Genomic DNA, 131,012 nt, shown 5'->3' on the forward strand with positions numbered 1-131,012 from the left:
AGCAGGCAGGCTCCTTAGTTGTGGCTCGAGGGCTCCTTAGTTGTGGCACACAAACTATTGGTTGCAGCATGCATGTGGGATCTAGTTCCCTGACCAGGGATGGATGGGTCCCCTGCACTGGGAGCACGGAGTCTTAACCACTGCGCCACCAGGGAAGTCCCTCAAGCTTTTTTAAAGAATGTGAAATATCTGATTGAGAGGGTTTTTTAAATCTTGATTACATGTTGAAACGATGCTATTTTGGGTATATCAGGTTAAATCGAATATATTATCAATATTCATTTCACCTGTTTCTTTTTACTTTTTTGCAAAGGGGCTACTAAAAATTTTTTTAATTACACATATGTAATTGCGTTTGTGGCTTACAGTATACAGTACTTGTGTTGGAGACTGCCGCGCTGGGCTCACCGCCTCTGTTTCCTTCCCTTCCTTCCTTCTCAAGGGGCTGCCTGATCACACCACTGACACCAAGTTGCTGAGTCAGGCCAATTTTCCCAGTCATAACTGTCCTCGACCTCTATATAGACTCTGTCATCTTTTGAGAACTCCCTGGCTGTCCACTGGTTAGGACTCCATGCTTCCACCGCAGGGGGCATGGGTTTGATCCCTGGTGGGGGAACTAAGATCCTGCATGCCACACCACATGACCAAAAAAAAAAATAAGAATCTGTCACCTTTGCCCACTTCCCCCTTGGCCACAGGACACTACATTCTCCTGGTGGCCCTTCTCCTCCCTCCTTCCCGTCCTCCTCCTCCTCAGTCTTTGTGAAATGCCTCTCAAATGCTCTCCGACCTAGGCATAGCTTTGGTTACCACCACGTATTGATGACCTCCCTCTCTGAATATCTCCTCCCAGGGGGCCCACAGGTGCCTCTGACTCAACCTGCCCACCCTTCCTCCTCAACCTCCACACTTGGTCCACCTCTGAGACCTGTCTGCCCCATTTCCTGAAGCTTCCCATTCCCACCTGTCCCCCAGGCCTCTGTCCTAACCCAGGCCAATGGATAGCCAGCCACACTGGTCTCCCCTCTGGCCCTCTGCTTCTACCCGTGTCCCCATTGCTGTGTGCACGGCCTGGTGCTCGTGACCTCATACTCCTATTATATCTGCTATATTGTGATTCAGGCAGTGGTTACACAGCTCTATGCATTTGTCAAAACTCATAGAATAGTATAAGGGCTGAATTTTACTCTATGTAAATGATACCTCAATAAACCTAACTAAAAATTAAAACCCTCCAAACCTTCCAGCCCTATACTTATATCCAAACCCTTCACTGGCTGTCAAGGCCCTGCCTCAACTCACCTCCTCCAGAAGCCTTCCCTGATTGCACCTCATCCTCCAGGCTGGCCCCATGCCTCCCCTATACTCCGTTGTGCTTCTGGCTTTCAGCACTGAAAACTCTTCATTGCAATCAGTTAGCTATGTGACTATCTGCCCCACCCGACAGTGGCAGGAGGGTGCTATGTCCTTTTTGTTCCCCAACATGCCAGGAACATGGTAATTATCAATACGTCCACACAACAGTCTGAGACTCTGCTCTCAGTGCTCCAACAGTGATCAAGTCAAAGCTTCCTGCCCTGAGGGAGCTGACATGTGACTAAAGGAGTCAGACAAGAAACAAGAATATGCAGTAAAACATATAGTGTGTTCAAAGGTGATAGGCCAATGGAAAAGAAAAAATAGAGCAGGATAAAGCAAGGGGGTGTGATTTTAAATGGGGGGGGTCAGGGAAGGTCTCACTGAGGAGATGATATTTAAGCAGAGACCTGAAGGAGGTGAGGGAGGCAGCCACGTGGGTGGGTATCTGGGGGAAGAGAGTTCTTGGCAGAGGGAACAGCCTGTGCAAAGGTCCTGAGGCCGGACAATACCTGGTGTGTTTGAGGAACGGTGAGGAGGCCCATGTGGTTGGAGTAGAGGGAATAAGGGACAGAGCAGAGGAGGTGAGGGAGGGAGGGGACAGGATAGAGTGTGCGGGGCCGCAGAGTGGACTTGGGCTTTTGGTATGAATGAAATGGGAGCCATGGAGGGTTCTGAGCAGAAGAGGGACTAAGGTGTTCACAGGTGCCCTTGGGCTGCGGTGGAACAGACTGTGGGAGGTTGGGACAGGGAGAGCAAGGAGGTGGCAACTGCATAGGTCCGGGGAGAGATGATGGGGGCTGGACCTGCACGGGGTCTCTGGAGAGGGTAAGATTCTAGGTACCTTTAGAAGGGACAGTAACTGAATTTGTTAATGGATTGCATTCATTAAGAAACGTTTTGGCCCGAGTAGCTAGAAGAATGGAGCTGCCATTTCCGGATAGGGGGAAAATTGTTGGAGGAGCTGGTAAACGAGCTCCCAGCCCAGGCCTCATAGGGACCTGGAGCATCCTCCGCCCAGACTCCAGTGGAGTGCAGAGGAAGGCATGCTCACAGCCTGGGCCTTGCCTGGGGCACACATCTGGGCACACATGGGCCCTGCCCTAGACCCCCACAGCCAGGCCTATCCACCCAGAGCCACAGCCTTGGGGGTCCTTGGGGACTGGGGCTCAGGGACTGATGGAGCTGAGAAGGGCCTTTTGGTTTACACACCCACCAAGCCTACATCTGGGTCCCTGAGGAGACCCTCAAGGGGACAGGAGGGACATAGGGTGAGAAATCTCTCAGGGAGAGGTTCAGGAAGGGCCGCTGCTGAGTCACAGCCGTGGGTCCCCTATGAGTCAGCACTGGCAGGGGCCCCAGGAACTGGGGGCTGGGGTAGGGTGGGGAGGGCAGTTCCCACGCCAGAAGGAACCAGGCGGCTTGGGCACTGGGGCTTCCCCCACTGACCCTCCCATCCTGTGCTGGGCTCCAGGGGCTATTCAGAGGACTTTGGGGTAGGGGTGGGACTAAACACTGGGCCGGGATCCAGGAATCCTCTCTCCTGGTCTGACCCAGTTCAGGAATGCAGAGGCTGCCTGCCAGCCTGTGTTGCAGCAAGAAGGAGTAGAGCTAGAGCTTAGAGTGACACGGACATATATATACTACTAAACGTAAAATAGCTAGCTAGTGGGAAGCAGCCGCATAGCACAGGGAGATCAGTTCTGTGCTTTGTGTCCACCTAGAGGGGTGGGATAGGGAGGGTGGGAGGGAGACGCAAGAGGGAGGAGATATGGGGATGTATGTATACGTAGAGCTGATGCACTTTGTTATACAGCAGAAACTAACACACCAGTGTAAAGCAATTTTACTCCAATAAAGATGTTTAAAAAAAAAAAAGAGAGGGACCACGTGCGAGTGAGGCCTTGGTCGGGATGTCAGTTCTAGGGGCTTTATTTAAGAAAAGCTCCTTTCTTCTGGAGCCCCTGCATCTTGACAGTTGGAGATTCCAGCCTGCGGGGTCCGGGCAGAGTCTTCAGCTGCTGGGATGTGGGGAGGGCTGGGAGGAAGAGGGAATTGAGAGCCAGCCTGCCCCCACAGCGGGAGGGCTCTGGAGTCTGCTTCCCCCTGCTGGCAGCTGAGGGAAGCTCGGCCGGCCAGAAAGCTGGCGGGAGAGCTTCTTCAAGCCCATCCTGAAAGCAGATGAGGAAAGGCCTTGGGGAAATTCCCAGCTCTGCAACCTACAGGCTGTGCCTCCCTAGGCAAGAGGCAGTCCCTTTCTGGGCCTCAGTTGCCCATATGTAAAAATTACAATATTCACTTCATTGGCCTGCCAGGAAGAGTCTGAGATGGTTGGGACTGAATGAATAAATGTTGTATATTCCAAAACAACCCCCTCCTTTTCAGTTAGAAGGGGGAGGCTACATAAGAGACATCAACAAAGCTGTCCCCACCCACGGAGGCCCAGTTACTACTTACTCTCATCCTCTTCCTTGCGTGGCCCTCTCTTCCAGGGAATTATCCCCCATTTGCGGGGAAGTCAGGTATAGAGTAGGGCTGGACCCCAATAGCCTCTGGTGGGTCCTGGGGACATCCACCCTCCTGGACCAGCTGGAGCTTGGCTTTCTGGGTTGAAACCTGAAGAAAGGGGGGAGGGTATGGGAAAGGGAGACTCGTCAGGGAGAAGCGAGACAGGACTGTGGTGCGGGGGCCCAAAGGGGAGGGGCATGGCCAGGTGGAGCAGGGCCCCGGCCCACAAAGGTTAAGGCCTGGGCTTGGGGGTGGGGGGCTCGAAGCTTTCCTTTACCCCTTTTCAGACTGGAGTGGGGGAGAAATAAATCAACTGAATGAGAAATCTGTCAGCTGAGTCCCAGCCAACGGAAGGTCCGGCTGGTACCACAGTCTGCCCTGAGGTGACCTCTTTCCACCAGTCGAGGTGGCCACGACAGGCAGGGATTGAGTGTATTGTTAGGGAGTATCTGGGGGGGGGACCTGGAGGATCCTCAGCCAGTGTACTTTTCCTACTGTGTGTGCCCATGTACGTGGTGTGTGTGTGTGTGTGAAGATGGGGGCTCCGTGTGAGCAATTCCAGGAAGCCAGAAGAGCCCCACCCCATGTTCAACTTTTGAGTCCGCTTCCTGTATGTGACCTGTATACCTAGCCTGTGTGTGTGCCTACACCAGATGGTCCCAGACACACATATGCCCAAGTGTCCCTGTATTTTGTGTGTCCTTGCTGACCCCTGTGGCCCTGGGGACCTGCCCGGGGGTTTCGTGGGTGTGCGTGTTGGTTCTATGGATTCCGGTGTGCCTCTACCCTTTGTACGTGAGTGATTGTGCATATAGTTGTGTGCCTGTGACCTTTGTGTGTCTGCGTGTGCCCCTGAGACTGTGTATGGTCTCTGTGGGTTTCTGTTCTGTGTATATATCCGTGTGTTGTGTCTGTGTATATATCCATGCTGTGTGTAAGGGTGTTCCCATGGCTGTGCACCCGATGAATGGGGAGCTGTGTTGGTTTTATGTTTACACCTGTATGTCTGTGTACCTTGTGTATGCCCCTGGGCCTGTGTGCATGCATGTGTGTGTTCTGGGGCCATTCCTGTGAGTCTGTGTATTTGTGTGCCAGTATTTTCCGTGTGCGCCCCGGGATCCTCTATGTACTCTATTTCAGTTCTGAGGACATTCCTCCTGTCCCTTGGAGGTGGTGTGTGTCTGTATCTTGCATGTGTCTGTGTGACCCTGGGTGTCCCTATGCGTGTAGCTGGGTTTCATGGACATCCTTGTGTGGCGGGTGCTCCTGCATGTCCTACAGTTTCCTCCGGTGGGGTTGTGTCTGGAAGCCCCTTGCACACCCTTCCCTGTGTTTGTGGTCCGTGTGCCTTTGTGCGCGTTTGCTCCCCGTGCGCCTTTCAGGTCTGCGTGCATCTGGGTTCCTGCGTGTGCCCGTTCGCGCCCCCGTGTCCCCTGCGCGGAGCCCGGGAGCTGCGTCCTGGAGCCCATGGGCATCCCCTCTTGTGTCCCGGTGCGCCTGGCGGGAGGCCTCGGGGCGCACACGGCCGCGGCTGGACCCACCGCCCGGCACGGCGCGGGGAGGAGGGAGGGGGGGGCGGCGGCGGCGGGGAGCGCGGGCACGTCACCGAGACAGACAGGCGGGTGGGCGGGAGGCGGCGGCCGCGGGTTCGAGCCGGCGCCGGAGCACCGCGGCCCCCTCCCCCTGCCCGTGGCCTGGGGAGCCCCCGCCCAAACCCCGGAGCCGCCAAAATGCAATTTCCCGTGCAGGCGCCTCGGCTCGGGGGGCTTTTCCGGGAGGGTTTTGGACAGGAGAGGGGAAACGCGGAGGCGGCCCCAAACAAGGTGAGCGCGGGCGCCGGGCGGGCTGGGGGCGCGAGCGGCGCGGGGGCCGCCCACGGGGAGGGGGCGCGGCCGGGCGGGGCGGCGGCGGGACCCGGCCGCAGCCCCCTCGCGCACCTGCTCGCGGACGGGGGACTGGCGACCCGGCCTCTGCAGCCCGGCCCTCCATTGTTGCGGCGGCTGGGGAAGGGGGGCGGGGAGGCCCCGGCGGCATCTCTGTGTCTCGCCTTCCCGGAGAAGGGGCCCCGGGAGGACCAGACCCCTCCACAGGGGACAGACACACAAGTCCCGAGTGAGCGGGGGCCGCCGCGGGGAGGGCAGGCCGAGATGCCCCTGCGGGGCGGGGAGGCATGACGAGGGTCGTAGGGGCAGTGGTGCCCAGGCCGCCTGACACCTGACCGCGGGAGCCCTGGAACAGGGCGGCGGCGAGCTTTGTTCTTGGGGGCGCCGAGCGGGTGGGGGCCTCGGATATCCGGGACCGGGAGAGGCTCCCGGCTGGCGCGCGCATTCGGGAAGGCGCTCCCGGCCAAGTTCACGGCCGCGCAGGCCTGTGCGGGCCCTGCCGAGACCGATCCCGGCGGGGGCCTCGCTCGGGCCTCGCTGCGGCCGCGGGCCCGGGGCTGCAGCGGCGCCGCCTGCCGGAGCCCCGGAGCCCTCAGTGGGCTCCCCGCCGGCTTGTCATTACCGGCGGAGGCTGCAGGGTATTTACTGGGGCGAAGGTTTGCTAACAGGATCACGCCCTCCAAAAGTGGCCACAAAAAGGAAAAATGGCCCGGAATCCCACTGCTGGGGAGCCCTTTTAAAGCGACAGGGCGCCTTTCACAGGGCCCTCGCCCTGGAGGGCATGAGGTGGGGGGGAAGGGAGGAGGGGACGGAGAAGACCCCTCATTGGCTGATGGGACCTGAGAAGTGCCCCCCCACCCCACTACATTTAAGTTCCCCCCATTTCCTTTCCCACCGATTCTCCACCTCCCTGGACGGCTCACAGATACATTTACAGAGTCACAGGTATTCCCAAATCGCTGGTGAAGACCCCCAAATCCACACCCTGTACTCCGACGTACCTCATCCCCATTATTACTCCCATCACCTGCAAGAACGCTGATGCACACATGCACACACACAGTCACCCATCATAACACTGCCACGTGGGCACACACATCACCCACAATGACGCGGACATCCAGGACTGACACCCGTGAAAACAGTGCCACACAGAGAAATGAAGCTGCCACCGACCGTGGTAGACACATCCTTGCATATAACGCTGACACACACATAGTTTTCCACTGCACCCACAGATACTCCTAGGCTCACCGTCCCATGGGCACCCATGGGCTGTCATCCAGAGTAATTGTGACAACCACAGATAGGTAAATGCCCCAACAGAGGTACATATAGACACCATTATTCACAAGAACTTGGACATGCACTCGTAGATGTCCCTGTGCCCGCCGGGGCAAGGACACACCCACAGTCACCCAGGCAACCTGAGACACATACACACAGATGGTACAAGGCCTGCACAGATGCTTGACATCCTGACATCGGGTCATAGTATTCTTGACCTACATACATACAGTTAAACTGACCCTCCTAGACACCCATTACAACTCTGTCACCCACAAACAGATATAACACTCCAACAGTACCTACACCCATAGTCACCCACCCTGACACTTGATTATACCCTTGGACACCTACAATATCACTGACCCACAGACAGACACAGTAAAACATGTGCAGTGAAAATGACATACAGGAAAAGGACATAGGAACATGCAGAAATCCACAGTCACCTGGAAGCCCACAAATCCAGCACTTGCTTACTGAGCCTCTGTTATGTACCAGGCACTGTTCTAGCACTGGGGGTGGAAGAGATGAAGATCCTTACCCTCCTGGAGCTGAAGTTTTAGTGAGGAGGGTCAGGGGGCACCATAATCGGATGACACAAACCACAGTCACCCCCAGTGACACCGACAGACGCCAGACACCCACGTACACTGGCTCACACATCGACTTGCAATTACCCATGGTTAGCCTGACACACAACCGGAGTCACACTGACATCCATCCATACACAAACAGCAGCCCACAGGAGTGCCGACATGCACACGCACAACTGGCACAGAGACAGCTGCTCACTGTGGCACACACCTGCCTGGACTTACAGACACCCACAGACCCCCTAAAATAGCCCACCAGAGTAGCTCAGACCCCCAAGCCCATCACAGCCCCCCAGTAACAGGCCCATAGGCAGCTGCTGCCTACGTTTTTGCAGACGGAGCCCACAAGCCTCAGTAGAAGTGTCTGAATTTCTCATCAACCTGCCCCAGGTCCCTCCACAGCCCCCAACTCCAACCCAGGGGAGCATTCTCGCCTCCCCCAGCCCTGGCTCTACGTCTGGTGGTCTTCAGAAGGAAACTCAGGCTCCTGGCCGACTGGCCGCCCCCAGGTCTGGGCAGGACAGACAAGCCCCTTGTCTGAGGACACGGAGTCAAAAGCCTGAGCAGCTGGCAGCGGAGAGGAAGCTGGGCAGACGGCCCGGGGAGGGCGGAGTGGGAACCTGAGAGGCCATGCAGGTATCATGGAAATGAGGGGCCCCTGCCCGCCAGTCTAGACAGCCCGGGCCATCAACAGGACCCCACAGGAGGACCCCTACATACACTGCTACTGCATGTTCCATAATGGGCTCTTTGTCTGCCAGGCCCTGAGCACCTCCTCCCCATGTGCCCCCCCAGGTCCTATGCACACACACAAGGGCGCAGACACAAGGACAGATGCACACTGGGACACACGCAGGGACACACAAGCCACTAGACACCCCCTGGAAGCCCTGCATCTCTGACCTCATGCTGCCCCCCACCCCCCCGGCCCTGCCACCTTGTTCTTCAACTTGACAGCAGAGCTGCCTCCATCCATTGCCTGCCCATCTGGCTCCACTGAGACCTCTCACCTCCAACCCTGACCCCCAGACCCTGTGCCAGCTGCCCTGCCTTCCCGGAGCTCAGGATGGGGGTCGGGGTGGGGATAGGCTCAGGGTCAGCATGGCTTCTGCCAGGCTGCCCACCACCCCAGTCATTCTCAGCCCCCTGCCCAGACAGACCCTCCCAGCTGGGGTGTAGGGTCCCAGGAATAAGGATGAGGAAGAAGCAGGCCTTGAAGGGCACCCCTGCTTTGCTCCAGGGCCCGGGGTTGGGGGTGGGAGGAGACAGCTCCCTGCCTCCTGCCCTGCTGGGCTGCAAAGTCAGACTGGAGGCCCAGTCAGCCCCCAAGAAGGCCTCAGGACACTTGGTGGGAGGAACAGTCAGCGCCCTGCTTGAGGGCCCCAGGTGCAGACAGTGAGATGCAGACAGACCAGAGGCCGCCTTTCACCAAAGGGCAGCCCCCGACATGTCTGTCCTACAGGTGGACAGACAAAGAGGGGAGATCAGGTGTAAAGGACCAGACACACACAGGCGACCCCAGACAGCCAGAGACAGCGCACACAGCAGGGCTGGGGACCCAGACAAATCCCCGCCTGTGAGGGACACGGTCAGACCCAGACAGGAGGACCCAGACAGACACCGAGGGCGGGAAGCCAACACTTACCAAGACGAAGGGAGACAGACCCCAGGTTGTGCCCAGACAGCCCCTCCCCCATAGGATGAGTCTGGGCACTGCCCGCCTCCCACCCCTCCCCTTGGCCCGAAGCCCCACCCTCTTGCCCTAGCCCCACCTTCACTGGAACTTACCTCCTAGGAAGGTCAAGGTCACAGCCCTCCGGGAAACCTGTGAGGAGGCATAGAAGGCGCAGCGGTGTCATGGGGAGCCCCCCACCCCGCGCAGTGTGGCCAGAGTGCCTCGTGCCTGATGACCCCGCATTCTAGCCTCGTGGTCGTTAAGAACAAAGGCTTTTTAGGAACTGCCGAGAGAGTTCTGTTCCAAACTCTCAGAGCCTCATTTCCTCATCGATAAAATGGGTATTCTAATAATAGGGTGATGCATACAAAGCATTATTATTATTACCCCTCCTCTCTCCATATTCTGCTTGTTAGGACCACCATCTGCAAAGCAAGACACCCCCCACATGCTCCCTGAGAAGGTCCTGGATACCCTGTGCCTGAATGGGGCCCTGCAGGCCGGGTGGATGGGCCATGGGAGAGGGCGCCCCACCCGGAGCTCCAGACAGGGGTGGGAACGTGACTGGACCCCGGCCCAGGGTGGGCGAGAGGACGGGCTCTGGGGAAGGGACTCCATGAGGTGGGGAATTTCAAGGGGCGCGGGTCTTGCGGGGGGCGGGCTCCGAGGGGGTCCGGTTTGGGGGAAGGTCGTGCAAGGGCGGACCTTAGCGGGGTTGAGCTCCAGGGAACGGCCTTGGGGACTCCGTAGGGACGCGGTCCCTGGGGGTCTAGGCAGGCGGACTTTAGAGATCCTAGACGGCGGGGTTCTGGAGCCTTGGGCGCTCCCAGAGCCAAAACTAGATGGGAAGTCTGCAGTGGGGGGGCCCTGAGGGCGGGGCCCCGGAGCGGGTCTTAAGGGAGCTGGGCTCTTTGAGAACCGGCTTAGGGGGCGGGGTTTATGGAGGTTGAGTTTTGGGGGCGGGCTACACGGTAGTCTATCTGGGCGGGCTTTAGAGGGAGGGGCCTAGGTTGAGTTGGGGGCGGGCTACACGGTAGTCTATCTGGGCGGGCTTTAGAGGGAGGGGCCTAGGGACGTGCAATTTATGGGTGGGCTTTGAGGGGGCGGGTCTTGGGGGAGGGGCCTGAGTCTGTGGCTTCTGAGGGGCGGGTCTCTGGAGGCTGTCTCTAGGTGGGGATCTCGGGGGTGGGGCTTCAAGGGCTGCGCTGCCTCAAGCCGCCTCCAAGGAGGGTCGTTTTGGGGTTCACTCAAGCTCAGCACCCCTGGGGGCCCTAATCCACGTTAGGGTTACGCCAGGGGATTCATCCTTTGGGGCTCGATATTGCCCTCAGTGAAATGGGAGGGGACAGGAAATTTGAAGTCCCCTCCCAGACTGTCCTTGGAGGGCCCCAGACCCAGGTGGGGGGCGGTCTCCCCTGAGACTGCGCCTAGGGGCACCCGAGGGGGCGGGCACCCAACTCTGCGCAGCCCCTGGAGGGAAGGACTGGGGGCCCTGTTTGCGGGTGAAGAAATGAGGAGCGGGCAGCATCTTGACGCAGTCAGAGCCGAAGCAGGGATTTGACCGCAACCCATTTCGAGGCCCGAGGGTGGGCGAACCCGCACCCCGCGTTAACGGGGCAGCCCTCGCGTGTCTGTGCGCTTGGGCGCTGACCGCCACAAGGGCCTGAGTTCAGATGCCCGAGACCCTGCAGGCAGGCTGGCAACCTGTGGTCCTCTGTGGTCCTTTTGCTTCGCCCCTGTCCAAAGTCCCGCAAGCGGACCTGCGGGCGGGGCCTGCCTGGTAGCGGCCCCACTGCTGGCCCGAATTTGCAAAGTGGAGACTGACAACCCCTGGGGGTTCTTGTGATTCAGAAACAATTGTGCCCGGAACACGATGTAGCTCACCGAAGGAATTACATTGTATTAAAATGTTTTATCTCTCTGTTGCATCGATGCCTCCGGGACAAGAACCATTTGGCAGCCAGACATCTTGGGGCCACTAGGAATCCCTCCTCTGCCTCTCACTAGCGGTGCCCTACGGGCCTCAGTCTCCCAAACTGACAAACGGAAGTAATATGCACCTCTGAGGGCCGTTTTGAGGGTGCTTTGGGTAAATGCATGAAAAGCTGAGCCCAGCGCCCAGTACTGCTATATTTACATAGCAAAGGCGACATCAATATCTACTGTTGTTATTATTTATCTCCTGCTTTTTCCGGTTCCCGGAGCAGAGAGTTGGCACCTAATAACTATTTGCTGACTTAATGATTCTATAAGTTCCTTATTCCCTCCCCTCTCCCCTCATCCTATCCAGTTCCCTCACCCCCACCCAGTCTCCACTCCCCAAGAAGTTGCCAAGGGTTTGGGGGAACATTCAACCTGTCGGTGAGTTTGGGCAGCTCAGGCAAACCATCGACCGTTGAGTGGACCCCGAGGCCTGGAACTGCCGTCCACCCATCACGACCCCCACCTTCCAGATCTGGGGGGGCCAGGGGATCCTGAACACATCCCCTCCCTTAGGCCACAGCAAAGGTCACAATCAACATTCATTGTTGTCGGTGGGTTGTGAGGACGGAGGCCAGACCCACCGAGGGATGAATGTCACTGTGTCTGGGCCGGACACAGCCTAAGGGGAATGGGATGGGGACAAAAACCCCACCCTGGACTCCCCCCCCAAAATTGCTCAGCCAGTACCTGACCCTGACCCCAGCCTCTCACCCCTTGGTGAGGGCTGGTGTCTGGGATCCTTACAGACACAGGCTGGATTTGGAGAACAAATCCTGGAGGGTTGGGGGCATGAATCACAGGCTCAGGGCTGGGCAGCTGGGAAACCTTCGTGAAACCGATTAGTGAGGCCCTGCTTCCAAAAGGCTCAATAGTGTTTTCTTGAATGATTGAATGAGTGAGGTGGGTAGGCAGCATAGCACCTCTTCTCTGCCTTCAAGTCCGGGCCCAGGTTTCTCACCCTCCTTGCCTGGTACCGGCAGACCCCTGCTTTACCTTCAGTTGCCCACCTAGCACCTTGACGCCAGTTGATCCTTCCACCTGCCCATCTGTGTGCCCCACATGGGTGACTCCTGGGCAAACCTTATCCTCCAGAGACTGAGCTGAGCTCTCATTTGAGGGGGAGATCAAGGCACTGGCGAATGCTACGGGTCCCCCCATTAGCCCAACTTGTGCCTGTGCTCTGCTCCACCCCCTTTCCACCCCAGGACCAGGACGAGCTGGTCCTAAGGCTCTCCAATACCTAAAGTTCCGTTGGTAACTAACAGCGTGGGGAGGCAGGCTTTTGTGCTTGTCTTTGTGAATAACCCCAGGGGCAGGTGGTTTCATACCCCAGTCTGTTCATCCATTAAATGCGGGATCCACTGAAAAGTGGTGTGAAAGCTCCCTGAGGGTGACCAGAGCTGGGAGCCTTGGTCCTTAACCCCCCACCCCATAAGCCAGGCCCATTCTCCTTCCGAAGACAGTTGGAACATCAGTAGCTCCCCAACCCTTCCCAAAGAGCACAGGGGTACCCGGCCCCTCCCCCAGCCCAGGAGAAGGAAGAAAGAAGTTACTAAGTTACTGGCTACATCAATGCTAGTCTGTCGGGTGGGGCTTCCAACCCTCCCACCCCCATCACCCTGTGGGGCAGGAGAGGCAGGCAGGCTCTAAGGAGGGGTCGCCCTCCCAATGCCCTCTGGGTGGGGTGTGTGGCTCCATATTACTGGTGCCCCCTGCAGCCTGTGTCTTGTCACCCCCCCTCGCCTCCAGCCCCCACAGAGACCATGCATCCCCTTGGCAGGTGCATTTTTGGGGGAGCGGCAGCAAGCCCCCCTGTGACAGTAAGGAACCTCCTACAGCCTGCTCCTCCCTCTTCACACCCCCTTGGAGGTATAAGGAGGGAACTGACAGCCCAGACTGCTCGGCTCCAGAGAGGGGAAGGGAGGGTTAAGAAGGAAGGTGTAGAAAGACAAGCTTTGGGGCGGCTGGGTTTCTTCTTTCTCTGCCCCTCTGCCTGGCACACGGTGTCCAGCCATGGGGAGCTTCAATCTATGGACAGATTACCTGGGTTTGGCACGCCTGGTGGAGGCTCTGCGTGGGGAAGAGGAGCCTGAGATCAGGCTGGACCCCCAGCCAGAACCAGTGCCAGGACCAGAGGAGGGTCAGACACACAGCCCGGAATCCTCACCAGCTCCTGAACGCCTGTGCTCTTTCTGCAAGCACAACGGCGAGTCCCGGGCCATCTACCAGTCCCACGTGCTCAAGGACGAAGCTGGCCGGGTGCTGTGCCCCATCCTCCGAGACTACGTGTGCCCCCAGTGTGGTGCCACTCGTGACCATGCCCACACCCGCCGCTTCTGTCCGCTCACCGGCCAGGGCTACACCTCCGTCTATAGCTACACCACCCGCAACTCGGCCGGCAGGAAGCTGGTCCGCTCGGACAAGGCGAAGACGCAGGACTCCGGACACTGCCGAGGAGGAGGTGCCTGTGCAGGTGGCTGGGGGAACTCGAGGAGGGGGGTCTGCCCTGGGCTGAGCCCCTAGGGGCCTTTGTGAAGTGAGTTAACCCCTGGGGTCACAACCCACTTCAGAGGGTTGGGGGGTGATAATCTGTGTAGACAGCTTAGAGCAGTATTCTAGAACTGTTGCCCTACGCTGGTAAGCTGGGGATGGGGTCCCCTGTGTGGCCTTGGGCAAGGCACTCTCCCTCCCTGGGCCCGTAAGGGAAACACCGTCCTTTTCCAGGCGCGGTGTGATCTAGCAGGGAGGCTGTGGGGACTACTGGTGGGATCTGGGGATAGGTACAGCAGGGGCTCCAATCCGGCTTGGCTCGTGGGAACTGTGTGACCTTGTTCACTCATTCACCAGATAGTTTTTGAGGCTTGCCGGCTGCCAAGCGCTGGGCTGGGCTTGGCCCACCGTGGTAGATGGGAGAGTGAGAGTTAAAACACAGGCATGGGGGAGTCTAGAGGAAGCACCTGATCCAGGTGAAGGGGTCCAGGAGGTCTTCCTGGAGAAAGTGATTTCTGGAAGCCTAATTCAGTTTGGTGGAGCGCTGAAGTGGAGCCCAGGCAATGGGGCTCGTTTAGGAACTTCGTGAAGTTGGGTGTGTCTGGGATAGAGTATGTGTGCATGTATGTCGGAGGGGAAGGTGTCAGAGATTTCAGGGATGGCACAAGGCCTATCAGACTGTGAGCCCCTGGGGAAGTCACCGGGTGGCAGTACCCCTCCCTATCCCGGCAGCTGTGCAGTGAACGTCTGTTAGAAGAGACTGCCTCCAGGAGAAGATAGTATTCCCTATGAGGTCTGACGAGGTCCAACTGGGAAAGGTGGGAAGCTGAAGGGACGCAAAGATGATGATCTCAGAGTCTTCCTTTTTTCCCCTCAAGTCCGAGAGAACAGGAAAACTGGCCTCCGCGGGCGTGCGGGGTGGGGGAAGCCCTCATCAGGATATTGGCACAGAAAGGCTGCCTGAGGCCGTCCTCCCAGGAGGAGGCAGCACGGCAGGACTGAGTTGGAGTTTCTGCGCTTTGTGTCTCGCTCTGGGTCCCATCTGGGGCTGCCCGGGGCCGGGAATGTCACAGGGGGGTGCTATTCCAGAAATAGCCTGCAGGTGGCGCCAGAGCCATGGCAGCCCTGCAGGTTGAGTCGGTACTTCCGGAGCATCGAATCATCCGTTATTAAAATGTTTTTCTCCTCCCCTTCTGCTTTTAAAATCCAGGTTCCAAAGGTGTCGGGAAGCCTAATGGAACTACCCCCTCTTCCTGCTTACCCTCCACTTCTGCCTAAGGAGGCTGGAGCGGGCAGGACGGGGATGCTGCCTTCACCTGGGGTTGGGGACCCAGGCTCACTGGAGGCTGGATTTCAGGGAAGACGCACCCTCCGAGGATCCACCCCTAGGCCCTGCCCCCAGCCTGAGGGCCTGGCAAAGGAGCCCCGTCTGGAAGCACAGCCCAAATGGCGCCCCGACCCCCTCACGGAAGGAGGTTGTTCTCAGGCACCCCAGCCCTCCTTCCCCAGCGCGGGGCACCCAGTCAGCTCTCAATAAATGTTATGAATGGATCCGCGTCATAGCAGGCCCGGTCTTGGGACAAGGTAGCGTGAACTGTGCCGATGGGGCTGGGGACCCTCCTCTCCTGGCTCATCCCTTGCCCCCACGTTACTCTGACCTCCACATGCCCCAACTGCTGTTTGGATTGCCGTTTACCCTGGGGCCTTGGGGTGAGCTGCTTTGTGCTGAAAAATGGGAGTGGGCACCACAGGTTAGCTATGGGGTTCTGAGGGGTCGCCCCAGCCTGGCACTTGGCTGCTGGGTTGGCGTCATGAGGCTGTTTCTGTGACCCTTCGTGTTTGCAGACTCTTCCAGCCACCCCTTGCATACTGACAATATCAGGTGGAATCCCCTACCCTGGAGGTGGGGGCCTGACTTGAGGAAGGGCAATGGAGAGACAGAGGTTCCCCCCCATCACTGTCCTCACCTAGGAGGCTCTTACTGAACGTTTAGGTCACCATCGATGCCCCAGCAACTGGGGGCCATGGAGTCACACGCAGGCTCTTCAGAGCAAGGGAAGGACTTCTGGGCTGGGGCAGGGGCGGGGTGGGGAGCTGCAAGGAATGGGAGTATGTCCGGAGGGGGCTGGCCAGGTGAGGCCATGGGTAGGGGGCACCAAGGAGGTGATTTGGCTGTGCTTAGGCAGGAGTGGGTGTGGGGTGGACATCCATCCCCACCCAGGAAGTATGATCTGGTCCTCCTGGGGAGCTGTGCTTGGGGGGATCCCCATCCCATCTGCCTCCTGCACCCCTACATCTTGTTCACCCAGCCCCCTGGGGGTAGCAGATGCCAAGTGCCTGTCCACATCCCTCCCCCAGTCTGAGGGCTGGCCTGAGGGCCCGGTCTCCACCCTCAACCGACAAGGTCTCCCAGGGTTGAGTGGGGGCGGGATTTGGACTTCCACTTGAACTGGGACCTGAGGCCACCCAGGAGGAGGGCTGGGGTTAGCCGGGGATGGGAGACGGCCCTTGAAGACAGCCTGCTGCCCAGGCTTGAAGAGGAGAGGGAAGGAGGAGAAAGACACAGAGGAGGCCTCTTTAGCAGCCCCAAGAGTTTCAGATTGAGTCAGGGGACACGATCCCCCAGCCACCCCCCCGGTGCCTGCAAATGCTAATTGTATAAGCCAGAGCCGCTGGGGTTTGAGACACAGGGAACTGGGCGATTGGGCACGTCCTGGAGCGTTCAAGGAAGTAGCTGCACATCCAGCAGGCAGAAGGGTTGGGGGACCCTGACCCACCTTGCTCCCTCGCAAATGGGGTATCCCAGGGTATAAAAAGGCGGTGGGAGGGGGCCCTGCCTTGGCTGTAGGAGTTAGGGTGCAGGAGCCACAGGCAGAGAAACAAATTAAAGTATTGGGTGTGGTCCACGTCGTGGTGACCTATTTAATAGAAGCACGTCTTCTGCAAAATGGGTTTGACAGCAGCACCCTGGACTGCTTATGACAGTGTGACATCACTGGGGCTGTGGTATGGTTTGGTGGGGTGGCGTGTGCAATGCCTGCCCTCACCACCCTCCAGGCAGTAGCTGTGTCTGCATCAGTAACGTTCCCCCAGGGTTGCCTCCTTCCGGGCCAAGGCCTCCAAGCAGCTTGTCCCACGGAGGACAGGCGAAGCCATCTCAGCACTGAATACAGACTCGCAAACTCCAGCTGGACAATCAGTCAAGATACTCTGTGTACTTGGATTCGTGCACACAGCCACCTGCTCCTGAGTCCGACACACTCAGTACTGCATGGGGGACCCCTGGATCCAACAGTAGCCGAACTTGTCTTCCCAGGGAAGAGGAAAAGTAGAAGTCAGAGGAGAAAGAGATGGTTAAGGGAGGTTTGTGGGCAAGATATCAAGGAACTGAAAATGCCTCAAACCCCAAACAACAGGTCAGGAGGTCTGAGGTCTGGCTAGGGAATCATTTATTAATGGGCTTCCCAAAAGAAATAAAATGGAAATCTGGAGGAAAACAAGGGTACAACCAACAAAGCTAGCCCTTTTCCCCTCCAGGAAAGAAACAAATTCTGAACCTTCCATAACCTCCGCTAAGGAGCTGAAATTTGCAAACCCAGATAAACATCTGGGCGGCTCTGCAGGGCCCCCCCCCCCACAGCTTCCTGGGGCCCCAGCCCCCCTCTCTGCCTCCAGCTTCCAGGCCTCTGCCACCGGGAGGAGCAGGTTCCCTCCCCCACACGACCCCCTGAGGGAGGCTGCTGAGGCCGGCAGGGCCTTTTCTGTTTCCCATAGGAAGTTGACTTCCAGGTCAGCTGAGGGGAGGTTTCTGGGGCCCACCAGGACTTGCTGGAGCATCTCAGATGGTAACAAAATAACAGGGGGCACACAGGGGCCAGCAGGCTTTCCGGAGTCTGCTGAGGGATTGTTTCCAGCTGTCTGGCAGGAACATCAGGCACTTCTGGGGGCCGGTGAGCTTGTACGAGCACACACACCTACGAGTCCCTCCAGGACTGCTCCCCTCGAGGGAGATTCCCAGCCCCCTTTGGTGTGTAGGCTGCAGGGGCCTTCCCTGCCGGCTTTGCTTTCTGGTAGTAGTTGAGGCGCTTGAAGGCCTCCAGGTCCCGGTGGGCGCTCATGATCAGCCGGCTGTGTGGGAAAGGGTCTGAGCTGTGCTCCACCTCGCGGCAGAGTGGGACCATGCCTCACACTCGGGCACATGCCTCACACCTGCTCACACAGGCTCACACCCTCATGTGTACTCAAAGGTCACACACACACAGGCGTGCACACGTGCATAATCAGAATCTACCTGCTGCAGGGCAGGTTGTGACCCTTCTAGCCTCTCTTCAGCACCTAACAACTCTGCGAGGGACGGGGGCCCAGGAACGGTGGAGCTTCCCAGAGGCCCCTCGCTGGGGATCCCGGGCCCACACTGACACCCCAGGATCGCTGCTGTACTGGGCCCTCCACCATCCTCCCGCGGCCCCATCCCCTCCACCCATCCCGGGGACTTGTGGATCCGAGCCCAGCCCTTACTTCAGGTTGGAGAGCTCGATGACGAGGCCTCGCACGGTGTCTGTTGCATCCTCCATCCTGGCGGCTTCGCAGGTCTTGATCCCCATTCGGGTCCTGGTGGGAAGGGAGAGAGGGCAAGAGGCCTGACCTCACTGGACAGCTCCACCAGACTCTGCCCTGGAGGGCTTTGCTGGGCCTCGAGCTGTCTTCTCCAGAGATGAATGCCTTTGACAGTCATGAGGCCACCCTGGGCACAGCCCTGATGGCCGACCCAGCCGGCTCTACTGCTGAAATCACACCGAATCCAGCCACTTCCCCCACCGCCGTGGCCCTTGTCCGACAGCTGCCACAGCCTCCCCGACCCCCAGCTCCTGCCCCTACAGCCTGTCCCCACTGTGGCCTGGGGGGCAGGGGAGGGCGTGGCAATGGAAAGCCAGCCTAAAGCCCCTCCCCAAAGCCCTGCATCATTTGCGCACCTCCAGACCCCAGCCCCTCCCTCCCGTCTCCGCTCCTCCCTGCTCCAGCCACACTGAATTCCTGGCCATTCCCTGAGCATTTCTTAGGGCTCTGGAATGTTCTTTCCTAAATGTCTCCTCCTTGCGGGGGTGGGAGGGTGGAGAAGGTGGGAGGAGGGAGCCCTCTCCATCACCACAGGTTAAAATTTTAACCCCTGCCCTGCTGTCTTTTTCTCCCCAACACTCTGCCGTCTGACCACCTAATTTGTCTGTCTCTTGCTCACCACTGCTCTGACCCCCAATAGGTGGAAGCTTCATGTTTTGTCCCACGCAGCCTCCCCAGTGCCCAGAGCAGTTCCTGGAAGAGCCGGCATTGGCGGGCGTCAGTGTCTATGGAAGGGGTGGATGTGCCTCTGTACCAACGTATCTAACGGGTGCAGCCTGTGGTGGGCAGGGGGTTGCCCAGCTTGGCAGCATCTCCTGGGTTGTCACTATGGGAACCCTGGTTCTGCTCCACCTGCCTCGGTCACCTTGAGATGACTGGCCAGTCCGGGCCTCAGCCTCTTGCCTTTTCTCCCTCAGCCATGGGCCACAGAACCAGACCCTGGGACCCACCTGGGGGCTTCCAGCCATCCATGGAGGCCGCCGGAGATTCATCCAGGAATCTCCCTCCTCTTTGCTCAAACCATAGTGGGGCCACTTTGACTAAACTGCCTCTGGTCCCTGTGCAGGGCGTGCCTGTGTGTGTGTGTGTGTGGAGGGGGGCGCAGGGGGTGGGGCAACAAGAGGTACAACAGGTACTATTTACAGATGTGTGTAAGGGCAGAAGGTGGAAGCACGGCCTCCCTCTCCCCTGAGGGGGAGGAGAAAGAGGAAAGAGACAGACTCCCTAACCCTCCTCCACACTTGCCAGACAGAAACAGAAGCTTGGCCATAAATAATCAATAAGCCGCCACTCTGCAGAGAGGCCAGTTCAGGTTCAAGGTAACGGGAGAGGACTGTCGCTCAATGCTAGCCACCAGCAAGGCTGGGAGACAGGAAAGGTGATGGACTGTGAGAGGCTCCGGGGTGGGGGGAGAGGACCCCCCCAACACACACTCAAACACACACACACACACACACGCACACACACACACACACTCCATAAGCTGGAGGAAAAGCACACCTGGTGCCTGCAGGAGGGAAAGAAGGTGGGCTGCCTTGGGGAATAAAATCAAGCAGGAAATAAGATGGGGCAGGTCGGAGACTCTGGAGGGCCCGAGGATGCCAGAGAGGGGATGGCCCCTGTGGGCCAATGGTTCTTGGCCCTGTCTGGGTCCACTCCCCCTCCATGGAGATTCAGGGAAAGCTCTGGACCTTCTCTCCAGAAAAACGCACAATGTGCATTAAAACAACCACAGAGCTGGAGGCATCATCCCAGGGGTTCTTGAGGAGAGATGCTGGCTTGGGTGCAGGTTGCTGACGAGTTCTCCACTCGCGGGGAGCAGGGGACATGGCTGGTTTGAAAGTCGGGGCTTAGCAACCTTACTGGACCGAGGAAAGTGAGGCCCCTCGAGGCAGAGCCAGGGCGACCTCCGACACTCTCATCCACAAAATGGGAGCTCAAAGGGCTGGGGGGAGGGAGAGCATGGGGGCTCTAGTGCCAGGAAAGCAGCCACTCTCTCCCCTCCCAGGGACAAAAGGAGGACTCCTGTCAAGGAAAGCATTCTGGGGTGGCCTCCCACCCTGCCTACCTTGGCTGGGCCTCAGCAAGGGAGCCTCCATCGGCACGTGGGCTGGTGCCAGGCCAGCAAGGGTCCAGCCCGCTCCCTGCAGGAGACAACTGGAAAGACAGAGCATGCACACCTGTGAACGGCCCAGCTGGGTGAGCCCTGCATAGGGAAGGAAAAGTCAGGCAGGGGGGGTCTGGCTTCTCCTCTGCCACGCCAGGAACACCGAGGCTGGACTCCTGCAGAGGAAAAGTGGTGTGGGGGACAGATGCCACGACGGCCAGACCTACAGGCCACCAGCCCGGGCTGCTCTCACCCTCCCTCTTTGGAAAGAAGGCAGAAGGGCGATACTGGGCCTGACCCTGGGGTCCCGTCCCGGGCCTGCGCCTTTCGACAGGCTGATTTGTACTGGTGGGCGGCTCCATCCACACGTTCTCTGTCCCTGACAACTGAGGAGTGGTGCTGTCTCCAGCTTGTCCTGCAGTATCTAGAAGGGTACAGAGAAGACCCTGAGTGGTGGCGACTGTGGCGAGGTGGGCATCTGGCATGGAGGGAAAGAGGTCGGCTAGATAGGCCACAAGTTTCATGTCAGGAAGAGATTTTGCAAATGTATTTTGAAGGGAAAATTCATAATTGATAGGGGAGAGAGCCAGATAACCCTGAGAAGCCTAAATTTCTAAATGTCAACGGTGGTTTAATTTTCATGGAAAATGTCAGGCTCAGTCGTGGAGGTGACATACGTCCTTCTGAAAAGAGGCAAAGAGGCTGAAATGGAGCGGCCGGCCCAGGGCTGTTGGGCCTTTTCTGAGGACACTAAAGTCCTGGGGTGGCGGATGGGGTGAAGGGCTTGCGCTCAACCTGCAAAGGGTCCCTGAATCCAAAGGAACAGACGTGAGGAACTGGCTGCAGCCCGGCGGCTCTCGCGTGGGGATGACTCCGCCTCCAAGACACTTAAGTGTCCGAAACCACTTTTGGTTGTCATGCCCGGGGGAGAGGGAGCTCCTGGCACCTGGGGGTGGAGGCGAGGGACACTGCTCAAGCCCCTGCTGCGCACAGAATGGTGATCCAGCCCCCAACACCAGTAGTGCCGAGGTTGGGAAGCCTGCTCTAGGCGATACAGTTTCTCCCGTGCACCTGGCTGACTTTCACGGAGGCAACTCTGTGACTTAAAATACAATTTGAGGGCTTCCCTGGTGGTGCAGTGGTTAAGAATCCGCCTGCCAATGCAGGGGACACGGGTTCGAGCCCTGGTCTGGGAAGATCCCACATGCCGCGGAGCAACTAAGCCCGTGCGCCATAACTACTGAGCCTGTGCTCTAGAGCAAGTGTGCCACAGCTACTGAGCCCACGTGCCACAACTACTGAAGCCTGCGTGCCTAGAGCCCGTGCTCCGCAACAAGGGAAGCCACTGCAATGAGAAGCCTGTGCGCCGCAACAAAGAGTAGCCACCCTCGCCGCAACTAGAGAAAGCCCGCGCACTGCAACGAAGACCCAATGCAGCCAAAAATAAATTTAAAAAAAAAATACAATTTGATGCCACGGATTCACCCAACTCACGGCACCATTCTTGGTCATGAGGGATAGTCTCTTTCCCAACAGGTACCACGGCTCCCACCAGGGTTGTGTCAATGTCATGACAAAGGCGGTGCTTGTATTGAATGTGTGGGGACCACCCCTGTGGGCTGTGAGAGGGGCCTGGGAGTCAGTGTTTTAAAAGACACTGCTTGTGGGCAGAGGAGGGTTCCACCGGCCCTGGGGTAAGCACCACGTCCCCAGGGAGCCGCAATGAGAAGAAAACACCAAGTGTTCCTGTGAGGGCAGCTGGGTTTGAAGCCAGTCTGTCACTGCTGTGAGACCCCAGGGCCCCTCCTCTGAAGCGGTGCTCACAGCTGTGCCACAGTGAGGTCGAGGGCTGCTCTCTCGGTCCACCTGCGTGCCGTTCCTATGTGTCCCTGCCCACAGGGCTTGCCCGCACCTTCCATGGGAACCTGTGCCTGGGTTGCCCCGACTTGTTCAGGAACGCCCAGTGTCAAAACAAAACGTGCCTGGGCGCCCACAGCCTTGTCAGGGCAGTGCCTCCTCTCCCAGCAGGGCTGTCCACCCCAGCTGCTGCTAGGTCCCCCGCACTGGTGCTGCCAGCTCCTCGGTGATTTCAGAGTGCACTCACTGGTGGCAGGTCTGGGAGGGCTTGCTCCTTTGCCCTCTGGGCGCCACCCAAGGTCCCAACTGCTTCCCCAGCCTTATCCCTCAGCCACAGCCCAAGAAGCCAGAGACTGGGGATGACTTAGCTCTTCCTTCCAAGAGAGGGGTTTGCATTTTTCAAGGGATGCAGCTTTAGTTATAAAGTTTCAGCTCTGCCCAGCACCTGAGTGCCCACCTCTCCCGGCGATCGTGTTTAAACACTATGACCAAACCGCGGTGTGACTCGATTTCTGTGCTCTTGCTCATCTGGTGATCACAGCAACGTGCAACGGGTGGTACAAGGAATTGGGGCCGGGGCAGGGAGGGCCGGGTCTGCAAAGTCACCGGGTAGGCCTGTGTCACAAATGACCCCTGGCCATCCCTTGGGAAGGCAGCGCCTGAGACCCACATTAGCTCAACCCAGTCACATCCCCCTCTGCAGTGGGAACAGCTGGCTTTCTTCGGCTGGGCACCAGATGACATCCTTTGCTTGTTTGGGGGCTGTGTCGTATGATAAGACTCTTTTAAGTGCCGAAATGACAGGGTACAAAATGCTCACTCCGGGAGAGGCAGGTGGGAACGGTGCTACTGAAAACCTCATGGGGGCAGGGACCATGCCTGATCTGTTCACTCCTGGCATAGAGCGGACTCTCACATCTTAAAAACATTTTCAAACAACCAATAAAATGAAGTTTTAAAACAGGGACAGCCAAAGAAACGGAGGCCATGTTTGTGAAGCGACATGGGCTCTGCGTTCGTTCCAGGACGGAACAGTTGAGGCACAGCTGCAGAATCAGGCCAACCTGGGCACAGACCCAGGCTCCTCCCCTCCTGGCTGCCTCATCTGGGGCAGGTGCCCAACCTTCTTCAGCCTCTCAGCCACACCCAGTGTGTGAAAAGAGAACCACCTACCTATCAGGGCGAGGCTGCAAAGCACTTAGCTCAGGCTCAAGTGTGCCAGCAGCCAGAGATGTGGCGCTTCCTGAGGGGGCGGGGCCAAAGCAGGGACTGCCACCTGCCCTGACAGGTGACTGCCAACGGCCAGCACAGGCTCAGCAGGCAGATCCCTGAAGGACGCAAAGCCCCTAAAATTCCAGCAGACGAATGAAATTCCATGTATGTGTCTGAAAAAGAATTGTATCTGGGCCCCCAAATGACCCTAAAGATGGGCAAAGGTTCTTTCCAGTGGGGGAATGAAGTCCCCGCCCGCAGGCCCAGGTTTGAGGTCACTGGCTTCTTTAGGTCACCCCATCTGGTCTGTCACCCTCCATACATCCCTCGGGAACCTCCGGCCAGAGCACTGAAGGGTGGAGGGGGCAGGTGCACCAGGGGCTCTCCCTGGGCTGACAAAGCACATGTGTGTCACATCCCGGGGCTCTTCAGCTCTCACACAGATGGGCCCCTCATAGAAAGGCAGGTCTATCCTCTCCAGAATATCACAGACTCCACAGCTGCTGAAGCTGTGACTCAGACCCCTGGACTCATCTGCTGTACAAACAGATGGCCACGTGCCCACCTTTCCCCCACTACCGGGTGGTTTGGGAGGGTTTGTGGCCATTTGGCACCTATACTAGGACATCTCGCTGTAACTCAAGGAAGCTCTTACCTGTTCAGGTGGGGCTTCAAAACCAGGGGCTTCCAGGGCATCCTGTGTCTGGCTGTCCGGCAGGAAGTAGAGTTCCATGGCTGAGGACCCCTCCCAGACAGCCTGCTCTGAAGAGTCAGCAGGGTGCTCAGGCTGGCCTGCCGGGCTTGTGTGGGCCTCTGGGCTGCCCTGACGTGCCCCAGCATCCTGGGGAGGGCCGTCCACTGCTTCTCTGTACGCTGGTGGAGCACAGGCTCCGAGGGACAAACCGCGCCCCTTGAGGTCTTGTTTGTGGCTCTGGCTCCCTAACTCAGCTGCCTTTTTAGCCACAGGTTGTGATAGCAAAGGCAACAAGCACATACCTCCCAGCCCTTCTTGATCCGGGCCTGGTACCTGTGTCTGACCCACACCTGGACCCATTTGCAAGGTTAAAGGGCTGGAATCCCCAGCACCTATTGTGGGCTCTTGGATCTCGTGAGCCGGAGCCAGGGAGGCTGCAAGGCCCCCCGGGACATCATCAGGGGGCTTGTCTTCCCGCCTTGCCTCCTCTCTGCCTCCTGTGGTCTCCCCATTGAGAGGCATGCACCCGAGCAGGGCCCTGCTGTGGCCTCCATCAGGAGCCTTCCCACTGGGAGAGGCAGTCACCCTGGCGTTGACTGTCCCGTCTGGCCCAGCCACCCCCAGAGCCCTCTGTTCTGGCTCCGTGGCGTCTGTGCTCACACCTGCGATGACAACAGCCCCAAGGCGGGAGCACCTTGGGCTGCTATAGCTCCCCTCTGCTCCCCCGCCAGTCCAGCTGGGCGTCTGCAGAGGCCCAGATGGGCCCTGGGCTGCAGATCTGGGCTCTGGGCCCAGGATGCCATCTTCTTCCCCCTGGCACTCCTCAGGCAGCTCAGCTCCTGCTTCCCCTCGGGCACCTCCCTCCTGAGGGGCTCCTTGGTCTGGCTCCTCTTCAGCATCACTGCCTGGCAGGTGCCGTTTCTGGCCATGATCACCTGGAAGCCAACCCTCCTCCGTGCTTCCACCATCTGGCACGTTGGTCCCATGCTTTGACAGGTGGTCCTGGCTGTCCCTCTCTGAGGCCGAGGGCACTGTCCCCCACTCCAGAGAGGCAATGCTGGAGGCCAAGGGCTGAGGATCCCCATCGCCAGGCACCGGCGTCACAGGGTTTTGGCCGCTGGGCTCGGGGCAGGCGCTGTCTGCCTGGGTCCGGTCTCCTGGGTCCCTGGTCTCCTGGAAGGCAAGCCCTGGGGACTCCTCTCGAGGCTGGCTTCTGGCCTGCTGGGCACTGGGTTCTGGCAGCGTTTCCTGAGGAGAGAAAAAGACTCAGCCTTGGGCCTTCAGTAATCGACAGCTCTGAGGATTTTCCTACTCATTACTGCCCCTGTACGAAGTCTCAGAAGCTGCACGGATGACGGTGCGCCCAAATAGGGATCAGTCCCCATGCTGGGCAGAGCTTCGTGCCAGGGGCTAGAGGGGGAACCGGAAGCACAGGAATCCCTTTTTTTTGTGGCCACACCACACATCACGTGGAACTTCCCCAACCAGGGATTGAACCCCCACCCCCTGCAGTGGAAGTGCGAAGTCTTAACCACTGGACCACCAGGGAAGCCCCAGGAACCCCCCTTTCTACCAGCTCCTTCTCCCCACCAGCACCAGGCACGTGGAGGCTCTCGGGAAGATCAAGGATATAAAAATCAAGGAGGTCCTGTGGATTGCACCAGTGTCAATGTCCGTTGCCTGGTGCTGCCAATGGACTACAGTTATGTAACATGCTACCACCGGGGGATGCTCGGGGAGGGCACACGGGGGCCTCTCTGCACTGTTTTGTTTTTAATTTTGGTAAAATACACATAACCTAAAATTCACTATTTTAATCATTTATTTTTTGAAGGAAATGATCTTTTTAAAAAAAATGTTTATTTATTTGTCTGCACTGGGTCTTAGTTGCGGCACGCGGGATCTTTCAGTGTGGCACGGGCTCTGTAGTTGCAGCGTGCGGGCTTAGTTGCCCCATGGCATGTGGGATCTTAGTTCCCTGACCAGGGATTGAACCCGCGTCCCCTGCATTAGAAGGCGGATTCTTAATCACTGGACCACCAGGGAAGTTCCCACCACTTTAATCATTTTAAAGTGTATATAGTTCAGTGGCATTAAGTACATTCACAAGGCCGGGCAACCATCACCACCATCCATCTCCAGAACTCTTTCATCTTCCCAAGCTGAAACTCTGTCCCTATGAAACACTAACTCCCCACTTCCCCGGCTCCTGGCAACCCCCATTCTACCTCCTGCGGAATCAGTAGAATTTGCCTACTCTAGGGACCTTGTATAAGTGGGATCATACAGTATTTGTTGCTTTGTGTCTGGCTTATTACACTTAGCGTAATGTCCTTCAGGTTCATCCATGTGGTAGCATGTGTCAGAATCCCTTCCTTGGGACTTCCTTGGTGGTCCAGTTATTAAGACTCCATGCTCCCAATGCAGGGGGCACGGGTTTGATCTATGGTTGGGGAACTAAGATCCCACATGCTGCGTGGTGCGGCCAAAAATAAAAAAAGAATTTCTTTTTAAAGCTGAATAACATTCCGTTGTGTGAATATACAGTATTTTATTTGTTCATTCATCTGTTGATGGCTACTTTGGGTGCTCCCACGTTTTGGCTACTGTGAATGATGCTGCAGTGACCATGGATGCACAAATATCTGCTCCGTCATATGGATATACCACATTTTGTTTATCCATTCATGCATCGATGGACACTTGGAGCCATATTGTTTCCTTTTTTTTTTTTGTATTTTATTTTTTTTATACAGCAGGTTATTAGTTATCCATTTTATACATATTAGTATATACATGTCAATCCCAATCTCCCAATTTATCACACCGCCACCCCCCGCTGCTTTCCCCTCTTGGTGTCCATACGTTTGTTCTCTACGCCTGTGTCTCAGTTTCTGCCCTGCAAACCGGTTCATCTGTACCATTTTTCTAGGTTCCACGTATATGCATTAATATACGGTATTTGTTTTTCTCTTTCTGACTTACTTCACTCTGTATGACAGTCTCTAGATCCATCCACGTCTCTACAAATGACCCAATTTCGTTCCTTTTTATGGCTGAGCATACTGTTTCTGCAACCTCCTCTGAGTCCACATAATGCCCTGGAGATCCATCTAGGTGGTTATGTGTATCACACCTGTTTGTTCCTTTTTTATTGCTGGGTTGTGTTCCATGGTGTGGATGGACCATGATTTGTTCAACCATTCAGCAGCTGAAGGACATCTGGGGTGTTCCCGGTTGGGGGCGATTACAAACAAAGCTGCTGGGAATGCCCACCACTCACTTTTTTTTTTTTTTTTTTTGCGGTACGCGGGCCTCTCACTGTGTGGCCTCTCCCGTTGCGGAGCACAGGCTCCGGACACACAGGCTCAGTGGCCATGGCTCACGGGTCCAGCCGCTCTGCGGCCTGTGGGATCTTCCCGGACCAGGACACGAACCTGTGTCCCCTGCATCGGCAGGTGGACTCTCAACCACTGCGCCACCAGGGAAGCCCCCACTCACTTTTTTAGGTGTGTGTGTTCCAGAGACATCATGACCCCTGGAGCTCATGGTGGCAAGGACAGGAGAGCCTGCTGTAAGACCCACCCACCCCGACTCACACAAAAGCTTCTGAGAAGCATAGGGGTTCAGGGATGGAATGTGGGCTGCCTTTCTGAGTTTCACTACTTTCATGCAACTTGGGGAAGAGAGCTCTGGCCTCGACAGCTTCAGTGCAGGCACGGCTGTCCTGAGTACCTCTCACAGGCCTGCGAGTTGCTGGCGTGGCACCTGCCATCCACAGACATCTGTAATGCTAAAAACGGGGTGTGTGTGCGGAGAGATGCAGGCTAGCCATTGCCAAAGGAAATCAAGGCTGAACTTGGCTGCCAAGGTTGGGCCAAGAGGAAGGTCGATGGTAGGACCTTACCAAGCTGAAGGCCCCACTCCTGGGGTCCTCTTCCCTCCTCTCTGTTCGTCCTGTCACTGTCTTCCTGGGTTTTGTAAACTGGGGGACAAACCTCCCGACTGAGTTCTGTGAACCAGATACAACAAGAACAAAACAGCAGTAAAGATGAGGGAGGAATGACATCTCGGAAATCAAGCAAGCAGACACCAGAGCGTTTCTCTCTTGCAATCTCAAACTCTCAAGGCCCTTGCCTTCCATCCCCAGCACACCCTCCCACCAGCAGTTATTGATGAGGAATAGAGACAACATCTCCAGCTGAAGGGAGGTGGCACCTTTTGTACATATGTCAGGCTGCAAAACAGGCTCACCTGGGAAGGAGGAAGGCGAACTGGCTCTTTTTCTGGCTGCCCGAGGATCCTGGAGGGAGTTCCTACTTCCTCATAAGGAGAGCTGGGAGGAGAAAGACAAAACAGAGGAGGTTCTCAAGTCCTCCTACGCTGTTAACTTGCATAGTAAGACAAACAGCAGCGAATGAAATCCAAATGCAAAGTAGCGCCCAGGGTCTCCTAAGAGGGAGGCCCTGGAGCACCTGCTGAGAGAGGGTGGGATGGAGAAGGGGACATGTGACTGCCAAGAAGGGCGTGGAGTCCCACATCCAGAATCCAAGCTGCCTGCTCTGGCAGCACTTAAACTCTTATAATCCCAGGAACTGGCTCCTGAAGTAAGAACAGGAATTCTCATTTGGACTGACTGACAATCCAGCCCCCAGCTCTGCAAACAGTAAAGAAGTTGTAGATACAAAAAACACAGTGTCTAAAAAAATGGGTGTATTCTTATCGTCCAAAATGCGGAAGCAACTGAGATGGCCTTCAGTGGGTGAGTGGATAAATAAACTGTGGTAATCCAGACAATGGGACGGTATTCAGCGCTAAAAAGAAATGAGCTCTCCTCTAATCAATACTCCGTAATGGCCTATGTGAGAAAAGAATCTAAACAAGAGTGGATATATGTATATGTATAACTGACTCACTTTGCTGTACACCTGAAACTAACACAACATCGTAAATCAACTATACTCCAATAAAAATTTTAAAACATAAAATCATGCCATCTGCTTTATAAAAAAAAAAAGATTGAGCTCTCAAGCCATGAAGACACATGGAGATACCTTAAATGCATATTACCAAATGAAAGAAGCCAATCTGAAAAGGCTATGTACTGTGTGACTCCAACTATATGAAATTCTGGAAAGAGCAAACTATGGAGACAGTGAAAAGATCAGTGGTTACCTGGGGTTGAGGGGAGAGATGAATAGGTTAGGATTTTTACGGCCATAAGACTCTGTATGATACTGTAATGAGGGATATATGTTATTATACTGTTGTGCCAACCCACAGAATGTACAACACACGGAATGAACTCTAAAGTAAACCGTGCACTGTGTCAATGTAGGTTCATCCTTGGTTAAAAAATGTACCGTTCTGGTGAGTCATGGTGATAATGGGGGAGGCTGTGCATGTGTGGGGACAGGAGGTGTATCGGAAACCACTGTACCTTCCTCTCAATTTTACTGTAAACCTAAAACTGCTCTAAAGAAATAAACCCTTTTTAAAAAAACTGGTGAGACTTATGGTTATGTCTAAATAAATGTGGATATGTACGTTGTAAAAAAAAAAAGATCAAAATCTGGAACTGAAACTTCATGGTTTCAACTTTGGAAGTGGAGCAGGAAAACGCATGAAGCTACACTAATGGGCTTGAATCGTGCCAAGGGAGGTTATGGAGACAGAGTAACTCTAGATACTGATCGCAACCGCCTGTTTCAAAATTTTTAATTGGGATGGGTTGTTTGGGCGGCTTCTGGGGTACTGGCAAAGTTTCATTTCTCAACATAAATGTGTTAAACTGATTGCTTTATGTTGCCTTCTTCTGTTATATTTCTGCACGTGTGGTATTTCTTAATAAAACATTTAAAAAACAGAAACAAAAGAGTGGGAACCCACTTCTGTGGGTTCTGATTATTCTTATGGTCTCAGACAGTAGGGTGGGCGGCAGCCATGACCCCGTCAGCCCTGATATGGCCTCTCGAGGGGTGAGGGGCGTAGTGTGACATCACTGTGTCTGTCTGGGGAAACAGCTTAGGTGTGATACATGGCCCCTCTCTTCCTATCACACACACAGTCTTTAGCCCTAAGATTGCAAAGACCTGAGATCAGACAGACACACACCCCAGCAAATGGTTCTGTCAGCCAGACTGCATGCCTCAATTTTTCACTCAGAAAACGTGCTAGTCCAATCCATGATGCTTTCTCTGAAGACTTCAGGTAGCAGGAACCTTCCTTCTCCTAACTCCTGCTAACCCTTTCTACTCTGCTATAGTTATATGTGGTTTAACCCCGTGGAGACTGAATGGTTCTCCAGATCTTTCTTCCTTTCCCCTACCGTGCTTAATTACATATTTTCTGAAACAATAAGGGAACTGGGAAACCACTGTGGTAAAGAGCAAAGGAACCAGACGCAGCCAGAACCCCAGCCTGCCTTGCACCAGCTCAGTGGCCTTGGGAAAGTCATTATGATCTCCTGAAGCCTCAGAGTCCTCATATGCCAAATGGGGACATAAACCCATGGCACAGTGCCGTGAGGATTAAATGAGCTGATGTGTGTAAAGTATTTATTATTAGAATGCTGCCTGGAACATAAAGATCTTTATTCTCTCTTATGGGTTATTGTTTCACAGACCCACCACTCCTTCAGTCCCCTCTTGATTAAGAGGGAATGTGGGATAAATATGGATTTGACCAACAGGCAGGGCAAGTTGCATTCTGCAACTAAGTGACTTTGGAAAATTCAAGGTCTTCCTTGCCCGTGGTTAAAATATCGACCTTTCTTGCTGAAGAGGAGAGTCCCCAGAGCAAAACTTCGAGAAGCTCAATCCAAGGGCCCCAAGCCCCTGTGGGGGATGCATGGCACTGGATGGGTCGTGTTGACTGGCCCCCTCCCCTTTGCATCCTGTGCCCACTGTCAGCAGAGAGGCTTGCTGGAATGTTCTGAGCCACCTACCTGGAAGCTGCCTGCCCTGGTGCCTCCGGGCTCTGCTCTGCAGAGGGAGCGGGTCCTGATCTGCTTTCTGTCTCTTCAGGGTGATGCCAATGGCCCAACTTGGAACTCTGGGGGTCCCCGTCAGAGTCTCCTAACCTTGGGTTCTTTGGAAGTTTTGGAGGACGGATTCCTTCCCCTCCTGGTTTAGAGACAAAAGAAGATGAAGGGGAGGGGGATGGCGGGAGCGTGCACTGCCGTGGCCGACCACCAAACACATCTGGGCCACTGATGCAACATGAGCAGGCTTGTGCAAAGGGCAGGAAATCCCTGCTCTGACGCTTGCCTGGAGAGTGAGAGATGAGATGGAATTTCATCCAGGTGGGACCCAGGAGCTTACATGGCCATGGGATCCAAAGGCTTTTAATCTATGGACTGGTCATGACTGACGTTCAATCCTGAGGTGACTGGGCCTGGCTCGGAACCACACGAGACAACCTGGCCCAGCTGACTGTCTCTCTGCGGAAGTGCTGAGAGGTGTGTCCTGGCTCCTTCAGGTCTCAGCTCAAATGTCCCTGCAGTGGCATCCTTGCCTTTTCTACAGAGCAACTCCTCTCGGGCCCATGCTCTGTTTTACTCACTTCACAACTTCTGCAAGTATCCGATGCACTGGGTCATTTTCTGTCTCCTCCACTACAACCTGTTCCATGCAAGGAGGGGCCTCAACTATCTCACTCTCTGCTGGGTCTCAAGTACCTAGAAGAGCATCTAATAAACTGTTGGTGCTCAATAAATACTTGGCAGATGACTGAATAAACGCACAAGAAAACCCAGATCACCTCCCAGGAAATGCAGACAACACTAAATTATGTACCATTCTGGTTTTCCATGATGCTTGCAGAATATCCATCCTGGGAAAACTGGGACCCAGAGTCGTCGAGTGCTAAGGAGGTGACCTCTCTGCTGCCTCTTGGTCCCTGTTGTATCCCTACGATACCTTTCCCAGCATTGAAAGCAATTTAGAGCCTAAAGGTGCATATTAACATCTATTTGTTGAATGAAGGAAATTCCCTTATACAGAAACTGCCCATAGTGGCTGGCTTGCAAAACCTCTCCAAACTCTGGCCCCAACTGACCCATTTATTCAATGAACAAATAATAAGGGTTGACTCTACTGAGTTCCATGCCAGACACTGTCCTGAGAACTCAGCTGCGCTATGACAAAACTTCAGGCAGGGCCCTGATGTTAGGCCCATCTTATGGACGAGAAAGCTGAGGTACAGGGAGGCTGAGGAATCTGGAACAGCATCCAGGCAGTCCCGTTCCAGAGCCTCCACACCTAAGTACACTTGAGCACTTATTGAGCACCTACTGTGTACTGCATCTCTGACTAGGCAGTGAGAACAAAAAGACAAACCAGACCCGGCTCTGATTTTCTTGGAGGTCGGTCACGTAGACCCTTTCCAAACTCAGCTCCTTACATACCTTGAAGTAAAACCATTGAATAAGCCCCCTCTCTCCAACATTGAATGCTAGGGTCCTCCTCAGCACCCGTTCAGCTTTTGCGGCTTCACTAGACCACAGTGGCTTTCCTGTAATTTCTCCCAAGTCTGTCAGTTACGGTTCGTGTGTGCCCATTTAGAACTTCACCCCACTGTTACTTGATTAGCTCTCTCAGTGAGAAACATCTTTCTTTTTCCCCTGACTAGATCTTGAAGCTGTCAAGGGCAGGAACTGAGTCTCATCTTGATCTCATTTTCACCCTGCCTCCCACCCCCCACCTCAGGTGCCTACGCCAGCACTGCACCCAGAGCAAAGCTGCGATGAATGTTTCTTACACAAACACATTCCCACCTTGTGGTCTGCCATAAAATGCAAAAACATAGCAGTTTCATTTACTTAGTTTCTTTAAGATGTCCAAACACTAGCTTGCTTTGCTCATCCAATGGACATTTATTTGTACCAAATAAAAAGCAAAAATATCAGAAGTGAAGAGGCTCCCATTTCCTTCCTGTGATCTGTTCCCACAGGATTAATTTAAGAACTAAGGCAGAACCTTGTGTTCAACACCAGAGGCCAAAGACATCACAAGGGAAAGGGCTCCTTTCACCACCTGCCAGAATTTTCTTCCTTTCTCTCCACGCCATCCAGGACACACAGAAAGAGCTGTCCTGGGCCAGCCCAGGGTCCACTGAGCAGGGGAGTCCACTGCAAAGCGAGGCCCCATATGACCTGCTGTGGGTGGGCCTGGCTGGCCCCAGCTTCCCCCTCGAAGGTCAGAGAAATTCCTGTGCCTCCAAACAGCTTGTTACTCATCTCTGCACAAAACACCTTCAATCTGTTGATAGTATCTTTCCTGTCCCACATCTTGGGAAAAAAGGAGTGCTACTCTCGAAGTTCATTAACCACTAAGTGAAGGGGTCATTTCTAAACTTTTAAGAAATTTAAACTACCTTAGCCAATGACAGGAAAATGAAGCTATACTATGTAACACTGGGTGTTTTCCTTTTCGAATGAAGGAATTCTATACATATATTGAGAAGTAAAGACAATCTCGAAATACCATGAAGTTGAAAAACAGAGGTTGCAGATCAGTATGTGTGATGATTCTATTTTCCAATAAAAACACTGTATTTGTGTATACAAAGAAGAAGTTTGGAAGAAGTAGTGTACTGAGGTTCATTTCCTGTTTTTTATGCTACACTATATGTTTGATCGTCATCCTATGGTTGAGGGGGATGTTAACATTAGGGGAAGCTGGGGGAGGGTAGACAGAACTCTGAACTTTTTTTTTTTCCTTTTTTTTCTTTAGCTTTTTAATGACAAATAATATAGAACAGAAAAGTTAGCATAGGTGTACAACTCACTGCAAATTCATAAAATGAACAGTGTACTTTACATCTAGATCAAGAAACAAAACATTTCCAAGAACACAGAAGTTCCTCTCATGTTTCTTTTCCAGGCACAACTCCCTCAAAGGTAGCCACAGTCCCTGATTTCTTTTCTTTTTTTTTTTTTTTATTCAAACAGAAATGAACTATGTTTACAACTTTTCTGTAAGCTTAAAGTTGTTTCAGAATGAAAAATTTCTTCTTAATCTGAAAGGGCAATGATAACAGCAGCATGTATTTGTGTCCTACCATGCATCTACTCTCCGTGCTCTACAAACACTAATCCACATGTGAGCTCTAGGGCACAGTTCTCTACTTTGGCACTATTGACATTTGGACACTATTGACATTTGGGGCCAGGTCATTCTGTGTTGTGGGGACTGTCCACCACATTGTACGATTTTGAGCAGCAACCCTGGCCTAGATCCACTAAATGCCAGGACCAACACTGCCCCCCCCCGCCCCCACCACCGCCCACACACCAGTTGTGAAAACTAAAAATGTGTCTAGACATTGGCAAATGTCCTCTGGAGGTCAAACTGCTCCCCCCAACGGGTTGAGAATCACTGTTTGAAAGTAAAGCATAGGTGCTCTTATCCCCTACAAATAGGAGGAAAGTGAGACACACAGTAGGTCATCTGCCGTCATACAGAGAGATGAACCCAGGTTTTTGGCTCGAGAGTGAAGCAGTTCGCCACACACCAGGACATCAAGCTCTATTCACGGGTCATCTCTGAGAGTGGGCCTGCATAGAGGCTGGACCCCTGCCCTGAAGCCTGGGGGCCTCCCCTAGGCTGTGGGATCCCGCTAGAGGCTGGGGGAAGCTCCACAAAGCTTTCCCTTTTTACTGTAAGCACTTCTCCATGAGTTACATTTGTATGAAGTCATTGCATGTACGAAGTCAGTGTTGTTATTTTAAGGAGCTTGGTGTGATCATCTTAGCATTTCTGCAATAAGCCCACCTTCCTCCTGTAAGCAGAAGCAGCAATAAAGAGGTGTCAACTTGAATGGCCAAATACCTGAGGTCCGAAGCTTCTTCCTCTTACTCATTTTATCCCTCCCTAGAGAAATCTGAAAGCAAGAGCAAATCTCGTCATTACAAGCAGTTCCTGCCTCTGGGTACAGACCCAGTGGCCTTGGCTGAGGCCACCCCACCCCCACCTGGGCCCATCTGGCTGCCCCAGGGGTCACGTGGGCCCCAAGGGGACACAGGGTGGGAGTCATGGCTACCTTGGGCTACGGCCGAGTTAAGAAGTTAAACTCCTCCATATGGCAGAGAGCAGAGGGGGAACTGCCTATCTTCTGTCCGGGGCCTGAGAGCACCTGGGCCGCCCCCCTCTAGTCTCTAAGATGGGGCAGCCTGTGTGAAGCCCCCTCCCTCCAAGCTGGGACCCTTCTAGGGACAATGCAGGATTTCCGAGGTGACACGTGGGGCCCTGCAGGGTCATCGGAGGACTTTAGAGCAGCCACCGGGGAACACTTCAAGGGGTGGGGCGCCCTTCGGGGGACGCCTGGGGTCTTGGGGAGGCAGGAGTCGCCGCCACAGGTCAATTCCTTCCAGCCTAGGGGGCCAGACAGGCCAAACCCAGTCTGGGCCAGAGAAGTTGTCGAGGTCCCTCTGTCCTTAACAGGAACTGAGAAGATCTACCTGGATCTGTTGGGGGATAATTCGGTTAAATAATCTGCGTAAGATTTTTCTGAGATAAGAAAAGGTAGGGCTTCCCTGGTGGCGCAGTGGTTGGGAGTCCGCCTGCCGATGCAGGGGACACGGGTTCGAGCCCTGGTCTGGGAAGATCCCACATGCCGCGGAGCGGCTGGGCCCGTGAGCCACAACTACTGAGCCTGCGCGTCCGGAGCCTGTGCTCCGCAACAAGAGAGGCCGCGACAGTGAGACGCCCGCGCATCGCGATGAAGTGTGGCCCCGGCTCGCCGCAACTGGGGAAAGCCCTCATACAGAAACGAAGACCCAACACAGCCATAAATAAATTAATTAATTAACTAATTTAAAAAAAAAAAAAAAGAAAAGGTAAAGTTGGCCCTCACGGAGGCCGGGCAGCTGGGGGTCCGAGGCCTGACCACTGTGGACCCGGCTTCTGGTTACCAGGCCCACCCTAACCCTACCCCGGCCACCGAAAAGCGAGGAATGCCCAGACCAGCATCGCCAGGAGAGGCCGGATCTCGCAGGTGGCCAACCGTCGGCCTCCACCTCACCTCACACCCGCAAACACTCCACCTCTTTCCCTCACACTTCGAGGCGTCGTCGCGCGCACGCGCGATGCCAACACCACCCCTCGCACTTGCGCACGCTCCGCCTCTTTCCCGCGCAGCCCGCGGCACCGCCCATCGCTCCGCAGCGCGCCTGCACGCTCGCGCACTGCTTGCCGGGAGTTGTAGTTTCAGTGCGGCGGGCCCTGCAAGTCCGGTGGCTGCGCTCGGGTTCCGCGGAGCCCAAGGGCCGAGGCGGAAGTGGGGCGGCCACCCGGGAGGCCGAGGGCGGGAGGTCGGCGGTTGCGGGGCGCCAGCGAGGGGCGTGGGATTCAGGAAGGGCTCGTGCGCGGCCATAGGCCCCGGGGGAGGCCAGGCCAGGGGTCCGGTGGTCCGAGTATCCAGCCTGGAAGATGCACAAGAGGAAGGGACCCTCGGGAACCCCGGGCCGAGGAGCCGCCACCGCCCGCCAGGTGAGTCTGTACCCCACGGCCCGGCCCAGGGGACCCTTCCCACCCTTGTCACACATTCAAGGGAGGGCCCGACCCCCAAGGGAGCCCGATCTTCACCCCAGGTGAGTCCCGGTCCCCGCCCCCCTGCTTAGGTTCGACTCCCAAAGTGCGGCCTATTGGCCCCGGCTCCCCAGCTTCTGGCGCCCCTCCCAGGGCTCAGGGCCACCTGTTGCCGCAGCAGCTCCAGTTCGGGAGGGGAAGGCCTCGGACCTGGGGTAAGAGACAGTTACGGGTCTCCTGGCCTGAGCACCCGTGGAACCCTCGCATCAGTCTGGCCAGGTCAGACTCTTTTATCCCCATTGTACAGATGAGGACACTGAGACCCAGAGAAGTGAAGACACCTGCCCAAGGTCATAAGGATTAACTGCTTGGCCAGAGCTAAGCACAAATCCAGAGCTGCTGCCATGAGCCCACAGAACTGTGGTTGGGCTCCTTCTCCCTCCCTCATTGCCTTTACCCCAGGCACTGGGAGAGTTTGATTTTTCTCAGCTTTGATGGAAGGAGCTCAGGCCATAACTTAGTGCCCAGGTATTACAGTCTGAGTGACGTGAAGTTCCCTCCTGGATTCTACACGTTGGACACTTGGCTCCACCACTCTAAGCCTCAGTTTCCTCATCTGTAAAATGGAACCTCTAAGAGTCCTTATGTCACGGGATAGTTGCGAAAATTCATTGAGATAGCTTATGGAAAGTGCTAGAACATAGCACTCAATAAGTGTTGTCATCATCATTATTACTATTAGATGGAGACATATATGATTGCCAATATTTGGCCATTTTTGATCCAAAGAAAAGGGGTTAATTTTGTGTACTTCAACCTGATATTATCACATCATGGTTGGTCATTAACCAGGATAGGATAGGAAGACAGGTATGTTACACAGCAAAGCCCCCCAATTCCAACTTCTACGTTGTCTAGGCTTCTATTTGCTCTTGACACCTCCAACCTTCCTTCATGGCTCGCTCTGCCAAAGATGCTGGAAAGGAAAAACCAAGGTGTGCAGAGTGGCTTTGCCGTGGGGCAGGGTGTGGGGCCTTCCTTCCCCACTGACCTTGGCTAGCAGCACATCATGGGTGTGGGCTTAGAGCAGGCAGTTGGGTCTCTCTAGCTGCCCTTTGCCCCATGTTGATCTGTGCCAGAGGACCTGCCCACCTTGGGACATCTGTTGTATTCTGGGGCCTGTTCTGGCCTCCTGGCACTCCCCAGGGAAATGGCTTTCCCCAGCTCTGGGTTCCCTTCCTTCCAAGGGGACTCCAGGTCCATCATGGGTGCCTCGAGCTAGCTGGGGTGCATCCCAAGGTCTGACTGAACCCCCATTGTTCCCACAGCTGGGCCTACTAGTTGACCTCTCCCCAGACGGCCTGATGATCCCTGAGGACGGAGTTAACGATCAGGAACTGGAGGCTGAGTTCTTGGCTTTGGTGGGGGGCCAGCCCCAAGCCCTGGAGAAGCTTAAAGGCAAAGGTAAGACTCTCAACACACCCTGAACATTTTGTGAGCTCCCTCTGTGGGCGGGGCTTGGAGCTGGGCTCTGGGGCGATGGTGAAATGGAGACAGAGAAGGTGCCTGCCCTTCTGGCATCCACAGTCTGGGTAAGAGTTAAGCAATCAACTCTGGAGCCAGAATGAGGTTTCGAATCCCACCTTTGCAACTTACTGGCTGTGTGACTTGATGAATTCCAGCACCTGTGTGGGCCTCCGTTTCCCTGTTTGTAAAATGGGAGTATGACCACACTTCCATCACAGGAGTTAATCTTCTAGTGTTCATCAGGCACTTCACATAGGACGTGGCGTGCCCTCCAACCCACTGTTCCGTGACCGGGGCTGGGATGGGGAAGGCACAGAGCAATGGGGGAGACCTGTGAGCTGGACAGGGCTTCCTGGAGGAGGCACCTGCAGTAGGGAGGGCCAGGTGAAGAGTGGGGTACTGCTTCTGGGGGGTGGGTCACAGCACATGGAGAGGCCCTGGAGGAGCTGGCAGGGGCCAGGGGACTCTGCAGTGGTCAGGTGGGGCTGGAGCTCGGGGCAGAAGGAGCCTTTACACTTTGTAGCTAATGCAGTTGATACTCGTTATTCATGGATTCTGAATTTGCGATTTCACCTACTAGCTTAAATTTATTTGTAACCCCCAAATCAGTGCTTGTAGTACTTTTGCAGTCTTTCACAGACGTGCACAGAGCTGCAGAAAACTTGTCTCCCGATGTGCACGTTCCCAGCTGAGGCGACACTCCGCCTTCTTGTCTCAGCGCATAAATAAGTATCCTTTCTTTGGTGTGTTCAGTGCCACATTTTTCTCTTTTTTGTGCTTTTTGTTGGTGATTTTGTGAATCCACGTGGCCCCCAAGCGTAGTGCTGAAGTGCTGTCTCCTGTTCCTAAGCGTGAGCAGGCTGGGATGTACCTTCTATATAAGCTTCATTCAGGCGTGACTTATAGTGCTGTTGGCCTCGAGTTCAATGTTAGTGAATCAACAGTATATATTAAATAAGGTGTCTTTAAATAGAAGCACACATAAGACAAGGTTGTGTATTGGCTGGGGGACAAAAATGTGCCCAGAGGCTCACGGGAACCTCATGCTGTATTTCCTCCAGGGACAATGGTTCAGTATTTGCTCATTCCATGTCTGCGGCAACTTTATAGCACATGGATACTGCGGATAACCAGAATAACATGAACAACAAAGCTGACAGTATGCTGTTCTAAGAGCTTCACTTACCTTTAGTCCCCACAAGCTACCTATGAGGGAGAGACTATTGTTGTCCCCATCCAACAGATGTGAAGACTAAGGCCCAGAGAGGTGAAGTGACTTGCCCAAGGTCCCGCAGTGAGAAAGTTGCAGATCTGGGGTTCCAACTCAGGCGGGATAAGGAAGAGATGAGACCAGAGAGATGGGCGGGGAGGGGGATCATGCCTAGCTGGCCTGAGGGCAATGGGGTGCCGTGAAGGGCCAGGAGGGGGACATGCTGCCCCACCGCCTACTACCCTATTTTTCGGGGCCGTGGGTGACCAGGACGGGAGGCTGGGGGCTCTTGAAGGATCCCGGTCCGGCTGGGGCCTCCCCCTGCCTCTAGGTCCCCTGCCCATGGAGGCCATTGAGAAGATGGCCAGCTTGTGCATGAGAGACTCGGACAAGGACGAGGAGGAGGGGACGGACGAGGAGGATGTGGAGGCTGATGATGACCTGCTGGTGAGCACCCGGAATGGGGCAGGGGACCTCCCTTCCGTTGCTGCCCCATCTGGCAGGCCCTCACGACTGGCCCCTGGCTGTGTGTCCCTGCAGGCGGAACTGAATGAGGTCCTTGGGGAGGAGCAGAAGGCTTTGGAGTCCCACCCTCCTGTGGCCCAGGTATACCTCCGAAGACACTGGTCCCTGAAGCCCAGGGTTCAAGGCCTTCCTCTTCCCCTCTCAGCCATGGGACCTCGCTCAGGTGGCGGGACACCACTGAGCCCCAGTTCTCTGCCCTGGGAAATGGGATGATGATTTCTGCCCCTTTGGGGTTAGGGTAGCAACATGCCTGGTATCCAGTAGGTACTCAACCAAGGAAGATGTCAGGGCGGGCCCGAGTGGGGTCACCGCCCAGACTGTGTGCTTGGCCCCTCCCGCAGCCAAAGGCCACAACGCCCAGCCCAGGATTGGAGGCCACCTTGCAGGAGAGGCTGGCCCTCTACCAGACAGCGATCGAAAGCGCCAGGCAAGCCGGAGATGGTGCCAAGATGCGGCGCTACGACCGGGGGCTTAAGGTGAGCGGGCAGACGGGAGGGTGCTGGGACCTCATCACCCAGCTCCAGGCCCCTCCCAAACCCACATTCACATCTTCTCCCAGACGCTTGAAAACCTGCTGGCCTCCGTCCAGAAGGGGAAAGCCATTGATGAAGGGGACATCCCGCCGCCTGTGGCTGTGGGGAAGGGCCCAGTGGCTACGCCCAGCCACATCCCAGCACCCACCCAGCCGGTCCCTACGAACCCACCGGCCCCAGATCCCCGGGTCATCGTGGAGGGTCCTCCTTCAACTGCCCCAGCCTCATCCCTGGTCTCCGCTAAGCCCCAGCTGCGCTCAGGTAGGCCAAGGACAGGGCTGGGCTGACGTGGGATGGGCCGGGTATTTATTCAGTGGTAGGGCCCTCTGCGGGGTTGCAGGCCTGCCACTGATTGTTAGATATTTTTAATACCCTTCCCTCGCCGGAGCCTACCTTCCAGGGGGGACATGAGCTCACAGAGAAGTTTTGTGTGTGTGGTGGCAGTAAAATATATTTAACAACACATTTGCTATTTAACCATGTTTCAGTGTGCGATTGAGAGGCATTTGGCTTATTCACAATGTTGCTCAGTCATCACCTCTGTTTCCAAAACTTTTTCCTCACCCCAAACGGAAACTCTGTCTCCATTAAATGCTAACTCCCCATTCTCTCTCTCCCAGCCCCTAGTAACCTCCCTTCTACTTTCTGTCCCTGTGGGTTTGTCTCTGTAGACATTTCACGTAAGTGGGATCTTCCGTCCACTCTTTGCCCTCCTGTGTCTGGCTTCCTTCACTTAGCATAATGTTGCAGTGTATGTGTCAGAACTCCATTCCTTTCTATGACAGGGTAACATTCCCACACATAGGGTTTTGGGGGGTTTTTTTGTTTGTTTTTTACAGAAACGCAACATTATTTTATTAGTCACTGTAATTTTAATCATGACCTCTTTATTTTTTTTCACATTGACAGTGTTCAAACTCTCAAGACCTTTTAGGGTTTTTTTAAAATTTTTGTATTGGAGCATTGTTGATTTACAATGTCGTGTTAGTTTCAGCTGTACAGCAAAGTGAGTCAGTTTTGCATGTTAATATATCCACTCTCTTTTAGATTCTTTTCCCATATAGGCCATTACAGAGTATTGAGTAGAGTTCCCTGTGCTTTACAGGAGGTTCTTATTGGTTATCTATTTTATATATAGTAGTGTGTATATGTCAAGCCCAATCTCCCAGTTTATCCCTCCCCCCCTCCCCCGCCTTACCCCTGGTAACCGTAAGTTTGTTTCCTACAACTGTGACTCAATTTCTGTTTTATAAATAGGTTCATTTGTACTCTTTTTTTAGATTCCACATATAACTGATATCATATGATATTTGTCCTCTGTCTGACTTACATCACTCAGTATGACAATCTCTAGGTCCATCCATGTCGCTGCAAGTGGTGGTATTCTGTCCTTTTTTATGGCTGAGTAATATTCCATTGTATATATGTACCACATCTTCTTTTTTCTTTTTTTAAATTAATTAATTAATTAATTAATTAATTTTTGGCTGCGTTGGGTCTTTGTTGCTGCGTGCGTGCTTTCTCTAATTGTGGACAGGGGGCTGCTCTTCATTGCAGTGTGTGGGCTTCTCATCGCGGTGGCTTCTCCTATTGTGGAGCATGGGCTCTAGGCCTCCGGGCTTCAGTAGTTGTGGCACGTGGGCTCAGTAGTTGTGGCTCGTGGGCTCTAGAGCACAGGCTCAGTAGTTGTGGTGCACAGGCTTAGTTGCTCCACAGCATGTGGGATCCTCCCAGATCAGGACTTGAACCCATGTCCCTTGCATTGGCAGGCGGATTCTTAAGCACTGCGCCACCAGGGAAGTCCCTGTACCACATCTTCTTGATCCATTCCTCTGTTGATGGACATTTAGGTTGCTTCCATGTCCTGGCTGTGGTAAATAGTGCTGCAATGAATGTTGGGGGTGCATATATCCTTTTTTTTTTAATATCTTTATTGGAGTATAATTGCTTTACAATGTTTTGTTAGTTTCTGCTGTATAATAAAGTGAATCAGGGCTTCCCTGGTGGCGCAGTGGTTGAGAGTCCGCCTGCCGATGCAGGGGACACGGGTTCGTGCCCTGGTCTGGAAAGATCCCACATGCCGCGGAGCGGCTGGGCCCGTGAGCCATGGCCGCTGAGCCTGTGCATCCGGAGCCTGTGCTCCGCAATGGGAGAGGCCACAAGAGTGAGAGGCCCATGTACCGCAAAAAATTAAATAAAATAAAAAATAAAATAAAATAAAGTGAATCAGCTATATGTATACATACATCCCCATATCTCCTCCCTTTTGCATCTCCCTCCCACCCTCCCTATCCCACCCCTCTAGGCGGTCACAAAGCACCAAGCTGATCTCCCTGTGCCATGCGGCTGCTTCCCACTAGCTATCTGTTTTACATTTGGTAGTGTATATATGTCCATGCCACTCTCTCACTTCATCCCAGCTTCCCCTTCCCCTCCCCATGTCCTCAAGTCCATTCTCTACATCTGTGTCTTTATTCTTGTCCTGCCCCTACGTTCTTCAGAACCATTTTTTTAGATTCTGTATATATGTGTTAGCACACGGTATTTGTTTTTCTCTTCCTGACTTACTTCACCCTGTAGCATGTATCCTTCAAATTATGGTTTTCTCCGGATGTACGCCCAGGAGTAGGATTGCTGGGTCATATGGCAGCTCTATTTTTAGTTTTTTAAGGAACCTCCATACTGTTCTCCATAGTGGCTGTACCAGTTTACATTTCCACCAGCAGTGTAGGAGGGTTCCCTTTTCTCCACACCCTCTCCAGCATTTACTGTTTGTAGATTTTTTGATTCCCACGCATAGGGTTTTGAGTGAATAATTCCCAAGCCCTCAGCTTGTCTGTCTTTCCTATAAAACTCACCTGCTGGAGGACGCACCTCCCAAGAAGTTTCTTTCCCCCAACCTCCCTTCTCCCCATTTAGGGAAGGAACATGGGGATCTGCCCCAGGGGCAAATGCTGCCCTGGTGGGAACCAAAGAGATACTTGAAACACTGGCCTGGGGTTCAGAAAGTGAACTCCTGGTCTCTAAATCCTTCTGCAGCCAGGCTGGTTTCTAAGCTTTTGTTTTTGGCAAAGTTCAAGGATGACTATTAGAAATCATCACCTGAGATTCTCAACTGAAATCATCAACAATTTTTCATAATGAAGTTTTTGGTATGTAGCTGGGCATGGGCTCTGAGAATCACGTGACGTCACAATAATAAGACTATCTCTTCTATTTGTCGATGTGAAGCAGGTTTCTCTACATATTAAAAACAAAAAAGGAAAGTAGGAAAAGAATAAACAAGGAAACAGAGATAAATGTTAGGAGGTGGACCCAGCCACCGCCATGTCAGCAAGAGCTGCCTTGCCAATAAAATTTTACTCTTAGTATATAAAAATTATTTGTCAAAAAAGCTCAATATATTTAGGCTTTGCTCAATTTCGTGCTGATAATAATTGTAACAGTAATTCTATCCTGGAAGAGAAATTCTTTAACACAGAGACTTGCGATGGCAGGAAACAAAGCCAATCACATGTCAAGGTGTTGGGGAGAGGGGCAGATAAATTAGGAGTTCGGGATTAACAGATACACACTACTATATAGAAAATAGAAAATAGGAAAACAACAAAAACCTACTGTATAACGCAGGGAACTGTACTCGGTATCTTGTAATAACCTATAATGGAAAAGAATCTGAAAAAGAATAAATAAATAAATATATATAACTAACTGAATCAGTTTGCTGTGCACCTAAAACTAACACAACGTAGTAAATTCATTATACCTCAATTTTAAAAAAACGTTAAGGTGTTTTAGACACCTCTTCAGACAAGTCCTCCAAAACTAAAGCAGTGGGTCCAGTTGTCAGTCTGAAAAAGTACAATGCATGCTGTTTTTCAGGTGTTTCTAGGATTTCTGGACACTGGGTAGTGTATCTATTGTATTTTTTTTTATATACTGACAATTGTACCTATTGCTTTCAATTTAGGGATACTTCCCCTAAAAACTGAGCATGTTGTTTGAAACTGTAACTAACATACTGTTTAATAAGCCATTTAATCCTGTTTCCCAACTTTGCTGATACAGTGCCTAGATGTACATTTAAATGTACGATGGGGTTGTCAAAAAAAGCCTTTCAAGTACCCACATATATCATGTTAGGATGCAGTTCTGCGGGAGACGTGGATGTAAATAAGGGAAGATCTGAAATTCCCAAGTGCTAAATGTGAACCCTGGCATATATTTAAATAGTAAATGTTGGTATATAGTCAAAGGAATATCTGAAATTCCTGATTGCTAAATGTGAACCCTGACATATATTTAAATAGTAAATGTTGGTTTGTGTTGTTTCAACCCACTGACTTTGCAGTAATTTGTTACAGCAGCAACGGGAAACTAATAAAATAGCAAAAAATAATTTTTACCTTTTTCTGTATATTTTTCCCCAGTCAGTTTTAACTTTGCTATTTTTTATATAAGAAATTAAAAATTTTTACGGAGCAAAAAAATATATATATATATATAGTAAATGTTGGTATATAGTCAAAAGAATTGAAAGCAGGGACGTGGAAAGGTATTTGTACACTTGTGTTCTTAGCAGTATTATCCACAATAGCCAAAAGGCAGAAGAAACTTGGTGTTTATTGACGGATACAGGCACACCTCGTTTTTTCTAGTTTTTGCTTTATTGTGATTCAGATATTGTGGTGTTTTACAAACTGAAGGGTGGTGGCAACCGCGCTTTGAGCTAGTCTATTGGCGCCATTTTTCCAACAGCATTTACTCACTTTGTGTCTCTCTGTCACATTTTGGCAATTCTCACAGTATTTCAGACTTTTTCATTATTATTATATTTGTTATGGGGGTCTGTGATCAGTGATCTCTGATGTGACTGCTACAATTTGCTAAAGGCTCTGTTGGTAGTTAGCATTTTTTAACAATAAAATATTTTTATACTAAAGTATGTACGTTGGTTTTTTAGACATAATTCTATTGTACACTTAATAGACTACGGTATAGTGTAGTAACTTTTATATGCACTGGGACACCAAAAAACTGAGTGACTCACTTTATTACAGTATTTGCTTTATTGCGGTGGTCCGGAACCAAACCCGAAATATCTCAGAGGTATGCTTGTAAATAGATAAACAGATGTGGTCCATTCATGCAATGGAATAATATTCACCCTTAAAAAGGAAGGAAATTCTGACACATGCTACAACATGGATGAACCTTGAGGACATTATGCTGAGTGAAAGAAGCCAGTCACAGAAGGACAAATACTGTGTGATTCCACTTATAGGAGGTCCCTAAAGGAGTCAAATTTGTAGAGACAGAAAGTAGAATGGTGGGTGCCAGGGGCTCGGGGAGAGGGGATAGGGAGTTAGTGTTTATGGGGACAGAGTTTCAGTTGGGGAAGATGAAAGAGTTCTGGAGATGGACGGTGGTGAATGTTGCCCAACAATGTGAATGTGCTTAATACCACTGAACTGTACACTCAAAAAGGGTTAAGATGGTAAATTTTATGTTGTGTGTATTTTACCACAGTTTGAAAAAATAAAAAGGGAATATTGGTGAGTTTCAAATCACCATAGTAGTTAGGATACATTTGATTTAAAAGAGTGGTGTGATGGTTTTCTTTATCAAATGTCAATATTTGGAGACACTGGAAATGACAACCCTTCCTACTTTTTCAACTTAAAATGAAAAGTTTTCGATGTCAACTTAAAAATGTGTAAGGATACATAAAGTTTTCCAGAATTCTCTTGGGGGCAAAACAGCAATGGCTCCAGAGACTGACAGTCGTGCGGTTGAGTCCCCACCATGTCATCTTCAGGCTGTGTGACCTTGGGGAGGCAGTATCCCCTCTCTGAGCCTTAATTCTCAAATCTATAAGGTGGGCCTAAGAACAGTCTTTGTTGTGAGAATTAAGTAGAAATGGTTTGCGTGCTGTTCCCCCTCCCAGGTCCCTGCAGCCCAGGACCTCCCAGGTCCCTGGCCCAGTTGCAGAGCCGCCAGCGCGAGTACAAGCTGGCCGCCCTCCGCGCCAAGCAGCAGGGAGATACCGCCACTGCCGCAAGACACTTCCGCGTGGCCAAGGTGTGCCCAGACTGACGGACAGGGTCGGAGGGAGAGGACAGGATGCTCCTGACATTGCATGATGGCAAAGAACAGGGGCTCTGGAGTCAGAGTTAAATCCTGGTCACTCCGTAGCTGTAGTTTGCTGCACCTCTTGAAGGCTCAGTTCACCCTCTCTGTGAAATGGGCATAAGTGTCTGGAAGAGGCTTGAGCAAGGTGCTGCAAAGGAAGGGACAGAGCGGGGAGTCCTCTGTTGTGGGCAGAGCATAGAGACTCCCCTCAGGGTCATGGCCTCCAGCTGCAGCCTCTTCCCCTGATCTTCCTTTTCCCAGAGCTTTGACGCTGTCTTGGAGGCCCTGAGCCGCGGGGAGCCTGTGGACCTGTCACGCCTGCCCCCTCCACCTGGTGAGGACCCCACCCTGCCCACCCTCCAGGACTGCTGGAGGCCTCCACAAAGTTCTTTCTAATACTGCCGCCCCTGTTGGTCAGGCCCAGGGACCCCACCTTCAGGCCAGGCCAGCCTGGTGGGGGAAAGGGCGGCCACAAGCAAGCCCCCCATTGGACTGGACCTCTCTGCCCCCAGACCAGCTGCCCCCAGACCCACCATCACTGCCACCACAGCCTCCAACTCCTGCCGTCGTGCCCTCCATGCCAGGTAGGCTTCTGGGACCCTGTGGGGTGGGCCAGCCAGAGCAAGACAGTCTCCCCGACCCTAGACTCTTAACTCTATCCCCTGGTCTGGCCCAGAGGTTCCTGCACCCCCAAGGACTCTCCTGGAGGCGCTGGAGCAGCGGATGGAGCGGTACTGTGTGGCCGCGGCTCAGGCGAAGACCAAGGGGGACCAGCGGAAGGCTCGCATGCACGAGCGCATTGTTAAGGTGTGTGGAGACCAGGTGGGCGAGTTGGCAGCCCCTCGAAACCTTGCCCAGGAAGCCCTAACACCTACGTTCCCTGCAGCAATACCAAGATGCCATGCGAGCCCACAAGGCTGGCCGAGCCGTGGATGTGGCCGAGCTGCCTGTGCCCCCAGGTAGGCCCCACCCCCGGCCCCTACCCCTCTAACCTCTGAGCCTTTGCAGATGCTATTCCTTCTGACTCTGCAGTCTCAGGGAGCCGATGGCTTGCACATTCAGAAATTCTGCAAGCTTGTTAGACGATTGGTAGCTTAAAATCAGTCACAATGGGAGAGTTTATACCACGGAAATTGGGAAACAATAAAAATCAGGAGGTTTTATTTGGAGAGCCTGTTCACCAGCCCACCACTGCCTGCTCCCTCCCTTTCTTCTTTGCTTTTGACTCAACTCCTTCCTAGTCATCAGCTCTCAGTTTTACAGATACCTGCTCAGCCTCCCATCAGCCCCCCAGTGGGTAGGAGGCATCCTCTGGGATCTCAGAGCTGCCTGTGTGTCCCCCATGAGAGCAATTATGTGTCTTCACCTTGGTCCCGTGGGAGAACCTCCAGGCCCAAGACTACCTCTTAGGCCCAGCACACTACCTCACACAGTGCTTGCTTTTTGGAGTCTGGTCGAGGCCCAGCCGGGGTCAGGCAAGAGGAAGGGCAGGCAAGAGGGAGGTTGGAATGGTCTGGCAATCTCCACCCAACCAGCAGCATCTCCTTTCTTACATGCAAAGTAGATTCAATGGCCTGAGGCTCCTTATGGGGGAGGAACCTGAGTCTCCACCATCATGGTGTTGGCCCCCCCTCCTGATTGGGTCCCAACTGGCCGCCCAGGCTTTCCTCCGATCCAGGGCCTGGAGGCCACCGAGCCTACCCAACAGAGCCTGGTGGGGGTCCTCGAGACTGCCGTGAAGCTGGCCAACCAGGATGAAGGCCCAGAGGACGAAGACGATGAGGAGCCTAAGAAGGTGTGAGGGGCCGGGGCCTTGGGGCGAGGCCAGGGAGTGGCAGCAAAGCCAAGCCCCAGCAGTCCTGGCCTTGAGCCAGAAAGACCCGGCAACACAGCCGGCCCTGCTGCCTTCTGGCTGTGTGGCCATTGGGCAAGTCGTTTTGCTCTCCGACCCTCGGGCTCCTCCTCTGTAAACTGAGCACAGTAATAGTCCCTACCTCCCAGGGCTGTTGCAAAGATTCAGTGTGAACAAGATCATATGTTGTGTTCAGTGCTGAGGAAACAGAAACTAAGACGGTCAGTGTTGTCAGTGTCGGGCCCTGACCCTTTGGGGAGTGGACTCATCACAGGTGCTGGGAAAGCTCTGACTTCCTCTCTGTCCCTCAGCAGCTCAACAGCCCTGCAGCCCCCACAGCCCAGCCCAAAGCCCCACCTTCAAAGGCACCCCAGTCAGGATCTGCCCCAGCAGCCAAAGCGGCCCCCAAAGGCACATCCACCAGAGGTAGGTACACCTGCCCCACCTGGGCTGCCTGTTGCCTGGCCGTGGGTTGGGCAGCACCCGCAGACGCCCCTGTGCCCACAGCCCAGCAGCAGCTGGCCTTCCTGGAGGGCCGCAGGAAGCAGCTCCTGCAGGCGGCGCTGCGAGCCAAGCAGAAGAATGACGTGGAGGGCGCCAAGATGCACCTGCGCCAGGCCAAGGGGCTGGAGCCCATGCTGGAGGCCTCACGCAACGGGCTGCCCGTGGACATCACCAAGGTGAGCCTTCTAGGCCTGCTGGACCTTCCCAAGCACTCACCCTTCAAGCTCATGCTGCTTAGCAGCCATGTGACTTGGAGTGTATTAGTCAGCAACCAGGTTAAGCCGCTGAAACAAATAGGCCTCCCCAAGACAGTGGCTGAAACAAGACAGACATTTATGTTTCTTGCATGTAGCATTCAGGGCATTCTGGTCTCTAAAAGACAAAGCCCTTCAGGGCCCAGGTTCTTTTATCTTGTTGCTCTGCCACACCCTAGGTCTTGTCCACATGGTCAAAGTGGTTTGACGCCTTGTCTGCATCCCAGCTATGAGAAGTTACATGGAGTTGCCATCACTTCTGCTTGCCTCCCATTGGCCAGAACTCAGTCACATGGCCACCCCTAGCTGCAGCAGAGACTGGGACATGTAGTCTCTTGCTGTGCGCCCAGGCAGGACTCCATTACTAGGGAAGAGGGGGTGGGGATCAGACTTGGAGGAAAATGGATAACAGATTCTGCCATTTGGGGCAGGACCATCCACTTCCCTTTGAGCATTACTTTCCTCCTTGGGAAAGAAGGAAGAACAGGGACAGGGGATGAAGCCATAGTCAGGGAAGGCCTCTTTAAGGAGGGGTGACGTTTCGGCAGAGACCCGGGTGGGCCTGCTCCTTGCTGACCAGCGGACCCTACCTCATGAGCCTCGTCCTCCCCAGGTGCCACCCGCCCCTGTCAACAAGGACGACTTCGCCCTGGTCCAGCGGCCCGGCCCAGGTCTGTCTCAGGAGTCTGTCCGGCGCTACGGTGAACTCACCAAGCTCATAAGGCAGCAGCATGAGGTGAAGGGGGATTCCCCGCCCAAGTCACTACAAGGGCATGGGCCCCCAGCCCTCCCCTCACTTTCTTCTGCTCCCCCAGATGTGCCTGAACCACTCCAACCAGTTCACCCACCTGGGCAACATCGCCGAAACCAGCAAGTAAGAGGCCCCGCCCCCATCCCCACCAGACATCTGCACCCCCAGCCTGCCCCTGGGACCCGGGACCTGAGCAGGGCCCTCTTGCCGGCAGATTTGAGAAGCTGGCGGAGGACTGTAAGCGGAGCATGGAGACTCTGAAGCAGGCCTTTGCCCGGGGTCTCCCCACACCCACTGCTCGCTTTGAGCAGAGAACCTTCAGCGTCATCAAGTAAGGCCCCTGAGACCCCCCCCCCAGCCCTTTGGAGAGGGGTTTGTGCGCCCCGGAAGCCAGGATTTGCCTCTGGAGTAGAGTTTGGGGAGCTGGTGGGAGCACAGTGTGTGCAAGGGTCCTGAGGCAGACGTGACGCACGAGTGAAGGACGCCGATAGGGTGTTGACAGTGACACATTTGGAAATGGGGATGATCTAGTGACTGTAGACATGTGCCTGGTCCCAAAGGCCTGGGCAAGCCCGTGGGATGGTGATCTTGGTTCTGCTCCTGTTAAGTCTTCTTACACCCCAGGGAGTTGGGATTGTTTTTTCCCACTTGTAGATGACATTAGGTGCAGCCACTGGGATAACCTAAGATCCCCATCTAGGATAACCCACACCCCTTACCCCGGCTGCCCTACATCTGCACAGCCTGGCTCCCTATCACTTCATCTCCTCCCACTGTCCCCACTTCACTCACTTTCTGCCACATAGACCTCTTTTTGGTCAATCAGACACACCAGCCGTGTTTCCACTCAGGGCCTTTGCACCAGCTATATTTCCTCTGCTCAGACTCTCTCATGCAGGTTACCATGTAGCGGCCTCTTCTTGACATTCAGAGTCACCTGTGATGTTACCTCCCCTGAGAGGCCCTCCCTGATCACTCTGTCTAAAGCAGCCCCTTCTGAGCACACTCCACTCTCTCTCCCCTGTTTTAATTCTCTGCAGAGTTGTTGTTGTTTTATTTGCTTATTTATGTATTCATGGGTCATCTGTCCACTCAGCTAGCCCCGGTTCCATGAGCAAAGGCATGGGGTCTGCCTCGTTTACTTCTGTGTCCCCAGCAGTGAAGACACTGGCTGGCATATAGTAGATGCTCAAGAAATACTGTCAAAGAAAGAGAAGGTCCCACAGCAGCTAGGGCCACTGGCTGGTGCAGAGTAAGTCCCAAATAAATATATGCAGAGTGGAGAAAGGACTCAAAAGGTAGCCAGTGGTGGACCTGGATAGAGAATTCTAGTCTGTCTGGTCCTAAAACTCAAGCCTAGGCGCTGAGACACCCCTAAGAGACTGGGGGGAGGGCAGAGAAGGCGGGCAGGCAGTGGCACTGAGGTGCCTCTGTCTCTTGCCCGCCCTCCTGGAAGGATCTTCCCTGACCTCAGCAGCAACGACATGCTCCTGTTCATTGTGAAGGGCATCAACTTGCCCACACCCCCAGGTGAGGGGGCGTCAGGCAGGGGTGGGGCCGTGGGGTCCACCCCTCTGCCCAGCTCTGACCCTCATCTGCCCACAGGGCTGTCCCCCGGTGACCTGGATGTCTTTGTTCGGTTCGACTTCCCCTATCCCAATGTGGTATGTGGGGAGCTGAGGAGGGACGGGCTCAAGCCCCATCAGGCCCGGGAGTGAGTCTGGCCGGGGTTCAAGGGCAGGCGCCCCTGAGCTTTTTCGCTTCCTGTCTGGTCACAGGAAGAAGCTCAGAAGGACAAGACCAGTGTGATCAAGAACACAGACTCGCCTGGTGAGCCTTGGGCGGGAGGCAGCCCTCCTCAGAAAGCCCATGAGACCACAGCCTGACCCCTCCCTCCTCCCTCCCTCCTTCCCTGGGCAGAGTTCAAGGAGCAGTTCAAACTCTGCATCAACCGCAGCCACCGTGGCTTCCGAAGGGCCATCCAGACCAAAGGCATCAAGTTCGAAGTGGTCCACAAGGGGTAAGCTGGGGCCACAGGCGCTGCATGGGCTCTAGAAGAGGGGGAGCTCCCCTGGGCCGACCGTCCTGTCCCCTCTCACACACACAGGGGGCTGTTCAAGACCGACCGGGTCCTGGGCACAGCCCAGCTGAAACTGGACGCCTTGGAGACAGCATGCGAGGTCCGGGAGATCCTCGAGGTGAGAGGTGGACATTCGTCTGACCGCTCCGGTGTGGCCGTGCCGCTCATGAACACCACCCAGGTGCTGCCTGCCCTGAGCCCCCAAGGGTCCCCTCTGCTGGCCCAGCCCGGCCCCGGGAGTCCCAGACCTCCCTGCTACCCGGCCTTAAATACCCTCAGCACCCTGCTCCTTTATGAGCAGCTGATGTGTCAGCCGTACCCACGGACTCGTGTTTTGGAAACTGCTTTGGTCTCCCTGAGCCCAGCCCTGAGCCTCCAGCCGCTGCCTGCTTCCTAACAGGCTCCCCTCACTCCCACCCAGGTCCTGGATGGTCGCAGGCCCACAGGGGGGCGGCTGGAGGTGATGGTTCGGATCCGGGAGCCACTGACGGCCCAGCAGTTGGAGACGACAACTGAGACGTGGCTGGTCATCGACCCCGTGCCAGCAGCTGTGCCCACAGTGAGACCCCTGCCCATCGGCAGCCCCAGGGAAGGAGGGAGGCTTGGTTCAAGGGGACCGAGACTCACAAGACTGGTTCTGTCCTCTGAAGCAGGTTGCTGGGCCCAAAGCGAAAGCCCCTCCCGTGCCTGCTCCTATGAGGGAGCCGGGGAACAGGTAGGTGGCTGGGCCCGGCTGTGCTGGAGAGAACCCCCTTCTGCTTATCTCAGCCTATCCTGGACCACTTCCCATCAGGCACAGATTGGAGCATGTCTCTCCCCTGCTCCAAGACCTTTCCTGGCTTCTCTTCTCCTGGAGCGTCTAGTTTAAACTCCTCAGCTTGATCTTTAAGACCTTTTGTGATCTCCATCAATATGTCCAGCCTTCTCTCTCCCCACTTCCTCCTGTTGGTTCATGGATACACTTAGTTTTCACTGACCTCTGGGCTTCTCTGTGTTACAATGTCCTGAGCACCCCTATCCCCACACTATCTCCTTGTTTCTCTGCCCAACTCTGACTCCTTTGAGTCCCAGCCTGGCTCTCACCTCCTCCAGGAAGCCCTCCCTGACACCTGGCGTCACAGTTGCCTGGGTGTACAACCATTGTCCCTATTAGGTTGTGGACTCGGCAACACAGGGGTGGGCCTGGCTTGTCTCCCGCTGTTCCCCAGTGCCCAGTGTGTCTGTTGAATTAATGGGGTCGGGGGTGGGAGATCCCTGCAGCGCCTCACCCTTCCTCAACCCCATAGATCAGCCCGGCCCCTGCATAGTCTCAGTGTGCTGGCCTTCGACCAAGAGCGTCTGGAGCGGAAGGTGGGTACCCATCCTGCAGGGCTCAGTGGGGCAGGATTGGGGGTCTGCAGGCCCGGGCACGGCCCTCACAACTCCCTCTGCACCCACCCCCCGCCCCAGATCCTGGCCTTCAGGCAGGCACGGCGGCCAGTGCCCCCCGAGGTGGCCCAGCAGTACCAGGACATCATACAGCGCAGCCAGTGGCAGAGGGCACAGCTGGAGCAGGGGGGCCCCGGCATCCGGCGGGGTAGGATCTCAAGGATGAGTATGTGGGGGAGGGGCGGGGCAGGGGGCCCCATCGTGACCGCCTCCCTCCCTCAGAGTACATGGCCCAGCTGGAGCGGCAACTGCAGTTCTACACAGAGGCCGCCCGGCGCCTGGGCAACGATGGCAGCAGGGTGAGCTGCGGGTGGGCCGGGCGGGCGGGCATCGGGGGGCCGGGGCTGCCAGGGGCTGCCCACTGACCTCCTGTTGACCCCTCAGGAGGCTGCCAAGGAGGCACTGTATAGACGGAACCTGGTCGAGAGTGAGGTGAGAGGCTTGGGTATTGGGGACGGGGTGGGCAGCTGTGGCCATGTCCCCTCCACCCTGACCTCGGCGGCCTCTCCCCTCAGCTGCAGCGGCTCCGCAGGTGAGGGGCCGAAGGGGCGGGCGGCCCCTGGAGAGCCGGGAGCGGGCCCAAGGCCCCGGCGCTGGGAGGAGCTAACGCGGCCACAGCCTCAGACCAGACAATCAGACAATCAGAGGACAGTCGGCTCTGGATGGACACGTTCCCCCGGCTGGGCCCACCTGGCCCGACTGGAGCCTCCCTGGCAGGGGACGTTGCGGGCGCCAGCCTGTGTGTGCCCCTCACCTAGGCCTGGCCGGGTGGGCCCCAGAGAGTCCGTTTGCACAGCCCAGGGGTGTGCGGCCCCTTGCCTGCCTCCGAGGTGGGAGGGCGGCTAGGACCAAACCTCAAGGGCCCCTGCAAGCACTTTAGTTCCAGCCCGTCCCCAGCCTTAACCCTGATGCCCACCCACACCCCAAAGAAGCCACTGAGGCCAGCCAGAGCCCAGCTGGCTCCCCAGAGGGTTGCCCTGGCCCAGCTGGGCCCCCAGGGCTGACACACGGAATAAACAGCCAGGGCCCTACCTGGCTCACTCTGTCCTGCCTTTGTTTCTTGCTCCTGCCCTCAGTGCCTGGGCTGGGTCTCCTTCACGGCTCCCCTGGGGGCTGATGGAGAGGTGTCTGCGAGAGGAGCAGGCTGGCAGGGGGTGTGCCCATGAAGGGTGTGTGCTCCGCGCACACTTGCTGCGAGGACGTGTGTGAAGGCCTGTGCACGTGTCATGAGCGTCTGTGGCCCACCTGGGGGCATCCGCGAGTATCTCTTCAGCTGGTGGCCTTGGGCGTATCTGGGTTTACACGTGTGGCCAGGTCATACGTGGTGGTGCCTGGTGACCCGTGTGTGTCTCAGGGCCTTGACAGCCAGCCCTGCCGCTCACTGGCCGTAGGACCTGGGCCAAATTGCCTGACCCACTTAGCATCCCAGAGCTCCAGCTGCTTCTGCTGGACGCAGGGAAGACGAGAGCCCCTCCCACAAGCTGAAGGGCACCTGGCCGGTGGTGAACACTTGAAAGGGCTACGCTTTTGTTGTTGGCTGCACTGTGTGGCATGTGGGATCTTAGTTCCCTATCCAGGGATCGAACCTGCGCCCCCTGCAGTGGAAGCACGGAGTCTTAACCACTGGACGGCGAGGGAGGTCCCGGGCTAGGCTTTATTGTTGCTGTGTCCATCTGCACGGGCAGTGGGGGAGTGTCCAGCAGGGTCGGAGTTGCCTGCACACCCAGTGTGCGAGCTGCACGCTTCAGTCTCTCCCTGGGCTCCCTGTGTGTCGAGGTGGCACCCCTGTCCCAGCATCCTGGCCAGCGTGGGTTAGGCGGGCCCAGCTCTCCAGGCCTGAGAGAGCCAGCTCGAGCCCCAGGTTGGGCGCTGTCTCCTTAGTCCACAGCCCAGCAGAGCCCCAGGTGTCTGGGCTGCTCTACTGCGCCCCTCCAGGCTCAGGGGCCCTCTGCCCGTGGCCGACGTGGGGCTGTGGGTGGCAGCTGCACCAGGACTGGCTCAGGGTTACCCGTTGTGTCCACCACGCGAAGGTGCGGGAGGCCCAGGAAGGCCTCGGGCGCTATGCTGGTCACGTGAAGCCTGTTGGCCCTGGAACGAGAGGTGGGCGTGAGGGTGTTTTTGAGGGGAGGTGACCCCCCAGGCCTGCTCACGTCCCCCACAGCCCTCCCTTGTCCACCTGGAGCCCCCTGGCCCTGCCACCCTCAGGGCACCTGAGGAAGAGGGCACGTAGGCGGGGCGTGCTGAGGAAGGCTTCGGGGCCCACGTGGCTGATGCGGTTGCCCTGCAGGTGCAGCTCCTCGAGGGCCTCAGGCAGGTCGGGGGGCACGAAGGACAGCTCGTTGTGGCTGAGGTCCAGCACCTGGGCAGGCGGGCAGAGATGGCGCCGTGGCGGCCCCAGGCCCTGGGCCACCCGTTTAGCCAAGCCCCAAACTGCTCTCCTCCCAGCCCGGTCCTTCTGCCCCCTCCCTCAGCTACTTTGTGACTGCCAAATCCTGCCCTCAACAGAGGTAAACTGAGTCCCCTCTGGGGCAGGCCCTGTTCTAGGTGGTGGGGGCCCAGACAGGCAGGGTCGCTGCCTGCTGTGGGAACCGTTGGTTCAGTTAATCCCTCACAAAGATGGTCCTTCCTTTACCTCCTCGTGCCCTTCTAGCAACTGTTTGCTTATGGTTGTTGCTGACTGCTCTCTCCCTAACTAGGATGTCTGTGCCAGGGGCCAGGAGCTGTGTCCTCTGTGCCCAGTGGCATCTCCAGGGCCTAGAGTAGCGCCCGGCACCCACACATGGCCTGAATTCTGGGGCATCGACAGCACTCAGAAGGAGCTAGAGGCTGGGGAGGTGGAGGGGTGGTCGTGGAGGACCAGGTGGCAGGGGCAGCACAGACAAAGGTCTGGGGGCTGGATCTGTCTTATCCACCCCAGGGCTGGCCTGCAGTGGGAGCTCTCTTTGTGGCATCTCAGAGCCTTGCAGGGGAGTTGCTGGGCAGGCCGGCCGGGGAGTGGAGGGGCTGTGGGGACACCTGCGGGCATTCAGTGTGGCCAAGCAGCCCACCCCTGACCTGGAGGGCCTGCAGCTCATGCCAGGTGCCAGGCCCGATGTCACCCACACGCAGCCGGTTATGCGCCAGGCAGAGCTCCTGAAGCTGGTCCAGGCCGGCCAGCGGCTCAGGCTCGAGGGCCCGCAGCTGGTTTCGCTGCAGCCGCAGGGTGCGCAGGCTGGCGGGCAGGCCAGAGGGCAGCAGGGTCAGCTGGTTGCCGGCCAGATCGAGGCTGCGCAGGGCCCGCAGCCGGCGGAAGGCCCGGCGGTGCACGCAGGCACTGGCCAGGCGGTTATAGGCCAGGTTGAGCTCAGCCAGGCCGGGCGTGGCGGCCAGATCGCGGGCACCCAGCGTGGTCACGCGGTTGTGGGGCAGCACCAGGGCCCGCAGGCGACGGGGCAGCGCCTGGGGCACGCGGTCCAACCCGTTGCCGTAGAGATGCAGCGTGTGCAGGCCCCGCAGCGGCCGCAGTGCCCCGGCCGGCAGCCCCGCCGCCCCCAGCTGATTGTGCTGCAGCAGCAGGTAGCGCAGCCCTCGCAGGCCGCGCAGCCGGGCAGCCTCCACCCAGCGGATGCGGTTGCGGCCCAGGTGCAGCACGGCCAGGGTGTGCGGCAGGCCGGCGGGCACCGCGGCCAGCTGGTTGTGGGACAGGTCCAGGTACTCGAGGCCGTGCAGCTTGCTGGCAGGAGAGAGAGGGTCGGCGTCGGGCTGGGCGCCCAGAGTGGGGGGTGTTGAGGGCTGGTCCCGAGAGACGTAAGCTGGAGATTCCAACTTGGGGGTGATGAGTTGAGAGATCTGGGTAGGAGGTAAACCTGGGGGTGATCAGGGCAGATTCCAGACTGAGGGTTAAATGTAGGGGTGACCAGGACAGAGTTCTGGGTCTGAGATGTTCACGTGGCAGCCGTGTTGTTGGGTAGTAGGACTGAGGCCCAGGGTGTGGTTGGAGACAAGGATGCTGCCAGGTGCCTGGCTGAGCCTGGCCCATTGTAGGCGCTCACCAAGTGAGGCCTTGAGTTAAGAGTCATACAGAGGTGGGGGATGGAGGCCTGGGGCCCCCAGATGCTGAGTCCTCAGCCCCTACTGCCGGCACGAGGCCGCACCCCCGAACCCCCTGTCCCCAGGCCCCACCTGAACGTGGTGGCGTGCAGGCCGCTGTCCGTCAGCTGGTTGTGCTGAAGGTAGAGCTCCCGGAGGTGGGTCTGGCGACTCAGGGCTCCTCGGGGCACCTTGGAGATGAGGTTGTTCTGGGAAGGGAGCAGAGCATGAGACTGAGGGTCCGGGACAGAGGGCAGTGGGGAGCCACAGAGGGCTCTTGAGTAAGGGACCAGGAGCTCGCTTGAGCAAGGCTGCCCACAGAGAGCTTGTGAGCGACCAGTGCCAGTGGAAGGGACTCAGAGACATTTCTGACTACTGGGATAACAAGGAGGTGTCGGGGTGTCTCAGGAGAGAGGTGCAGGGAGCCCAGGGAGGTGGGGACCCGGGGATGGTGAGGGGAAGGAGGGGCACCTGCAGGTGGAGCCGCTCCAGCGAGGACGGCAGGCTGGGCGGCACATAGCTGAGCCGGTTGCTGGAGAGACTGAGGGTGACAACTGCCTGGGAGCCGTGGAAGGCGTCGGGCGGCAGGCCCGCATTGCTCAGCTGGTTGTTGTGGAGGTACACGGACCTGAGGGGAGCCAGGCTCCGGCCACCAGCCCCGCCCTGGCCTCCCCACCGCCCCGCACCCCAGCCACCTTCAGTGTGAGAGTGTGTGTGTGTGTGTGAGCGTACGTGGTCTCTGCTTCAGTCTTGAGTTCTCCAAACAGAGCATCCAGGGCCCTGTCTCCCCACCAGACCCCCCCCAAGGTGGGGAGTGACCCCAGGCATATCTGAGACCCCTGGGGCCTGGGCTGGGCCAGGGGCTACCTGAGCGCAGGCTTCTCCCCAAAGGTGAGCGGGAAGATCTCCGTCACTTTGTTAGCAGCCAGATCAGCGACACGGAGGGAGCGGGGCAGAAACTGGGGGGCCACAGAGAGCTGCGGGAGTAGAGTTGCACTGGTCCTGTGGCCCCGCTCCTGCACCCCACCGCCCGCTGTCCCATCTACCCTCTGCGCTATGTGACCCCAGCCCGGCTGCACCCCGTGTGTGTGTGTGTGTGTGTGAGGGGGGCTCACCTTGTTGTGGGCCACGTAGATGTGCTGCAGCTGCGTGAGGGACTCAAAGGCCTCGTCAGGCAGGCCTGTGAATGAGGTGGGCAGTGAGGGGACCGCTGGTGTGGGGTGGGGGCAGGGCGGAGTCTGTGCTCCCACCCAGCCAGGGACTGGCAGAGGCTCCTCCAGGCCCCGCCCCCCACATCCTCAAAAGCCACAGCCCCTGCCCCCCATCCCCTGAGTTTCCATCCTGCTCAGCAAAGGGCAGTGCTGGGAACAGCCGCAGACCTGCCCACAGACCGAGCTGGGGAGGGAGAGGGCGGCGGGGACCGTGGTGGGGAGGGGCCGCCTCCCATCGTCCCCCTCACCCTCGGAGGAGATGAGGTTGTTGTGGAGATTGAGGGTCCGCAAGCCGCTAAGGCGTGACAGCTCGTTGTAGGGGAGCTCCTGGAGCTGGTTGTTCTGTGGGGCAGGGAGCGGGGCACTCACACCCTGACCCCCGTGACCCTGGGCCCTGCTTCTCAGCTTCCCGTCAGCCTCAGCAGTGAGCTCTGACACCCCATCACCCTCTACTCAATCCCAAATGCCTTATTACCTCGGAACAACCCTGTAACCAAAAAGAGAGTGGCCCCCAGCGCCCCATGCACCCCTACAGTTGATCTCAAATGCCCCGCCACGCTGACCCCAAGCAACCCCGTAATCACCAGACGTTGACTTCCCCGACACCCCTAAACCCTCAGCCCCTCCCACTTCCAATATCTGTGCCCCCACCTCCTCTCACCGGACACACAGGGCCCTGCACCCTCCTCAAGGCCGACTCGCATCAGTGCCAAGACCCTCACGCCCAATGCCTCACCCCTGCACGTGGACCCCACACCCCATCACTCTCAACCCAACCACTCCCCAGGCTCCCCGCTTCCCCTGGGAGCTACCCTGCGCCCCCACCCCAGGCCCCACCTGCAGGGAGAGGTGTTGAGCTGCCCTGGTGATGTTGTCCGGGAACACTCGAAGGTCCAGGCCGGCACAGTCCACTGTGTCAGCCCGGGGGCAGGAGCAGCGTGGGGGGCAGGCCCGGGGCGGGGGCTGCGAGCTCTCCCCCAGGTGGGGGAACGAGGCGTCCTCCATGCCGAGGGCGGGCGGGGGCCCAGGCAGCAGCAGGGGCAACAGCAGTAGGCTCAGCCACTGGGAGTTGAGGGACGGCTCAGGGTGTCCCCAGGCTGGGCACCGGGTCACCATGGCGACAGGAGCATCCCCGCATGGAGGGGGGCGGGCAGGCAGGCCCCACCCTCAGACCCTCCCCTGCCCCAACTTACCATAGCCAGCCCCAGGTCTGCCGTCTTGCCGGAACTGCTGACCAGGGTTCCCTAATGGAAAGCAGGCGGTCACCTCCTGGAGGTTCTGCTGTGGCCGCCACCGCCCCCCATCTCTTGGCGCTGGCCACTCTCCCCCCCGCCAGCCTGTTCTCCCAGGGGCTCAGGGGAGCTGGCCCACCCTTTCCCCACCCTGCGGAGGGCAGGCAGGCACCGGATGGGGTGATGAGGACAGGCCAGCCTGTCCCCTCTGTCCCACCCACCTCCCCCCAATCCTCCGCGCCACCACCCCCCTCCCCCCCCCCGCCCCCGCCGCCTCCCCAGCTCTGCTTGCGTAACCTCGGCCAGCCTGGGCCGGGCCACAGGAGCGAGGAATGTTTGGGGGAAAGCTGAGATTTGCCCTGTCTGGTATTTGGGCCAACCGCAGGAGTAGAGGTGGGGGCAGAGGAGTGGAGGATGCTTCAGGGCACAGGAGGGTCCCCAAGGAACCGGCGCTGGCAATGATGGGTCAGGGCAGGCCTGGGCTCAGCCTGCCAGTCCAGACACCGGTCTGTGGGCTCCCAGCCAGGTCTGCCATCTGGGCCCCTCCTCCCCCCCCGCCAGCTGGCCTCACTGGCAGCCAGGCTCCCCCATCCCCAAATAGCCACAGCCGCCGCCCAAAAGGAAATTACACGTATTGAGGCACCAGCCTGGTGGTTAAGGATGTGCACTCAGTGGCAGCCTGCCTGGGCTTGAACCTGGGCTCCGCCACCTCTCCAGGCCTTGGTTTCCCGCTCTGCAAAGTGGGGGAATAGTTGCCTCGCCTCCCGGGAGTGGTGTAAGGATTAAATGAAATCATGCATAAGAAGGGGGTGAGGGCTTCCCTGGTGGCGCAGTGGTTGAGAGTCCGCCTGCCGATGCAGGGGACACGGGTTCGTGCCCCGGTCCGGGAAGGTCCCACATGCCGCGGAGCGGCTGGGCCCGTGAGCCACGGCCGCTGAGCCTGTGTGTCCGGAGCCTGTGCTCCGCGACGGGAGAGGCCACAGCAGTGAGAGGCCCGCGTACTGCAAAAAAAAAAAAGAAGGGGGTGAGACGGTGCCCAGCACATGCCAGGCCCTCAACCGCAGAGCGGAAGTGTGTGCTGAGGGGTGAGGAAGCCCGTCTCTGCCCCAGGTCCGATCCCCCGAGACACGCCACTTACCCGTGAGACTTCAGAGAAGTCATTTTCCTGTCAAACCTCAGCTTTCCAATGCATAAAATGCAGCTGACAGAAGACCCCCTCCTCAAAAGGCGGTCACAAGGCAAAGGCAGGTAGTGGGCCGAAAGTTCCCAGCACAGCATCTGCCCCACAAGTGCTCAGCTTGGGTTGGAGTGGCTGATGGGCTGCTCAGAGGCCATGAAGGAGATTGGGGTCTCTCAGAAACAGATTGAGATGAGGACTGAGTGTATTTGTCTGGGAGACAGCAGCTGTAGGGGAGCAGGGATGTGGCAGAGAGAAGGAAGGGAACTGTCATGAATCGATGCGTTATCACTGGGGTAATCAACTTGCCTGGAACTTGCCAACTTTAGCTCTCAAAATCCTGCATCTGGGGAACCCTCAGTCCTGGTCACATTGGGATAGTTTGGTCACTCTTGTAATTAAGCAAATTCTCACTATAGGCATCTGGGGCTCAGTCTCGCTGGGGAACCCTGGGGGATCAGAGTCATCTCATCCGAGGGGTGAGAGAGCTGGGGTATTGATCCTCCAACTCCCTCCATCAGTCACTGGTTGAGAGCTGCCCCAAAGGAATCTGAATTCCCTGGCAGTTTGGGTAGAGTAGACTCCATCCCTAAAGAGATATTACATGCCTGCTGGTGAGGCCAGAGGGGGGCATGGTAGGCCCCAGACAGCACCAACTACAGGGGGCTTGGGGGGGGGGGTCAAGCCATGGGGTGATGGAAGTGAAGTATATCAGGTGGGAAGGAAGAAGGGACTAAGATGTGGAAGAATGATGGAGACAGAGGGTGTCTGTATTATTAATCCCTCTTCCACAGAGGAGGAAACTTGGACCCAAAAATGTACTCATTTGACCACGTTTCCCAGGACTGTGTGGCCTCAGGAGAGGGGTCCCTCAGGGCTAGGACAGAAGACATGTCTTAGCTTTGACCAGAAGAGAACAATGGGCCCACTCCAGGCTCTCCCTGTGGGACTGACCACCACTAGCTTGGACATTGTGTAGAAGGCCCTTAGTCTCCCTAGCCGCGTAATGCGGCCAGCCCCACAGAGTTACTGAACTACTGCACTGATCCTAACCCCAGGGAAGTGGCAATGAGAAACAAGCTGTGTGAGTTTCTGGCAGGCCTCTTAAAGTTGCAAAGGGTAGAGAATTGAAGCCAAACTAACTAATACAAACAAGGGTATTTATTAACTCATGAATGGAAATGTTGAGGGGCTGTCCTTCAGGCATAGCCGGATCCAGGGACTGGATGACACCTTAAGGATGACACCTTAAGGATGGAGTCTCTCTCTACCTCTCAGCTCTACTGGCAGGATTCTCTGTGCAGTGCCAAGATAGCTCCAGCTTTAGTCCTGCTGAAAGCCCCAAGGTTATATGTCATTGGCCTAGCTTTGATCACATGTCCATCTGGAATCAGTCCCTGTGGCCACAGAGAGATGGAATGTGCTGATTGGCTAGGAACATAATCACCACTCTTGTAAATGACCCACTGGCCTTATCTTCCTGCAACAAACTCCCTTCTCTACACTCTGCAGTGCCCAGCCCAGTCCAGCACAGCCCAGCTCTGCCCAGCCCAGCTCAGTCCTCCACTGCCCTGCCCCGCCCAGGAGGGAGTTCTGCAGGGACAGCAAAGGAGTATGGTCCACCAACGTAGAGCCTGGCAGAATCAGCATTTAGTACACCTTTATGAAATACATGTAGAATTGTGTCTGTATGTGTGGGGAAGTTTGCATGGGGAAGGGCTGTTGGTGTCTCTTGGTTTCCCTGAGGCTCTGATCTCAGAGTAGGGATGACCGTGGAGTCAGCGGGTTGCAGTAACACCGTGAGCAGCTAGTGCAGCAATCTGGTCTCATTTTGGTTGGTGGGAAGAAGAGGCAGGGTTGATGTAGGAGGGAGCAAGAAGCTGATGGAAAATGTAGTTTTTTCCCAATTAGAAGAGGAAAGGAGGGGTCTTAACTCAGTAGCAGTTAATGATCCCAAGGCACACCTTGGGCCTGCCCCTCCTCATCCTATGATGGCATCCAGCCTTGAGACACAGGCTAAGGCCAAATTCCTCAGTCAGCCTTCATCTGGCTGATAAGTCCCTCAGGATCTGGACCCAGTCCATAAAATTACTGATATTTAGACAGGCATATGGCTGTCTAGAATAAAGAACTACATTTCCTAGGCTCCCTTGCAGGTGGATGTGGCTATATGTAAGCAGAAGTGGTGTGTACAACTTTGAGGAAAGGGGGGTGCTTTTCTGTTTCCTACTGATGGAATGTAGATGTGATGGCTGGAACTCCATCAGCCATTTTGGGCCATGACATTGCCTTGGGACTAGAGGCCTTGAATGGTGGAGCAACAAGATAGCAGGAACCTGGGTCTCACATACCATGGAAGGCTGTGCTACCCATGGACTGACCAGTGTTTTGATCACCTCCTATTGACCCCGTTGGTGAAAGAGGAATCACATGCCCTAAATAGTACAAGATGGCCAAACACATGACACCTAATATGGATAGACGACATCATCTGATGATTAGTTAGTCACATTCACAGGCCAGAATTGGAGGAGGGCACTGAGCCCCATGGTTGGGGGTACACTCAGCAGCTGAACCAAGAAGCAGGGGCTGTGGGAGATGGGCTTGGTAGTGACAAAAGGGAGGGGTGCCCTCTGGTTCCCATCAGAGGATGTGATTGTCTTGTTTGAATAATTTCTCAGTCTGGCAGAGAGGTGAAACCCATTAGGTCGAGGACCACATGGGGTGTGGCTGGTCTGGCTGATAGAGAAACAAGTCAGGTGGTTGGGGGTGGGGATGCATATCTGACAAAAGCAGGGAAACACAGTTAGACCTTTGAGGCCCTACGAGACTCAGAGATATCAAAGCAGCCCCTGGAATTTCAGGCTTTTCCAAACAACCAGCGTCAGTCATTTTGACCAGGCGTGAAAAAGAGGTCTCTCTCTTGTTTAAGCCACCATTTCTCTCTCTTTTATTTCTTCTCTCCCCCCCCACCCTTTTCTTTTCTTTTCTTTTTTCTCTTTTTTTTTTTTGGGCTGTGCCTGACTAGGGATTGAACCCACACTACCTGCAGTGGAAGCGCAGAGTCCTAACCACTGGCCCACCAGGGAATTCCCTCCCCTCCTCTCACCTCACTGTAGAGACACGGCATGGATTATATCCACCAAGGAGAAAGTCTAGAAGGAGAACAGAAGGGAGTCCAAGGGAGACCCCCGAGGGATGCTTATGCTTGAGGGGTGGGCAGAAGAGAAGCCAGCGATGGCCATGGAGAAGGAGGGTCAGAAAGGAACCTGAAAGTATCTGGTAAAACTACAGATGTACCTGCCACATACTCGTTGGTGATGGTTAAATGTGTCAAATATAAAATCATATGAAAACATTTCATTGGGTCATGGGACCCCCCAGATTAAACATTCTTTCTGGGCACATCTGTGAGGATGTTTCCAGAGGAGCTTAGCATGGGTTATCAGTGGACTCAGTAAACTCAGTGACCCTCCCCAATGTGCCTGGGCATCACCCAATCTACAGCAGCTCTGAACAGAATGAAAGACGGAGGAAGGAGGAACTCATCCCTTTTCTCTTGTCCTGCCTGCCTGCTTGAGCTGGGACATCAGTCTTCTCTTGCCCCAGGACTGGGATGTACGCCATCGGCGCCCCTGGTTCTCAGGCCTCAGACTGGAATTATGCCACCGGCCTTCCCGGGTCCCCAGCTTCCAGACAGCAGCTTGTGGGGCTTCTCATCCTCCAGAATCACTTAAGTCAATTCCTCATGATAAATCTCCTTTCATTTATATAGATTTTATATAAATACATGAAAGGATACACATACATATATATGTAAAAGGATATATATAGCAACTGTATTATATATGTCCATATATACTATATATACACGTATTTTATATATATACGCACGCACATTTTATATATGTGTGTGTGTGTGTATATATATATATATATATATATATTTCCTTGAACTGCATGCGTCCACTTATACACGGATTTTTTTTCACTAAATTTGTGCTACAGTACCACACCATGGTGGGCTGAATCTAGATCTGGAACCTTGGATCTATAAGGTTGAAGGGCCAACTGTAAACTTATACACGGATTCTTGACTACGCAGAGGGTCAGCGTCCAAACCCTCACACTGTTCAACGGTCAAATGTATATACGTGTATATTGGGCAGGCAAGATCATTCCACACAGCAAACAACCCCAACAGTTAGTGACTAACGTCAGAGTCGGTCATCCCCACACCGCGATCTCAATAGATCAGCAGCAGGGGCCTCGGAGCCACAGTCACCCTGCGATCCAGTCCAACAGAGACCGCACTGGCTTGAACAGCTGCCTCTGCGTGGCTGGCGCAGTTGAAGAGAGAGACTCCCCAACACTTTTTCAGGGCTTCCACTCTGAAGGGCCCCTCTACCCTCCTGCTCGCGTCTCATTGGCAAGGATTAGTCACGTGGTCCTGCGTGACCGCAAGGAAGGGAGAAATCGACGGGGGGCTGGGCGGGGCACCGGGCTGGCGAAGAGAAGCAAGTGGAATATGAGGAATATTACCCTCTCTGCGACACCCAAGGACCAGCCATCTCTTCTTACACAGCCCCAACACGTAGGCACAGGGACGTTCCCTGCAGGCGCGTTAACTGGAATAAGAATTCTCTCTTGCTCTCCATCTCACAAGGCTGGCAACTTCATTTCCGCAGAGAACCCCCCCCCCCTCACCAAATCCCCTGATCAGAAGCAATTTTTTTGACTCTGTTTCCTCTTCCCTGCCTTATTTTTCTTCCTGGAATTTCTCACATCCTAATTTATATTTCTGCCCACTGGCCGTCTCCCCCACCTGAATATTAGCTGCATGGAGGTGGGCACCAATGTCTCCCCAAACCTAGAACAGTGCGTCTTGAGTGCCAGGTGATCCATGAACATGTGTTGTGTGAGCGAGTGAAAAAAATCCCGTAAGAGGGGAATAGATAAACAGACAAAAAAAAAAGTGTCCTATTAAAATAATAGACAGCAAGATCTAGGACGCACAAGGGACTCTACACATATTGTATTCATTTCCTGTGGCCATTGTAACCCATGACCACAAACCAGATGGCTTTAAACAACATCAACAGATTCGTTTCAGAAGTCCAAATTATTTATTTGGACTTGTGGAGGCTAGAAGTCCAAAGTCGAGGTGTTGGCAGGGTTGGTTCCATTCGGAGACTACTTTGTCTCTCTTCCAGTTTCTAGTGGTTGCTGGCAATCCTTGCTGTTCCTGAGTTTGTAGCTGCATCACGCAAATATCTGCCTCAGTTTCCACGTGGCCTTTTCTTCTCTCTGTGTGTGTGTCTGTGTTGCTCCTCTTCTGTCTCTTTTAAGGACGCCGGTCATTGGATTTAGGGCACACCCGGTTAATCCAGGATAATCTCACAATCCTTCATTTAAGTATATCTTTTTTTTCCCAATAAGGTCATACTCACATGTTCTGGGGGTTAGGACGTCAGCACATCTTTTTGTGGATGACCATTCAAACCACTATATGGATTAGTGCGAGTCGAGCTAATCTCATGAAGAAAAAAAAAAGTTGCAGAGCCAGGCTAACAATAGCGATCATTTTCATAAACTAAACATTTTCATGAGTTGGCTGTCTCTGAGGGGAGAACTGCGTGGCTAGGGCTGAGAGGAGAGGGGGCTTGCCCCCAAATATCCTTGTATATCTGTTGAATAAAAAATTTGATTGAGATATAGATGACATACAATAAAAATGAAAATATTTAAAGCATACATGAGTCAAAACTCATTTCTGCCACTGGAGACTATCATACTAAGTGAAGTAAGTCAGAAAGAGAAAGACAGATGCCATATGATATCACTTATGTGTGGAATCTAAAATACGACACAAATGAACCTATCTATGAAACACAAACAGACTCACAGACATAGAGAACAGACTGGTGGTTGCCAAAGGGGAGGGGGTTGGAGGAGGGATGGAATGGAGGCTGGGGTTAGCAGATGGAAGCTTTTATATAGAATGGATAAGCAACAAGGTCCTCCTGTAGAGCACAGAGAACTATATTCAATATCCTGTGATAAACTATAATAAAAAAGAATATTTTAAAAAAGAATGTGTATATATGTATAACTAAATCACTTTGCTGTACAGCAGTAATTAACACAACATTGTAAACCAAATATACTTCAATTCAAAAAAAACTCATCATTTCAAAACTCAACATGGATGCACCTGTGATGAAACCATCACCATGGTTTAGTGAACATTTCCATCACCCGCAAAAGTATCTTCATGCCCCTTTGTCAGCCTTCTCTCCCTCCCTCCCTTTACTCCCCACCCCAGGCAACCACTGGTCTGCTGTCACCATAGATTAGGTTGCAATTTCTAGAAATTAATATAAATGGAATCATAGAGTGTGTACTTTTTGTTGTCTGACTTCTTCTATTTGGTAGCAAGGTTTATCCATGTTGTCAAATGTAACCATAGGGTTTTTTTTAAAATTATCTTTATTTTTTAAATTAAGATATAATTGACGTAAAACATAGTTTTACGTGTACCATCATTCGTTCTTTTCTATTACTTGATAGTATCCAGTGAATGGATAGACCAACTTTTTTTAATCACATGTTGATGGACTTTTGGCTTGTTTCCCATTTTTGGATGATACAAATAAGGCTGCTGTGGACAGTCATATATGAATCTTTGAATAAACATATGTCTTTAAAAATATTTATTTATTTGGCTGTGCCAGGCCTTAGTTGCAGCACGCGAGATCTTCGTTGCAGCATGCAGGATCTTTAGTTGCAGCATGTGGAATCTAGTTCCCTGACCAGGGATGGAACCTGGGCCCCCTGCATTGGGAGCGCAGAGTCTTAGCCACTGGACTACCAGGGAAGTCCCAAACATATGTCTTTTAGAAACTTTGGTAAATATGTAGGAGTGAAGTGGCTGGATTGTATGGTAAGTGTACATTTAACTTTTTAAGAAACTGCCAAACTGTCTTCCAAAGTGGTTGTGTCATTTTCCACTCCCAACAGCAGTCTAAGAGAGTCCTAGTTCCTCCACATCCTTGCCAACACTTAGTGTAGTCAGTCTGTTTCATTTTAGCCATTTTAGTGAATGTGTAGTGGTACATCATTGTGACTTTATTTGCTTTCCCTTAATGACTAATAATGTTGAGTAACTTTTTATGTGCTTACTGCCCATTCTATGTCTTCCTCCTGCTGAATTTTCAATCGTGTGAATATAATACTTATTAAAAATCAAATGATTGCACCCATTAAGTTGGCTTGGATCAAACAAACAAACCAGAAGATAGCAAGTGTTGATGAGGTTGTAGAGAAATTGCAACACTTGAGCACTGGGAGGAATGTAAAATGGTACAGCTGCTGTGGAAAACAGTATGGCAGTTCCTCAAAAAATTAAACATAAAATTATGTTCCAGCAATTCCACTTTTGGGTATACACCAAAACAAAAAACAAACAAAACAAAAAAAACCAAAACAGGGAATCGAACAGATATTTGCACACCATGTTCATAACATCACTATTCACAATAGTCAAGTGTCCATCGGTGGCTGAATGGATAAACAAAATGTGATATATTCACACAATGAAATATTATTCAGCCCTAGAAAGGAAGGAAATTCTGACACATGCTACAACATGGATGAACTAGAGGACATTATGTTAAGTGAAATAGGCCAGTGACAAAAGAACAAATACTTTATGATTCCATTCATTTGAGGTCCTTAGAGTTTCAAATTCATAGAGACAGAAAGTAGAACAGTGGTGGCCAGGGGCTGGGGGAGGGGGAATGGGAAGAGATGTTTAGTAAGGACAGAGGTACTGTTTGGAGGGATGAAAAAGTTCTCGAGATGGAGGTAGTGATGGTTGCACAATGATATGAATTTACTTAATGCCACTGAATTGTACACCTAAAAATGGCTAAGATGGTAAATTTTTTTTTTTTGCGGTACGCGGGCCTCTCACTGTTGTGGCCTCTCCCGTTGCGGAGCAACAGGCTCCGGACGCGCAGGCTCAGCGGCCATGGCTCACGGGCCCAGCAGCTCCGCGGCATGTGGGATCTTCCCGGACCAGGGCACGAACCCATGTCCCCTGCATCGGCAGGCGGACTCTCAACCACTGCACCTCCAGGGAAGCCGTAAGATGGTAAATTTTATGTTATATACATTTTACCACAATTTTTAAATGTGATAAAATTTTTTTTTACTACAAATAGGCAAGCTTAAGTGGTGGTTTCTTTAATAATTTGTACTTGTTACAAATATGTGTGTAATATATATGCATACACATACACATACAATTTAAGTACAGACCTCCCTGACAGTCCGGTGGTTAAGACTCTGCACTTCCAGTGCAGGGGGTACGGGTTTGATCCCTGGTTGGGGAACTAAGATCCCACATACTGCATGGTGTGGCCAAAAAGTTAAAAAAAAAAAACAACTTAAATACAATGAAACGAATGTATTTATATATGTATATATAAAAAACTTAAGTACACTGGAATACAAAATGTATATGAAATGTGTATATACTATATACAATATGTATACAAATTGCGTATATTTATTAAAAAGAAATGTTTTGTACATATTGTATTAGTTTGCATACAGGTTTGGCCACAGTAATTAATAGTGGCTTCATGAGGGCATCTTGTATCCTTCTTCTGATCCCATGCTTGCCACGACCCCAGCAGGTCGACCCCTCCTCAGAAGCTACCATGTTTTTCTGTAGGTTCTACACATACAGAATCTACATATCTTAAATGTGTGTCAACCACAAATCCATGGAAGCAGTAACAATGCCATTATGGGAGAAGGAAACACAGAGAGGGCACCAAGCTTGGGGGAGGAGGCTTCCTAAGGGAGGTCACACCTTTTTATAACTAGAATACGGATACCTTTCTTGATTGGGATACTCCCAGCAGGGATGAATGACACATCAGTGCTGTGTTTCTGACCTGGTAAAGGACACGTCTGAAGAAGTCTGACTATGTCAAGTGTTGCTGCAGATGTAGAGCAACTGGAATGCTCATACATTGTTGCTACAGGTGTAGATTGGCACAACCACTTTGGAGAAACAATTTGACACATACCAGCAACTCCACTCCAATGTATGCGCCTCAGATAAAGTCTTGCACAGGTTCCCTGGGAACCCTGTGTACAAAAAGGCTCATAGAAGCACTGATCATGATAGCCCTCAAACTGGAAATAGCTGCACTTTCCACCAGCAGGACTATGACTAAATCAATCATGGGGCATTCACTATATGGTAGTGAAAATAAATGCATCCCCAACTACTCACAATATGGATGAATCATAAGAGCATATTGTCGAGTGAAAAGAGCAAGTCATAGGAGACCCCCACCATTATGAATCCATTTATATAAAAGTACAAAACAGGCAAAACAAATAATATATTATTTAGGGATATAAACATATGAGAGTGATAGAACAAAATTCCAGAATATTGTTACCTTGAGGAAGAATAAAGATAATGGAATCTTCAAGGATATTGGTAAAATTTTTATTCTTATACAAGGCATATACATGTATTTAAAATTATTATTTTGTATATTCAATATCTGATAATTCACATTTATCAACATTTGATAAGATGACTATGGCAGATTGTAATTTCCAAAGGTGGCCATAACAATAACTCAAATGCCATGTGCTTTTAAAAAATATATTAATACTTTAGGGCTTCCCTGGTGGTGCAGTGGTTGAGAGTCAGTCTGCCGATGCAGGGGACGCGGGTTCGTGTCCCGGTCCGGGAAGATCCCACATGCCGCGGAGCGGCTGGGCCCGTGAGCCATGGCCGCTGAGCCTGCGCATCCGGAGCCTGTGCTCTGCAACGGGAGAGGCCACAACAGTGAGAGGCCCGTGTACCGCAAAAAAAAAGCACACACAAAAAAAACCTTTACTGCATAGTTATTTAAATTTTGGGACCGCATGATTTTCTTACAATATGTCCTTCCATTCCCCCATTAAGAGGTGGATTCTATGTCCCATCCCCTTGAATCTGGGTGAACCTTTGTGACTAATGCAATCAATAGAGTTTGGTAGATGTTATACAATGCCACTTCTGAGCCTAGATCGTGAAAGGCGATACAGATTGCTTCTAGTTCTCTCTCATAGGACTTGCCCTTGGGACCCCTCCACCATGCTGTGAGGAAGCCCAAGACACTTGGACAGATCACTCTGCTCTGTTCTGGCTGACAGACAGCATTTGCTGACAGACAGCATGAGGCATGAGAAAGCCTTCAAGGTGACTCCGGCCCCAGGTACCATCTGACTGCATGAGCGACCTCAAGTGAGAACTGCGCAGCTGAGCCCAGCCAACACTTAGGACTGAGAGATAATAATACTAAATGATTATTGTAATTTTATACCACTGTTTTTGGTGTCGTTTATTATACAACAATGGATAACGGATACAAGGTCTCTTCCATTGGGGCAGGTGGGACTCTGGAAAGGGGATGAGGGGGACTCCCTGTCTGGTTTCCTTCATCTTGCTTAAGGAAGTCACTGACTTAACTCCCTTCTCGCCTCCACCCCAATATCCAATCCATGAGCATTGCCCCTCATCTCTGCATATGACCACTTTTCTCTTTCTGCTACTACCATCTGAATTCAAGACACCATCACAGCCATAATGACCTTTCCCCCTTTAAAAACTTTTAAACTCTTTAAAAACATTTTATTTTGAAGAATTTTTTGATTTACAGGTCTGTGCTATGGACTGTGCTTGTGTCCCCCTGAAATTCAAATGTTGAAGCCCTAACCCCCCCACAGTTTGATGGTATTAGGAGTTGGGGCCTTTGCGAGATAATTAGGTTAGGCAGGTGGAGCCTTTATGAATGGAATCAGTGCCCTTATAAGGGAGCTTTCGAGCTCTCTGTCTGCCTCTCTCTCTCTCTCTCTCTCTCTCTCTCTCTCTCTCTCTCTATGTCTCTCTCTCTGCCATAGGAGGGTACAGCAAGGAGGCACTGTCTACAATCCAGGAAGTGGACTCTCACCAGATACCAGATTTGCCAGTGCCTTGATCTTGGACTTCTCAGCCTCCAGAACTGTGAGAAATAAATGTTTGTTGTAAATTTACCCAGTCTATAGTATTTTTGTTATAGCAGCTCGAACAGACTAAGATAATCGCAGATAATTTGTACAAAGAATTCTTGTCTACCCTTCACCCAAGTGCCCCAAATGTTAACATCTTGCCTAGCCATGGCACATTTGTCACAACTAAGAGATTAACCATTGTTGGTATAATACTATTCACTAAACTGCAGGCTTAATATGAATTTCCCCAAAAAAGGACACTCTGATGTCCTTTTTTTTTTTTTCCTGCGGTACGCGGGCCACTCACTGTTGTGGCCTCTCCTGTTGCGGAGCACAGGCTCCAGACACGCAGGCTTAGCGGCCATGGCTCACGGGCCCAGCCACTCCACGGCATGTGGGATCCTCCCGGACCGGGGCACGAACCCGTGTCCCCTGCGTCGGCAGGCGGACTCTCAACCACTGCACCACCAGGGAAGCCCTGATGTCCTTTTTTCATTCAGGATCCCATCTAGGACATCAAATTTCATTTGGTTATCATGTCTTCTTAGACTCCTCTAAACTGTGCCCGTTTCTTGGTCATGCTTTCTCATGACCTTAACACTTTTGAAGTATACTGGTCAGGACTTTTGTAGAATGTCCTGTCCCTCCATTTGGGACAATCACTTGATGTTTCCTCATTAGATGGAGGTTATGGGTTTTGGAGACGATGCCAGAGAGGTGCGAGTGTCATCACATCACATCAAGAGCCCGTGACATGCACATGACTTATCACTATTGATGGTAAACTTGATCACTTGATTGAGGTGGTATCTGCCAGGTTTCTTCAGTGCCAGTTTACTTGTCCCCTTTCCATTCTTTCTTCCTCATAAGTGAGTCACTAAATCCAGCCTACACCCAACGAGGGGAATTAAGCTCCACCTCCTGGAGGGAGGCACATCAAATAATTTGTGGACATATATTTAAAAACTGCCAGTACTGAATAAATATTTTAGGAGAGATACCTTTAGGGTAGGCAAAAGTCCTATATCTCCTTCAAGTTTCATCCATGAATTTTAGCATCCGTTGGTAGATCTTGCTTGCTGCAATGATTACTGTGGTAATTGTGTGATGATGATTTTCTATTTCCCTCCCTCATTCCTTCTACCTTTATTATTTTTATTTATTTGTTTGTTTATTTATTTCTCTGCATCAGGTCTTAGTTGCGGGGTCTTCGTTGCAGCACGTAGGATCTTTCATTGTGGAACGCAGGCTCTTCGTTGTGGTGCGCAGGCTTCTCTCTAGTTGTGGTGCACAGGCTCTAGAGCATGCAGGTTCAATAGTTGCAGAGCGTGAGGGCTCAGTAGTTGCAGAGTGCCAGGGATCTCTAGTTGTGGCGCATGGGCTCTAGAGCGGGCAGTCTTAGTTGCCCCATGGCATGTGGGATCTTAGTTCCCCCAAGAGGGGTCGAACCTGTGTCCACTGCATTGGAAGGCAGATTCTTAACCACTGGACCACCAGGGATGTCCCCTACTTTTATTATTATTCCCTCATCTTCTATAAGGAAGATTGGTGCCTTCCCCCCCCAATTATTTATTCAATCATTTATTTATACCAGTATGGACTCATGGGTATTTAATTCTTTGGATCACAATGATCTTTTAAAGTTCATCTCAGATTCCATCATCTTCTATTAAAAACCTTCCAGAGACTTCCTTTTATGCCTTCCCTCTTCCTTAAGAGTGAAATCCAGGTGTCTTTCTTACCTACAAGCCTCATACACTCCCTACCTGCTTCCTCCTTGTCTGTTTTCCTTTCTTACTTTCTTCCTTGCTCATTCCTGCTCTGGCCCAGCTGGTCTTTTTATGGTCTCTCAATCTTGCCACCCTGAAACCTTTGTTTTTGCTGGAATATTCCTCCTCCTCACCTTCACAGGGCCCCTCACTAACTGCCCTGTTTAAGCAGCCTTCTTCCTTCCTCTCTAATCCTAGCTGGAATTAGATAACATAAATTAATTTCCTTGTTTATTATCTGCCTTTTTTACTGCTGTATCCCCAGTGCTTAGAACATAGTAGGTGCTCAATAAGTATTTGTTGAATAAATGAATGTGAGAGGCTTGGAAGAATATGAGAGCCAGATCCATTTGATTCTTCTCTAATTATAGTAGCAGTTTGCATCTGGGGTATATATGTACCATTCAGGAACGCTACACTGTAAGGCTCAGTTTCATCATGTGTAAAATGAAGATAATAAAAGGACCCATCTCCAAAACGGTTTTGAAAGTTAAATGAGCTAAAAGCACAGGAAGATGATACTCATAACAGACATTAAACAATTGTTATTACTATCATCTATAAAAGGGGCATAACAGCGACCTACTACATAGAACCGTAAGCTCAGAACTGTTTCTGGTAAGTGTAAAGTGATATACAAGTGATTAATGTTGTCATTATTACCATCATCATCATCCAGTCAGGTCGCCCCCCAGACCATCTGAAAGATGTTTTAATCGAATTTCTTCCTTTTATTTTGCAAATCCCTTCCTTCGGCCCGGCCCGGTGGCCCCGGGATGCTCGCCAGGCCTCCGCGCACCCGGACGGGGCGCGGAGATCCCTGGGCTGGGAATTCTGGTCCTTCTGGACCACAGGCTCCCATCGCCCCGCCCACAGGCCTGGACCACCTGGGTCTCCATGGAAACCCACCAGCCACAAGGGGGCGTGACGCCGTGGGGACTGATGGGCGCCTCTGCCTATTGAGTCAAAGTCATCTCGGCAAGGGGCGCAAATGGGGCCTCTGACGGGGGCGTCCTTGCGGGAAGGCGGGAATACGGCGACAGGCCGCGGGGACTGTACCGTCTCTACCAATCAAGGGCCGAGGTGGCTGTGATGGACAGGCGTAGCGGGCAAAGGCCCTGAGTGAGGGCTTTCACCCAACCCGCGGGCGGCAGTGCCGAGAAAGGGCCAATGAAGAGGCGGAGGGGGTGGGGCTAAGAGGCCGGTTGCTCCGGAAGTGGAGGGAGGGGGTGAAAATGGCGCCCAGCTCGAAATCGGAGCGGAACAGCGGGGCCGGGAGCGGCGGCGGCGGCCCCGGGGGCGCCGGGGGGAAGCGGGCAACGGGGCGGCGGCGGGAGCACGTCCTCAAGCAGCTGGAGCGGGTCAAGGTGAGGCCTGGAGTCTGGGAGGAGCGCGTCGAAGGGTGGGGAGGAGGGACGAGGGAGGCGGAGGGAGGGAGGGCGTTCGCGGGGTGAGGGGTTGGGGGCGGAGCCCCGGGGGAGGGGGGCTCGGAGGAAAGGGGTTGGGCGGGGCCCCGGGGAGACGGCTTGGATTGGGGGGGCTGCTGCGGGAGCTTGGATGAAGGGGGTTGGGGGCGGGGTCCCGGGGATGGGGCTTGGATGGAGGGACTGGGGGCGGGGCCCCGTGAAGGGGGCTTGGATGGAGGGGGCCTTAGAGGCCGCTGGGGGAGTAAGGAGGAAGGGGGCGATCCAGGGTCAGACTCATTTTTCAAAACCCTGCTCCCACGGCCCTTCCGTTATGGAGCCTTACCGCCCCCTTGGCAGAGCCTTTGCTACCGGCTTTGGGATTCCTCCGCCTGGGGTTCCTCTCTCTGTCCAGCTCTGACCACAGGGGAGCTGGGAGTTCCTGTAGCTGCGTCTGCCTCCCGCATTGAATGGGAGGGAGCTCCCTGGAGAAGGCCTGATCTTCAGCTACCTGAGCAGGGCTCTGTCTCCCCATGATACTGTAAACTCTCAGTGTGCTGGGATCTTTCCCCCATCAGTTTGGGAGCTCCGGGAGGGCGGACAGTCTGCTGTCAGGTCAGCAGCAACTGGGGCAGGTCTGTGTCTCCATGGATTGGGAGTAGTGTGCCTTGTCCATTAGGCTGGGAACTCTGTGAGCGCAGGGCTGTGGCTTCTCCTTTTGACTGGAGTTCCTTGGGCAGGGACAGTCTCCACCCTCAGCTTGACTGCTCCTGGGTTGGGCTGTGGCTCCGCCCTTAGCTTGGAAGCTCCCTGGACAGGGATTGTGTCTCCCCAGCAGCCTGGGCCTCGCTGACAGGGCTGTTCCACCCTGGGATCTCCTTGAGGGCTGGGTTGTATCTCCCCCATTAGACTGGATAGCAGGGTCCAAGGTGCTCTGATCCCCCAGTGCCCAACTTGTGCCTGCCTGGCCCCCCAAATCCGTCCTTGGTGAAGTTTTTGGGATGAGGGAGTCTGTTGGAAGGGGGAATTGGGCAGGAGTTGGAAGGTCACTGGTCAGGTTTACCCTTCTGTCTGCCTCAGCTGGCCCCCGAGGGGCCTGTGCGCCCCGTGTATGGGCTAGTGGGTCGGGAACAGGTGAGTGTAGTTGGTCAAGCCCCCATTCCAGGCTCCTTAGCGGTTCTCGAGGCCCACAGCTCACTGTGCAGTGAGGCAGCCTTCAGGAAGGCAGCTCCGTGGCCCAGTGTGGGCCAGGGGTGACTGGGGGCGGTGATGCCAGTCCTAGTCCTCAAAGGTTGGGGGCTTAGGCAAGAGGAACCCTGAGGCTATGGAGGTGGGAGGATGGCTCGGGTCCCTGGTGGAGAGTCAGGCTCACGCCGTTTGCACCTTCCAGAGCTTGGACCTCCCTGGACCGCTATGGTTGTCAGGGAGTAGGCCTGCATGGCTGGGCTGGACCCCGAAGGTGCTGCTCGGCCTTGGGTGAGGGGACTGGGGGGCTGCAGGCTGTTTCCGCCACGTGGCGCCTCAAGAGCCCTGGCTGCCCCTTCCTCAGATCAGTGGGCAGCTCTCTCCTCGCCTCTTCCGGAAGCTGCCACCCAGGGTCTGCGTCTCTCTCAAGAACATTGTGGACGAAGACTTTCTCTATGCAGGGTGAGGCTGGGGCCAGGCAGGGGGGTGGCTGGGTGGGGCGTCAGGCTGGCCCTGACCTGGTTACTCTGCCCCTCTCCCCATCCACACAGACACATCTTCCTGGGCTTTTCCAAGTGCGGCCGTTATGTTCTCTCCTACACCAGCAGCAGCGGGGACGACGACTTCTCTTTCTACATCTACCACCTGTACTGGTGGGAGTTCAACGTCCACAGCAAGCTCAGGCTGGTAGGGCCAGGCCTGGTGCTGGGCGTCCCTTCCAACAGCACGGCTCCCACCGGTCACGGCACCCCTCTGAGCCTCGGGCTTCATGTCCGCAAATGAGAACAGCGTACTCATGGGGCCATTGCTGAGACTCCAAGTGTTAGGTCGAAGTGTAGGAAATCGCCATTTTTAGAGTTGAAAATGGGTAAACGGCAGCCATTTCATATGGTTTGAGGGCTCAAGCCAGGAGGGACCCATTAGCTTTGTTAGGACCCAGCAGGCTGCCACACCCAATTTAGGCCCTGACCTCGACTCCTCAAATGCCCCAGCCCAGGAGGTGAGTGCCGTTAACCCCAGTTTACACACGAGCTCAGAGGGGAGAACAGGTTTCAGGGTGGGTTGGGCTTGGAACCGATGTGTCTGGCTGAGCCCCCTCCGCTGGGGCAGGGCTCTCCTTGGCTGTGTCCTTTCCTGGGCCCGGCCTCCCTGTGTCCCCCACTTGTGAGGGGAAATGCTTGTGAGTCTCCTCAGCCTGTCCTCAGGAAGGCAGAGGGGTGCTGGTGGGGGCTGTTTGGGGCTCCCTGGCCCGGTACTGCTGGCTGGTGCGGCCTCGGGTGGGCCTTGGGCCCGCTCGGACCCCCGACCCAAACATGCCTCTCAGGTCCGGCAGGTACGGCTCTTCCAGGATGAGGAGATCTACAGTGACCTGTACCTGACCGTGTGCGAGTGGCCCAGTGACGCCTCGAAGGTCATTGTCTTCGGCTTCAAGTGAGACTTAGGGATAGGGTGGTCAGGGGTGGGTGGGGCGGGCGCCTGGGCCAGGCTCTGAGGCTGTGCTGGCCCCCAGCACTCGCTCAGCCAACGGCATGCTCATGAACATGATGATGATGAGCGACGAGAACCACCGGGACATCTACATCAGCACCGTGGCCGTGCCGCCGCCAGGACGCTGTGCTGCCTGCCGGGACGCCAGCCGCGCCCACCCAGGTGAGGGGCCGGGGCCTGGGGCGCAGGCTGCCTGCTTCCCCGCCCTGGGGCCACAGCTGAGCCTGCGTGGCCTGTGTCGCTGCAGGTGACCCGAGCGCGCAGTGCCTGCGGCATGGCTTCATGCTGCACACCAAGTACCAGGTGGTCTACCCCTTCCCCACTTTCCAGCCCGCCTTCCAGCTCAAGAAGGACCAGGTGGTGCTGCTCAACACCAGCTACTCCCTGGTGGCCTGCGCCGTCTCGGTCCACTCGGCAGGTAGGCCCCCAGGTCTGAGGACAGGCCCTTTGCGCGTGCGCTGTCAGCCTCGGGGCCCTGTGATCTAATGACTTGGCCAAGCGGCCCTGCGAGCTCGGTGCTGTCACTACCCCGCATCACAGATGAGGAGACCAGGGCCCTGGGGAGGTGAAGTCCCTCATCCAAGGTCACACAGCCAGGAAGTGGGAATGTGGCATCCAAACCCAGCCACTCCCCACCCCAGCGCTGTCCAGTAGAACTTTCCACAGGGCTGGGATGTTCCAGATCTGCTGTATCTGCTCTAGCTGCCACCAGTAGCCACTTGACCGTGGCTCATGTGACCAAGGAACTGAGTTGTTCAATTTAGTTTTAGTCATGTTAAGTTCAAGTAGTCACGTGCGGTCAGTGGCTACCATGCTGGACAGTACAGTGCGTTCTTCTCCGCAAAAAGAGAAATGTTGATTAAAAATTTCAGGGAGTGGTTAGTGGACAGATGGCCTTCTTACATCCTTGATGATCGCAGAAATGCCAGTGAAAATCAGGTGATGTCCCCCAGCAGAGTGGCAGATGTTAAAAAGCTGGATAATGCCACTGGCTGGTGGCAGCGTGGGGCCCTGGGGGCTCTCCGGCTCTCCCAGGGCCTTATGGCAACAGACGTGCCTGTGGCCCAGCAGCGCTGCACCCAGACCTGTTTGAAGGTTTGGTGGCAGGAGCCAGGGGCTGCCTGGTGTCCATCGCTGGGGTTTGGGGAGGTAGCACAGGGTGGGCGCTTCCCTTGGGTCAGCAGGGAGAGCCCCAGCATGCACATCTGTGGAGAGTGTACCTTAAAGACATGTTCAAGTGCAGAAGAAACACAAGAAGATCTGTCACCTGATACTGATACCACTTATATTTAAATTTAAGACGTGTTCCAATTTTGCCAGAATGCAGTCAAATAAAGATGCCCACTGCGAATTCCCTGGTAGTCCAGTGGTTAGGACTCCGTGCTTTCACTTAGGGCCTGGGTTCAGTCCCTGGTCGGGGAACTGAGATCCTGCAAGCTGCGCGGTGCAGCCAAAAAAAAAAAAAAAAAAAAGAAAAGATGCCCACTAACTACAGTTAAAATGGTTGTCCCTAGGGGTGTGGGAGGGTAATGGACATGAAAAGAGGAGTCTATGTATATAACTAAGCCCACGGACCAGCAAGGGGCAGGGTGCTTGTCCTCAGGCCTGTCCAGGGGGCTCCCACCCCTGCCCTGGCCACCTGTGCTGGCATGGGCGAGGCCCTGCTTCTCGCCAAGCCGTGAGCCCCCAACAAGCCAGGCCTGGATGGGGCCGCCACCCCCTGCCCCGTTAGGAAGGACCACATGGGACAGGGTTCAGCCCGTGTGCACACAGCCCAGGTGAGGGGCATTGTCATCAGTGGTTAACACTCATCTCACCCTAGGAGGGTATTCACACAGAGGGGGAGTTTTGACTTGAACATTTTCCACTCACTCCCCCTCCCCTCCGGAAGAAGCCCCGCCACTCTGGCAGACAGGAGTTCGCTGGCAGACTTGTATTATCTCTCAGTGCGACCTTGGACAAGTTTCTCTGAGCCTCAGTCCCGAGTCTGAACTGGGAGGACAGTTCCCCTCTCCAAGGGTTGCTTGAGGGGGGCCCAAATGAAGCAGGGCAGGCAGAGCCCAGGGCCTGGCCATGCTGCTGCTCGTGAATGCACTGGGTTCTCCACACTGACGTTCCCCAGAGGGGGATCTGCCTCCCAGTCAGATGGGGTCATAGAGGCCTGGGATTCGGGCAGTCTGTGCCTGTGCTGGTCTGGCTCGCGTTGGGAAGGACAGAGGGCTGTGTAGTAAACTGTCAAACTTAAGTGGCTTTTATCTGGTATGATGATGACATGTCAGCTTACCAAGCGCAGGGATTTTTGTCTGTCTTGTTCAGTCCTCAGTGTGTGGCATACAGCAGATGCTCAAGAGGAAGGTTTGAATGAACATGAGTGTGTGTGTGTGTGTGTGTGTGTGTAAAAGTCCTTTTTCCCTTTTGGGTGTTTCAGACTGATCTCAGAATACGTACATCTTCTAAAGGGATCTCCTCATGGTGGATTTCTAAGAACCCCCCAGCATAATGAGGGAGATCGGAAGAGCATTCTGAACTTGAACTCATCTATTGACCCCTTTCCCACATCCATCACTTTATTTTTATGTTCTAGGTGATAGCAGCTTCTGCCAAATCCTGTACGACCACACCACCTACCCCCCGGCCCCTCCCAGCCCCCCTGGGCCCCAGAGCCCAGAGATGCCCCCTGTCATCCCCACCCTCTGCCCTGAAGCGGCCCCAGCCCGGCCCTCTGGGGCCCCCGAGCACTCGCCTGCCATCGCCAAAGCCAAGGAGTTTGTGGCTGACATCTTCCGCAGGGCCAAAGAGGCCAAGGGCGGGACCTCGGAGGAAGTCCGGCCACCCCCCTGCCCGGGGCCCTCTAGCAGCCGCTGCCGCCTGCCCTCTGAGCCCCTGGCCCCAGGTGGGGAGGCGGTGCCCCGGGACAGCCCCCTTGCAGCAGAGGTGCCCGCCTCCGAGCCTGGATACGTCAACTACACCAAGCTGTATTATGTGTTGGGGTCCGGTGAGGGGACGGAGCCAGAGGATGGTGAGCGGGGAGCCCACCTGGTGGGGTCCCAGGCGTGGGAGGCTGGCCTGGAGGGGCCTCTAGGCCTCCTACCGCCATCCCTACCCCTACATCCTGCCCCCTCAGAGTTGGAGGATGACAAGATCTCCCTGCCCTTCGTGGTGACTGATCTCCGCGGCCGCAACCTACGGCCCATGCGGGAGCAGGCTGCCGTCCAGGTTGGTGCTGGCAGCGGGCAGGCCCAGGGGCAGCTCCCGGGGGACCTGCTGGGATGGCAGTTGGCGCAATCCTCCCCCTCCCCCTCTGCCCACTGTCCACAGGGTCAGTACCTGACAGTGGAGCAGCTCACACTGGACTTCGAGTATGTCATCAACGAGGTCATCCGCCATGATGCCACTTGGGGTCACCAGTTCTGTTCCTTCAGTGACTACGATATTGTCATCCTGGAGGTGGGCCCAGGTGTCGGGCAGGGCAGGCCCAGGGCCTCCCAGCTCTGGGCAGCACTCTCAGTGTGTGTCACCATCCACACCCCACCCCCCAGGTCTGCCCAGAAACCAACCAGGTCCTCATTAACATTGGCCTGCTGCTCCTGGCGTTCCCGTCCCCCACCGAGGAGGGCCAGCTCCGGTGAGTGGGCAGGGACCCCACCCTCACCCTTGCCCAGCGGGGTCCTGCACTCAAGACCTCTCAGTGGGGGGAAGGGGGGATGTGAGAAGACTCCCCCTGCCCACCAAAACTTGGTCTGGCCGCTCCATTACTGCTTCAAAGATAAAGGCCCCTCTGGGTAGCCTGGGTTCAAGCTCAGGGACCCTGTGGTCCCACTCCCTTTCTCCTCTGCTCACCATCCCTCCCCGCTGTAGACCAAAGACCTATCACACCAGCCTCAAGGTGGCATGGGACCTCAACACGGGCATCTTTGTGACAGTCAGCGTGGGCGACCTCACTGAGGTCAAAGGGCAGACCAGGTGAGGCAGGGCTGGGGGCCAGGGCTGGGGGTGGGTTGGGCCAGGGTGAGGAGAACTGCTCACCCCCTCTCCCTCAGCGGCAGCGTCTGGAGCTCATACCGCAAGAGCTGCGTGGACATGGTCATGAAGTGGCTGGTGCCTGAGAGCAGCGGCCGTTATGTCAACAGGATGACCAACGAGGCGCTGCACAAAGGTGGGCCCCGTGACCTGACGACAGTCCAGGACTGAGGTCCTTATCCTGGGGCCAGGCCAGGCCCAGAGCACACACTAATCCCTAAGTGTTGCTGAATGGAGGAGCACATTGGCTGAGCTAGTGGACGCCGTGGCATTGGGTGAGGGGAGGGCAGCCCAGGCCAAGGCCAGGGGGCCAGCTCAGGTGTGGCACCTGGGGGCCCCCGGCCAGTCATTCAGTCATTCAACAGACATTTTATTGAAAGGCTGCAGGCAGGAGGCAGACATAACTTTGCAGAGTGCCTGCTTTCCAGAACCTTTTGGGCCCATATCAAGTCAGGGAAAGAGGCCTCTCCTACAGCCTGGGCAGGCCAAGGTTCCAAGGCTTTGTCCCCACCCTTCCCTGCAGGGTGCTCACTGAAGGTTCTGGCAGACAGTGAGCGATACACGTGGATTGTGCTGTGAGGGCCCGGCCGCCCTGGACACTGACTCCAACTACCTCCGCGGCCTGGGAGCTGGCCGCCTTCCCGGCAGCCTCTGCCGACCGACCGATGACCGGCACTAGTGTTAGGCTGCGGGAAGGGGGCTGGGCGGGGCAGCCCCTGGTGGCCTGAGAGTCTGGACGCTTTTTATTTATGCCTATTTAAGTTGGAAAGGGGCAGAGGGAGGGAGCCCCCTGCCCCACCAGCCTTGAGCGCCCGCCTTCACCCTAAGCTGGGCGTGGGCCCTCGTTCCTCACGAGTTTGCCCCTTTTCTCGGCTACAGGTGTGGACGTTGCCCCCCTACCCACACCCCAGGGAGGCCAGATGGATCCCATACCCCTGCCCTGTCCACCCCCAGCCTCTCCCCCGACCTGAGGTGGTGAACCTCGTGGCCATCACACCTCCCCTTCCCGGCCCTGTTGTTCCTCTTCACATAATAAATGTTTTATTTCTGAACCTCACTGAGTTCCCTTTACTGCCTGCCACTCAGGTGCTCGGGGCCCAGCTGGAGCCCCCAGCCCCAAGGTTCCCACCAAGGCCCGGCAAGTCAGCAGTAGGCAAATATCACAGCGGAATTTATTGTGTTTTAAGAAAGACTACAAAAAGGTAGAAAACAGCTCGGCACACTAGACTACCACACGCGTGGACACTTCCACCACCAGGAGAGGGGAGGCCCCGAGGGGTAAGGAGGGGGAGTCGGCAAGCCACCCCAAAAGCTGGAGCACACGGAGCACACAAAATAGTGATTTTTATACAATAGATCAGGTTTGTTTTTTCTTTTTTTCGCTTTTTGCCATAAACATCTATCTCACAGGTTGAAAACACTGAGAAAACCGGAACAGATAAGGCCATGATGGTTGGAAAAAAACCCAACAAGTTACCGACTCCGCTCAGGCGGCGCTCACAAATCGCACAATAGTCATGTGGAGGGCGGGGATCGCACGCATGGAGGAGAAGCACGGTCTCCAGCGGGAGTAGGAGCGTAGAGATTCCATTACAGACCAGCGGCGAGGAGGGCCCAGGACTCGGGGTCCAGGATCTGAGCGAGTGGAGCACCCAGCCCTGGCTGGGGCAGGCGTGGGCACTTCCGGGCCCGCTGCCTGCAGCAGGTCCCTCTGGGCTTGGCGCCCTGTCCAGCCTGCTGCTCTTTGGAAGCTGGAGGTGGTGCCCCTTCTGCCCTCCCCCTATCCAGGCCGGGCAGTGCCCCCCTCTAGGGCTGCGGGGCAAGGGAGGGCCCAGCTCTGGAGAAGATGCGACACCCACAGCTTTAATTGCACTTATACCAAGGAGTGGGAAGCGGTGGGGCTGCTGGGGGAGGGATCCCGGGGCTGCTGCTGACAGTGGCGGGTCCCCAGGTGATGCCCACCTGCGCCCACCCGGGGCTCAGGGCTGGGCCTAGGACAGGCTGTGCAAAGCCAGCGAGCTGAATAAGTTAACAGTTCTGCAAGGGAGGGGGCCTGCCTGCCTGCCCCCTGGGGGGGTGGGGGAGGGAGATGCTGCGGCCTTTGGGGCCAAGGGCCAAGCTGGCTGCCCCAGGGGGCACCTGGGCACGTCGGCGGGTTCCTTAAGGCACGTCTTTTGTGTCAGAGTTTGCAGCTGCGGCTCCGCCCGGTCCTGTGATTGTGCCCGCTCCATCCGGGGCAGGGACCCCCTTACCTTCCCTGTCTCGGAGGCCCCCTCCCGGCCCCAGCCGAGGCTGGAGCGGTGACAGCGAAGCCACAGAAGCTGTGAGGGACCCTGGCGAGGAGGGGCAGCAGGGTAGGGCGGGCGGGGCGGCGGGGGAGGCCACAGGCTTAGCTGGAGGGCAGCGCCTGCACGAAGAGGCCACGTGCGTCTGTCCGCGCCAGCTTGGCCGGTGGCTCCAGAGCCTCGGGGCCCAGCGCGGGTGACTCGCCACCAGCCGCGAGCGAGATGTCCTGCGGCAGCTCGTCCTCGCTTTCCTCCTCCTCTTCCTCCTCCTCGTCTGGGGTACACGGACCAGGCCTGGCTCAGCGCGGGGCGGCGGCGCCACCAGGCCGCCACATGGCTCCCCAACCGCCGCCTCCTCCACCCCAGCCTCGCTGTACGCCACCCCCTGGACTCTGGCCCTCGGTAGGGGCACGCTTTACCTACCTTTGTCCGGGTCCAGGGGGTTCAGCGTGGTGGCCAGGTTGGCGAACTGGAAGGAGGGGAGAGGAGAAGGAATGAGGGTCCTGCCTAGGGGCACCCCTCCCGTGCCCTCAGCGGACCCGTCGTGCGCACCTCGCCCATGACGGCAATGGGGGTCTCGCCCTTGGCCTGGGCCACGCGATGCTCGATCAGGTAGTACATGTACTCATCGTAGAGCAGCCGTATGAGATGGAAGGAGCCGAAGCTGGCGGCGCTGCGCAGAGTCAGGTCCCGGATCACCATGGAGCTGTGGGAGGCGACAGAGAGGAAATCCTCAGGCCGGGACCCGCCCCGCGCCCCTCTTCCCTGCCGTAAGGACCCCAGGCCCGAGCAAGCCCAGCTACCACCGCCCGGCCCCGCACAGGCTTCCCGGTCAGAGAGGGAAGGCGTCCCTCAGAGAGGGAGGAGGGCCCGAGCCCCACCCACCACCAGCAGGACCCTCGACTTTCTAAAAGGCACCCGAGTCCCCCCAGGGGGTGGGGCTTTCTCTGGTCCAGCCAGAGAGGGTGGGGCTGGGGCGCTCATCCAGCCCCACCCTCCTCGAAGAGGCGGAGCCTTCACTGGTCCCATTTTGGCCTGATCCCGAAGCAAAGGAGCCTTCTCTGGGTCCGGCCCTGGTGGGAGGATCGTCCTCCCACCCAGCCCCTTCCCCGCCCGCATCCCGCCCAGCCAGCGCGCACCTGTAGAAGGACCACTTGAGGAGGAAGAGCTTAGCGGCCTTGGGAAAGCCGGCGCTGCCCTGGTAGGGCTTAAGCACTTGGCTCACGACGCCGTCCAGCCAGGCCGCCCACTGCTCCAGTGAGTTCTGCTGCTGCAGAGTCACTTTGAAGTCCTGCTCCAGCCGCTGCACCACGCGGTCCTCGCAGCGGCATACCCACGAGGCCTGCTCCTGGGACACAGCGGGCGGGTGCCCGGGGCTCAACCGCCGCCCCGGGCCCGAACCGCCGGGCCGCCCCACGCTCGCCTGCCCCGTCCACGCTCACCTGCACGTTGGCGAAGTCCACGCGATTGAGATCGCTCAGCATCTGGTTGATCTGCGCGGTGTTCTGCAGCACAGCACGCGCCGCCTGCGCCAGGTGGTTGAGAGACGTGTAGCGCCGCAGGGTCTGCGCGAAGGCGCCGGCCGCTGCCACCTGTGGGGCCCAGGGCTTGTGGCTTCCGCGGAACCCACCCCGCACAGCCCCCTGCCCCACCCAATGCGACCTCTCTGAGCCTGTTTCTTTCTCCTAAAAGGGAGGAATGTACCTTGTTGCTTTCGTTGGGAGATCAAAGGGTCGGGGTTTTCAAACTTTGGGCGACCACCCACCCAAAGAATGCCTCCAAAAAAAATCAATGTATTGTATCTGAACAGCATTATTATTTTTCATCAAAGGACACAAGTAAATCTCGGAGGGCATTGCCCAGAAAGGGCACTACTTCCATAACCTTCGGTTTCATTTTGTTTGTATTATTATTCCCTTGAATGTCAGCTCCGGGAGGGCCAGAGTTTTGTGCATCTTGGTCATTGCTGTGCTCCCTGCACTCAGAGCCATGCCGAGCACACAGCAGGTGCTCAATAAATGCGTGTGGAATAAATGAATGAATACATAAGTCTTACCCGTTCTGAAGGGCTCCCCGGGATCCAGCTTCTACTCTCTCCACAGGCCCCCAACCCCAGCCCTGTGTCCAGCGTACCCAGGGGTCATTCCTCAGACATCCCTTTCTGTTTAGCTGTCTTGTTGGCATTTTCGGGACTTTGAAAACAAACTTTTTTTTTACTCTCTCTTTTCTTTTTTTTTCTTTTTGCTCAAGAGCAAGCACACCCCATCTAATTCCTCACATCTTGGTAGTCAGTGAATGTGCAGCATTGACAAAGAGGGCTATTCTGTTTCCTTATAGATGTTTTTGGTTTTGGTTTTTTGGGTTTTTTTAAGATTTTATCTCTTTCTGAACACCTAAAGCACTTTCTGTTGAAGCTCTCTGAAGAGAACTACTTCAAGTGTGCATTTGGTTTTAATTTTTTTAAGATGCCGTGTTGCATACAAAACACCACAAACAGGTTGTGTTTCAGAAGTGGGCTCCTGAGGAAGCTGGTTTGTAAAGACAACGCCCAAAGCTCACTCTGATGGGACAGACACGGGGACAAATCTTACCGCCTCTGTCAGGCAGAGGAGACCGAGGCCCCCAGCCCCCCCGCAGCCGGGAGGGAGGCCCCGGGCTGTGGGCCAAGCGGGCCCCTCAGCCCCCATCACGCCCTCACCTTCACCCGCAGCATCTCCTCAGGTATGTTCACCATGGCGTGGGTGAGCCAGCTCTCCAGGCTCTTGGCAAAGTTCCGGATTGCTTGGGTCAAGGCACCTGTGGGCGGTAGGGGGGCTGGTCAGGACTTAGGGGTGGAGTGGGGTGCGGGGACCGAGGGGCCGTGCACTTACTGGGGATGGGCCGCAGCACATCGGGGATGAGGATCTCCACCAGGCCCTGGTACAGCACGTTGTCACAGTGCTTGGTCCACTGGAGCACGGGCTCGAACTTGGAGAGGAGCACCAGGCTGGCCTTGGGCAGCCGCTTCTCGGCCTCATCGTGCCTGTGGGCACCCACCCCACCCGGGGGTCACAAGGACATTCCATGGTCCTGTACCCAGGGTCAGAAGGGCACAGCACCCTCACCCCACCCTGGGGTCAGGCAGGTACTCTGTCTCTGGAAGACTCCTGGGGTCAGGCTGACACAGACCCCACTGCCCCCAGGGTCAGACAGGGATCTTAACACCCTGCACACTGGGGCACAGGCATCTACCCACCGCAGGGAGGAAATGGCTTGGTGGGGCACGCCATCCCAAACACCGAGCATCAGACCGGTACCAATGCACACTCTGGAGGCGGGCTCAGAAGGCCATGTGCACCCCACAAACTGCAGGGGTAGAGAGGAGCCCCCCCTCCTGCATGAAGTCTGAGGTCTGGCCACCCCAGCCTTGGGGGCTGACTCACATGGTACCCAGCCTCCTCCCTTCCTCCCCCCTCCCCCAAAGGCACTCACACAGCCAGCGGCGGTGCCTCGCTGGGCTGGCTCAGGTTGTACCTCCAGAAGGTTTTCCACAGCGTCTCCACCAGGGTGAACTGCAGGTTCACCATGACATCGACGATGGCCTGTTGGGGAGGCTGGATGCTCAAGGGGGCTGAGCAGCAGCGTGGCCCTCCCTCGCCCCTGCCCACTGCCCAGATGCCCTACCTCACAGTGTTCCCGGTACAGGGCCTGGAAGGCCTTGATGTCCCCAGGCCCGATGCCTTCGGGCAGCACTTTGCCCTGGAGGTCGAGCTCTGAGAAGGCAGGAAGGCTCCTCGAGGCATCTGGGGGCAGAGGAGACGCCGTGAGCCCCTTCATCCCCCAGCTGCCTGCCCCCTTGAGCCCCATCCTGGGACCCTGCTAAGTTGGCACCACTTTGCTACCAAGCAGAAGTTCCCCCGTGTGCACTGGGGGTGAAGAGGTTCCGGGAGGACAAGTGAACCATCTGCACACTCTCCGGGGGCCACAGACCCTGCCCTGGGCCCACCCCAGAGTCCAGGGAGCCCTCACCCAGAAACTGCTGGTACTGCTGGACCTGGGCGCTGATGTCCGACAGCCCAGTGGCCTGCTGTGGCCCCACGGCCACGCCGTTGGTCATGCCCTCCATCTTCTGGATGGGTTTGAGCCTGGAGAAGGGATAGGCAGAGGACTGGAGTGGAGATGGGCTGCCATGCCTTTCCCTGCCCGCCAGCACCGGGCCAGCCCTGCCCTCCTACCTCTGTTTTTGCGAGAAGGGTTGGCCCCGCATGGCCATGTGCTGCTGGTCCTCCATCAGCCGCAGCAGGGGTGAGCTGGCCTTGATGCGCAGGCCATAGTAGTGGTACTTGGAGTTGCCCCTGGGAGGGAGGCAGAGGATGAGGGCTGGGCTGGGGGTGGTCACCGATCGTCCACCGGGAGCTTCACATCACACCTGCCTCTCCTCTCTGCTAGGGGGCTGAACAGAGCCCAGGGGGCTAGACCCATATTTCCACAGAGCTGGGGGTGCTGGGCTGGGGAAGCCACAGGGACTATGGGTGCCAAGGAGAGGCCCCCAACTGCAGACTGAGCTCTGTGAAGACAGGGCCAGAGTCAGGGGCAGGCACTTAGCAGGTATTTGCTGCCTGCTAGTCATAACAATCTGCCAGGCACTGTTCTGGGCACTTAGCATATTCGAATCCACGTGCTCCTCATCCCTACCCTATGAAGGGTACTCCTAGCATCCTAGATTGACAGCTGAGGAGACTGAGGCACAGAGACATGCAGTACTTTGCCCAAGGTTCCGCATGTACACACGCATGAATGCATGAATGAGGTGATGTCTAAGGCCTAAGCTGGGAGCTGGAACCAAGAGAAGAGCGGGGCTCAGACTGGAGAGGTGTGGGGGATTGCAAAGGAGAGGCAGGCAAGAGCGGGTTCATGGGAGGGCTCCTTGCTCCTTCCTACGTGAATTCACTGACTCATAGGCCCTGATTAAGCACTGACTGTGTGTAGCCCCTGCACTCTCAAGGGACGTGCATTTCAGCACTGGAAGACAGATCAGAAAGGAGAAGTAACGTAAGAGGCATGCTGGATGGTGCTCAGTGCTAAGGAGAATAAAGTAAGGGGGGTGGATGCCAAGGAGGTGAGGGAAGGCTGGAGTTTTAGTTAAGGGGGTCAGGGGACGTTTGAGTCAGGAGGTGGGGAAAGGGTACGTGAGGCAGAAGGCACAGGCAGTGCAAAGGCCCTGAGGTAGGAGCATGCAAGTGTCAGAGGAGCTGTGAAGAGGTCAGTGGGGCTGGAGTGGAGTGAGCGAGGGGACAAGGGGAGCTGAGGACCTCGGTAACTTAGGGTGAGGTTGGGCCTTGTGGCTGCTAGGGACTGTCAGGGGCAGGTGGCCCCACCTGGTGCCGAGACGTCGGGTGCGCAGGCCCATGAAGACAGAGCGGATGAGCTTGCCGAAGGAGGCGGCGTTGACGGGCTCCAGCTTCTGCTCCTGGCAGTGCAGCAGGTAGTGGCAGTAGAGGGTGCTCCGAGGCAGGCTCACACCCTCGGCTGTCTCATAGTTGTCCAGGAGCCACTGGACCTGGGGCCCGAGGAGGGATGGAAGAATGCTAAGAATTGCTTCCATTTCTCAAGTGCTCGTTGCTAAGTGCTCTCTATATTTATTTCTGATTGTGATCTTGACAACCGCACTGGAGAGGGTGTCATATCACAATCACCCATGGGAACTAAATCCAGTGGAACTCTCTAGAACTGCACTGTCCAAATCAGTCACCACCAGCCACACAGAGCTGTTAAATTAATTTACACCGAATGGAAAAAGCCAATGTCAAAAGGTCACGTAAAGTATGAGTCCATTCATAGAACATCCTCGAAATGACAGCATTAGAGAAATGGGGAACAGATTCATGAGTGCCGGGGGTTAGGGATGCTGGGAGGGAGGAAGGCAAGGGTGACTACAAAGGGTTAGCAGGAGGGGTGTGTGGTGACGGAACAGTTCTGCATTTTGACTGTGATAGTGGTTTCCCAAACCTACCCATGTGATAAAAAGACACAGAAGTAGACACCCTCACGTTGTACCAATGTCAGTTTCCTAGCTAGATACTGTACTACGGTTACGTAAAATGTAATTAGTGGGGTAACCTGGGTGAAGGGTCCACAGGGATCTCTGTACTATTGTGCAGCTTCTATGACTATAATTCTTTCAAAATAGTTTTTTAAAAAAACAACTCAGTTCCTGGGACCTTGAAACTCACATTTCAAATGCTCAATATCCTCATATGGCCAGAGGCCCCTGAACTAGGCAGCACAGAGAGAAAATATTTATCACTGGAGGATGTTCTATTGGACGGCACTGGTCTAGCGAAGCATGTTTTCAGGACCCATTAGGGAGTCATGAAATCAGTTATGTGGGTTATGACCAGCATTAAAATATTAGACTTAGAAGCCAGGCTGCATGGGTGCATAAGGGAGGTCCTGTCTTCTGAGAAACCTTCTGTCTTGGTTATGGGGTCCACAATGGGTCGCCATGGGAGAGGGCGATAGTTAAAAATGAGGGGAAGGGACTTCCCTGGTGGTGCAGTGGTTAAGAATCTGCCTGCCAGTGGAGGCGACACGGGTTCTATCCCTGGTCCGGGAAGATCCCACATGCCATGGAGCAGCTAAGCCCATGCGCCACAACTACTGAGCCTGCGCTCTAGAGCCCGTGAGCCACAACTACTGAAGCCCGCACGCCTAGAGCCCGTGCTCCGCAATGAGAGAAGCCACCGCAATGAGAAGCCCACGCACCGCAACAAAGAGTAGCCCCCGCTCACTGCACCTAGAGAAAGCCCACGCACAGCAATGAAGACCCAACACAGCCAAAAATAAATGAATGAATAAAAAAAAAAATGAGGGGAAGCCATCGCACCAGACGTCAAGCTCCAAGAGGACGGGGACCACCCCAGGACAACCCACCTACAGTCACAGAGCTGGTGAGGGGCCCAGTCAGGATTAGGATCTAGGGCTGCTCCACAGAGCCACGCTAGGCAGAGGAAGGTTATCTCGCTGCCTTCGGGATGGACACAGAACCTTGCTCGGGGCAGCTTCCTGCATGGTGGTGCCTGCATCTCCCTCCCCTTGCTATCTACCCGCCATCACCAGTTACTATCAGAGTAGATGACACTTCTTGGACAACAGCTCCAAGAGCGTCATGCATATTAGCTGAGGCCCAGAGAGGCTGAGTAACTTGTCTGAGGCCACACAGCGAGGATTCAATCCAAGGCCATCTTCACCTGAGCATCCTGACACCAGGCTAACCAGGCTCCTGCTGACAGTGGCCAGCAACCACCATCCACCACCCACCACTCCCACCCAGGGTCCCCCTCCCACCCCCACCTCCCCTGGGGCCTGGGTTGGCACTTACAGTGGCTGGTGAGGCACGGGTGGTGTGGGAGTAGGACTGGCTGGCACTGCCCAGCATGTAGCCGCCTTGGATCACGTAGGTGCCTGCTCCGCTGCCACTGCTGCTGCCACTGCCACCGCCCCCGCCACCGCCTCCCCCGCCGCCGCTGCCGCCGCTGCTGCTGTTGCTGGCCCCACTCCCACTGCTGGTGGAGCTGGCGACGACCTGGCTGCCGGACACGTACATGGGCACAGAGCCACTGCTGGCCACCGCCTGGGAGGTGGCAGGTGTGCTGACCTGGGCAGCCGTGCCCGCGGCCTCGTAGTAGCTGGTGCCTGCTGTCTGCGTGTACAGCGGCGTCTCGGGGTAGGGGTAGGTGCTGGAGCGGCTGCAAAAGAAGTAGAGGGAGGGAGTCAGGGGACAAGAGCTGGGTGGCACAGGGGCATGACTGAGGGGGGAGAAGGAGAGCAGGAAGCAACAGCCCCGTGCATCACCCCAGGTGCATGATGGGCAAATTTTCACTTAATCCTCAAAGTGGCCCCCTGACTTGGGAGTCCCTACTTCAGATGGGAGGAAGTGGAACTGGAAGAGCTAAGTAACTTGCAATAGGCTACACACTTCAGTAAATCATAAAAAGAACTACTGAGGGAATTCCCTGGTGGTCCAGCGGTTAGGACTCACGCTCTCACTGCCAGGGGCCCGGGCTCAATCCCTGGTCAGGGAACTAAGATCCCACAAACCACGCACTGCAGCCGAAAAAAAAAAAAAAAAACAACTATTGAGTGCCTGCTGTATGCTGGGCACTGTTTTAGGTACGCTGGACCCAACAGTGGATGAGAGAGACAAGGTCCCCCACAGGGGAGTTAATGCCTTAGCGAGGGAGCCAGAGGAGAGGCCAAGTGCAAAGGTAAACTGAGGGCACTTCAGAAGGTGGTACACACCAAGGCACATGAGGCAGGAAGACGGTGCTGGAGAAGCGGGGGCTCTACTTCTAAATCCAGCAGCCGTCACCCTGAGGGGCTGGTCAACAATGACTATCGGGGTACAGATGTGTTTCCCTTTGACCCAGAAACCCACCCCACCCCGGAGAGTTCTCCAGCTATCCCAGGATCTGCATCAGGTCACATGAGCTCAAGGCTGCAAATCACAGCAAGAGAGTAAAAATGACTGGCGGGGGGGGGGGGTGGTCCATCTTTAGTGGGATGTCAAGTTAAAAGGTGATGGAATCTTACACAGGGGTGAGGGAGGAGGAAGAAGGTCTTGGGGTCCTGCCAAAGAACAAGCTCCAGAACATTCGGTTAGGTGAACAAAAGAGGCAGGGAAGGGTGCAGAGAGTGGGAAGAAGGGGGAGATTACATGGCATTTCGTATCTGTATCTGCCGTCTGTGAGGGTGGAGGGCCCGCGGACTGGGGGCAGGCGCTTCACCACACGTGGCTGGACACAGTTTTGCATTTTGAGCCCTCTCAATGTATTAGTGACTTAGAAACATAAGTTAAATTTTTAGAATCCAGAAAGGGAGGGAGGCCCGTCAGGAGCGGCCTGGCTCAGAAGGTGCTGAAGGATGCAGCGGAGGGCGTCTCGGGGGCCTCTGCGGGCAGCAAGGAGCGGGACTGGGCTGGGGGATGTGATCACTTGAGGCGCGCAGCATTGCCCGTCAGACACCAGGATGCAGCTCTTGATCACTGTGCCCTGGTTCGCATCAGTTCACATCTACTGCACGAGTGACACCCAGAGTGCGTGACCTGAGCAGCGACTAGTAAGTGCCCATGCCCACCTCGGCAGGAGCCAAAACCAGCCCAGCACCCTACACGCGACACGTGCTCCCAGAAAACACTGCTTTGGTAACTGTTTGCTGAATGACTGAATAAATGAATGTGTATATCTCTGGACAGAAGCTGGACATGGCCACGGACAGAGGCCCAAGGGCTGTGGCTTTGGTCAGCGTGGGGATCTGGACCAGCAAAGGGCTGGGAACATGGTAATGACCCACTATGAGGGAGAGATAAGATACAGTGTCCTCAAAAACTTCACATAGCAGAAGAATCTGATGGCAACAATGGACTCCGTGTGATCAAACACATAAACACAGAAGGAAGAACTGAACCGGAAGCAAAAGACAGACCAGGACTTCCCTGGTGGTGCAGTGGTTAAGAATCCGCCTGCCAATGAAGGGGACATGGGTTCGAGCCCTGGTCCGGGAAGATCCCACATGCCACGGAGCAACTAAGCCCTTGCACCACAGCTACTGAGCCTGTGCTTTAGAGCCCGTGAGCCACAACTACTGAGCCTGTGTGCCACAACTACTGAAGCCCGTGTGCCTAGAGTCCATGCTCTGCAACAAGAGAAGCCACCACAATAAGCCCGTGCACCACAACGAGGAATAGGCCCCGCTCACCGCAACTAGAGAAAGCCCGTGCGCAGCAACGAAGACCCAATGCACCCAAAAATAAATAAATAAATAATTTTATTAAAAAAGAAAAAGAAGCAAAAGACAGACTAGGAGAGGCAGAGGAGCCCCTGGGGGCCCTCGGGAGCCCAGCTCCTCTTTGGAATGTCCTCTGTGGTCCCTGCCAGCTCTGGTCAACTGCACAGATAAGAGAGACTGGCAGCACTGGAAATAAATCAACAGAACTATGAGGTAGCTGCATGCTGTAGACCACGACTCAGGTGCCAGGGTCACACCCTTTGGGGTCAGCCACAGCATCAGGGCCGAGAGATCAAGTCATTCCATGAGCTAATCCACCCCCAGTGTCATGCCCACAAGAACAGGTGGCAGGGACATAAGAAGAAAATCAGGCAAATGCAAAGAAAGCCAAATGAAGCTTCCAAAAACTGAAACAACAACTAGAGACTATAAGTCCTGGAATTATTCCCATGGAGAAGGGGAGATCCTTCTCCATGGGAATATATATGGAGCATCCCCAGCAAGGAGCCAGAGCCGGGGTTAAGGCAGGCCTGGGGCTGACATCTGCCTGATGTGGCACATGCTGACGCTGAGCTGTGCGCAGCACCAGTGAGTGGAAGTCACCTACGTGTTGGCTGGGTGGGGACTGGCTATGTCATTCATGCTGTGGCTGTGTGGTGGAGTATCACACAGCAGTTAAAGAGGGTGACTGGGACCCACATGGTCGAAGAGCTTCGAGCTACAAGGCAGGAGAAGAGATAGGGGACAGAACACGCTGCCTCTATTTCTGAACAAAGAAAGGGGGTAATTTCTATTCTCAGAGTATCTCTGGGAGGAAACAAAGAAATGGGCCACAGCCTCCCCTCTGGGGCAGGTTTGGGGGTCAGGAGTGAAGGAAACTTTTTTTTCACAGTTTAACATTCCCTATTCCTTAGAAATTTTTATCTTATAAAATTAAAAAAAATTTTTTCCCATTTTTGTTTTCTGCTTTTTTGCATAGAACCAGACCAACCTGATTCCAACGCTCTTATGCCTTGCTGGGATGCCCTTCCCAACTTGCCAGGGTCCCCTCTGCTTTACCGCCACTTGAGGCCTTGAAGGCTGGCTGGTCCGCTGGGGGCTGGGGCCTCAAGTCCCAGGGGGTCCTGGGCAGACCCATGCCCCTCCTCCTGTCCCTTCCCCCAGTCTCCTCCCCACTCACATGGCGCTGGCCGTGTAGCTGGCATCACTGCCCTCCACATACTGCACTTGGCTGGAGTACACATGTGGGACTGGCACCTGCTGGAGCTGCTGCACCTGGCACAGGAAGAAGGGTACACAGAGGGTCAGGGGTGAGCCAGCTCCTCGCCTCTGCTTCTAAAAGTCTGGCAGCTCCCCAGCTGGAAGGCTGCACTTCTGGGCTCTCTGAATACCCTGGACGGGGCCAGGGCTGGGAATCAGCTGTGTCAGGAGAAGCCAGGACTCTCTGCTTGGGCTGGGGACAGTAAAGGTAGGGCCTGAGGTGCACAGAGGGGACCCCAGACAGGGTCCTACCGTGGGCGTGAAAGTTGAAACCCAGCGGCAGAGCCAAGTCCTGGTACAAGGCTGTCACTAAAGCCGGAGCCTGGAACTACAGACATGGCTTCAGGGTTGGAGCCTGCATCAGGGACGGACCCCTGTCTACAGGGACGGGGCCTAGAAACCTTGAACCGGATGCTAGGGGCGGAGCCGGGGCCAGGGGTGGGGCCCCGTTTGTGGGCCAAAATCTGAAACTACTGACAAAGTCTTAGGGGCGGGGCCTGAGTTCCCCACCCCATCCCCCACCCCAGTCTGTAGTGGCAGAGCCTGGGACCTGGAGCCCGATTTAGGGGGAATCAGAGGTGGGTCCCCAGACTGGCTGGGTGGAGGTGGGGTCTACAGGGCCTGCGGGGCCGGGCGCGGGCCGGGGCCGGCGGATCCCGCCCCCGCCCGCTCTTTGCACCCCGCCCATGCGTCCGCCACCTACTTTGAGGGCCGTGGCGGCCGTGCCGAACACTAGCACTTGGGGGACTCTCTGGATCCTGACCCTCTGGTCGGGGCTGGCTCGGGCCAGGAGCCCGGGCCGTGGCTCGAGGACCACTCTCTGCTGCGGCAGGAGCAGGTGCGGGGGCAGCACGCCCACCAGCTCCACCCACTGCTCGGCGCCCGGCTCGTAATGGGGCGTCGGCGGCTCGGGGCTGCCTAGCTGCGGGGCCTCCCCGCTGCACGCTGGCGGTTCCGGGACCAGCACGCCCGGCCCGGGCCCAGGCGTGGGCGGCCGGGGCGGCGGCTCCGGTGGCGGCGTGGGCCGGGGCTCTTGCTGCTCTGCCTTCCTAGCGGGAAACTGACTGCCTGAGCTCTGGAGGACAAACAGAGACACTGGGGGGTCACCGGGGGCAGCCGCGGGTGGGGCTCCAGGCCTCCACCGCCCACGAGGCTGCTGAGCTCACTCAGCAACCCGACCAGAAGATCCCCACCCCGTGTGAGGGAAGGGAGAACCAAGATCTCTCTCAGCAAAACCTGGGCCTTAAACTGCCAGGTGCCCGGAAAGAGTAAGGCTCCAGGATCGCGTCCGCAGCCCAGGGCCAGAGGTGGAGCCCAGGATGGGGCTGGGGTTCTGAAGGCTCCAGCTGCCTCCCCACCTACCCACCCACATCCCCCCAGGGGAGCTCCACTCCCTCCCTGTGGCCTGAGGGGCCTGCACCCCTCCCCAGCTCAACCCAGGCCTAGCCCCAGTTTGCCCAGAGGTAGGTGGGGGAGACACACACCTCTTGAGCCACGTGGACCGGCTGGAGCCCTTGCACTGTGAGCTGCTGCACGGGGCCAGCTTTGGGCACTTGTGGAGTGGCCTGGACCACGGACCTCTGGGGAAGGAAAGGCAAGTCAGACTATGGTAACGATGGCGATGATGGCTGCCCACCTGCCCCTAAGCACCACCCCCCGCCCACGTGAACTCATGTAAGCCTCACAGCAGCCCCATAAGGAAAGACGCCACCTTCCTCCAGCTTTTCACTGCTGGCCCTGCACCTAGTGCCTTCCAGGTTCATTATCAGGTTGCCTCTAGGCGCCATGTTACAGGTGTGGAACCCAGGCTCAACAAGGCGAGGCTGATGGGAAGTAGCACCGAGTTGAACTTGGGGCTGACTGAGGGGTTCCCTGCTCTCTACCCCACTCCCTCCATGGGTTACCCGCATGCCCATGAACCTGGCTGTCCTCACTGCCATGCCATGGAGGGCATGCGGCATTATCCTCAGGGCACAGTGAGGGACAGAGGCTGGGAGGCGGGAAGCTGCTGAGGGATGGGGCCAGGACTTGAACCCAGGCCTAGAGGTTCAGAGGGGCTCTGGTGCCAGGCAGGAGAGTATCTATGAATCCTTCAGGGTGGGGTTTCTGCTTTCCTCCAGGGAAAGGGTCTATGGTTTCACCTGGTTCTCCAGGGGATTGGGAACCTAACCTGAGTGGTAACGACCAGACGGCAGACAGCCCTTGCCTCTTAACCTGCTCTGGCTGCCGTGGCGGGCAGCTCAGAGTGAGGCCTCCTCCAGAAGACTGGGCATGGTTTTGGAGGCTGAGGCCTCTCGCTGAGCCCCCTAGGGGCGAGCCAGGACTTGGCCTTGGGGTTTCCTCCAGGCAAATGGGCCCAGAGAGGCCAAGGCTATTTCTCGAAGCTGTTTCCAGTGCCTGCTCGGTGTTAGGTGCTTTCCACGAGGATGCACTTCATCCTCACGGCGGCCCCAACCGCCCTGCTCCCAGGCCCTCGGGGAGGAGCCGTTATTTAGGTGAGAACGCGGAGTCTGGAGAGAAGCAGAGGTGCTTGCCAAAGGCCTAGGTGGCAGGCTGGGGCTGGACCCCCATCTGCTGGTCTCTCACAGGCCTTCGCCACTGCAACTCCCACTGACAACTGAAGGAGGATGCAGAGGCCGCCTGGCCAGCACCCTCGCCCCTGCCACTGCCCGCCTTTGCCTGGCACCTCTTGGGTGACGGGGACACTCTGCTGGACGCCGTGGACTTGCAGCTGCTGAGGCACCGTGCCCGTGGGGGCCCCAGCCGTCTTGCTGGAGGAGCTATTGGCCTGCACTGGCGACCGCTGCAATGGAAGGAGACACGGTGTGTGTGTGGAGCAGCTGGGGCCTGACAAAACCCTGCTCGGAAGGGCTGTCCAGAGAGCTTTTAGGGGAGGGCAGCAGCCAGAGGGGACGCAGCCAACCACCTAAGCTGGTAACCATCCTTTGCATCCAAATGCCTGGTCCGCACCACAGCCCCAGTCATCCCAGATGCAAGGCTCAGAGCTCAGCCCAGCTTCCCCAGCGGAGAGGGCTGGGGCTCGAGCCTCAGCTCATGGGCCACCTGCTGCCTCCATCATCAGATGGGCTGCAGCCCTGAAGTGAGGAAGGATAGGTGAGGGCACCCCTACTTTCCAGATGATTTGCTGACGCACAGATGGGAAGGGCCACAGAGTTGTGAGTGGTGGCACCAGGTGCTGACCCCAGGTGGGCTGGCTGCAGAGCCCGCCAGCTGTGGGCCGTGCTGTGTCACAGTGGGTATCATTAACTGTTTCACACATTTCTAACTCGGGGCTCAGTAGGCTCTGAGGGCCTGCCCAGAGTCCCCAGGACTGAATGGCTGAGCCAGGGATCTGCCCTGGAGCTGTGATTGCTGACACCCATGCTCCCGGCCACCCACGGCTTGCCTGCCTCCACACCCTCACTGGTGTTCAGGGGTCCCTGGATTCCATCCTGTGGTCGGAGGAGGAACCTCTACCCACCCTGTCAAGGGAAGAGGGGCCCACTTTGCCTCCTGGGATGCAGTGCCCTGAGCTGGAGCTTCAAGGCCCATCTCGACCCAGGGGAGAAGCTGCCTCCTCCTCCTGGAGCCGGGCTCAGCTCAGAGCCAGCAGGGGTAGGATCTGGCGGCCGAGCCACCCCAGCCAGGGTCAACAAGGACTTGGGAGGAGTGAGTCCTGACTCCTCTGGGGAGAGGGGTGGGGAGGGTAGCCAAAGGGGCCGCCACCTACCTCAGGAGGTGAGTGCACCTGCTGCGTGCCATGCACCGTCAGGGAGACCTGGCCACTCTTGCCGCCTGGGACTGTGCTCTGCACCACCAGACGCTGTGTGGGGAGAGCCTGGAGCCAGAAGGACCACAGTTCACTGACAACGGCCTGTGGTTTTTTTTGTTTTTTCTGTTGTTTTTTTTTTTTTGCTGTACGCGGGCCTCTCATTGCTGTGGCCTCTCCCGTTGCGGAGCACAGGCTCCGGACGCGCAGGCTCAGCGGCCATGGCTCACGGGCCCAGCCGCTCCGCGGCATGTGGGATCTTCCCGGACCCGGGCACGAACCCCTGTCCCCTGCATCGGCAAGCGGACTCTCAACCACTGCCACCAGGGAAGGCCCGGCCTGTGTGTTTTTAATGAGCACCTGTGCCGTGCCAGGCGCCGTTCTAGTGCTGCATGCCTGCTAGCTCACAGAATCGCCCTGACAGTCCTCCCCCACTTCACAGAGGTTTAGGACAGTGAAAGTACCTGCCCGAGATCCTGGAGCCCATGTGCAGCAGAGCTGGAGTTTGTGTCCAGGGAGCCTGTCTCCACAGGGCACATGAAATGTGCTCTCACCCTTGAAAGCTGACAGGGCTTTGTCCCGGTCCACGCTGGACGCCAGCACCCGGTGTGCAGCCTTCCAGGTGACAGACCACCATGCACTCACGCCCGTGCTGGCTATGGGTTCCTGGTTCCTAACCGGCTTTGGCTTCTCTGCTTTGGGACACTGGGGCTGGACCCACCAGCCACGTTCCTTACTGTCAGTCCTCAGGTCTCTGTTAAGATGACTCCTGCAGCTCTTCCTTCCCCAATGGGCCCTGACTGACACGGCCTCACCGGCTGGAGGCAGCAGGTAGGGCAGCCCCTGGATAGGCCCCATAGCCTTGATGCTGGTAAGGGTAGATAAGAGCAGGCCACAGGGGTGGGTTCTGCACCCTGGGGAGGCTCTGAGGTTGGGGGCTGGATGCAGGGCGCTTACCTGTTGGGGCACCGGGATGTTGGTGAGCTGGAGGGGTGACACGTGGCCCGGCTTGGTCTGCACACTCGTCTGGACCAGCAGCCGCTGCGGGGGAAGGAGGAGGGACCTGAGCAGCGCTGGCTTCCCCAGGGAGGCCCGGCCCGGGGCAGGGGCGGGGGGGGGGGATTTGCTGGGGCGGCAGCAGTGAACATCTTGATAAGAACAGGTGAGCAGATGGTTCGGGCAGCAGGACCAGGGGGGAAGCAAGGTACCCACGGCCACAGCCTCGCTGCCCCCCTCAGGTGCCCTCTCTACACACCCCTGGGGGAGGGGTGTGTGTCCTACCTGCTGGGTGCCCTGCACCTGCTGCACCACCTGAGTGGGGACTCCAGTCTGGCTGGCCGTGGAGCCCGGGCTGGCCTCTGACACAGTCTCGCTGGCCCGCATGGCACCTTCTGTAGGGAAAGGTCACCAGGTCAGCTCTGCCTGCTGCCACTGCCCCCACCCTGAGCCTGAGCCCGCTGGGATGCGACAATGCAGCCTGAAGCTAGCTCTGGATGGGGCTAGGCTCTCCAAGAATCCTGCCTGGCCCCTGGTCAGCCCCAACACTGCCCATTGGGGTGGGCTGGGGGCCCCAAGGGCCTATAATCCTTAACACCCAGAAGCAGCCTCCCTCCTCGCCCCCACCCTCACTGTCCCGAAGTCAGACCTGAAGCGGTGACTGAGAAGCCATGATGCAGCGGAGGCTTGGAGGGATGGATGCCTCTGCCCAACAGGCAGGACTGTGGACCGTGACTGACCCCGCCCCCCGCCCCCCCGCAGGTCCCGCAGCCTTGCAAGGCGTCGGGGCCACCTTCCTTGAAATGACCCCTGGCTTCCCAGGGATGGAAGCTGGTCAGAGAAGTTGCCCCAGAAGGTCTCACAGGCCTGCGGCCAAACACCCCCTCCCTCTCCACCGTCCCTGCTTCCCGGTCCTCACTGGGGTGTAGGGGGGCAGAGGGCTTGGAGCTGGGTGGGCGGGTACTCACGCTGACAGGCAGCCAAGAAGAGGCAATCATAGAACATGGTGCCCACCTGCCCCACCGCCCCGGGGGAGCCTGCCCAGCACTCCTCGCCCACCTCTTCGGGAACAGCAGGCTGTGCGGGCGGCTTTATACCTGCAACCTTGGGAAGCTAATCCCCCCAGTGGATGCAGAGTTCCTGGCTGTCCTCTTAGGATAAACACACTTCCCTCCCAGCGGGCAGAGCCTGAGTGGGGCCTTTGTGGGGCTGGGGCCACTCTGTGGGGTCAGGAGGGAGGCTGGTATCCAGAGATGCTATCAGGAAGGCATGGGTCGAGTTTCACGCACATCTCGCTAAGTGATTAACAGGGGAGCTGGGGGGGAGGGAGGGGTGTGGAGCACGAGTGTCGCTGAGAGGCACTGGTTGGGAGACCCTCACCCCAGCTGGGACACAATCCACCCCACCCCCTCTGTGTCGCCTGGTTGCTCCCAGCAGTTTCAGTTGTGGGGTAGGGCTGGGGGCACACATGCACCTGCCCTTCCTCCAATGTGCTGCCAGAAGGAGCCAAGGTCCCAGTCCCATCCCCTGGGAGCCCTCTGGTGGGATTGGAGGGCAGTGGGCAAGGAATAATAAAAGTAACTATAGCACTTCCGGTGCCCCAGGCACTGCAGTAGCATCTTCCTGGGCAGCTGGAAATGGAAAGAGCTTTTATTACCTCTGTTTTTAGAGAGGGCAACAGAGACCAGAAGAGGGCAAGTAACTTGTCCGAGGTTGTCCAGCCGGGAACTGGCAGACCAGAACACAGGCTCGTGTCTGTGCCCACATGAATGTCACACCATGTGTGGAACCCAGAGTCAAGGGTCAGGCCCAGGCTGAGGGCCCAAAGGCAGTGGTGTGCAGACTCAGCCCTGTGGGTACCGGAGGACAGTGAGCCAGGGGCCTACGGGGACATCACGAGGTCCAGAGCATCCCTTTGGGGCTCAGCCTCCAAAGCGGGGAGCTGGGCCTCAGCTGCTGTGGGGAGACATGGAGAAGGGCCTGACCAGGACAGAAAGGTCACCCTAGGTAGAAGCAAAGACCTCAGGGGCCAAGTCTGGGGCAGAGCACATGAATGTATGTAAGTTGGGTGTGGGGGAGTGGTAGCCAGATGTGGGGCGGACAGTAACCGCAGGCCTGCTTGGCCAGCTGCCTCTGCAACCAGTTCCAGGGGGCACCGATTCCTATGTTTTGCTGGAATTGTCCCTCGCATCTATTGTACTTAGGCTTCCCTGAATGGTAAAAGAGGAGGTCCTCCCTGAGCTGGCCCGCTGGGAGGAACCCGAGAAAGTCCCAAGTCATGTGAGGGGCCCGGCACACCTGGGTGTCCGTGAGGCACCGGAAGCCAGGCACAGCCCAAGGGATAGTGCCTGACAGAGGAGGCCCGTGGCAGGTTTGGCCTGGCTCAGGGTGGGCAGCGAATGGGGGGCTGGCCCCAGTCACCTCCTAGGCCCCGGTGCCCTGATGAAAATGCCAAGGCTGATCCTTAAGCGGGCCCCTGAGCAGCTGGAGGCCTGGGGACTTGCTGAGATCAAGCATCTGCCTGGGACAGGGAAGCCCCGGGAACCAGTGCTGTTGCCCATCTCCTGCCTCTGGGGTAGCCCTCAAGGCCGGAATCCCCATCTTTGCCAGGCAGGAGGGCATGCCGGGCAGGTGAGGCTCCAGAGTCTACTGTTTGGACGAGGGGCTTCCGATGTGTGAGCCCCCGTCTGCCTGTAGCCAGGGCAGGCTCCCTACCATTGTGTCTAGCCCTGGCTCTGAGAGAGAGAGAGAGAGAGAGAGAGAGAGAGAGAGAGAGAGAGAGAGAGAGAGTGTGTGTGTGTGTGTGTGTGTGTGTGTGTGTGTGTGTTTGCGTGCGCGCGTAGGGGGTCACTGAGTCTGCGAGCATCTGCATCTGTCTGCAAACTCCATTCTGGGCATGTGCACCAGACCAGAGAGGGCCCTGCTGTCTCAAGTCTCCAGTCAGGAAGCGGCAGCTGATTTCCTGTCCCTCAATCTGATGAGTGTCTCTTCCTCCCTGGGCCTTGCACTTCCTCACTGAGACCTACTCAGGTCTCAAATGTCACGAGCTACTTAGGGGAAGACAGAGGGAAACCTGAGGCTCGACTCCAAGCTGGGACCCAGTTCACCACGGACAACAGATGGGGCAGTCATGGCCCTCTCCCTCCTGATCCTTTGCTCCCATCCTGCAGATGATTTCAGTCAAAGGTTCTTTGCGGGGCCTGTGGACTCCTGCTGCCCCCAGCGTCCTGAGTCCCTTGTCTGCCCTGACCTCTGTTTCCCCATCTATGCTTGGGGACACTGACAAACACCCTCCATGTCCCTCTCCTGGACACAAGTCTTGTTGGACTCCCAAGGACTCCAGGTCAGAAGCAGGGAAGAGAGGCTGGACATGGTCCCTCCTTCAGCCCAGCCCTATGCCCCTTCCACAGGCTCACTTTCGCTTTCCTAGGGACAGCTGGCGGGACCCTTCCACCCGGGTTTTGGGTGAGAGTCCGGTTACCTCTGAGGACAGGGCTTTATGGATCTAGAGGACTGCTCCTAAGCCGGGAAATTTGAGCTTCCTTCCCATCACCTCCAAAGTCACCTTAGGGCAGAGCCTGCAAGGATCGGGTTAGTTGAGCTGCTTCTGGTGCTGCTCCTGGCTGGCTCCCAGCCTAGGCTCCAGGTCTGGCTCCAGGGCCCCTCCCTGCCTCCTCCCTGCCACTCCCTGGGTCTCTGCTCAGCTCAGATTGCTTCTGGCTCTGGAGGAACCCCAGGCACCTTGCTGCAGCCTTTGCTGGTGTCAGTTACACCCCCACCTCCACCCCTAGGACTGGCTCACATGGCCCAAGGGCCACCCTCAGATAAAAGGGACACTAAAACTGGGAGAGGGTTATGGAGGAACCCTAGGAAATCACGGCAAGGGGATGGGGGAGGGGTGAACGGAGCAGCACAAGTTCAGTGACAGGGTGCAACCCAACCTCCTCTGAGAACAAATCAAGGAAGCATTGCCCAGTAAGCCTTCCGGGGACAGGCTTGCTCCCGGCAGAACTGCGAGCAGAAGGGAAATGAAATTCCCCAGGACCGCTGTGGAAGACAATTAAGCCACTGCTTGACCAAAGAAGGGAGGTTAAGATTCACGCCAACAGCCATTCACGCCAACACTGCAACCCGTCCACACTGAGTGCCCCACAGCAAGATGGGGGGACAGGGGAGGAGGGAAAGAAAGGCTTTGACCTGTAAGCACCAGGGACTCCCTGGGGGAGAAGACAAGGGGAAGAGAGGAGGTAGGCTGGGCCTTGGGGTGTTCTGGGGTCTGGAGATGTGCATCCATTCCAGACCCTTGTTCTGGGGACCCTGGACACCTGAAGCAGCAAAAGCCAGCACTCAGGAGGTTCAGGGCCAATAAGATGCCCTGTAGGCTACGAAAAGTCCTCCAGCAGTGACAGACAAGCCCTCCTACCTGCTCTTGGCTGCCCAGGGGCTGATGGGGTATGAGGACCGAGCTGGGTCAGGCCAGCATTCACGAGGGATGAACCACCAGAAGGTCTGGGATGGGAGTGCTCCTGGCAGAGGGCAACGTGAGTGCAAAGGCCCAGAGACGAACTAAGCCTGGAAGGTTTGAGGAGCCACAGGAAGACCAGTGGGGCTGAAGCAGGTAAGCCAGGGGGCAGGTTAGTACCAGGTAGGGCTGGGTGGCCAGCAGGCCTTGAAGGCCAGAGTCAGGAGGTTGGACACTTGTCAGCAGGGGCACAGGGAGTGTGGAGTTTTTTAAGCCCCTTCCTGCGAGCCACAGGGGGCCAGATCTCCTAGGGCCAAGACAGGCCAGGCCAAGGTTTCTCAGAGAGTGCTCCCAGGGCCACCTGCCTTGGAATAATCTGGGTTGAGCTGGGACATGATGGAACCTAATCAAGAGCTGGCAAGAGGCTCCCTCTGGTTGCTGTGGGGGGAGGACTGTGAAGGGTATGAGCAGAAGCTGGACCAGGGTAGGGGGCCGTGGAGGTGGGAGAGGGGGTGGGTTCTGGCTGCATTCAGGAGGTGGAGCCAAGAGATCTTGCTTGCTCAAGCGAGGGTGAGACAGGGAACTTCCTTGGCGGTCCAGTGGTGAAGACCCTGCGCTCCCACTTCAGGGGCAAGGTTTCGATCCCCGGTCAGGGAACTAAGATCCCACGTGCCGCACGGTACAGCCAGAAAAAAAAATTAAAAAGGATGGGTAAGACAGGAATGAAGGCTGACCCAGACCTGGGGGTGATATTTACTAGGACAAGGAAGTCTCAATGGAGGCCAGATTTGAAGAAGGAAACAAATCCAGACTTCTATTTGGCCACGCTGGTTTGAGAGGCCCCTTTGATGGCTCCCAGGTAGCTAGGGCTCAGGGCTGAAGCCCAGGATGCAGACCTCAACGTGGCACTGTCAGCGTAAGAGGTGGCAACGCAAGCTGAGACACTGGACAAGACCACCGTGAAGGGAGAATCACTGGAGCAGAGAGGAGACCTCAGACCTGATGAGGTCATTGCTGACAAAGTCAGGGAGATGAGGAGGAAGGAGGGAGGTGGGCAGAAACCAGGGCAGGAGGGCAGCTCCGGGAGGAGGGGGACCAGTGTGTCAGGCGCTGCCCAGAGGCTAAGGAAGAGAAGAACAGAGGGTGGCCAGTGGATCGACAAGACAGGGGCCATGGGTGACCCTGACGAGGACTGTGGCGAGGGAAGGTGCAAGTGGCTGAGGTGAGGGAGAAGAGACTAAGGAAGGGAGCGTGAATCCTTTGAGGAATTCTAACTTAAAGGGAAGAGAATCGGGCAGCAGCTGAAAGGGGTGCAGGGCCTGGGAGGCCCGGTTAAAATGGGAGCTGTTACATCTTTTCAAGCAGGTGGAGAAGATCAGCAAGAGAGGGACCCAGTGAGGAGGCCAGGATGGCAGAAGCAAGTCCTGGAGGGGGCAGCCTGGAACAGGCAGGGGGCCGATTCACCCTTCCAGAAGCCAGAAAGCAGAGCTGGTGGGTGCAGATGGACCCCGGGTGCGGGAGGCTGGCTGGGTGGGAGAAGGGGTCCTTCTTGTCATGTGATGATGCCTTGTCCCCAGAGAGGTCAGCAGCAGGGTCGGGGTCAAAAGCACAGGGTGAGAGGGAGGTGACAGAGGTGAGAGATGCGGGAGTGGGTTTCTCGGACAGTGAGGGCTATGCTGGCTAGGAAGTGTAGCAGGATCCCTGTGCAGCACCGAGAGCCCCCTGGAGATCTGTGGCCCGGTGACCTGGCCACGTCCTTGGCCTGGCCTCACTCTGCACTCAGCTGACTCTTGCGTACCATCCCTCCACACCAGTCTGTGTGTTAAAGAGTCACTGTCCTGAGCCCCTGTGTGCCCCACCCCCTGGCCCTCCCTGGGGACCCCGACACAGCCAGGAGCCTCCAGGATGCTGCTGGGGCCCAGCTGCTTCTGTCCTGGTCCTATGGGGCCATGTCAACTGCCACAAATTTTGACCCTTTATTGTCCTATGGTCCTAAACGCAGTCTTGACCTGCTCCTTCCGCAGCCTCCCAGGATGCCCTTAGGATCCCCACCGCTTCCTTTTCCACTCTGGGAGGACCAGGGCCAGCCTCAACATGAGGTTTCGCTGCATCCTCCCCTCTACACAGAGCACATCAGAAACCACTAATGACGCCGAGCCCTGTTCGGAGCTCCACATTCTCCCTTGGGGAGAGACTGCCTGTCGTGACCCTGTGCTCCCACTTCCCTCTGCTCAGCCCATACCCATTCTAGAATAAGCGGGCATGGGGAAGATGCTCTAGGCAGGAACCATGGGTGCCATGACCCAAGCTTCCTGGTCATTTGCTCCACAGCCTCAAGGGGCGGCCACAGTGACAAACAGGAGCCCTTGGCCACATCACATGCTCACGAACTCGCCCAGCCAAGAGCCCCGCTTGGCCTGAGTCTTGCCAAAAATGAAATGGGAGGGGAGGGGAAGTGGTCCCTCAGGCCTCCCAGCGGACCTCCCTGAACTGCCACAGGGAGCACCTCACACACAGCCCCTGAGCGCTCGAAGCTGTTATGATCCCTTTACGGATGATGGCTGTGTGTTCACCCTCCATCTCCAGCAGGCGTTTGCAAATTAACTCCACTGCCCAATCCTTTCTTCAAGTGACACCTTACTTGAGGATAGAGACAGAAACAGCTCTAAGAGCTGTCCCGGTGGGGAGGAGTTTGGGGGCACAGAGGCCTCCCTGCTTGGTCTGACTACTCCTTCCCCAGAGGTGCCCCCCAGATCCCACCTGGGAACCCCAGAGAGTTTAAAAGCTGCCCTCCTGGTAACAGGCATAATAAGTGACAATGGGAGGGCGCCAGGGTGCCTCCACATCCAGGATGCTAGGCTCCCCAAAACTCCCTTTGGGGTTGTTCACTGAGTGCCCTCGCTCTGAGCACGTGTCCACTTACCGGAGACGGTGACCACGATGTACTGCTGGGATGCCGGGGACGGGGCGGGTGTGCCGGCCGGCTGCGAGGGCGTGGGGGTGGCCGGGAGCTCTGTCACGTACTGCTTCTGGCCGCCCGGTGGCTGTGCCTGAGGCTGCGGACTCTGCAGCTCGGTGACATACTGGGGCTGGGGGGTGGCGGTGGTGGCGGGGGGCTGGGGAGGCTGGGGTGCTGCTGAGGCTGGTGGTGGTGGTGGCTGGGGCTGGGCTTGTGGAGGGGCCTGTGGCGGCTGGGATGGTTGCGGGGCTGCCTGTAGCTCAGTAACGTACGCCTGTGTTGCCATGCCAACAGTGGGGAAAATGATAATAAATAAGGCTTTTCTTTTTTTTCTTTTTTTTTTTTTGCTTGCTTGGGAAGAAAGGTGGGGCGGGGCGGGGGAGAAGAGGAGGAAAAAACAAGAAGGAAAAACAAGAATTAATCTACAGGCAGAGGAAACCAGGGACAGCTCCTGGCTCCCTAGAGACACATTTGAGTTCATCAGTAACTTAATTAAATCCTGAGGCTGGTGGCAAGATATAACGAATCCATCGTTACTGCAGGGCAACTAAGTATGGACTGGAGCTGGTCTGCACCTCTTCCACTCATCCCTGCCCAGGATTCCTGCCTTCTTCCTTCCTAGGCCCCAGCGCCTGGGGGACCCCTGTGCTGGGAGAGCTCCGGCTCTCACCCAAAAACAAATAATACAGTTCTCCTGAGGGCTCCTGCAGGCTGGGCACTGTGCTGAGTGCTTTCTTTACATTACTCAATTTTAATTTTTGTTTTTTGGCCGCGCCACGTGGCACGTGGGATCTTAGTACCCTGACCAGGGGTTGAACCCGTGCCCCCTGTAGTGGAAGCGTGGAGTCTTAACCACTGGACCGCCACGCCAGGGAAGTCCCTACATGACTTTTTTTGTTTTTTAAGCTTGTGGTTTTCTTTTTTTTTAATTAATTAATTTATTTATTTTTGGCTGCATTGGGTCTTCGTTGCTGCGCACGGGCTTTCTCTAGTTGCGGCGAGCGGTGCCCGGGCTTCTCATTGTGGTGGAGCATGGGCTCTAGGCACGCTGGCTTCATTAGTTGCGGCACGCGGGCTCAGTACTTGTGGCGCACGGGCTTAGTTGCTCCGCGGCATATGGGATCTTCCTGGACCAGGGCTCGAACCTGTGTCCCCTGCACTGGCAGGCAGATTCTTAACCACTGCGTCACCAGGGAAGTCCCCCTACATTACTTAATTTAAGACTTTGCAACGATCACATCTGAATTTGGGTTCCTTCTGCCAGAGGAGGAGCTGAGGCTCAGAGAGGTTGAGATTGCCCCAGGCCACACAGCAGGGAAGTGGCAGGACCGAGTCTGAACCCTGGGCATTCTAAGCACTTGACTAGTCGGCTAATTGCCAGAAAGGAAAGTCATGGGGAAGCTACCTCCCAGCCAGCCCGTGCCAGCTCCCTAATCGCCTGCCATCTGGGCTTGGATTCTTGGCTGAGTACCATTCCCAGTGGGGTGCCAGACACACAGAAGCTGTTTGAGTCCAAAAAGCCTCCCGAGCTGCTTGCTGCCACAGAAGTGAGGGCAGTTACAGGTGGTGACACCAGATGTGAGCTCCTCAAGGAAAGTGGCCTTCTAGGACCAGGGGCAGCTGGGCTGGGAACAGGTCCTGGCCACAGGGCAGGCCCAGCAGCCCCTGCTGACCTCAGAATGGGGCCCACCTGACCAGGCAGAGGCAGCTTTTATGGCTGCTAAAAGGTTGTGGTCCCTCTCCCAGGAGCCGGGTGAGGCACATGGTCTCTCTTGCCAAGGGGGAATGGGCCCTGGTTCAGGTCCAGGGGCGCTGTTCTGGGCTTTCCCACTGGGCAAGACGGAAGGGTGGCCTGCCAGGGACTCAGGCAACAGGGGGAGCTTGCCCACCGGGAGAGGGAAGAGGCTACTGCCTGCCATGCGCACAGAGAAGACATCTTCCCCCAGCCCCTGCCCTTCCCCAACTCTTCTGCCAGCATTAGAGAGGCCCACCTCCTCAGGTCTCATACTACTGGGTCCAAACTCTGGACCAGATCAGGTGCTCAAGTCACTGCAGCTAATCAGCACCTGTCTGCCCAGTGTCAGACCCACATCCACATGAACCCTGGCCTGTCTCTTAATTCATAAACGTGTAACTGACTTTCCTCTGGGCCTCAGTTTTCCCATCTGTCACCTGGGGATGATGAGAACACCTGATTCATAAGGCTGTTGTAAAGATCCAATGTGATCAGCCCAGCACCCAATAAGCACTGAGAAATGGAAGTTGCTATTATTATTATTCATTCAACAAACATCCATGCCAGTTGGGGCTGGAAGGGAGAGAGAGACACAGTCCTCAAGCTCTTGGAAAGAGGTGCCAAGGGGGACTCTGACTCTGGTGTTCATCAGCCTCACCTGGGGAGTTAGTTAAATGCAGGTTCCTAGGCCCCACTGCCAGAGTCTGGGATGACCCTGGAGTCTGCTGTTTGAGCTAGTCCCCTGGATGATTCAGAGGCAGGTGGTTCTGGGGGCACTGAGAAACCCTGGCTTGGACTTTCCCAGCCCTAAGAGAGCTGGCCCCTAGGGGCCCCTCCCACCACAAAAGGGCTTTAAAAGCTCCACACTTGCTGGTGCTTTCTCCTCCTCGAGGTGCCAACCCTGCAGGCCTCCTCCCTTCCCCTCAGGGGCAGAGGAAGGTGGCGATGAGACAACTGAAAGGCTGAGCTCAAAAAGGGGAAGGGGGCTTCCCTGGTGGCACAGTGGTTGAGAGTCCGCCTGACGATGCAGGGGACACGGGTTCATGCCCCGGTCCGGGAAGATCCCACATGCCGCGGAGCGGCTGCGCCCGTGAGCCATGGCCGCTGAGCCTGTGCGTCCGGAGCCTGTGCTCCGCAACAGGAGAGGCCACAGCAGTAAGAGGCCTGCGTAACACACACACACACACAAAAAAAAAAAAAAAGGGGGGAAGAGGAGGTGGATAAAACAGTTAAACCAACTTCTCTGTTGGGAGACCTTCTCAGCACTGTCATTGTTAGTCTCTAGGAAGAATGATACAGAATGACATATTTCCCATAACTATTTCACCAGGGAACCCCCATTTTTTTGCCATTTGTGGAAGACTAGGTTAAGCAGAGTTCTGTAGGGTGTTCCCTAGAGAGGAATAAGTCACAAATATTTATACAGGATGAGGCATTCCCGGTCTATCTGAGCATGACTCAGCAAATCTGTTCCTTAGCAACGAAACTGCCCAAAAAAAGCACCAATGGCTGCACCTATCTTCAAAGCCAACACCTGTTTTTGGAGAAAGTTTGAATCAATTCTTTAGGTCAGGGGCTGGCAAATTTCTGTGCAGTCAACATTTTTGGCTTTGAAGGCAGACAGCCTATTGCAATGACTCAACTTTGCCCCTGGAGTATTAAAGTAGCCATGGACAATATGTAAACAAGCAAGTGTGGCTGTGTGCCAATAAAAGTTTATTTCTAGATACTTAGATTTGAATTTTCATAATTTTCACATATCATGATATATTAATCATGTCACAAAATATCAGTCTTAAAAATGTAAAAATCAGTCTTAGCTCACAGGCCATATAAAACAGGTGAAGGCTGTAGTTTGCCAACTGTTCTAGATGCCAGATACTTAACTGAATGGTTTACATCTTGGACAAGGCCCTCCCAAGGAAATGGAAAGAAAACCTCACTTCCCTCACTTGTAGACTGGCTTCAAAAATGAACTTTTGGGGGAATGGGGAAATTAGATATAATAATGTGTGTTTCCTTCAACCTCTATATCCAGTTTTCTTGTTTTTTGTTTTGGCTACACCATGTAGCTTGTAGGATCTTAGTTCCCCAACCAGGGGTTAAACCCGGGCCCCAGCGTGAAAGCATGGAGTCCTCACCACTAGACTGCCAGGGAATTCCCTAGCCACTTAGTTTTTAAGACTTGTCAATAATTCCTCCAAAATAGATCCTAGGGCTGGGCATTTCCCTCCATCTTTATCAATACCATGCTAGTCTGGGCTACCATCGTCTCTTGCCTGGACCCTCTCATCACTGGCTCCTGGCTTTACTCCTGCCTGTATAGTCTATAAGATCCTTTGAAAACACAAACCCTATCGTGTCACTTCTCTATTGAGAAGGCTCTAAGGCTCCCATCACAGAGAATAAAATCCAGAGCCCTCCCCATGACCCATAGGGCCATGTGGGATCTGGCCCTTTCCCCTTTCTCATTCTGAATGTTCTAGCCACAATGTGGCTTCCCAAATGCTCCAGGCCTCCTCCTGCCTCAGGACCTTTGCACCAGCTCTTCCATCTACTGGCATGCTCTCCTCGCCTCCAGCTGCTGGCTGCTTATCACTCATGTCCTAGTTCATATGCCACCTTCTCAGGTCTCAAGTAACCCCCTTCCAAGCCCTCTGGAGTACATACTCCTGTTTTATTTTTTTCCTGGCCCTGTATCCTGTTTATTTTCCTCTTCCCTCCACGACCAGGAAGGTAAGCTTTCCCCAGGGGTGGAGATGTGACCTGCCTTGCCCATGACTCTATCCCCAGCTACTAAAACACTGACAAGCACAAAGCTGGGGCTCAACTTTTACTGTCAAATGAGTGTCCACAATGCTGGGAACACACTGCTAGTGACTGTCAAAAGCCGGTTCAAATCTGCCGACTGGTAAGACCTTGTGAAAAAGTTACTGCCTCCTGCCAGCAGCAAGCTTGTGCTACAGGGGCAGGTGATGTCTCCTGGTCCAGAACAGGCCCCTTAGGCCAGGAAGACTATGTGCTGTGTGGCTGCTATCTGGAGGCCGTGTCCCTAGTAGGTGGTGATGGGGAGTGGGGTGGATTCTGCCTAGCCTATCCCGTCTTCAGCCCCAAAATGCTGGGGCATGTGGCAGGAAGGGGAGGGAGAGACCCTTAGCTCCAGAGACACCCTTCCCAGGTCCCCACCTTTCCCATGACACCCACAGCCCCAGCTCATCCAGCTGCCTCCCGGAAGGTTGAGTCTGAGCCTGGGCCCAGGGAAAAATTTTCTTTCTGGCTACCCTCCTAAAGCTGGAGAAGGGCCTTAGGAGAGTGACACTTTCCCACTAGAAACTAGAGTCCTAGCACTCAGCTTCCCGGGATCCCAGTCATCGGCCCACACAGCAAGTGAGTCAAGCCTTAAAGCCACTAGGCTGTCACCCGATTCAAAATGATAAAAATAAATGCGAATGGTATAATTCCAAAGGCTGAGCAGGAAGCAACAACCATCATAATAACAGTAGCAGCCAACATAGTTTGAGTGATTACTATGTATTTAATGCTCAACATGTATTCTTTTATGGGATCCACAGCATAGTAATATGAGATTAAAATCATTACCAATGATCACTGTCCCTAGTTTAGATGGGAGGAAACTAAGGTCCAGAGAAGTTAAGTTACTTGCCCAGGAGCATACAGCTAGAAAGCAGTTGATTGTTTCAAGGACAAGTGACCAAAGCCAGTGTTCCCTTCAGGAACCCCTCTGGGCTTGGGCCTTTCAAATGCATAAGATATAAGAAGGGGGAGGGGCAGTTAACAAGACTAGATCACTTTCTGCTCAGAGCTCGCCTTTCTAACAGGTACCGATGACCTGGCAACTTGGTTATTTCTAGATTTTGGAAATATTTCCCAGATCACGTTATTTCCTGACCTGGGAAAAATCCCTGGAGAAGTGACACTCCCAAGCCTTATGTCAAATTCTTGAGGGAAAGTTTTGGGAGAACCTGAAACGTTCCTTCTCCCTGAAGTTTACTGATTGATTTTAAAAGAAAACGGCTGCAGAATGCACTCGGCTCTGCTGATGCCAAGCTCCAAAGCAAGACGGAGAATAAGCACAGTGGACTTGGCCCAGCTGCTGTTTAAAAAAAAAAAAAAAAAAAATTCTTCCCCAAGCTGGCAGATCTTGTCCCGGCAAAGCAGTCACTCAGATTCTCCTCTAACAAATGTGGAACACTTCCCCTTCCCTCTGATCTCGGTGTCCCAGCTCCCTGCCCACGTGGCTCTGTAAGCTGGTACCTCCTCAGCGACATGTGACCCAGTTGACACCAACTTGACTGACACAAAAACATGTGTCTAGCCAAGAGAAGCAGCGTCAGAAACTTCCTCAGGCGCCCTTTACTCCATCATTGACTTCCTTCCCCAAAGGAAGACCAGGATGGGCAGAACAGCTAGGAATGGTCCCATCTCCAGGAACAAGCCCCCTGCCCAGGGACAAGACGAGATCTTACATCTTAGAGCTGCCCACATAGAAGCAATCAAGTTTCTGTTCTTCTAACTCAGTCACCCAAGATCACTCCTCTCTGCCATGGGCTTCGCTTTCTGCGAACCAAATCGTCCGGACTAAAGCCATACCCCTATCCCACAGCTTCATGAAATTGTCTACCTTCATCTCTTTTCAGAGAGAAGGCAGATTTAGGAGCGAACAGCAATGTTGAAATCAAGACTAACAGTTAATCTATAAAAAACATTCAGAAAAAGTAGATAGGAGTAAAAAGTTCAAGAATGAGCCCTAGAGAAATTCCTGAAAGGAATTAGGAGTCCCTGAAATGCAAAAAAGAGGCGATGGCAGTGATTCTCCCCACTTTACAGGATAGAAAACTGAGGCCTCACATGTGGTACACACTTGAGTCCTGGCAGGTTCTAAAGTGACAAGGCACAGGTGGCTTCCGTCGCTTACGCGAGCAGGAATGCCTAGGGGAGAGCTGCCCCACCCGGTTCCCGGGGCACCGGCCGGTCCCGCCCACACCTTATGACCTGGCCCCGCCCACTCACTTCGGTCCCGCCTCGCCCCTCCCTCGTTCCCATTGGCCCAGCCCTCCCAGTCCCGCCCCCTTGTGCCTCCCGACATATAAAAGCCCCCCGCCCCGGCTGGCCGGCCTACCTCCACTCGCCGTCTGCCTGCGAGCGCCCGCCCCTCGCGGGGGCCGGGCTGCGGGGCCCGGGGGCGGGTGGTGTAGCCCCAGCCGGGCCCCAGCCCCCTCCCCCACGGCCCCGACAGTCGCCGCCGCCATTTTGACCGCCCGCCCCTTCCCCCAAGATTATGATTAGAGACACCCGCTGCCCGGGCCTCGCTGTCCTCCCCGGCCCGGACCGCCACCCTGGGGCCGCACGGGTTACCTCGGCTTCTCCCTACTTCTGTCCGCGGAAGGGCTTTCCACAGGTCTCGGAGGCGATGTTGGGAGGGGGACAGAACGTGCCGGGGTCCCCGGGCCAGGCCGGGGGGGTGGGGGTGGGGGTCGGCCGGTCGGTTGTTGTTGTTGACTCGCGTTGCCGGGTTGCTTGGTCGCCACGACTACCGTGGCTATGGCGCCTCCGTTTCCCTCACCGGGGCAACTGTTGCTACCCACCCTACTTACGTCACGCGCCGGGGGCGGGGTCCAGGGTGATTGGCGGCACTGGGAAAAGTGATTGGATGGCGCCAGGCCCTGCCGCTAAGCTATTGGCTCCAAGGCACGTCTTTCAACATCCTCTCGACTTCCCGACGCTCTGATTCATCGGTGTGAATGTCCATCGAGGGAAACTAAGCCTTCAAAGGCAGAGGAGCCCGTCACTCCCTCAAGGAAGCTGCGGGCTAAGAATAAAGGGGTGGGGCCTGTAAGGTCGGGACTGGTTTGCGGCCGTAAAACTTGCCTTTTGGTTCGACTAAAGGGACGTCAATCTAGCCCAAAGGTTTGCCGCGCTCTCTCGCTGGAAGCTGTGCGCATGCGCAGCACGCAAGGCCAGATGGGAGTGGTAGTCCGTTTCTGCGTACTTTAAACGCCTTACCAAATATGAAGTGCGAGAAAGTAAAGATCTTCCTTCAGACTTCTCCCTTCCCGTATGGGCCAGTTCTTGGCCTTGCGCGCTGACATCACGGGAGGAATGCGGTGACGCTGCGCTGCTTGTCTGTGACGTTGGCGGCGGAGGCCGGGCTCGGGGTTCGATGACGTCACCGGGCGCGCTTTCCCTCCCCCTATTACCCTACGGTGGTAGGATGAACGTGGGGAGTCGAGGCGGGCGGGGTGCGATCCCAGGGCCGCGATACCCACCGCCACCATTTCCGCCTAAATCCATCCCGCTCTCTCCCGCCTCCCCGCCCCATTGGACCTGTAAAGGTCACCGCTGCCGGGGCTACCGCGGCTGTCTCGGCCCTGCGGGAGGCGCGGGCCGACCTGGGAAAGGTCTCCCGCAGGCGAGGGAGACTTAATTAGCTGCTTATTCCGCGGGCGATAAGCAAAGGTCACCGTCCAGCCCCTCCCGGGGCAGCTCGGGTTGCTCAACCGACTCCACACAGCTCCCCCATCCTTCCCCCACTCCCACCCCGAGTCCTCCGTGCCTCAGTTTCTCTAGGGGAGGAGAAGAGACAGAAGCGGGACTTGTACTAGGGTGAGCGTCTTGGGTGGAAAAACTCAATCATCAAGATGAATAACATTCTAATGAAGTATTGCAATATTTTTTAAATATCAAAATTAATGGGAAAAAAATAAATCCATGGTGAACAGAATAGCAAAATTTTAAATAAAGACGGGATCTGCCAGGACTGGGATTAGGGCGGGGTGAGTCATGCGAGTGCAAGGTCGAATCTTATCTTTTGCTTTTTGTTGACATTAATTTTTTTTTTTTCCTGGCAGCGACACACAGCTTGCTTCTTTATACTTTTTGTTTTTTTCCTGGCAGCGGCACAGCTGGCCAGGATCTTAGTTCCCAGACCAGGGGTTGAACCCCGGCCCTCCGCTGTGAAAGCGCAGAGTCCTAACCACTGGACCGCCAGGGAATTCCCAATTTTGACTTTTAAAAATATCTCGATGACTAATTTTTTTGACAACCCTTAAGTTTTGTGTCCTAATCCCCACCAAAGAGGGAGGGAAAAGAAAGCAAAGGCTCAGAGCCTGAAGTTCTAATTCAGATTTTGCTGTGTGACAAATGAGAAAGTGGCTCCACCTCTCTGGGTTTATGTTTCCTAGTTCAACGAACATTACACTTTCCTCAGGCAAGGCCCTGCCTGTAAAAGTGAAAAAAGCAGACAAGTCCCTAGACTCTGCATTCTACTACAGGAGGAGACACAATAAGCAGTGAAATTAATACTCAAGATAGGTTCGTAAGAGCTGTGAGGCGCTACTATGTAGAAAATAATCAGAAAGGACTGATAATATAGCACAGGGAACTATACTCAATATTTTGTAATAACCTATAAGGGAAAAGGATCTGAGAAAGTGTATATATATATATATATATATATATATATATATATATATATATATATATGAATAACTTTGCTCTACACCTGAAACTAACACAATATTGTAAATCAACTATACTTCAGTTTAGAAAACAACAACAACAAAGACTCTTTAAAAAAAAAAAAAAGCAACATTAGAGTGTGCGTGATAAGAGAGACCGCTGTAGCCCACGTAACCTGAGGAGGGGCTCCTTCGAACTGCGCCTGAGTTGTAGAAAGCAGGCAAGCCCCACAAAACGGAGGTGGAGGGAACTGCAGAAGCAAAGGCCTGGGGACTGGAACAGACATCTGGCAGGGGTGGAATTAGCAAAGAGGAACGTGCCAACAGGTGAGGTCAGAAATGTAAAGGTAGTCTGATGATTCTGCCGAAATCCTCCCAAGAACCCAGCAAAGCGGAATATTCCCCCCACTTGACAGGTAAGCAAACAAAGGCTCAGAAGGGAAAGTACCTCCTCTAGGATCATGTAACTGAAGGCAGCAGAACCCAGACAGCCTGTCTCCTTCTCTGGGACTTTTCAGTGTGCTTTTCTGCCCCTGGGTGTGACCCTCGATGGAAGACTAGAAGGGGCAGTCCCCGTCTGCTTGGAAATACTAGCTGAGCCCCAAGAATTAATGAGACTTCCAGGCAGGAGGTGCCCGAGATAAACCCTGACTGGCAAAACAAGTCGCTCGACCCTTGCAGCTACTTCTGTGAGACAGGTTTGGGTGCCAGAGCCAGCCATGTTGGGTGGGGGAGTGCCAAGAAGCCCTATTTTTACTTCTCACCCATTTCCCCACCTTCCTGAAGTCCTTGAACCCCCAAGATGGGTACAATCAAGCCTGGAAATCATTTCTTCAATTAAAATTACTCATTATAAAACTTAATGGCAGGGAAGGCCGTGTGGGATTAGAAATGCTCTATATTTTTATCTGGTGGTGGTTGCACAGGTATATAGCTGTAAAAATTCCCTGAGCTCTCCCTTTAAGATCTGTGCACTTTATGTATGTTATACCTCGATTTGAAAGTTAAAACACACACACACTTATTAACCCATTGGAAGTAGCTCTCAACCAACTCCTTTCCGAAAATGTTGGTAATTAAAAGTAAGGAATTAAGCACGATCTTGCCTTCCCAGTAGTAACTTTTCATGGTCACCAAACAGTCTAAGAATGCCAGCTAAAAAATGTGGAAGGAGAGAATTCCCTGGCGATCCAGCGGTTAGGACTTCGCGCTTCCACTGCAGGGGGCCTGGGTTTGATCCCTGGCCCCATCCCTGCTTGGGAAACTAAGATCCCGCAAGCTGTGTGGCATGGCCAAAAAAACTGGAAGGAATGAGAGAATTAGAACAATCACCATTTTGCAGAAGCCAATGAAATAATTGATTTGGGCAGTATTCATCGATGGGTGTTCTCAAACATCGGGTGAGAAGATGTTGGGGAGCAAGATACGCCCAGGGTTCACTAGGTGTAGGGATGCAGACTTCATCACAGAGGCCAGACTGTCACCCGTGTTAGCTGCAGTGAAGCTGAGCATCACAGTACAGGAACCCTTGGGCCTCCGGGGCCTCCTGATGTGATACCAATGGAAGTTCATAGCTTCCCCTGGGACACATCTTGCCAAAATGTTAAACTTGACTCTGATCAGGTCTCTTGACCTAACATCCAGTTTGCAGGAAATGGGAAGCGTAGAGGAACAAGTTAAATGACATCAGGAAGCAACTGACAAACCCCAAGGGTGGAGTGTGCTACAGGACAACTGTCCCGGTGTCTTCAACGCGTCAGTCATGACAAAAAGGAGTGGGGGACTTCCCTGGTGATCCAGTGCTTAAGACTCCACGCTCCCACTGCAGAGGGCACAGGTTCCATCCCTGGTCGGGGAACTAAGGTCCTGCATGCCTCGCAGTGCGGCCAAAAAAGAAAAAAATAAAAGAGTGGCGACTATTGTAGAGCAGGCGACATCATTGACATTTGAGGCCAAATTGTTCTTTGTCGCAGGGGGCTATTCTGTGCACTGTAGAGTAGTGAGCAGCATACCTGGCCACCACTCACTACATGCCAGGAGCACACAACCTCCCCAACCCCTCCCTTTGCCAGGTGTGACAACGAGGATGTCTCCAGACACAGCCAAATGTCCTTGGAGATACTGCCCTGGAGGATGGTGGAGCAACCGACAGAAGGACCAGGGTCCCCAGGCTGTCTGCCAGCAGAGACAAACATTCTCTCTTGTTTAAGCCAGTTATTGGATCCCTGTTAAATTGAGAGAGAACTACAACTTTGGTAATTCTCTTCCAAGTTTTTATATTCACTGAGTTTTGCACCAGATAAGAATGCTCATTGAAGCAGGAAGTTGGAAGCAATGTAGGTGTCCATCCCTCAGGGACTAGAAAGATGAAATAAGAACGCTGAGTGATAGAGTACTAACCTAACAGTGAAAGCAGCAAAGTAGCTCTTAAAAAATGTGATGCTGATGCGGTGAAACTCAGACACTATAGCATTTTAAAATAAGGCAACCTTGCTCCTGACCCAAGAGTAAGAGGTCTTCATGGAGTTTTGCTAAAAGAGAGAAAAAAAGAAATTAAGAGCCATCCATTAATGTGCCAGTGAGTAATGAAATAAGAATCTGACACTTGGTGCATTGAAATGCAAACAAGATGTCCTTCTGTTATGCTGGAAATTCATCTTAAAAGCCTGTGCATTTCTGCTTATTAAACATGAGGTGTAGTGAATGATCAGCAGGCTGGTTCTTCTTCTTTTTTTTTTTTTAATTTAATTAATTTATTTTTGGCTGTGTTGGGTCTTTGTTGCTATGTGCGGGCTTTCTCTAGTTGTGGTGAGCGGGGGCTACTCTTCATTGCGGTGAGCGGGCTTCTCATTGCGGTGGCTTCTCTTGTTGCAGAGCGTGGGCTCTAGGCGCGCGGGCTTCAGTAGTTGTGGCACATGGGCTCAGTAGTTGTGGCTCGCGGGCTCTAGAGCGCAGGCTTAGTAGTTGTGGCACACGGGCTTAGTTGCTCCGAGGCATGTGGGATCTTCCCGGACCAGGACTTGAACCCATGTGCCCTGCATTGGCAGGCGGATTCTTAACCACTGCACCACCAGGGAATCCCAGAGTGGTTCTTCTAACTTTTCAAACTATGTACACAGTAGGGTAAAAGAAATATATTTATTTATTTATTTATGTTTGATATATAAACACTGTGCAGATATATCCATGAATCTGATGCATGAAGACAATCTTCACGCATGGAAGATTTCTGGAGGCACTGAAAAGAAGATTTGTAAAAGAATGGACTGAGATTTAAAAATAACAAAGATCTGAGAGACAATGCCCTAAATAATTGGGCTTTTAGAGAAAATGCTTGGGGTGTATGCATATCTACATGAACCTGTGTCAACCTATTCCCCGTCCCCCCAACTCTGGAAAGACAACTTTTTGTTGGGAGGAGGCTGAAGGAAAGAAGTTAATAAATGCTTTCAATCTGGTTAAAAAAAAGAAAAAAAAAGTAAAAACAAAATAAACAAAAACACCCACAATGTATCACTGAAAAGGATACAGATGGAGATCTAGTACACAATGTCATTTTGCAAATTACAACATACTTGTATAAGCATATAAAGTAAAAGTATGAACACACAAAATGATACATCCTATTATTTAAGACTATCTACCAGCTTAAGAACACGTAGCAAATGCCTTAGGGATGCTGGCAAAGGTTTGGGAAGGGCAAGGAATTGGGGATCTGGGATGGAGGGGACAGAAATTAAACTGGTGAGGGCTTTGCATGAACCAATGAAGGTATGATAGAATCTGGGGAGAAGCGGGGCTGGGGTGAGACCTGGGTTCATGGCAATTTGCCGGGGGGCAGATGTCACACTGCAAAAGGCTGAGGGCCAAGTGGGAGGGGAATAATGGAGAAAGTGAGTACAGGTGAGATGTATTTGGGTGAGGAAGTCATAGTCTACATCTGCACTGTCTTATATGGTAATTGCTAGTCCTGTGTGGCTATTTTTACGGGAGGGGATGCCTTTTATTTCTTTTTCTTGCCTAACTGCTCTGGCTAGGACTTCCAGTGCTATGTTGAATAGAAGTAGTGAGAGTGGGCACACTTGTCTTGTTCCTAATTTTAGAGGAAAAACTTTCAGTGTTGAGTATGATGTTAGTTGTGGGCTCCTCATATATGGCCTTTGTTACATTAAGTACATTTCCTCTGAATAGCAGTTTGCTGAGAGTTTTTATCAGGAAAGGATATTGAATTTTGTCAGATATTTTTTCTGCATCTATTGAGATGATCACATGATTTTTATCCTTCATTTTGTTAATGTGGTTTATCACGCTGATTAATTTACAGGTGTGGAACCTCTTTGCATCCCTAGAATAAATCCCACTTGATCATAGTGTATGATCCCTTTAATGTATTGTTGAATTTGATTTGCTAATTTTTTTTTTTTTTTTTGGCCGAGCCACAGGGCATGCAGGATCTTGGTTCTCTGACCAGGGGTCGGACCCTAGTCCCTGCAGTGGAAGCTCAGAGTCTTAACCACTGGACTGCCAGGAAGTCCCTGATTTGCTAATATTTTGTTGAGAGTTTTTGCATCTAGCTTCATCAGGGATATTGGCCTGTAATTTTCCATGTGGCTATTAAAACTTAAAGAAAGTAAAATAAAATACAATGAAGAATTCAGTTCCTCAGTCTCACAGGAAACATTTTAAGCGCTCAACAGCCACATGTAGCTAGTGACTACTATATGGGAAAACACATTCTCATCATCAGAGAAAGTGCTATTGGCCAGCACTGCTCTAAACCAACTCTGAACAGATATTTCAGAGACTCGGGGAAATGTTACCATTCGCTTTGGTGTAAGATGATACTGAAGAATGACTGTATATTTTGTTAGGTGTGAAAATGGCATTATATTATGTAGGAAAATGTGTGTTGGAGTATTTAGAGATGAAAAATGGTGTCAATAAGGTTGAACAGAGATGGTGTGTTTAAAGAACCAAAGCCAGACATGTAGCAAATCCTCAATAAACGTTAGTGGTCAGTAATCGTAAGAGTTTAGAGAAATGACAAATCGGGAAAAAATATTTACTACACATTTCATAACCATATGGTAAGCTTCCTTAACATATAAGAACTGCTAGGGGAGTTCTGGTGGCCTAGTGGTTAGGATTCCGGGCTTTCACTGCCGTGGACCGGGTTCAATCCCTGGTCAGGGAACTGAGATCCTGCAAGCTGCATGGAGTGGCCAACAAAACAAAACAAAACAAAACAAGGGACTTCCCTGGTGGCGCAGTGGTTAAGAATCCGCCTGCCAATGCAGGGGACACGGGTTTCAGCCCTGGTCCAGGAAGATCCCACATGCCAGGGAGCAACTAAGCCCGTGCACCACAACTACTGAGCCCACATGCCACAACTACTGAAGCCTGTGCGCCTAGAGACCGTGCTCTGCAACAAAGAGAAGACACCTCAGTGAGAAGCCCACGTACTGCAACAAAGAGTATACCCTGCCCGTGGCAACTAGAGAAAGCCGGCTCGTAGCAACCAAGACCCAACGCAGCCAAAAATAATTAATTAATTTTTTTAAAAAAGAAAAAAAATTAAAAAAAAAAAAACTCCTAGAAATCAGGAAGGAAAAGACCAACAACTTGAAAGAATAATGGACAAGGAAGGTGACCAGAGAGGAAAAAGAAAACTATAAAAAGCTCTTAAACACATGGAAATATGGAAACATGTTCTGTCTTGCTTGTGGTGAGGCAAATGCAAATTTTCTCTACTCTGAGATACCACTTTTCACTTGTTCTTTTGGCAAAAATCCAAAGTTTGATAATATTCTGTTGGTGAAGCTGAAGGGAAACAGGACTCTTATCCATTGCTGGAGGGAGTGTGAATTAATCTAACCCTCAAGGAAGGAAATCTGGTAATATCTGTAAAAATTACAAATGCACATAATCTTCGAGCCAGAAATCTCACATTGCAGAATTTATATACAGATACACTTGCATACGTGTGAAATGACATTGGTGCAAGGTTCTTCCCTGCAGTGTTAACCTAAGAACAAACGAATGAAAAAATGTCTGTCTCTGGCAGTGAAATTAACTATGGGGTATCTACATGGCAAAATACCATCCGGCTGTAGAAAATGACAAGGGTGCATAAAGAGAGCTTTGGAAAGGGGAATACTCCAGCATTTGTTGTTAAGTTGGGGGGGGTGTGGAGGAGGAAGGTGCAGAAGAATATGTAAAACATGTTACCTTGAACTGAAATTCTGACACATTCTACCACATGGATGGATGAACCTTGAATGATTATGCTGAGTGCAAGAATCTAGACACAAAAGGGAAAGTCCTGTATCGTTCCAATTTGCAATGTACCTTGAAAAAGCAAATTCATAGAGACAAAATGTGGAATGGTGGTTACCAGGAGCTGGGAGAGGGAGGAATGGGGAGTGCCTGTTTAACTGGGTACAGAGTTTCAGTTTGGGAAGATGAAAAATTTCTGGAGATGGGTGATGGTGATAATTGCATGACAATGTGAATGTACTTAATGCCACTGAATTTTATACTTAAAAATGGCTAAAATGGTATATTTTATGTTATATATATTTTACCACAATAAAAAACCCAACATTTTAATGCTACCTTTAATGTAAAAGCAGGTGTGTGTGTGTGTTGGAGGGGGTGGAGGGATAAGGACTTGTATTCATATTTCTTTTCATATGTGCACAGAAATTCCAGAAAGATACTCAGGAAATCAAGAGCAGTGGGTTACCTGTGGGTGAAGAGAGGGGAACTAAGACTTGGGAGGGAGATACTGCAGCATAAACCTTATACTTTTCGTTTTCTGAAGCCCATGAATGTATTAACTGTTCAAAAATAAAATTAACTGGACTTCCCTGGTAGTCCAGTGGGTAAGACTCCACACTCCCAAAGCAGCGGGCCCGGGTTTGATCCCTGGTCGGGGAACTAGATCCCACATGCATGCCGCAGCTAAGAGTTCACATACCACAACTAAGAAGTCCGCATGTTGCAACTATGAGCCCGCATGCCGCAACTAAAAGATCCCGCGTGCTGCAACTAAGACCTGGTACAGCCAAAAATTAAATAAATAAAAAAATAAAAAAATTAGTTAACAAATTAGAAGAATGGCTTTATTTAGGATTGATTGGTAAGATTTGAGTGCTTTTTTTAAAAAGATCTGGGTTGTGGGTGTTTTTTTAATATAAATTTATTTATTTATTTATTTATTTTTGGCTGTGTTGGGTCTTAGTTGCTGCACACGGGCTTTCTCTAGTTGCGGCGAGCGGGGGCTACTCTTCATTGTGGTGCGCGGGCTTCTCATTGCGGTGGCTTCTCTTGTTGTGGAGCACAGGCTCTAGGCACACGGGCTTCAGTAGTTGCGGCACGTGGGCTCACTAGTTGTGGATCACGCTCTGGACTGCAGGCTCAGTAGTTGTGGCACAAGAGCTTCGTTGCTCTGTGGCATGTGGGATCTTCCCGGACCAGGACTGAAACCCGCGTCCCCTGCACTGGCAGGCAGATTCCTTTTTTTTTTTTTTTTTGCGGTACACGGGCCTCTCACTGTTGTGGCCTCTCCCGTTGAGGATGGAGCACAGGCTCCGGACGCGCAGGCTCAGCAGCCACGGCTCACGGGCCTAGCCGCTCCGCGGCATGTGGGATCTTCCCGGACCGGGGCACGAATCCGTGTCCCCTGCATCGGCAGGCGGACTCTCAACCACTGCGCCACCAGGAAAGCCCTGGCAGGCAGATTCTTAACCACTGTGCCACGAGGGAAGTCCCTTAAGTGCATTTTTATGCTGCCCATGATAATGGTGGTGATGATGATGACAGTAACAATAATGATATTGGTAGCAGATAACATTTCCCAATTCTTATATATGCGTTTCCTATGGCTGCTGTAACAGTTCGCCACAATTGGGTGGCTTACAGCAGTGGAAATTTATTCGCTCACAGTTTTGCAGGCCAGAAGTCTGAAATCAAAGTGTCAGCGGAGCTGTGGCTTGCTCCCAAGGCTCTAGGGGAGGATCTTTCGTTCTCTTGCAGCTTTTGGTGGCTTCTGGCATGACTTGGCCTCTTTGGCTACATCACTCCAATCTCTGCTTCTGTCTTCACTTGGCCTTTTCTCTCCTGTCTCTGTCTATTCACACTTGTCATCGGATTTAGGGCCCACCCAGATAATCCAGGATGATCTCATTTCAGAGTCCTTAATTATATCCACAAAGATCCTTTTTTCCAAATAAGATCACGTTCACAGGTCCTGCGATGTATCACCAGGAGGTGATCACCATTCAACCCTCTGCACTTGGGTGTCATGCCCAGTGCTAAGCACTTTGCATAATTTCACCCAAGTCCTCAAACAACCCCATAAAGTAGATACGCTTATTATCTACATCTTCCCAATGAACTCATAGAGGTGCAGCGCCTTGCTCGCAGGAAGTGGGATTTGCGCTCAGCTCTGATGGGCTCAAAATTCTGATTCTGTGTGAGGCACAAAAGAAGCTTCTGGTTCTGGGACAGTCAGTTAAAGTCAAACAGTCAGGCAACAAATATTTCCTGACGTGTTTGTTCATCAGCAACCCCTGGGCCAGGATTGGGGATACGGAGAAAAGGGCAGAAGGGTACATCCGTAGAGAGTGGCCAGGAGAAGAGGCAGAGGAGGGGAACATATTATTCATCAGCCCTTTTGAAGCAGTACAGTCAGATATGACTCCTGTCTTCTGGAGCGTTGGCCTTGGCCTTGGGGGCAACCAAGGCCAGGAGTCTGTCATGAAGAAAAGGACAAAGGAATAAAGTTCAAATCCAAAAGGGATGTGTCAAGTAGACATAACATTTAAGGGGCTTCCCTGGTGGCACGGTGGATAAGAATCCGCCTGCCAATGCAGGGGACACGGATTCGAGCCCTGGTCTGGGAAGATTCCACATGCTGAGGAGCACCTAAGCCCATGCACCACAACTACTGAGCCTGAGCTCTAGAGCCCGTGTGCCACAACTACTGAGCCCATGTGCCGCAACTATTGAAGCCCGCACGCCTAGAGACCACACTTCACAACAAGAGAAGCCACCCCAATGAGAAGCCCACACACCACAATGAAGAGTAGCCCCCGATCGCCACAACTAGAGAAAGCCCTCGTGCATTAACAAAGATCCAACACAGCCAAAATAAAAATAAAAATTAAAAAATTAAAAAAAAAGAAATAACATTTAATTAAACAGCACTTACTGCATGCCACAGACTGTTTTAAGAATTTGACGCACTCATTGAATCCTCCTTGTTTTTTTTTTTTTTTTGAATCCTCCTTGTTTTACAGGTGAGGAAACCAAGGCACAGAGAGCTTAAGTGACTTGCCGAAGGTCACACAGCAGGAACTAGGCAGACATGGGATTCGAACCCCGCTCTGCCCATCACCAGAGCCCTTACTGTTGTTTTTTGTAAATTGAGGTGAAATTTAAAAATATATAATATAAATAATTAAATAGGACTGCACTTCCACTGCAGGGGGTACAGTTCCAATCCCTCACTGGGGAAGCTCCACAAGCTGCACGGTGTGGCCAAAAACAAAAAACAAAACAAATAAATAAATAAATTGAGGTGAAATTGACATATAAAATTAACCGTGGTAAAGTGAACAATTCAGTGGTATTTAGTATATTCATAATGTTGTGCAACCACCACCTCTGTCTAGATCCAAAATGTTTTCGTCACCCCAAAGACATACCGGTAGGAATTACTCCTGATTCCTCCCTCCTCCCAACCCTTGGCAACCACTAGTCTGCTTTCTGTCTCTATGGGTGTGCCTATTCCAGACATCTCCTATAAATGGAATTATCCACTATGTGACCTTTGGTGTCTGGCTTCTTTCACTCAGCATAATGCTTTCAAGGTTCATCCACATTGTATCATGTGTCATTGCTTCGTTCCTTTCTAGGCTGAGTGATATTCCATTGTATGGATGGACCATATTTTGTTTATCCAGTCATCTGTTGATGGGCATCAGGGTCGTTTCCACTTTTTGGCTATTGTGACTAGTGCTACTATGAATATGCATGTACATGTAACATTAAAATGGTCAATTTTGGGCTTCCCTGGTGATGCAGTTGTTGAGAGTCCGCCTGCCGATGCAGGGGACACAGGTTCGTACCCCGGTCCGGGAAGATCCCACATGCCGCGGAGTGGCTGGGCCCGTGAGCCATGGCCGCTGAGCCGGTGCATCCGGAGCCTGTGCTCCGCAACGGGAGAGGCCACAACAGTGAGAGGCCCGCGTACCGCAAAAAAAAAAAAAAAAGGTCAATTTTATTTCATATGAATTTTACCTCAATATATATTTTTTTTAAGTGATGCTATCAGCTGAGAAGGCCCAGAAGCAACAACATCAACTCCCACCCTCAGTAGCAATGAGCAGACTCAGCATCCAGGTCTTGGCTTCTCAATGCCACTCTCCAGTAAAGGGAACACAGGCTCCTTGGGAAAATGGCTGATACTAGGACTGGGGCAGGGGAAATGCAACATGAGCCTGGAACATCTTGTGGTGCCAGACAGTAAGGAAGTACTTAAAAAAATATATATATATATATAGAGAGAGAGAGAGAGAGAGAGAGAGAGACAGACAGACAGACAGACAGAGAGACAGAGAGACAGAGACAGAGAGAGATAGTCATGTCAAAAGAGCAGTGCCTGAAAGAAAATGCTTAGAGCAGAGACCAATTGAAAGAGCTCCCAATGGCCAAAGCTGGAACAATTTGGGTGGTGAAATAAATAATAATAGTATTGAATTTTAACCCAAAGAATAAAAATAACTATTCATGAGTCCATATTGGTATAAACAAATAATTGCACAAGTAAATAAATGGAGATGAAACAACTCTTCCTTACAGAAGAATTCCAAATAATAAATAATAGCAAATGCACACGCTCCACCAATGAATGCTAATATCAGTGGGTGGAACAGGAAACAGGATCTTTGCATAGCCTCAAAGCATCTCACTCAAAGCATTTATTAGTTAGTATAGTTTTAACATATATCCACAAATTCTTCCATACTCCTCCTCCCAGACGGTGGAGTTTAATTTCCCTGCTCTGGATGGAGGCTGGGAATGTTCTGTTTCTGGACCTGAGGGTTGGATGCAGAAGTGTGTTCAGTTTGTGAAAATTCTTCCAGGTGTCCACTGATGATCTGGGCACTTTTCTGTATGTGCCCAGATCTGTATGAACTTTGATAAAAAGTTCAATTTGTTAGAATGAAAAAAAAAAAGGAAAAAAAAAAGAAATAGACTCAGTTATGTTTCAGAGATTCAGTTATCTGTTTCAGAGATGCCCAGGTTGGTGTTAAAACTAATTCAAAGCAGGAAATTCTCTGGCGGTCCAGTGGTTAGGACTCCGAGCCTTCACTGCAGAGGGTCTGGGTTCAATCCCTGCTTGGGGAACTAAGATCGCATAAACCATGTGGCACGGTGAAAAACAAACAAACAAACAAACAAAACGAATAAAAAGCAAAGAAGTGGTGATGGCTGAAGTCAGGATGGTGGCTACCTCTGTAGGGAAGAAATTGTGACTGGGGATGCGGGGTGGGGGGGGTTGACATCTGTGGTGCTGGCACTGTCCTTCTTCTTGATCTGGGTAATGATGACATGGGTGTTTAAAAAAATCATTATTTTTTAAATTGAGCAAATTGCAATGTTTTTCACATTTTGGTGGTGTCCTGGAGCCGGCTTATACTGACTTGTGAAAACTGATTGTTACCTTTTCAGGAATTTGGCAACATCACACTGATATCACCTGGTAGCTTGAAATTGACCAGAAACCTATAACTGGTATAAATCAGGGCCTTTTTTTTTTTTTTCCCGGAGAGCCCATTGGGGTTTACTTGTTTTGTTTTGTTATTGTTTAATATTTTTAAAAATTGAAGTATAGGGGGCTTCCCTGGTGGCGCAGTGGTTAAGAATCTGCCTGCCAATGCAGGGGATATCCCTGGTCTGGGAAGATCCCACCTGCCGCGGAGCAACTAATCCCGTGTGCCACAGCTACTGAGCCCGTGCTCTAGAGCCCATGAGCCGCAACTACTGAAGCCTGCACACCTAGAGCCCCTGTGCTCTGCAGCAAGAGAAGTCACCGCAATGAAAGGCCCGCGCACCGCAACGAAGAGTAGCCCCCGCTCGCAGCAACTAGAGAAAACCCGCATGCAGTAATGAAGACCCAATGCAACCAAAAATAAATAAAATAAAATAAAATAATTATTTTTTTAAAAAATTGAAGTATAGGGACTTCCCTGGTGGTCCAGTGGCTAAGGCTCCGTACTCCCAATGCAAGGGGCCCGGGTTCGATCCTGGTCAGAGAACTAGATCCCGCATGCCACAACTAAAGATCCCGCGTGCTGCAACTAAGGCCTGGTGCAGTCAAATAAAGAAAGAAAGAAATATTTTTTAAAAATTATTTAAAAAATTGAAGCATAATTAATTTACAATGTTGTGTTAGTTTCAGGTGTATAGAACAGTGATTCAGTTATACACACATTTATATATATGTGTATATATATATATATATATATTCTTTTTCAGATTTTTTCCCTTATAGGTTATTACAAAATATTGAGTATAGTTCCCTGTGCTATACAGTAGGTCCTTGTTGGTTATCTATTTTATATATAGTAGTGTGTATATGTTAATCCCAACCTCCTAATTTATCCCTCCCCCACCCCTTTCCCCTTTGGTAATGATAAGTTTGTCTTCTGTCTGTGGGTCTATTTCTGTTTTGTAAATAAGTTCATTTGTATCCGGAAAGCCCACTGTTAAACATTGCCCAGCACACGACAGTTCCTCTCTGTATATGATATTAGTTAAACACTTAAAAATTATATTTAAAATTATGGTAACATACACATAACAGGAAATGTACCATCTTAACCATTTTAAGTGTCCAGTTCAACGACATAAAGTACATTCACATGGTCGTGCAACCATCACTACCATCCATCTCCACAACCCTTTTCATCTGCGAAACTGAAACTCTGTTCCCATAACAATTTTTTAAAAAATAAATTTACTTTATTTTTGGCTGCATTGGGTCTGTTGCTGCACGCGGGCCTTCTCTAGTTGCGGCGAGCGGGGGCTACTCTTCGTTGCGGTTCGCGGGCTTATTGCAGTGGCTTCTCTTGTTGGGGAGCATGGGCTCTAGGCGCGCGGGTTTCAGTAGTTGTGGTGCATGAGCTTAGTTGCTCTGTGGCATGTGGAATCTTCCCGGACCAGGGCTCGAACCCGTGTCCTCTGCATTGGCAGGCAGATTCCTAACCACTGCACCACCAGGGAAGTCCCAAGAGTATTTTTTAATCCTTAAAAATTTTCCCTGGGGGGAGGGATACATTTGGAGATTGGGACTGACATACACACACTACTATAAATAATATAGATAACTAATAAGAACCTACTGTATAGAACAGGGAACTCTACTCAATACTCTGTAATGGCCTATATGGGAAAATAATCTAAAAAAACAGTGGATATATGTGTATATATAACTGATTCACTTTGCTGTGCACCTGAAACTAACACAACATTGTAAATCAACTATACTCCAATAAAAATTAAAAAAAATACTTTTTCCCTTGGAGAGCATTAGCTCTGGAACCAGAGGCTCTGTTTGAACCCCAACTCCCACCTCCACTTACTAGCTGCTCTTGGGCACCTTAGGTCACTCTTCTGTTTCCTCACCTGTAACCTGGAGACAGTCTTTGTCCTAGTCTCATAGTCCAGTGGCTCTTAAAGGTGTGGTTTCTGAACAAGGACCAACTGTATAGCACAGGGAACTCTGCTCAATGTTATGTGGCAGCCTGGATGGGAGGGGAGTTTGGGGGAGAATGGATACATGTGTACGTATAGCTGAGGCCCTTTGCTGTGCACCTGAAACTATCACAACATTATGAATTGGCTATACTCCAATATAAAATAAAAAGTTAAGGGCTTCCCTGGTGGCACAGTGGTTGAGAGTCCGCCTGCCGATGCAGGGGACAAGGGTTCGTGCCCCGGTCCGGGAAGATCCCACATGCCGCAGAGCGGCTAGGCCCGTGAGCCATGGCCGCTGAGCCTGCGCGTCCGGAGCCTGTGC

At 54.1% G+C, this 131,012-nt stretch overlaps 6 protein-coding genes across 10 annotated transcripts; 3 read left to right on the forward strand and 3 right to left on the reverse strand.

Annotated features, from left to right (window-relative positions):
• Nucleotides 1-13,304: 13,304 nt before the first annotated feature.
• On the forward strand, nt 13,305-15,107 carry NANOS3 (nanos C2HC-type zinc finger 3; the record flags this gene model as incomplete). The annotated part of the gene is made up of 2 exons (XM_082652377.1): nt 13,305-13,764; nt 14,992-15,107. The coding sequence occupies 2 exons, from the start codon at nt 13,305-13,307 to the stop codon at nt 15,057-15,059; spliced, it is 528 nt and encodes a 175-aa protein (XP_082508503.1). The 3' UTR covers nt 15,060-15,107.
• Nucleotides 15,108-17,470: 2,363 nt separating this feature from the next.
• BRME1 (break repair meiotic recombinase recruitment factor 1) lies at nt 17,471-35,146 on the reverse strand. Its single transcript, XM_082651192.1, has 8 exons — nt 35,101-35,146; nt 31,215-31,392; nt 28,523-28,604; nt 28,176-28,280; nt 24,230-25,516; nt 20,467-20,555; nt 18,300-18,392; nt 17,471-17,909 (listed from the first exon to the last, which is right to left on the reverse strand). The coding sequence occupies exons 1-8, from the start codon at nt 35,129-35,131 to the stop codon at nt 17,756-17,758; spliced, it is 2,019 nt and encodes a 672-aa protein (XP_082507318.1). The 5' UTR covers nt 35,132-35,146; the 3' UTR covers nt 17,471-17,755.
• Nucleotides 35,147-36,558: 1,412 nt separating this feature from the next.
• CC2D1A (coiled-coil and C2 domain containing 1A) lies at nt 36,559-54,612 on the forward strand. Of its 4 annotated transcripts, none has more exons than XM_082651188.1 (29): nt 36,559-36,759; nt 38,127-38,262; nt 39,867-39,982; nt 40,076-40,141; nt 40,402-40,536; nt 40,620-40,854; nt 46,541-46,674; nt 46,987-47,059; nt 47,238-47,309; nt 47,402-47,532; nt 47,612-47,684; nt 48,387-48,520; nt 48,889-49,003; nt 49,085-49,257; nt 49,949-50,071; nt 50,151-50,209; nt 50,301-50,417; nt 51,543-51,616; nt 51,692-51,750; nt 51,865-51,916; nt 52,007-52,106; nt 52,194-52,284; nt 52,588-52,725; nt 52,817-52,881; nt 53,453-53,516; nt 53,616-53,742; nt 53,817-53,893; nt 53,979-54,026; nt 54,110-54,612. In XM_082651188.1, the coding sequence occupies exons 1-29, from the start codon at nt 36,700-36,702 to the stop codon at nt 54,128-54,130; spliced, it is 2,868 nt and encodes a 955-aa protein (XP_082507314.1). In that variant the 5' UTR covers nt 36,559-36,699; the 3' UTR covers nt 54,131-54,612. The 4 variants fall into 4 exon arrangements, with proteins under 4 accessions (XP_082507314.1, XP_082507316.1, XP_082507315.1 ...); XM_082651190.1 differs by having other exon boundaries at nt 52,820-52,881; XM_082651189.1 differs by having other exon boundaries at nt 48,892-49,003.
• A 630-nt stretch (nt 54,613-55,242) lies between these two features.
• Nucleotides 55,243-60,069, reverse strand: PODNL1 (podocan like 1; the record flags this gene model as incomplete). The annotated part of the gene is given in 10 exon segments (XM_082652347.1): nt 55,243-55,682; nt 55,805-55,953; nt 56,649-57,306; nt 57,756-57,871; nt 58,134-58,290; nt 58,530-58,639; nt 58,778-58,842; nt 59,122-59,215; nt 59,711-60,027; nt 60,030-60,069. Coding segments are annotated over 10 exon segments (1,857 nt in total). The 3' UTR covers nt 55,243-55,531.
• Nucleotides 60,070-75,349: 15,280 nt separating this feature from the next.
• DCAF15 (DDB1 and CUL4 associated factor 15) lies at nt 75,350-83,258 on the forward strand. The gene is made up of 13 exons (XM_082651902.1): nt 75,350-75,485; nt 77,071-77,168; nt 77,258-77,393; nt 78,031-78,137; nt 78,217-78,356; nt 78,442-78,612; nt 80,779-81,213; nt 81,319-81,410; nt 81,513-81,641; nt 81,734-81,819; nt 82,053-82,157; nt 82,235-82,350; nt 82,738-83,258. Exons 1-13 carry the CDS (start codon nt 75,354-75,356, stop codon nt 82,791-82,793), a joined length of 1,803 nt encoding a protein of 600 aa, XP_082508028.1. The 5' UTR covers nt 75,350-75,353; the 3' UTR covers nt 82,794-83,258.
• A 114-nt stretch (nt 83,259-83,372) lies between these two features.
• RFX1 (regulatory factor X1) lies at nt 83,373-115,015 on the reverse strand. 2 transcript variants are annotated; one of them, XM_082650905.1, is made up of 21 exons: nt 114,822-115,015; nt 107,675-108,061; nt 100,575-100,684; nt 100,251-100,334; nt 99,255-99,362; nt 98,211-98,327; nt 97,009-97,104; nt 95,445-95,539; nt 91,860-92,226; nt 89,857-90,038; nt 88,714-88,833; nt 88,508-88,623; nt 88,163-88,281; nt 87,971-88,080; nt 87,370-87,521; nt 87,198-87,295; nt 85,942-86,091; nt 85,639-85,847; nt 85,052-85,205; nt 84,923-84,968; nt 83,373-84,773 (listed from the first exon to the last, which is right to left on the reverse strand). In XM_082650905.1, exons 2-21 carry the CDS (start codon nt 107,994-107,996, stop codon nt 84,604-84,606), a joined length of 2,925 nt encoding a protein of 974 aa, XP_082507031.1. In that variant the 5' UTR covers nt 107,997-108,061; nt 114,822-115,015; the 3' UTR covers nt 83,373-84,603. The 2 variants fall into 2 exon arrangements, with proteins under 2 accessions (XP_082507031.1, XP_082507030.1); XM_082650904.1 differs by lacking the exon at nt 114,822-115,015 and having other exon boundaries at nt 107,675-108,169.
• Nucleotides 115,016-131,012: the final 15,997 nt, after the last annotated feature.

The sequence above is a fragment of the Grampus griseus genome, assembly GCF_964374135.1.
Source record: "Grampus griseus genome assembly, chromosome: 3".
In the NCBI taxonomy this organism is placed as follows: Eukaryota; Metazoa; Chordata; class Mammalia; order Artiodactyla; family Delphinidae; genus Grampus; species Grampus griseus.

What these genes read in the sequence shown, in the direction of transcription:
- BRME1 (XM_082651192.1), bottom strand. Translation starts at nt 35,131, where the DNA reads ATGAGTAAGAGGAAGAAGCTTCGGACCTCAG. An exon ending in GAAGAAGCTTCGGACCTCAG is followed by an intron (nt 31,393 to 35,100) that starts GTATTTGGCCAT and finishes TCTCTAAACCAG; the next exon opens with GAGGGGAAGGAATCCGTCCT. An exon ending in GGAGTGGGGCCTTCAGCTTG is followed by an intron (nt 25,517 to 28,175) that starts GTAAGGTCCTAC and finishes TTCTCTCCTCAG; the next exon opens with GAAACGCTGCCAGAACCCAG.
- RFX1 (XM_082650905.1), bottom strand. Translation starts at nt 107,996, where the DNA reads ATGGCAACACAGGCGTACGTTACTGAGCTACAGGCAGCCCCGCAACCA. An exon ending in AGGTGCACTCACCTCCTGAG is followed by an intron (nt 98,328 to 99,254) that starts GTAGGTGGCGGC and finishes CTTCCATTGCAG; the next exon opens with CGGTCGCCAGTGCAGGCCAA. An exon ending in AGCTACACGGCCAGCGCCAT is followed by an intron (nt 92,227 to 95,444) that starts GTGAGTGGGGAG and finishes CTTCTTTTGCAG; the next exon opens with CCGCTCCAGCACCTACCCCT.
- CC2D1A (XM_082651188.1), top strand. Translation starts at nt 36,700, where the DNA reads ATGCACAAGAGGAAGGGACCCTCGGGAACCCCGGGCCGAGGAGCCGCC. An exon ending in TGCCCGTGGACATCACCAAG is followed by an intron (nt 49,258 to 49,948) that starts GTGAGCCTTCTA and finishes CGTCCTCCCCAG; the next exon opens with GTGCCACCCGCCCCTGTCAA. An exon ending in AACATCGCCGAAACCAGCAA is followed by an intron (nt 50,210 to 50,300) that starts GTAAGAGGCCCC and finishes TCTTGCCGGCAG; the next exon opens with ATTTGAGAAGCTGGCGGAGG.
- DCAF15 (XM_082651902.1), top strand. Translation starts at nt 75,354, where the DNA reads ATGGCGCCCAGCTCGAAATCGGAGCGGAACAGCGGGGCCGGGAGCGGC. An exon ending in GAAGACTTTCTCTATGCAGG is followed by an intron (nt 77,169 to 77,257) that starts GTGAGGCTGGGG and finishes CCATCCACACAG; the next exon opens with ACACATCTTCCTGGGCTTTT. An exon ending in CGTCTCGGTCCACTCGGCAG is followed by an intron (nt 78,613 to 80,778) that starts GTAGGCCCCCAG and finishes TTTATGTTCTAG; the next exon opens with GTGATAGCAGCTTCTGCCAA.